This window comes from Numenius arquata, chromosome 2, assembly GCF_964106895.1.
Source record: "Numenius arquata chromosome 2, bNumArq3.hap1.1, whole genome shotgun sequence".
Taxonomy (NCBI): Eukaryota; Metazoa; Chordata; class Aves; order Charadriiformes; family Scolopacidae; genus Numenius; species Numenius arquata.
In genome coordinates, this window is record NC_133577.1 from 83,085,707 (window position 1) to 83,229,885 (window position 144,179).

The 144,179-nt window shown below is 41.1% G+C and overlaps 4 protein-coding genes across 5 annotated transcripts; 1 reads left to right on the forward strand and 3 right to left on the reverse strand.

Moving 5' to 3' along the window:
- Positions 1 to 11,446: 11,446 nt before the first annotated feature.
- SOCS2 (suppressor of cytokine signaling 2) lies at positions 11,447 to 13,041 on the reverse strand. The gene is made up of 2 exons (XM_074169096.1): positions 12,897 to 13,041; positions 11,447 to 11,895 (listed from the first exon to the last, which is right to left on the reverse strand). The coding sequence occupies exons 1-2, from the start codon at positions 13,039 to 13,041 to the stop codon at positions 11,447 to 11,449; spliced, it is 594 nt and encodes a 197-aa protein (XP_074025197.1).
- Positions 13,042 to 30,450: 17,409 nt separating this feature from the next.
- MRPL42 (mitochondrial ribosomal protein L42) lies at positions 30,451 to 39,198 on the reverse strand. The gene is made up of 6 exons (XM_074168803.1): positions 39,123 to 39,198; positions 38,023 to 38,185; positions 35,573 to 35,636; positions 34,502 to 34,586; positions 33,026 to 33,189; positions 30,451 to 31,705 (listed from the first exon to the last, which is right to left on the reverse strand). The coding sequence occupies exons 2-6, from the start codon at positions 38,102 to 38,104 to the stop codon at positions 31,660 to 31,662; spliced, it is 441 nt and encodes a 146-aa protein (XP_074024904.1). The 5' UTR covers positions 38,105 to 38,185; positions 39,123 to 39,198; the 3' UTR covers positions 30,451 to 31,659.
- Positions 39,199 to 50,465: 11,267 nt separating this feature from the next.
- Positions 50,466 to 69,736, forward strand: UBE2N (ubiquitin conjugating enzyme E2 N). Its single transcript, XM_074164561.1, has 4 exons — positions 50,466 to 50,575; positions 66,828 to 67,074; positions 67,262 to 67,402; positions 68,013 to 69,736. The coding sequence occupies exons 1-4, from the start codon at positions 50,546 to 50,548 to the stop codon at positions 68,051 to 68,053; spliced, it is 459 nt and encodes a 152-aa protein (XP_074020662.1). The 5' UTR covers positions 50,466 to 50,545; the 3' UTR covers positions 68,054 to 69,736.
- Positions 69,737 to 74,729: 4,993 nt separating this feature from the next.
- On the reverse strand, positions 74,730 to 106,277 carry NUDT4 (nudix hydrolase 4). 2 transcript variants are annotated; one of them, XM_074168137.1, is made up of 5 exons: positions 105,806 to 106,268; positions 91,542 to 91,652; positions 83,136 to 83,180; positions 79,940 to 80,024; positions 74,730 to 78,455 (listed from the first exon to the last, which is right to left on the reverse strand). In XM_074168137.1, the coding sequence occupies exons 1-5, from the start codon at positions 105,902 to 105,904 to the stop codon at positions 78,253 to 78,255; spliced, it is 543 nt and encodes a 180-aa protein (XP_074024238.1). In that variant the 5' UTR covers positions 105,905 to 106,268; the 3' UTR covers positions 74,730 to 78,252. The 2 variants fall into 2 exon arrangements, with proteins under 2 accessions (XP_074024238.1, XP_074024237.1); XM_074168136.1 differs by having other exon boundaries at positions 77,961 to 78,455; positions 79,940 to 80,027; positions 105,806 to 106,277.
- Between the last annotated feature and the right edge of the window lie 37,902 nt (positions 106,278 to 144,179).

The window sequence follows — 144,179 nt, forward strand, 5'->3', positions numbered from 1 at the left end:
GGCAGTGGGGAGCCGGCCCACGTCCGCTTCGCGAGTGGGCAAGGGGGAACAGCCCCCGGCCCCGGGCCAGCTCGGGAAAGCGCCCCGCCGCTGCCCGGTGCCCAGGGGCTGCCTGGGTTCGGCGGTCTTGGGGGGTCCCCGCGAAGGAGGCTCCTTCCCAAGAGTGCGGAGGGACCTGCTGCGCTCTCCGCATCTCGGTGATGGGGTGGTTTTGGGGGGTTTTTTGGGTTTGTTTTTTTTTTTTTAGAAAGTGGAGGAATTGGAGCTAAAATTAAATTAGAAACTACAAAACCCGGCGTCTTCGTGGCATTAGAAACAGCTGATCTCATTGCTCTCTAGGGACGCTGGTTCCTGTTCGCAAGTGTGCGCGAAGCCAAGCTTCATCCAGGTGCTGGTGTCATATCAATCATACAGCGATGTTGTGTGCACCACTATATATATATATTTAGCCTCATTACTTTCATCTGAACAGCCTAAAAATGAAGAAGCTTTTATAGATGAAAATTGTTGAGTAAGATCCAGCCTGTGTCTACCACATTTCAAGTGCTGTGGATAATTCTCATAGTTTTATTCATCCATTACTGAATACAAAAACATCTCTTTCACATCATTTTATACAAATATTTGAAGCCAAAGTACAGTAGAAGAGGGAAAACTGTGATTCATAGAGCTATAAAAATGAGGCGGTGTCATTTCCTATCACATATCACTGAAGAACTTTTTTCCTTCTTTACGTAGGCGTGAGGTGTCACGCGGGCTTGGGCAGTGTCAGCCCTTTTCTTTCATGTCGGGACCGCAATAACGATGGGAAAAAAATATATATAAATAAATAAAAGAAGATCCTGCAGAGCTGGAATGCGCTACCTTGAAGCTGCAGGCAACCACAGCAAGCTGGCTGTGGTCTGCTCGGCTTGCTAATGCCTGCCCTCTGGAAAAGCAGGGAAAGGTGGTTGCTGCAGCTAGAAATGCTGCCACTATGTGAATCCCGTTTGTACATTCAGTTTAGACTAAACGTACAGATTTAAGGGTATTTGGAAATTTGTTATGGAAACCTTTACACGCCTTTCCTAGGCATTGTACCCAGGAAATATTTACCATGGAAAAATATAACTGAAAATATTACTGGTTGAGCTCGCATACTGCATATGCTCAACATGATATTTATCTACATGATTTTGCATACAGATACACACTTGGGCACACTCAGAAAGCTTAGATCCTTTTCCTTTGATTTTCCTATGGCTGACAGCGAAGTTGAGAATTTATGTGGATGCAGAATGTAAGTCATAGTCTTAAAGGCAAAGTTTGTACACTGAATTTAAGAAATGTTTAAAAAATTATAGACATGTATTATGTAGCCAGCTTCTGCAGAGATGCTGCTTATTCAGCAATTTTAAAGCCATATTTTTGTTTAATTGACATAGTGCTTTTATCTAGGATTATTTCCAGGCAATAAATTTGAAACAAGGAGGTTAAATTACTTTTAAATAATTGGTAAATAATATCTTATTCCAATATATCTGTTAAACCAAGGTAAATGTTTTTTGTCTCAGGCACACATGTTAGTCTTCTAGGAACACAGACATGAAAAATTTAAATACTCCTATGGGTTGTTTCAGAGTGATGCATTAATGTATTTACTATGACCTTGACAACACTGGAAACCACACAAGTAAGTCATCGTCGGTAACTCTTAAGAAATACGCTGCTGTTGTAGCCAAAGTACAGCAGAGGTGGTTTTAAATGTTCATGTCATGGATAGTTTGTAATACCAGTCGTGAGAAAAACACACTTGTAAACAACACAAACCGGCACCAGGGAGCAGAGAGCAGAGAACACCACGAACCATCTATATGATCATTCCTCAGCACAGCGCTGTAGAGCTGCTGAAAGTTTCCTCTCTTAGCTTCTTGTATTTCTGATTGCCAGCTCCTTTTTTTTTTTTCCACTCACGATCTAAGGAACTGTATTATATCTGGAATTGGAGTGACCAAACTCGGAGACTTAAAATCATCATTGCGATCCCAACAGCTGTGTTTAATAGCGGATAATGTGCCTACACATTAAAACAGAAAATGAAGACAAGCAGTTACATCACTTGCATTTACTGTATCTTTTTGCCAGATGAGGCAATTAGGATTATTTATTTTATACTATCCAAGAGTATCTTAGAAAGTTAGCAAAACATATGGATGTGCACAGAGCAACGCCGGTTCCCACTGAAGTAAATGGTAGCAATTGTACAGCCAGCATTTAGTCATGTCTTTGCTTACAGCCTAAACAGAGATGCGAGAAAGGAAAGCGGTAAAAGGAAACAGATAAGCCCAGGAAGGAAGAGGTTGACAGCAGAGGTCCGAGTCTAATTAGAGGAAAAATCTGGTGTTTCCTTTTCCTTCCACTAGTTTATAGCTAGCGCTGTGAATTCACTAACGGGTACTGTAAATGTGCTGCTGGTGTTTCAGGTTCCTCTTTAGCGATACACCCCAGGTGTTGATTATGCTCTGCAGCTACAGAGTAAGGATGAACACGGGTAATACTTCAAGGAAAGAAGCCCTTAAAAGTTTTCATTTTGGTTCTGTTTGCGTTCAGCCCTGACTAAAGTTCTTCCAGATCAGTTCTGGTCTGAGTACAACAAAACTTCAGAAGGATGGTTTGGTTATATTCCAGTTTTAGAGACAAAAAAAAAAAAAGTATGTGTATATATATGTATATTTGAGCCAGTTTAGGTTCAGCTCAACTCCCCACTAACTGCTCAAATCTCAAAGGTAACCATGATTTAAAAAAGCAGATTAAAAAAAGTATTTCCTCAACTTTTTAGATCACTGGACCACAGTCAATCCCACACATCAGTATTATCAGACTTTTAGACTTAAACCCTTGTTCTCTCTGGTTCTGTACATTGGGGAATCGCCGGTGGTTGTCAGGCTGTGCTTTTGAGGACTGCTGAATTTGAGGTAGCAGTCTGAATCTGTAGGAGCCAAGCTAAGCAGCTTCTCTTCTAACAATGCTCTTCTCTTTATGTGTGGGTTATTTCAGGTCAGAATACCAGAATTTTAAATTTACCATACACTTTTCTTAAATCTCACTTAAAAGAAGTCCCAAATTGTTTTAGAAATGCTGTACAAGTACAATGAGATTTAAAAAAAAAAGCGGATCCTTTATGCTAATTAAAGTCAAGCTGTATCCTAGCATGTATGTATGTTCTTTGTTTTCTACAGATTAATTTGTTTCTGCTGATAACAAGAGCCAAAATGTGTTTTTAAAACTGGTGCAAGCAGATTTAATCTATTAAGACTACACTGTTTTCAATTGTCTGTAGGACAGCATTCCAACTTTAAGGACAAAAGAAAAGAAATATGAGCCTCTAGATTTGTTTATTAAAAACACATCTAATTGGTTAAACCTCTCACAAAACCTCTGAAATGAAGATGGAAAAAAGAGAAACATATATTATATGTTCGCCTGTCATTTTTAGAAAGAAGAGCACACAAAACATGTCTGAATGTGATGCATCTCAAAAACACTGCTAAAATCCGAGTCAGGGTGGCCCAAACTCGGTGGCCTGAAGACCAGATGAGGGTCTTGCAAGCCATTGCTGTCCACTGCCGTCCCAGGCAATAATCCCTTCCCTTCCTCCCTCTCCTCTTCCTCCTCACCCTGGTCCCCATTGCACTCCCCTTTACAAGGGTGGCCCTCCTTAACGTGCCAGCCACCGAAAACCAGGCTGATGCTAAGGAATGGAAGGTTTTTGGTATGGGAAGACTGCCCAACTTGTAGAGGGAGCTTAGGTGGGGGGGTGCTGGGCACCAGCGGGGTTTGAGGACACTGGGCTGTGGGTTGGGAGGGGGTGTCACTCTTCAGGTGGCATTGGCTACTCCGAAAGCGATTCTGAGAAAAGATGACGGGCAGGACTGAAGAACGTTGCTTAAATGGGATCAGCCTCTGGGCTGCCGCTTACGTTATTCAGATACTTCATAACTTCCCATCCATTTAAATAATAAAGGCTTTAAATTAAACACAGTTCGAAGAGAGCAATAACTACAGAACAAAGGTGACACATCATGAACTTCCTTAAAAGTATTATTTTATTAAAAAGCATGTCCAGCATGTAGGTAAAATATAGCACAGAAAGTTTCAAGACATCTTAAACCATGGGGTTTGAAGTGACCTTGTAGTGTCTATACATTTACATTTGTTTAATAATAAAAATGTTTATTTGCAGTACTGCAATGAATTAATTCACAATGCTGTTTATTTTAATACAAATAATCTCTAGCCAAAAGTTGAATGCAGAATAGTTATACGAAAAGAAGCAGACGTCAAATGTGAAAATGTTGTATTCATTCCAGAAAAAAAAAAAAAATCTCTGCAATGAATTGTAATAAAAACCCTGCATTTAATATTTGCAAAATATGAGTCAGTATTTCTCAGAATTTTTAGTCCATTTTCTTTAAATATATGAATTAATGTAGTTCTGTGTTTGTTTTTGAAGTTTAATTTAAAGATGCTTTGAGGAGACAGATGAAATACTCCAAGGCTCTAAATATTTATTCCAGACTTCTGAAACTAGTTTTTAAATGTAAAACAACCATTTTAATAATGTGAGAACAAACAAAGAAAATTCACAAATTAGTCTGAAAATCAAACATTGACAAATAAGTAAAAGGAATTTAAGATTCAAGTCTGAAACCTTTTCACAAAACCAACTTATTTTATTTGCAAATTACAGCATATGAAATAGTGGTCTAGCATTTTAGATAAAAGTCCAGAAGGTTGGTTTTATTTAGGAGGAGAATAACTACTGCTTTTAAATCTTCTGTTTCTTTCCCAGGCTTTGAGCTGGACAAACTCATATACAGTACTTATTTTTAAAGGTTCTTACTCTCAGATTAAACTTTTCAGGAGCTAGTAGTGATTCGTGGAAAGTTTTTACAGGTAGCCTCGCAAGAGATTTGCTTATCCTTCCATAAGTCTTGTTTTCAAACAAAAAATACCCTTTGATTAAAAATTCACTTACTCAGTTTTGTTCGCTTTCAAAAAGAAATCTGCCTGCACGCATGGTTACAGTGGGCTAGTTAAGCAGCCTGCAGCAGGCACTGCATCCTCCATCAGGGGAGTTTAGAGAAACAGATGAATTTCCAGAAAACATTTATCTTCTCCCAGGCAGTTTCCCTCACAGACAACATGCCTCTGAAGCGCTTCAGCTCACCAAGGAGCTGCGATGCCACTTCCACTGCTATCGAGTTAGACAAGAATCTCAATTTCCTAACTTCTTTTCTTCTCTCTTTCTAGCAACGCAGCCATTCAAAGGTATTGCAGCTTAAGTTCCTATCAATGTTAATTGAAATATAAGTGACTTTTCACCCCGTGCTGATCAATTACAAAATGTTAAGTCTGCTGCCCACTTTACAGACAGGTAAATTGCAGCTAATGTAGGTTCAATCTTGCTTAATATTGCTCTTCCTAAAAGAAAGTGAACCAGCTAAAAATCCCTTAAACAGTAACAGTTGATCCACAATTTATTCCACCCTCCAGACTGTGTCAATGAGCAGCACACTGGGTAAGAAAAAAGCAAATGTATGATGTGTGTAACATTGGTGTCCGGAGCGATCCCTCCAATTTGGAGATTCCCCCTGGGACAAACTGAGTGTGGGTTCAGAGATTCAGCTGAACAGATCCTATTTCAGGGCTGCAACCTAAAGAGTTTCAATTGAATGGTAAACAAAACGTTTTGAAAAGTTATTTTACAGCCTTCAGATATCAGTCTTACAACTGTTTATATAATTCTTGTTATCAAGCCTGATTCAAATAACCTCAATAAAGTCAAATGAAGAATTTGCACCGGGCTTTGAATCTTTTCTTATGTTTAACGTACCTCAGTTGCAATCCTCAGCTATGAAACATCAATTATAGAACAATTTGACTGTAAACAAACGGGTGTACTTACATAAACCCTGCCCGCCAAGTGAAAGAAAAATTAAGGCAGTCACATTGAATCTGGGGATTTTTTTTTAATGTAATTTGTTCTTCGAAGCACTCGGCACTTAACTTTTCCTGGGTATTATCTGTTTGAACTTTTTCCTATTAAATCTCAGCTTGTTTCTTATGCTAACGTAAATAGCTTTTGCTCCTGCATTTTTTTTACTCCTTAATATCATAGAAAGTAATTGTATTATTTTGGTATTTCAGTTCCTGGAGAGTTAGTGGCTCCAACTCTGGAAGAAAAAACAAACAAACAAACAAACCAGAACAGGTGCAATCTTTTTTTTTTTTTAAATAGAATAAAATCCACAATTTATCAGGGACATTAAACACCATAATTATGGTGATACGTTTTTACATTTCCCTAGACTTTCTCAGAGGCACTGGCTACTTCAAAGTCCTGGAGATAACCTGATAACCTGATTAGTTCTCCCCTCCTTGACAACCTTGGGACCAGGACAGACTGATTTTGCTGTAAGCTTAATTTTTCTCCTAAAGTTCAGTTTTCTAGCCAGGTTTTGCTTATATGTGGTTTCAAACTGTGCTGATACTAGTTACTCCCCTGGACCTTTCAGCACATGGTTAGTTATTTGATACACTGTGTGAGAAGTGCCACCTCTCACAGGAGCTGCTGGCTTTTCCATGTTCTTTCCCTTTTGTCCCTTCTCAGCCACCAAATAACGACCAGCAATGTCCGGCAACGATGCCCTTCACAGCCCCTGGCACCAACGACTCTGCCTCCCAGTTACATGGACTGATTTGTAGAAATGACCCAATTTCATCAGTGCTGTGGCGAACCTCCATGTTGTTGTAAAGAGAGCTCAGACTTTGGTGATCTGAAGTTATGTGTCGGTGGAATGTTGCTTCCAGGCATTTTCAGTCATGCTAAGGGCTTAGCAAAATACTGAGACCTGCTGAAGTGAACACTAATAAAGGAGTGGTTTTCAGGAGCTAGGCTGAGACACCGGAGTAACTTGTCATCCCCATTTCCTTTGTGTATACAGCACTAACCAGCTCAGACCTTTCAAGTAATTTCTAGTTATTCTATTCAGAAATTTTATGGCTTACGTACTAAACATTTCCCTTATTTCTACAGTTTTTTAAAAATAAAAATTCTCCTTTCAACAAAAGTTTCTTGTAATTATTGAGAATCAGTAATACAACTGTTAGAATCCCTCAAGCCACTACTTCCTCTAGCAGTCAATATGATACTTAGATTTATTTTAATGACAGCAGAGTCAGCAGAAGTTTTATTTTACTTTATTTTAAATGGCTGTTAGACATGACACCCACATCTAAAGGTGTCTCTTCCCATTTCCATCATGTGTTTTGGCTTTAAAAGGTCAAAGCCCTGACACCTCTCAACTTACTTTCTGCTAGATCCTAAGCTTATAGCCAAAGGAAAAATCCATAGGAATTTTATCAGGAATACAGGGAAAAGTTCTTGAATAGCACATGTAAGTAAATAAAGCTTTTCTATGATCTTCAACAAGCTAATTTACCTGCAGAAACACTTTGCTAAGGCACGAGAGGTGGCTAAGGTAGAGGAATTCATGCAACTACAGAACCCTGTCCTTCCTATCGTATGTAGATTCTGTTCTCTTCTAAAGCTCCATAGATTTAAGTGATGAATAAGTTTGGGATTGTTTTAAGATATAAAAATAAACCCCTCTCTCCCCATATTCTAGTGAACAATTTTTCCTTCTTGCTAGTAATTATGTATTGTTTATCTAGAATGTGGTTACATAAAATATAATCAGGACAATACTGATGAGATCAGATTAAAATAAAATTAATTACAATGCAATGGGTGCAGCTGCTTGGTTACATTCCCACTCTACCCACCCATCTTGTACTTGGACCATTTTCTGTCTCTGGTGATAGTACAAACAGCAGCGAAATACAACTAAATACAACTAAAATGGAGCCACAGTTCACACTTCTGCTAGGTTTAGTGCTCAACCAAATACAGTAACCAATTCCATTTTGATCATTCATCTTGCAATTATTTTTTATTATTATTTTATTCAAGCATCACTTTTAGGATTGTGGGATTCTCAGCTTCCTTTAATTAAAATGAAGAGGTTTTCAGCAACTAACATTATAAACTGGAAAATCTGAAACCTCAAGCCTCAGAAATGAAAAACCAAACCAAAACATGGGATGAAACAAAAGGCTTAGGATTAAAATCCTTATCATGATTTTTGGTTGACTCATGGGCATTGAACCTGTGAAACTGGCTTTGCCAAACGCTCTCTACTAGCAATTCAAGATGACAGGTATCAGTTAGAAGCCATTTTTGGAATGTGAAGGGCCAGCAATTTAAAAGCTGGTGCTCTGAACCAGCCACAGCAACATCCATAAAGTAAAGAAAAAAAAAAAAAAGCACTGGAACTTTTAAAAAAATGTTTGGACAACATGATGGTGCCTGAAAATTCATGGGGTCTACATGAAAGATTTTTGTACCACTGTAATCTAATAATGTGCTATCCTTGGATTTTTTGTACCAGAACAAGTTATTCCTCTGTGCTGCATTAGAATGAAGCTGAGCTTGCAGTGAGTTATAGTGTGGTTTAGTTTTACTTGTGCAATGCATCAGCCCTAGGGCTGGCATCCTAATGAGGACAAGAACTATGCTTTCATACAAAGAGGACTAGTTCCCCCTCCAGTCTGTTCAAAATATTGTTCACTGCTTCAAGCACACCATAGCTACAGACCCTACTAATTCCTCGCAGTAACTAATACAAATGATGCAAAGTCTAAGTCAGTATGTTAAACGTTTGGTGACCTCATTCCACATCACAGTAACTACTCTATTATTTACAAGAATCACCACCTTTCACTTTACTAGTGCTCCTTGTCTTCAGCCTGCCGTTTGCCCTTGTGCTTTGGAGAACCATTAACAAAAAGCCCAGCAACCTGCCCTGCATCTGCTCCAGGTCGTTCCTCAGAGCTTGTCCCTGCCGTGAGGTACACCTGGCCTGTGACTGCTTACAGCAGGCTGCCAGCAATGAGCCATAAATCATTTCTGATAGGTACAACATGACCGTCTCAGTGCACCCCAAAGCTCTTACCTTCTCAGTCTGCTTGTTCCGGCATTGGTATTTGGGATTTTGAATCCCCAGGCCAGGGGCTAGCCTAAAGGGAATTTATTTTAAAGGATCTTAGCATAACATGTTCACCTCTGATACCCCAAGCATATCACAGCTAAGTATCACCTTGGGCTAAAAATGCCCACTAGTAGAAGGTTAACATAGCAGCGGTTAGCGCAATTCCTTACTCTAACAGGATTCCGTACAGCAGCTCTCTCATCTCAAGGTAGAGCTAGACAAGAACTGTAAGAAAACAAATTCATTAGAATGAAAAGGTTTCCCAGAAATACAGCTCTTTCCCGGGCACTGCTCACAGGAAAAGCTTCTCAGCTTCAGGTGGCAGTCCCTAGCAAGACAGATGACAAGCACAGGAGAACCACACGATTACAACACATACCTGGAATATGAGAGCTCTTCTGGGCTGCGTTATGTGAAAAACTTCCAACAATCTGCCACATTTTGGCAGGGCATGGGAAAAAAACTTACATAACAAAAGCTTTTGTCTAGTTTTTCAGGAGAAAATTCACCCCATTTCCATATTAAAGCTTACATTAAAAATGGGGAGAGAATTGAAGCTGTGGAGGAGGAGGGAGAAAAGCCACCTTTTCCACAGGGAGAACAACAATAGGTCAAGTATTTGCCATACCAAGGGACCACCCCCTCTGCCTTGGGTGCTTGGTGTCTTCCTCGTCTCAACGCCCCTGCTACTCGTTTCTACCAGCATGTTAATGACAAAACTGTACACCTAACACTGGCAATCCAGATGCAACAAAATAAGATGGTCAATGCCCCAGAGTTTACAGAGCAGTTAAGTCACAAGGAAAACAAGATTATTTTATGTTGTTTCTATTTCAGCCTGGGCAGGACTAGGTTACAGCAAGTCTTGACAACCCTCCTTGTTCAAACACAGGTCTATTTGCTTTAATTAAAAAGAAAGCTAGGGAAAGAGTTAAAACTATGAAATTGTTGACTGAGGTTGAATCTATGTCCTTGTTTCTCTCTTTACTGCTCTCCTATTACTCTCATCCTGGATAATTCTTCTATTAAATACTTTACATTTAGACTGAGGAGTGAGTACTGAGGATCTTAGTCCCTTGTCCCATTTGGAGGACCGCTGTAACAGAAAAAGTGATGTCCTGTGCTAATACCCAACTAGAGGAATTCAGCAGGCAGCCTCTAAGCCACTAATCTGAATGTAATCCAGCTATACCTTGGAACAGCACCACAAAGGCAAAGCGGGGGTATTCATCCTCACCGATACATGTGCATTTATTCGAGTTATTAGCTGGGAAATTATATAGGTTCATAAGATCACTGTTTCCTGAACAGCAGCAAATCCATACATACAAAGATTGGGAGATTGTTGTGCAATTTGATTTACTTTATTGAGTAATAGTCTGATAGCTACAATAATGAATCAGAAGGGAAAAAAAAAAAAAAAAAAAAAGAAAAAAAACCCAAACAACCCCCTCCAAAAAGACCCCCAAATCCATATTTCCCCACATTTTGGGAAACAAGCCGAAGAAAACATTCTACACTGTAGAAGACAGCTGTAACTGCTGATATCCATGCTTTGACATTGGAACTCAGCAACTGCAAGTCTGCAGCATACAGTCCTAAAGCCTCAACCAAAAGAGGCTTAATAGTAATAACATGGATATATCACCACTGGGAAGATGTTAAAATGTTAACAAAGATTCTGGGATACCAATCTGGTATAATCAGCAACATACTGGGTTCCTATGAAAGATGTGGCATTTCTCCTTAAGGTCAGTTTTTAGAGAACTTTGAAAAACAATGTTTTATTCTGATTACTTACAGTACTCCTTTGCTTGCAGAAAAGCACAAGAATTATAGTTCAATAAAAACTGAATAGATGATCACTTTTTTGACTGGATTTGATTAGTTGCATAACTTTGGCAAGATTATCACAGTGTGATCTAGTTAAGCTTTCAGGATTATACGAACACCAGCACCAAATTAATCTCAGAATCAGACAACTGAGATACTTATGCACTCTCATACATCTGACCAATTCTGTAGTCTCTCCCGGTCCCACTGCTTCAGTTAGCATTTGATAGTGCAGTATTTTATGCCATTGACAAAACAATACAATCTGGACAGATTCCTGGCTTCTCTCTCCTCACAAGAATAGCATGCCACCTTGTTGATCCCCCGAGGATGCAAGCTGGGATTATTCTACATAAAGTCTCCCTTTGTGGCATCTGAAATAAAAACCTTTCCCCCAGAACTGCCACTGTTTTGATAGTGAATTCCATGCCGAGTTGTACAACTGGTTACTCAGTTCTTTGGCTGATTTTAAAAATTGCATTTAGAAGTTACTCTACATTAGAGGCATTTAGAAAAGACATTTATACCTGGTATTGGTACTCTTTCAAGTACTCTTTTAGTCTTGTTGGTAATGGCAGCTCCCAGATCTGATTTGTACATTTGTTTATAGTTATTCTGCAGCGGTGTTGCAGAGACGGAGCAGACGTATAGAGAGGTTTGTTCAAGTAAAGATGAACTGTTCCATTTGAAGGTGTTTCGGTTCTGTCCTTGCACATAAGAACATAGTACTCAATCAAATGCACAACACTGTTGAACTGTTTAAGTCTAGATCTGACACAGGTGATAGAGTCCAGTCTAAACTTGCCATCTTGATATTCTATACGTAGATTAGTCGGTCCTGCTGATGTTTTTACAGAAATAGTCAGTAGATACTCTGAATGTGAACTATCCCTAACCAAGAAGGTCCCCTCAGGGGCATCCTGTAATCTCTCTTTGGCTTCAGCAACAGTCATGTTGCCCCAGTACCACCCTGTTAAAAGAGGAGACAAAGAAGGGTTTTGTTTGTTCCTGCTTGTTTGTTGCTTGTTTTTTTTTTTTTTTTTTTAAAAAGCTGCTCTTTGGTTGATATGCTCGTAATAACCCATTTCCTTTGCTGTTTGAAAGATACAGTCCTGCAGGCATTGTAAATTTTTATTTGCTATTTAAATTCATTTGCTTTACAATGCGTCTCGTTTTGACAGAGCCTTCCAGGTCACTGTTTACTTTCATATCTGTGCATACACACGCACAAACTTTCCTGCAGCGTCCTGCGAGGCTAACGCCGAAGCCGCAGACCCCCGGACCGCCCGTAAGGTAGCGGGGACGCGCACCGCGGCTCCGCGCTGCGCACACGCCCGCTGCGTCCGCACGGCACACGGTGGCAGCCCGCAAAAAGCCCGCTTTTGTGAACCCGTAGCAGGCTGTTGTTGAAATGAGCTTCGTTTAGCAATCAGAAGCAGAGAGGGGTAAGAAAACAACTTCGGCGGTGCGGCTGCGGTCCTAGCGGGGAGGCGATGAAGATAAAAGCCCTTCCCTCCGCCCGCGGAAAAGCCCCGCGCCCTGCGGAGCCGGGCAAGCCACCGCCACGCCAGCGAGCAAAGCGCAGGTACGCGGGGCCCAGGGGATGCGGTGGCGCCGCCGCCCGCTCCCCACGCCGCGGCCGCCCCGGCCGGCGGCAGCGCCCGGTCCTCGCCCGGCCGGCGATCCCGGGCTGCCGCCGCGGGCGGTGCTTTCGCTTCGACCGCCGGAGCCCGCGGAAGGTCGGAACCGCCGCTGTCCCTCGCCGCCCCGGGGCCGCGACCCCACAGCGCCCGGCGGCGATGGCAAGCGTCGCCCCGTCACACGCTCCCCCTCCCGGCCCGGCGGGGCTCCCCGCCGCACCGCTCCGCCTCCCCCGGGACAGCGGCGCGGCGGGCGGCAGCGAGCTGGACACTCCGGCGACCGCCACCGCCCCGGGCGCTCCCCTCTTCCCGCCCGGCCGCCCGGTCTTACCTGCCCGCCGCAGCTCCTCCATAGCCGCGGCCAGCTGCGCCGCCTCACAGGACTCCTCGGCAACGGGCGCCGCCGCCTCGGGGTGCCCCCAGCGCGCCCGGGAGCCCTCGGCGCTCTCCAGGGACTCGGCGGAGCGCAGGGTCATGGGGGGCGACGGCGGCGGCGGGCGCGGCCCCGCTCGCACGCAGGTCGAGGGCTGCCGGCGGGGAGAGGGCTCCGCTTCGCCGCCGCCGCCGCGGTGCTCAGCGCCGCGCCGGGTGCATGGCCCCGGTCCCCGGCCCGGGCGCCGCCTGCGAGCGGAGAGAGAGCGTGGTTAGCGGCGAGCCCTGCGAGAGGCGCTCCCGACGCAGCCCGTGCGTTTCTGGCGCTCCCGCTTCGGAACTTCCCAGCATCCAGAGGAGGGACCCGAGGCGAGAGATCACCTCCCGGCGGAGCGGGGGAGGGACATCTCCTCCCCGCTGCCCAGCCTACCCCCGGCTCCCCTCCGCCGGGGACGAGGCGGAGGCGGCGGCCCGCGAAGGTGGGCTCGCTTCATCGCAAGAGTAAACCCGCTGATGCGCTGCTCCCTCCGCCGCGGTAGGCGAGCCCGGCCGGCAGCGCTGGGGAAAGGGCGTTTGGAAAGGGAGGAGGTCGCGGGGGAGAGCCGAGCAAGTAAAGGTGCCAGTGGGAAGGGGTAACCGGGGAGCGGGGCAGGTCGCAGCCCCGGCGCCACCCGGGTTGCACGCCACGGTGCGTAGGAACGGCACGGCACTGGGAAGCCTTTCAGTAAGGTCATACGCGAAGTCGTACCTCTAGGAACGGGAGCCCGGCGTGGGCCGCACTCCCGGGGTGGGAACGAGCCTCTCCGGGGCCGCGGCGGGCCCGGGGGGCTGCGGGGCGGGTGCGCGGACAACGCCGGCTGCCGGGGCTCGGTCGCCGCTTGGGCACGGGAAGGGGCAGCGCAGCGGAGGGCGCGATATATTTAGCACGGGGCAGGAAACGTGCTTTTTCCGTTCCATTAAATGCTGATACTATAAAAAATTATCTTTCCGCTCGGCTGGATAGGGACGGGAGGGACAAAACCAGCCTTTCGCTGTCCCACTGTCACGCCGGTGGGAGTGACACGAAGCCGGGCAGCACTAGCGAGGGAGAGCCGAGCCGGCTTGGCCGGGGAGGAGGCTCAGGGGGAAAACTGGGACCCCCACCGGTGCTTGCGAAGCGGGCAGAGTCTCTACTCCCGGGTGGGCAGCAGCCGCAGGTGAGGGGTTATGCCGAGATGGCTCCTCCCGTCACAAGTGCCGCGGTGGCGCTCAGAAACTTTTCCAAATTAAACTTTATTGGCAGCCGATAGGTTGCTCTGCCGGGTTTCTATCGCAACATATGCAAGCAACCACCCGGCAACCACCCAGCAAAGCCCGTCCCCGTCCCCATCTCCCCCGCGCCAGACCTCCCGCCGCCGGCTCGGGCACCGGGCGCAGGTGCGCCTGTCACCAGAGCGGCGGCGGGCGCGGGGACGCGGGCCGCAGAGCCCCGGCACAGGTGGAAGCAGCCTTGCCGGGGGTGTCCGGGCGCGACCCGTTGCGAAGGGAGCTTGGTGAGGACGGAGGGTTTGCGAGGCGGTGGCAGCTAGCTGCGGCGGAGCGTCCCCCGGCAGGGACGAGGAGCGCCGGAGCAGCCTGCCTCCGGCGTCGGGGGAGCCTCCATCCAGCCTGTCGGCAGCTCCGTCCCAGGGGCAGGGCGGCGGGCTCTCCGCTCTCGAGGAGCGGCGGGGCGCAGGGGGACGGCGACGGGACTCACCCGAGGTCGGCGGGACGGGGCTGGGGCCGCCGCTGCCGCCGCCTGGAGGTGTGGGGGGATCAGGTTGTTCTCGCTCCCGGCGGCGTCGAGGGGGGGGTTGATACGGGGAGGCCGGGGAAGAAGCGTCGGGGCTGCGCTCGGGCAGACAGACAGGCTGCCGCTGCCTGAGGAGGATGGTGCTCCTGGGGAAACAACACCCTCCACTGCACTCCCCCCCACCCCCCTTCTCCTCTTCCCCCTCCTCTCCCCGGCGCGGGCGGTCTGTTCGCCTTTGATTGCGAGGCGAGGGCATCCTCCCCCCGCCGCTCTCCCCCTCCACAACCCCCACCCCCCGCCTTCCCGGGATGGCTACATACAAAGGCTGCTTTCCAGGAACTTTCCAGGAACCGCATCATGTGACAGGACCCGCTCCGGCGCCTCCACCGCGATCGCGGCCAGCCCGCCGGCCGACGCACCGAGCCGCCGCCCCTGTCACGCCGGGGCAGCGCTCGCCTAACCCTCCCCTCCCCGGGCTCCCCCCGCCCCTCTTTCCCCGCCGCCACCGCCCCCTTCACCTCCGCCTGCGGAGCCGCGGCGGCGAACAGGTCAGTGGCCGGGACCGCTGAGGTACCGGCGCGCGGGCGGCCGTTGGAGCCCGCCGGCGGGGCCGTGCTTCGCGGGGCGGCGCGCGCCGCCCCGCGAGGCACGGCCCCACCGGCGGGCTCCAACGGCCGCCCGCGCGCGGGCCGCGCGGCACCTCCTGAGGTAACCGGGCGAGCGCGGGAACGCCATTCCCTCCCCACCCTCCCCGGTCTCCTCCGGGGTGAGGGGCTGTCGGTCTGCTCCGGCGCCTGTAGCCGCGGGGTGAGGGCAAGGGGCTGCCGGCCTGCCCCGGCGGCCGTGGGCACCTGAGCACGGGTTGTGGCGGTGGCGGGGCCCGCCCTCAGGGCCGAGGAGCGCGTCAGGGGCCGGTGCCAGGAGCTGCGTGCCAGGGACTTGCGGCAGCCGAAGCTCCTGGGACACCCCACCCTGGTCTCCACCCCCCTTCACCCTCCGGCGCTAAATACCTCGTTGCTACAAACAGCCATTACCCTCCGATGCGCGCGCCGCTCCTTCTCCCCCCCCCTCTTCCCCTCCGCGATTTTTTTTTTAATTATTTTAATTTTTTTTTTTTTTTTAATAAACCCGAAGCTGGTTTTCGACGCAAAGATGATTGATTGCTCCGCGGGTGCTGGTCGGTAAACTAGCCGCCTTCCGCCGCTGCCCGGGCCGACTTTAGAAAGACACATACACAACAAAAAAAAAAAAAAAAAAAAAAAAAGGAAAGAAAAGACGGGAAACAAAGCAAAAGTAGCCGTATTAGTCTCACCCCTGCCCCGGCAGTAGGTCAGGGCTCCCTGCAAATTGCACAGCGGCGTTTGGGAGAGAGTATTTTTCGGGTTTGACGGGAGAAGGATTAAGGGGTGCCTTTTTAAAGTCCTCAGGGAAAAAAAAATAAAATGATAGAAAATAATCTCTTTAAAAATCGGGGAGGAGGGGGTGGAGGGAAGCCTTTGTTATCAAAGAGATAAATGAATATGTATTAGGCTGGACGGTCTGGCTGAGGGAGCGGGGCAGCACCGGCTCCCCTGCACCACAGAGAGCTCCCACAGGGACACCCCCGTCTTGGGTCGTAGACCCCAGTAACTCCCGAAATTCAACGTTTCTTTCTCAAAAAAAAAAAAAAAAAAAAAGAGACCGTGGAAGACAGCTCCTGACGGCTTCTGTAATAGATATTTAGAATTTTTAAATGTAAGGTGAAGAGCATGTAGAGTTAATAGTTCTCTTAAAAAATAAATTCTGTATTTAGTAATAAAAGTGGATTCATCTGAGGGGGAAAAAATTACTTTGTTAAGTGAATTGGTCAGTATGGTTTCATCTGTTTGTAATGCCTAGGTGCTTTTGAATTTAATTTATTCAGTTTAAGAAAAAAGGTGGTTTTAATCACTGACAGCACCGCAGATTTGAAATTAGGTTTGAGGAACAAACATTGGCTTTCTTACTTAAGCATTCTCAGAAATGATTTAAAACAATTTAGGTCTTGAAGATCATTCTTGTGCCTGTTTTCATCCGTGCAGTTCGGATAGTCTCAGATTCAGCCTCCAGTGACTCTTGTGGAATCCCTACAAATTTTTCATTGGGTAGATGTGAAGAGGAGAGAGAATATGTCTGTGTCCTTTGAAATTTAGTTGACAGTTCTGCTACTGGTGGTGTGAGAGCTTGCGTAAAATCTAATTTACTTTTTCAGAATTGCACTGGCTTCATTATGCTCAGAAGAGGAAAAAAAAAAAAAGGAATACAGATCTATTTTTATTACTAAAGTAATTCCCTATATGTATATGCAGACACCGAGCTTTTGCTCAAAAATATGTGATTTTGATACAATAGTGTTCAGATTAGGGCTATTCCCTCAAAGTTCACTATTTCATCTTGGAGAAATGGAATGCATCTTGTCTAGATACAGAGCCGCTTTTTTACAGCTTTGCTGTAGTTCTCTTTCCCTGTGTTATTTATTAATGGCATTTTTATGTGGATAGTATCTCAAGACTTCCTTTGCTTCTACTGTTTATTCGTCACTTGAAGTCATAATAATTTGTTTCTAAAACCACAGCTGGCTGCTATAAAGGCAGAGAGAGGAAGACCATGATTTATGTGGTGAATGAGAAACAAGAACAGAAGAATGTAATAAATATTTGTTACTTAAAACTTCAGGTATTGTTATGAAAAAGGCAGAATTAAAATAAAATAGGCAGTATATCAGCAGGAACTTTCCTAAACAGAGTTCTGTCAATTTTTTTCATGAGAAGTTAATGTCTTTTAAAAATAGTACTAAAGATCTGATAAATTTACAAGAGTAATGAAATTCAAACTTAAAAACTGCAAATCGATCTTTAAATGACACTTTTGGCACCTCATAAGAGTACTTCGGTTCACAGTTACCTTTATTCTCTGGTATGAGACTTCCGTAAGTACTATAGGCTCGGTGGAATAAGTTAGTATTTCACTGTTTCTTTCAACAATGTTAGTTAGCTGGTTTTCTCCTCTGTCTGCGTGAGTCTTTCACACAGTCACAGGGGAGAAAAAAATAATTTTTAAGTGTAAGAAAAGGTGATTAAATTAAATTACTTTGGGGATTATGGGCCACATGTGGTGCATTAAACTACTTTAAGCTACTTTTTAGCTTCTTTAGCATTAGGATGTTTAATACATACTTGGTCTGCCTTAAGTGTTTTACTATATAAAAAATTAGAATGGAGTAGGAGAAAGATGTGAAATGGAGAAAGAAAAGAAGCAGCACGGAGATCTCAGATTCTGAAAACTTAGCTTTCCATCAAGTAAACAAAAAAAGTTTTTTTAAACAAACAGTAATTCTTCGAAACAGAGTCACTAATATGAAGAGAAAATCAGTTTATACAAATAGGGATTTAAAATTTGTAAGTACAATTCAAGCCAAGTGCTTTATTTATTTTTAGTCTGTGTGTTTTGGGGTAACAATTCTGGGACAGATATTGTCTGTATGTATACAGTTACGAATTCTTCTGAGCCAGTTTTAGAGGCGTACCATCCAACTGGAGATGAAAGGCACAAACTTACGGAATCTCTGATTTCTTTTTCAGATACTTTCTTCTGTGCATGAATGTTTTGGTTTGGGTAATATATCATCCATATATTAGATATTTTTAATCGAGATTTATACTAGTAGCGAAAACATGAACATTAAGAGTTCTTGAAAATCACAAGCAGAATTTATTATGTTTCTGACTTGTTTTCAGATGTGTGTGCTCAAAAAAAGAAGGGGAGGGACGAGTAGATTTACTTTTTATTTTTCTTTTAGGCAAAAATCCCTTTCATGACCAAGGAAGGAAGCAGCAACGTTTTTACAATTGCCTGAAGTGCCTGTTGCTAGAAATGCTTTTCACTTTGTTCCTGAAAAGTATGCCAAATTTACTGGAGAGCTAGCACGCTGATTTATTTATATAATATGACGTGAGTGGAGGAGGGGGTAATGAATTTTTGGCTCAGCTGCTTTTGCTAAATTTGCTTTGATTTGCTGAAAAGGTTTACTGATTTCTTTAGCTAGATTTATCTAGCTACCTGAAAGAATACAAGGGGCCTTTACTTGCTCTCTGCATCCTCTCTTCCCAAAGATGCAGCACAGAATATCCATTATCCATGACATACCATTTGATCAGATAAAATCTGCTTTAGTTAAAAGGCCAGCTATTGCTTATCACATAAGTCCATTTATTGACCATATTTTGACAACTGTTTACCTGAACTGATCTAAATAACAATGTATTACTGCCATGGTTCCTCCCTGTCCTGTGATTACAGTGATCAGGCAGCACGTCTGGTTCTCAGACAAAGAAATATGAATATTGAGCTTTTATTTCAAGCAAATTAGAACAAGTTAATTGTAGCTCTGCACCACAAACAAGGTCCACAGTGTGAGCCCTTAGAGAATTTCTCACTCAGCAGTCAGGAGGAAGGTTTGCTTGTTTCACAGAGTTCCTAAACCATAATAAATACAGCAGAGAGAAGTAAAGTATTTTCATAAATGGGATCACTTCCCTTTTTCCAGCTTCCCAAGGAACAGAATGTTTTGATGAAATAAATTATGATGTATACCAAACAATTTTACTCTTAACCAGCTGCCACCTTATTTCCTGCCATTTTTGTCTATTCAGATGTGAATGCTTTATCTTTCTTGAGAAAATACATTTGGTAAAAGAGAATATTCAAAAATTCAGTGAATAATATCTATGAATCAGTGGTGTTCTAAAAGAAAACCAGCAGTTGTAATTTGAAAGCAAACCATCAAGAGATAGCCCTATGAGAGCAGTACTTTGAAATAACATCCAGATTATTTTCTTTCAGGGACGGTCGAAAAAAAAAGAAGGATCATTTCCTTCAGTTCAGTGGATAGGTAGATGGATAATCACTGGCAAGCATGAAACTCTGACCAGAAAAAGACGGCATTTAAATCCGTCTGTCATCTTGTCATATGCTTTATACTATTTAAAACTTACAGTAGCATCTAAAGGCCTCAACTGCATTGAGTAAGAAGTTATTTAGCCATACTTAGGATCTTCAATTAAAAGCATTAAACGTAGTGCTTTTATAGTTTCTCTAATTTACTATTTACAGTTCAAAGTAAAAAAAAAAACAAACCCAAAACGTAAAAATAATTTTGCTGGACTTGTTAAGGAAAAGTGGAATGTGGCGACACAAGGTACAAAGTATAAAAAAGATAATTTACACAGCAGTTTTTACCTTATACTGTTAGGCTTTGTAATAACCAGTGAGCAGAATTCTGTTCTGCCCCTGCTATTCTGTGAACTATGCAATTTCCCTCTGACTAGAACTAGCTAAATATTGCTGAAAGTTACCCGAGGATAATTGGTAAATTTACATGCTTTGACAGCATTTTCTTCCGTATCATGCTTCCTTTTTATGAATACGATAGAAAAAAAGACTACGTGCAAGAACCATTTTGATAGCAGTCATTTTAAACAACTACTAGGAGAATATATGCTATGGATTTTAATATTCAGATTACCATATAAGTTGCTGTGACTGTAATATTTATTTACCTTGATTTTTTGGCTGAGAAAGCGTGTCTATGCCTGAGGAAGAGAGTAGAGAGAGAGAGATATATACACACACATACACCTGTACATACACACGTTCACAACCACCCTCTTTGAAGTTCTGGATTTTTTGAGAAATGTATATTCTTGTCTTTGTTTTAGAAAAATCCTAGAGATAGCACAGCTGAAAGCACTCTGAAATCTTGCATTCTCTTCCTAGATGCTGCCAGAAAAAACAAGCCTTTTATGCTTGAGGAGGCTTGAGAAGTTTTCTTGCCAGTTGCGAGTCCTGCTTCTCAAAGTAAAAGAGAGCAAGTAATGTCTGTGAAAAAAGTTTTCCTGACAGACGGCATGCAGGCAGCAATCCTGGGCTCTGCCAGTTCATAAGTAATGAAAGTTCCTTTGTTGGCGAAGAGACAGTTCTGAAACTAATAAGGAAAATTAAAACAGGTGATGCGGTGGCTATCTCCGAAGGAGAGAGTTTTGAGTGCAAAAGTAAAATGAAGATGAAGAAGAAACTGGGTTATGTGTCTCTGAATAAATGATCTCCCATCAGAAAAAGATTAATTCTAAATCACTGTTCTAGTTCTTTTATTAAAGATGGTTTAATTCACCCAGAGCTATTTGGCCTTGAGGATGAATTCCTACAATTAAGTGTTTATGATTGAAAGTGCTGCCATGGAAAGCAGACAGATGAATATCATTTCAGGAGTACTGTGAATCATTAAATGAGTTGTAGAACCTTTTCCTGGGCATGAGCCACTTTTAAATTTCAGACTAAGGCTATAATAGACTTGAGCATAAGGCCTGATGTGTTGCTGTATTTAGGAGTTTGAATAACAGGGTAATCAACGTGTACTAATGTGTTCATATAATTTTAAACTTCTTACAGTTAATTGAAAATATGCTGCCTGTGGTATGTCTGTATGCTGCTTGGATCAAATACATTTTTCAGATTAGTACATTAAGTGTTAGTGTCAGGTAATGAACTTAACCTGCCTCTGACGTGTTGACTTCTTTTGGCTCAAGACAGGCATGGCTGCTTTCCCTGCTTCAGCATAAAGAGAGGCTGGACGTGGAATACAAAGCTGAACAGATGACAAGAAAACAGTGCTAGCTGCCAACTACCTTCTCTCTCTTCATCATGATTAGTGCTTGGGTGTTTTTTTGTCAGGAAGGCTCAAGGCATCATCCTACAACCTATTGGCATGTTGGGAGGATGTAAACTGAAATACAGGCCAGACAGACAGACTGGCATTTTTTGGGCTCAACAGAGGAAACAGACACAGGGCTACTCTTCCTGGTTAAGGAAAGAGCATTGGTCCACAGCTCGCCTTTTCTTGGTTCTGCCTGCCCATTCCCAGGATTGCTTGCCCCTCCTGTAAGCAGTTTTGCCAGGCATGTAGAAATTAAAGCTCATACAGTACTAGATAAAATTGTATAGACTGCTCGAGGCAGTTACTGTCTCCCCTTATACTGTACCTGAACCACCCTTGCCATGGCTCTGGCAGAGCGCTGCCTGCAGCAGGGGTGAGAAATTAACTCGCGCATCTCCTCCTAAACAACTCCGGCTTTCAGTCTGGTGAGTTAAGATCCACCCCAGTTTCAGCGTGGCTCAGAACTGCGGTCATTCAGGAGCAGCTTCATGAGCTGGTTTGGTCGTGAGATGGCAAATTCTGTCACGGGGTGGGGTGAATGGTTGAGGATGAGAGTAGTAACTCCTTCAGCCATCTGATTTTAATCCCTTACCATATGTGACTTGAAGTCCTTAGATGCCCTCTACTGCCATATACCAGAATTAACAGATGGCTCTGTGTAACCAAATTCGGATTTGCTGAAGTTTATTATTTCTCTGTCTTCATAAGTGAATGGGGGAGGGGAAATAATATCCATAATTATTACAAAATACACAGAGCCTTTTATAAAGTGTGAGTTTGGGCTAGACATCTTTTCTGACTTCCAGTGCCATTGCCCTGTATTTCAAAATTTTAACACTATTTTTAGCATTCTCTTCAGAGCTCACTTCTCTGATAAATTATCCCTCTGGGAATAAATTTGATCCAGAAAGATGCCTGAGGCATAGCAGAATTTTTCCCCGACATTTCAGGCCACATCATGCTAGACGGAAAGGAGCTGCAAAACCTGCTGCTGTAGATCAGTCTCTGTTCTGAAAAGGAGCTGAAGGATGCATTTAGCCATCGGATGTATCGTTTGCATAAGACAGAATGGCAGGCAGGAGTCTGTGTCTAAAATGGAATAAGAATGAAATTCCTGTCCCACGTTTGCCTGTGTTAGGACAGATTTTATGTGCTGGCAGACACAGAGCAATCCCAAATCAAACAGAACTAATCATAGAATCATAGAATCACTCTACAGGCTCTGAGAATCAAGTGTTTCTGTGCTGCTTGAGCTTTAGCTGTGTTGGTTGTGTCATCTTCTTTTCCCTTCTATAAGGAAAACCCAGCAGAACAATCCCACCTTTAATTCCCCAGTCCAGGTTCCTAATGCTGATTTGACTGAGTGGGTTTGGTCCAAAGGAAATTAGCAGCCATGTTTTGTGTACGTTTTTAAATGTGCCTCACCTTTTCTGAGGACAGTCTGTTACTGGTCGCTTTACTCTAGGTGGTTGCCAGTGATGTTACAGAAAGAAGTAGCCATGGCGGGAGGGAGCATGAGTTTTCCAGTGGAACACGCGGTAGTGGGGATCTCCTGCAGGTAAGTGAAGGGGGCACATGTACAGAGGACGTGCAGGAGGGCCTCTGCCAGGCTGACACAAAGGTAAAGCCTGGGTTCATTGAAGGGGGGAGCTTTCACACTGTGCTTTCTTTTCCCTCCAGCACAGCCCTCCACTTGCAGGCACACTGGTCTAGAATATGCTACTTACATTTTTCAGGAGCTTTTGTAATTTTTCCAAAACATAATCTCAAACTAACAGAAGTCCATAGCAAAATCTTGTTGTGAATGGGGGCTTTGTTCTGTGACACAATTTCTGAAAAACGCCTGGCCCTCTGTTAGCCATTGCATAAAAGGCTGAAACATTAATTTGTTCATATGCTTTTGTTTTCAGCGTGTTCATTCCTTCAACCCCCTGCCTTTCTCCAAGAAATACGTGAAGCTCTTCAAGTCCTTCTGGCAGGTGGGCTGCCTGATGGTATAAATTGGTATAGCTTCACAGATTTGCCACCATAACAATGTGGTCCATTGCATATATTTTTACTAGATCCGTATTTTTCCAATTTCTTCATGTTCTTTCAATGGCATTTATTTTTCTGTCCATCAGGGAGTGGAATCCTGTACCCAGAGAATGTAAATAACAGCTGTTTCCACTCAATTTGCATTTATATGCTTAACACTTCAAAATAGATTATTTCTAGAAGCTTTCACAATCTAGTCAAAATTCCTACTTAGTCAGAGGTACTAGTGAGATGTTAATGAAATCCCTTTGGGCTGGCTGATGGAAGAGATGCAGCAATAACAATGAAATTCCCCAAACGACTGATCAGTTACGCTGCTGACAGTTAATCTTCAGCAATCAATAGAAGCTTATCTTTTAATCTCCTTGGGCATTTTCAGGATCAGTTCCTTGGGCTGTTCTAAGGGGGCAAGAGTATGCCAGGTAAGGAGATGAATTGTTAAAAGACCTGTGCTGAATTGGCGGTGTATTTCTAGCAAAATTAATTTATCATATGAGTACAGCTGAAAAGGAAAAAAGAAAAAAAACGACACCTGGCAAGCTATTTAAAGCGAACATCTTATGTGCCAGTGTCACAGATTTTTAAATAAATAAACTCCTTATGTTCTGAGAGCAACCAAAACACAGCTCTTTGATTTTTATACCACTATTTTCTCTTGTTGACATTTCACTAACCCTGAAATGGAAACACAACATTTTTATTTAGTAATGCTTAAATGAAGATTTTAAGAATTATGTCCAATTACTGTTTTTTTCCTCCAGAAAACTTTGAAAGCCTTTCACCTCATTATTTTGCCAAATGCCTCAACTCGAACCATTTCTTTAAATTTCTTTGATGCTCTGAAGGCTGAGAATTACAGAACATTGACATTTAGTGACCTTTGATGTGGTTCATTTACTCCGATGTGGACTGTTGAAGAAGATGCTTGCTCCTGAGTCCAGATTCTGTTTGAAGTTACAGAAATGCACTTTCTTCTCTGCATGTTTAGTTTTGTTTATCCAGAAGAAAAAATCCTTTTGTTTTTACAGGAGTCTCAACTCGAGCATCTCTGAACTGGACTGGACAGTCTTGATGACTCAAATTGCTTGGAGAGAATAGTAATTATGCGTCTGAGTTGCTGGTTTTGCCAATCTCAATAAGCCTGTACCAGACTCATTCAGCTTTAGTAGTCTGAACAAAGACCATCTGAGTTCAGGTTATGCGTAAAAATGATGTGGGTCCCAACTACCTGATTTCAGAGGATGTGCTTGTATTTCTAAATAAAGTCCCTGCTGCCAAGAGGCTTGGCTTATATTTACACTAGCTGGGGCTAGTTCCTTCTAGAACAGACTCCTATACTGGCATCCCAACAGTACTCCTTGGAGTCTTTCTGGTCCCCCTATAGACCCAACATGTAATTCTAATTTTTTCTCTATCTTTTTCAGTTTGAGGTATCTGAAATTATGTGAAACTGTACTGCAGCCTGTGAGAACGAAGCTTCCCTAGCATGAAAGTGTGAGTATGTATTGCGTGTTTTGGGACCTGGTAATGTTTGTGGGTGCACAGTCAGCTTGAGCTGTTTAGAAGAGCACGTAGGATAAAAATCAAGCAAGATGTGATCTTGGGAACAGTGCTTGGTATGAACTCTCCCTGCAGGGGTGCCCAGCCATTGCTTTGAAGAGGGATGGGCAGAACAGGGGGAAGTAAGGAAGAGGTGTGGGCATCAGCAGCCGGAGCTTGAGGTTGCCCCTCAGCCTGCAGCAGTAGGGACGTGCTCAGGGGGGACCCTGAGTACCAGTCTGCTGCTGGGGACCACCTGCCTGAGGTAAAGCACAGACACAGGTATTTTGAATGCGGGATAAACGCTTCACTCTTAAAGAAATACAAGTCTTCTCATGTATCATTTCCAAAGTCATGAGTTAAAATCTCGGTCATACTGAATCAAAACACTCACCCAGATCCAGCAATTCAAGGTTTTGCCCTTGGTCTGGACGAGCACTGTGTAGGTATTAAGCACAGCTGCTCTCCATCAGGACTGCCACTGCCCTTCTCTTCACAGACCATTGTGTCACCTTTCAGCCTCAGCAGTGGCCTCTTTGGGTTCATTTCTAATATTTTTCTTCAACAAATATGGCCACATAAAGTCCATGAATTGTAACCCATGCAGCCAGGATATAGCATGTTTATTTTAGATTTGAACATACAAATACATGCTCTAGAAAGGGAATTTCTCTGTTGTTTTTCTTATCTCTGCTTATGGTGCACTTACCATGAATTTTGTTTGCACTGTGCCTTTACTCTGGATAGGAAATCCTTTCTCTTAATCCAATTCTAAAGTTTGTGGAACTTGTTGCCACCCTCAGTTTCCCCATCGCTAATGCCAGGATTTTAACTGTATGAAAAACAGCATAGGGGAAAGGGCATTTTATAAAGATATGAGGTGTTTTTGCGAAATAACAAGTGAACACATACTTGAACCAGTCAGGATTAAAAATTACAAAATAATAAAAAATATGAAGAGGGATGTGAAGCCCTATGTTATGGTATAGTGACCAACTGTTAACTAATTAGGGGTCAAGGAGAATTTTTTCCCGGCATTAGTTTATTATTCAGTTGAAATCTCCAGTGTGTCTTAACTAAAGCAGAAGGTGAAGAGGATGAGGCTCTGATGCAGTATAACTCCTACAGATGTTGACTTCAGAAAAATGCTACTGGCTTATTATTTGTTTAAACAAATACAACAAATTTGAATGAGAAAGACTAGCAATATTTAAGAAACACTAATCTTTATATGAAACTATAAAGCTCTGTTTTGTTAGCGTTACTGAGTAGGAAATAAATGTTTGCACAGTAGGTTCATACTTTAATAGTTTTACTTAGGTTAATTTTTATTCTACGCTATAATGGCTTAATGTAGTAGCCTAATTTAACAGTCACTTTTCACTGTTCATTTAAATTTTCTGTGATACTTACATGGTTAAATTTTTATTATTTTTGGCAGAAGAGATGTTAAAAAACAGCTCTTTCAGATTTTTTTTTTTCTGTGCTATCTCATATTTTGCTGGTAGGGAGATTCTTTTGCTGAGGAATTGTAAACTTTGGTAGCAGTCAAAGCTGGCCTTATTCAAAATGGTAAACTGCCTCTAACCCAAGACTGTTTTTCATCTTGACAAGCAGTAAAGCTGAATATAAGCACAACTGTTTTCTGTATTTAATACTCCTTTAATTTTTCAGAAAGACGAGTTGGCAACATTTCTCAGTTTTATAGGCCATTCCAGCCTCCTGTGGTGCCTCTAGGTGATGAACAACTTTGTGATACACTGATTATCATTTCTCACCTACATCATGACACTGAATAAAGTGGTACCTCGGGCCATAAACTTTTACATTCCTAGAAGGCAGGCAATGCAAAGCTGCTGACCAGACACGCTCTTTGGTTCACGCAGCTTCCACACAGCTCCTGCCTTCTGACCTGCAGTGTCCTAATAGCTGTAGTTATATATAGTGGAACTAACATTCTGTGTAAATTGTATTTAAATTTGCAGATAATTCTGCGCAAATTACCCCATAAATTATCATTTATTGTGTTCATTTTTCTAGAAGTACCTAGAGGTAACAGTTGGGATCATGAGCTCATTAGAAGAGATGCTATAAAGATAGATAAACTATCTTATTTCTCCTGTGACTACACTCTGAAGGAAACAAAAAAGTAACAGCTTGAGCATTATCTTTTAGCGTTGGAGGGTTGATTAAATATACAGAGGTAAGATTAAAATCCTATGCGTGATTTATTCAAAAGTACAAATTAAATCTGCGTGAGTTAATCTATAGAGAAAACAAAGAGTTCCTATATATGGACTACCTGCTATTGAAGGCTAGCAGAAACAGCAAATACGTTTTTATCTTAAGTGGAGTATTTTTCTTGTACATATATGCTCTCTTACATTAAAAAACAAAAACCAAACCCAAACACTAAGACTGCTTTCATTTACTCCGATACAGGCATGATTCTCCACTAAACTTCATCCTCCCTTCACAGACGAGAAGGAAGAAGCACCTCCAGAGAACAGTATGTGTGACGCATTCCAGAAAGTAAAATCTTAAAATAAAATCAGCTGCCTTGTATAGGTACTTTTTTTGTGTGTCAATTGACTATAAGGGGAGCCTACAAAGATTAACTCAGGCTTAGATGTCTAATTAGTTGCTGTCTCAATCTTAGCGATGAATCCAACTTTTATGTATTGTAGGTACACAATTTGCCTGATGTTTATTCTAGTGCTTGGCCGGCTTTCAGTCAATTTTAATATATTGTAGCATTAAAACAAAATATACATCCTCCATTACAGCAGAGGAATGCAGCCTGCATCTATTTGATCACTTCATTATATAACTCTGTACTCATTTTGAGGCTGGAATGAGCACGTGAGCAATTACAGCAAAGCAGCTGCTGAAATTCACAAAGATGGGAATAACTGAGAAAAGCCGTGTTGGCTTTAAACAGCGATCGTTACTGTGACTTAGAGCAGAGCTGCAGCAGCGATATCTTCTGGTACAGCAGAATTTAGACATGGCAGCTGAAATTCAGACCGATTACAACAGTAAACGGTCAAGAAGGGGAATCTCCTCTAGGGCTGAAAAACTGGAGGGGTGGGAAGGGATGGATGGATGGATGGATGGATGGATGACCGCTCCCTCCATAACAGTCATGAGGAACTGACACATGAAGATATGGCACTTGTCACAGGTGGATGTGGCAATTGGGTCCCATTACTGCTCCACTGCTGGCTCATTTTTTTCAAAACCGTGAGGGTGAGGCTTTTTTTTTTGTTTAAGTGTGAACATCCATCTCTGCTACATGTTGAATCAGTCAAAACAAATCAGCAAATCAGTCAAAGCAAACAGGCAAGTCCCACAGAAGAACCTCTGATCTCTTGAATCCAACCACTTTCAGAACTGCGAGAGAGTTCATTTTACAAATGTAATTAAAGAACAGCTTATGCAGGTCTCTCACTGTGTTAAATTTGATGAGATCGCTAAAGCCTCTAAGGCTTCAAACAAATCCAGTTGAGTTATTGTGCAAGATTGCCTCCTGGTGGTAGAACCAAGAATGCACAGAACAACATAATTTGCACATAAAAAAGGCAAAAATCAACGTTTTAAAAGCATGCTTCCTTTTTTAATTCAGGTCCAACTAGAGGAAGTGAAAGAACTTTCTTCTTGCTAGGACAACAAGATAAACTGAACTGCCATTTCAGTAGTCTGAATTGAGGACAATCAGTTGGACACTTGACTGACAAGAGTTTTCTAATGGCACGCTTAGCAAGCGGAGCCCAAGAAAACTTTTAGCCAGATGTTAAAAAAAAAATAAATCAGCAAGATTTATTTATATAAACTATTTATATAACTGTATATTATCCACAACAGTGAGCCTGATAAGGTCCGAAACACTTAACTGCTGGATACAAAGCAAATGACTACGTGCTTAAAATGGGATACAAGGACACCAGAGCAGACTTTTGTGAATTGTATGCAACTAAAATTTTCGATTGCAAAGAACAAGAGTGACAGGAAACTTTCAAATGGATTATTCCTTTGCATAGGAGTTGGACAAGAATCAAATGGATGGACTTCTAATTCCAAGTTTTCAAGTGAACAGAAAACTGATAATGACAGCTTTATGTAGTTGTTCAAGACCTAGAAAATGAGGAGGGCAGCTTGGAATTACTGTGAGAGTAGGATTTTAATTAGGTCACGCTCCAGATGACCCAGGAGAAAGCTTTAGTAGAAGAGAACATTGAAAGATTGAGAGTGGCAGCGTAATGCAGGGAAGGATTTTAAAATACCAATTTTATGGATTAGTGTAATAACAAAATGGCAGAGGGTATATGTAGCGAACATGTTTTAGGCTCAGTTTCCTAACTGGTCAGAAGAGGAAGTACTTTAAAGATAGCAGTCTAGCACATCATAGATTTTTAGCCCTCAAAATGCCTGAAAAGCATCCAAAAATGTTTGGGAAACATTGAGAAATCCAACATTTCTACAGTGACTGTGGATGTTTGATCATAAACAGGGTCAGACAGACAAGAACAGACAAATGCGATAACAGAAGGTTTCTGTAAAGCAAAATGTCTTAATAGTATTAGGCAGCAATAAGCTGGGGGGAAAAAAGGGGGGAAAGCAAATGAAAGTTTAAATTAATCCAAAGATATCTTTTCTTGCACTGGAGTAAAGTCAAACAGTGACAAATTAGGTCTCAGCTTTCCAAAAATAAAGGGGGCTTGATTTTATGCAGCAGAACTTAACACCACACTGAACATGAGATGTAAACTTCTCACTTACGGACCAGTGTCAGTACCAGGCACCATGAATCGATGAAAAGAGTAAAATTTGTTGTACTACGAATGACTAGAAACTATTTTTAAAGTTATATTCCAGGCAAAAAAAAAGAAAAAAAAAATAAAAAATTCATGCGATTGAACTTGCAGAGTAAGCAGCGATCCTGTTCACAGACACAACAGACATTCCTTCATGATAGCACGTTTGTTATCACGCGAGCAACACATCATAGAACATGGAGCCAAAATCACTTGGCTGATGTGGGCTTAGACATGGACTGGGCTATCTTACAAGCAGAACAGAGAGAATGAGCAAAACAATGTCATGCTCTGCCCACAACAAACCATTAGCAGCTAACTGGCATTTGGATTAAAAAAATGCATTTGTCAAAATAATACTAAGATAAATACTTAGACCTGCTTTCTGTCAAATTTTCCAGAAATATTTAAAGGCAGTCTTTTTGCATGTATGCAATAGTACTTTTTCCCAATTAAAGGAAATTTGAGGGAAAAAAAGGTTATTTAGTAATAACTTTAGAAAAATAAGTGTCCTTTATCCCAACAATGACCAGGATTAGAGACTTTACTCCACTTCTAGCAAAAGGCATGGGTAACACATGTTGGCAAATGACACCAGACTAACACAAGAAACAAGAACCTTCCTATCTTATCCAAGTTTATTTGGAAAGCAAATACAATCAAGATATCTGACATATATGGGATAATTATTTTCTGGTTATTTATTAGGATCTGCTAAGAAGACTTAATGAAGTCACTGGGATGTCTGCAGAGGCACAATGTTCCAAGCTAGCCCTTTCTATCAGAATGCTGATGCATAAAACTGCAGGCTGGAGTAAAGAATCTCCTTTTCCGAGAAAAAAAAGTGCTAGGTGACACAGAATATTTTAGTAGCAGAAACGTTTAAGCACTACAAAACGCTAAAGCTATGAAGTAGAATCAAACTAATTTAAAGGATTTTATGTAATAAAGGGCCAACCCTTCCCCCTAGGTAAGCTAGAAAGAGCTGGGAGTCTCCACGGATTACCTTGCTGAGGCCAAGAACTCTTCCTCCCCTGAGCTACAGCTATCCCTATTTATATACGAACATACCATCCTCACTGAACAGTAGCTGGGGTGGGGTTAAAAAAAACAGAACCAAAAAAAACCCCAACCCACGAATGCACACAGAAGTTACCTCAGATATTTGGGAATGCTAGGTGATTTAGAAGGGTGAGTCGTTATTATGCCTTGGAAGCTAAAACGTAACCAAGTTGGCCAGTTTTCAGAACATGACAATAGCCTTAAATACAATCACTTGGCTGATGTTGGATTAAACACGGAATCAGATATTTTACAAAGATAATAGAAGAAACAAAACTACTTCCACCACTTTCATAAATACCTCTCAATAGTTTTCATCAATACTATTTCACTAATACTTCAGTATTCGAGCTCACCAGCATTTCAGTTACTAGATTTCTAAAAACAAAATAATCCCGCAAAATAACACCGAACCCTAACGTGTCCAGTTCTCCACTTCCCATTTTGACATAAGACTTCTATGCATTCATTTTACCAATGCCAAGCCCCTGATCGAGTTTAATCAGAGCACACCACCACCTGTTACACCCAATTCTAACACTAGCACCCTCCCTGACCGTGCATGTACAACAGCCTTCACTGGATCCTTGTTTCATTAGCTTTGTTGGTTTTCTGTCAACTAGTTGAAGTAGAAAAGAAACAGTCAAATTTACTTAAACATGGTTTAGTTATAGCACTCACACAGAACTGCCAAATGTATCACTTTCTGTAATTTTTATTTCCAATAAAGATTAATAGCAGAGTACTGACGAACAAGAAGCTATCTTAATTATCGGTCTTTAGGAGGATTAGGATTCTTGCGTCTTCTGTGGTACCTAGAATTAAAAAAAGCTGCAGTGAATGCAAGCTTTGGATAGTCTTCCATTCTCCCGACATTTCCCCCCTGCCCCCACCCCAGCCCTGGTGAGTGGTCTGGAGGTTACACAAGGAAGCAAACCAGGAGATAGACAAGCACAACCCGTCACCACTTATTAGATGTCATCTCTGTTGTTCACCGAGTTACATAATGCTACTCATTTCTATTGCTGCATCTGCTACAAGCACGCAATAATCCAATCAGTTCTACAGCTGAGTAGGTACAAAGGCTGCTGTTTATTCTTAATCCTTTGTGTGAAGTTAATTTTATTACATGGTCAGCTTTTCCTTCAGCTAAAATGGTTGCTACAGAACAAAGAGACTTGATGTTTAAAGGAGTTATGCCAGACTGTACGTTAAAACAGTGTAATATTTTGCAGGCAAACTACTAACCAAATTCTTCACAACAAAAATGATCCCTACTTTCCTCTTAATTACCCACCGTAAAACAAGGAGGATCCTGTTTGATGCTCATTAAAGTGACAGCTACCCTTTGACCATAGAAAGTTCTATTATGTCATTCCTTCTATCTACCCCTAAAACATAGTAACTAAAAAGTTTTCTGTGGACAAAAATAATGTAATTCTGCCTGTATCAAGTCTCCAGAGCTATACATTAGCAGCTACCAGAAGGTGTGGTAACATGGACTAGAAAGGAGTAACACAAACTAGAATGCCATGTGTTTCCAAAGGCGTATCTAAATGTATATAGTTCCTCTTTAAGCTCAGTCGTGCATATTTGTACCTCTCCTCCTCCTCTCTTTGAGTACAAGGTGCACCAAGGCACACTTTTCACCATTTCACATGAAAAACCTCTACTATTCTTAAGTCTGAGAATCATCCTCCTGAAGTTCTTTTCTGAAAAGGTGTTAAGGAATAGACAATGCATGTTTCCAAGCCGTATTTGTCGTATCCATTGAGGGTATCTTACATACTAGATTCTCTTATGCTGTGTCCTGGTTTGAGGACTTAGGCAACTTTAATAAATCACCTCAACCAGCAGCCAACTAGATGGTATGAGGAATTTCTACTCTGTAACAGATTTTAGAAAAAAAAAATAAAAAAAAATTGCAAAGTCTACCAAAGGGCAGTGTTAAAAAACCCCTTACAAAATACAGTCTTCCATTTACACAACACAGCATTTAAGATTTTATGTAACAGCCCATGGGCTAGGAGTATCTTGTGTCACATGACTTCTCCTAGGTTGAATCCAGTCATTAAATTATTCCTGTACCTCCTTTTACACCCCAAAGGAACAAACATTGAAAAGAAAATACTTACTGTCCCACAGGATACCAGCGATGTTTTGTTGTGTAAAACATTTTGCTGAGCTCTTCAATTGTAGGACCTCTATTGTTCTTCAGCTCTTTTTCATTCAATCTGGATTTCAGAACTTGATCAAGGTTTTCTTCTTTATTATTCACTGGATCTGGCCGTGGTATAGGCTATAAAAACAGTAGTGTATGTATTTCCTTTTTCTCCTTTTTTTTTTTTTTTTTTGAGAAAAATCAAAAAGCCAAGCTACATACATAGCATTACAATTTACTCTTAACAGCTGAAACTGAAGGCATACAGAAGAATGCGTCTTTACCACACCCCCACCCGCCCTGAACAAAACCCCACCACTGTGCAGCAGATGTCTGGAAACTTCTAATTACCCCAGGTGCTACAGCTGATTACCCTACCCCTAAAATCAGTACTGCTGTCATCATTATTGCTGATCTCATCCTTACAATTCTCTAGCTGAATCATAAGCTTCAGTTCTACTCATACAAAGGTACTCATGTTATTTAGAAAATTATTCATAGTGATGATCATCGTTGCTAAAATAGCTTTTAGATGATTTGTACCTTGGAGAAGAATGTCACTTCCTAATTGTTTGTGCATCTGCTTAGACCAAGATGTTTGTTCTCAACCTGAAACCTAAGTATTAGCACCGTTACAAATATTTTTCCTTGTTTTAGTATTTTACACCTGTTTTTCCTCAGACACGCAACTGACAAGTTTAAAAATACTTTAAAAAGTATTAAAAAAAATAAATTTAAAAATGCAGGCAAGGAGCAGTAAAGTGTTTTAAGTTTTCAATGGAAAGTTTTCACATTGGGTACTTCAGCAATGCAGCTACCATTTGCAGTATCCCACTAGCATGTGAGAACTGGAAATTGCAACAAAAGGTGTATGCTAGAAAAGCCTATCTAGACCTGTGTTCATCAGTGTAAAGAACACATTGAGAGTACTACTGATAGATAAAAATTCAATATTTAAAGGGTTTTTTTTGTGGTGTTTATGAACCCAGAGTGCTGAATGGAATTTAAAGCTCAAGTTGAAACCAGCAGCAGCACTTCTTTATAAAGCCTCTTGCCCAAATTGCTGTATCTGTACACGGTAGGACATGCAAACTATAAACTGCATTTCAAACATCCTCTTTGAGGAATATGCTCATAGATAGACACTAGTTTTCTCTGCAGTGTACAAGTATTTGAGTGCCTCATTTAATTCTATTTGAGTTACTACATGCTGTCATATCTGAGCGTTCTTACTCCGCATCTTGCCCTTAATTCAACTAAGAATAAGGTCCTCCTCATGGCAGCAGCTATACACTCATCATTCACTTACTTCACAGACATGCTGATCACGTACTAAAAAGTACCTCAGTATTTCAAATTTAAAAAAAAAAAATGTCCTAAAGACTCAAAATTATGAACTACTTATGCCTTTACAAGAGTAAGAAATATAAATGTGTACATTTGGACATACTTTTGTATGCTCGTATGGAATCTCAAGCGAAGGGTGGTAGCAGACGATTGTCTTCAAATCTGATGTCACTGCAAGTTCCACTTTGCTATAAAAATAAAAACTTACACTCTTAAATATATCCTTACAATTTTCAGCAACGCTGAGCAACTGAGCAGCCAGAGTCCCAAAGAAAACCAGGTTTGACCCTGCATTTATGAATTCTTAAGAATCTTCTATAAAATAAATCCTTATAAAATAAGGGTCACAAATACTTGATCTGAACTTCCTCTTTTTTTTCTTCTGTTTTGTTTGTTTGTTTTTGTTTCTGGCTATCTTCATCTTTCTTTTTTTGGATGGAGAAGTAAAAAGGGCTAAAAAAATAATTAAGGATAGCTGCAAATATGGATTGGAAAAAAATTTTTGGTAAATCTTTGAATAACTGCATATAAACTGTAGCAACAGACGAGGATAATGTTTTCTAGGATAACATGCCTTTAGAAGACGTATGGCACCTACAAAAGAAAGAATAGGAAAGAAAGCTCTGTTTGGGGTTCCAACTTTTATATTTGGTAACAGATGATGATCCTGATGAACAAGAAGTCTACCGAGAGGTTCCTTGAGGGAATATGACTTTTCTCACCTTCCTCCCCCTTCTCTGACACATTACCTTCCTAAAACCTTGTATGACAGATGCTGTGCTTCTCACTACATCTGTATCGTCTTTTCTGGTTTCTAGGCAAGTTTCCCATCAAGCAGCACAAAAATAAGTGGACTTTGTCTTAACAACAGGCATCAATGAAAATGACTGCTCTTAGCTACTTTTGCTCTTCCACAAACACAACTGCAGGAGTCCTGGGGTCATCACCACGTTTAGAATGAGTCCTGTATGATTTTTCATTATGCTTATTTTTTGAAATATTAACTTCACAATCGTTATGATCCGAACCAGCACTTTAGTTAAAATCGTTACATATATCCAAAAACTGGCAGATGATATATTTGATAGCATTATATGAAAACCTCACAAGAGAGAAAGCAGTCCTGGAATAAACATCACATGAAAAGGCCACCCATCAAAGCATGTTTAAGTACCAATTGTAGTCTTCAGGGAGAACTGAGTATGTAGATTTATGGCAAGCAAGATACACAGCTCCATCTGCAAAAAAAAGCAAAAAAAACCACCCAAGTAAAGAACACCATTGTAAAAACAAGCACAGCTGTGCCAAATTTAAGAATGTTTACATTTACATTCTGTTCTAAGTCTTAGTCGAGGATTATAATCATATTCAGTTTTAGATTAACAAACCCAAACACTGTCTAAACAAAAGTTCACTTTACTCCAGAGATTTCTAGTGCAATCAAAAAATACAGTATTTAGGTAGCTATGGCCTACATTTACCTTTCCAATTGTGTTGTTTTCCTAAGAAAAAAAATCACAGTATGAACAAAATACCTATAGATTTCACCATCAGAGCATACATACTCTTTATATATGCAAAGAATATTACCTTATGACTTACAGGGAAGATCATGGTCTCATCCACAGCAATATTTATTATACAAATCAAATTTGTACTTCACTGGTGACTGCTATATATGCTATACAAAACACAGAACTATAATGTCCTGGCTGCTGTAACACTAGAGAACTTTACCCCTTTCCCCAGGTTCCTGTTGCTCCAAGGAAAGCAATCACAATTAATTGCAAGTGGTAAAGAAGGCCTGTTGTCATCCAGGACTGTACTAAGCAGACTGAGGGAAGGGATTATCTCCCTCTACTCAGCACCTGTGAGATCCCATCTAGATACTATGGCCAGTTTGGGGCCCTTTAATGAAAGATAAACTTGAATGAGTTCAGCGAAGACCCACCAAGATGGTCAGGGGGTGCAGCACCTGCCCTGTGGGGAGAGGTTGAGGGACCGGAGCTGGCTCAGCCTGGAGCAGAGAGAGTTTTGGGGAGACCTAACAGCAGCCCCCAGTATGAGGACTGGGGTTAATGAGGAGAGGGAGCCAGTATGTTCACAGCGGTGCACGGTGGGAGGCATGAAAAAACAGCCATTAGGTTGAAACAACAGGCTCTGGCTGGATATGTTAAAAAATGTTTTCCTTGTGAGGACAGGCTGGGACTGGGGCTAAGGCAGGTCTGTGCAGTCCCTGCCCTTGGAGATTTCAAAGACCCAGCTGGGCTCAAGAGCCTTGAGCAAGCTGGTGTGATTGCGGAGTGCAGCCAGCTCTGAGCAGGGGGCTGGATCACAGACCACCTGAAACCCCTTCCAACTGAGTTTTCCCATGATTCCATTCCCTTTTTTTCATCGAATCATTTAGGTTGGAAAAGACCTTTAAGATCATTGAGTCCAACCGTAAAGTTAACAGAGGACATGCAATAGTCACAGTCCCTTATAAAGGAACCATTCTATAGACATCTTGCCATCCACAACCATGTAGGTGTGCATGCCTAAGAGGGGCCTGGGAGGTGTCTGGAGTTGACTTGTACTGGCAAACCCCTTCCTTTACTGCTGGACCTGACATAAATCCACGTGTAAGCTTCTGAGTCCAGTGAAGCTTCTTCTACCACTATACTTTAAGAACTGAGTTACGATCACGAGAACTACGTCGTATCATGTTCTGAGCCTTCTGTTTTCAAATAAGTTGTAAAAAGGTTTCAATGTTTTTCCGACACGTTATTTTATGTAGACCATCTTTAGCTTTAATACAAATAGGATTCTTCTTGGCTGTTCATAATGGAGAGGGAGAGCATTCAGTGTGTCAAAACTGGGAAAGCTGAAAGAACCAAGAAGAAACTTTTGTGCAGCTATTTTCCTCTCAGAAATATTTTAGCTGTAAATTCTTAAATTTAAATTTAGATATAGCTAATATATTTAACTATATATTTTAGATATTAAATTCTTAAAGTTAGAATTTGTTACCACTTCCATGCTTTAGTTCTAAGGATTAAACCATTCTTAGTTATTAAGAAGTTGAGTTCTTGTAAAATGTTACTGCAAGTAGTTCATATTTCTTCCTAAGATTTCTTTCCCCGCCTTGCCCACTAACCTCTAAAATGTAACATGTCCATTATATTTTCTCAATACCTGTCTTTTCTATCACCTTTACTATCTCCCCCACATCTTTCTATTGACATCTAAAACATAGACACAAAGCTAAGAAATAATATTGCCTGTTTTCATTTGTTCTCTTTTTATGTTAAGTAACAAGATTTTACTGTAGCATTTTCTCACCGCTGCTTATAAGCCTGAAAAAATAAATTCAAATCTTCAAATATAATCAAGGGTAAGAGGGGTGACATTTACAAAGTAATTAGTAAGTTAAAGGAGTGTCATATGTGGATCATGGAAGCTTTAAAGAAAAAAAAAACAAACCAAGATATGCTTTAATTATTAGCAGAGAACACAGAATATTGGACTTGATTCTATTCAAATAAAAATTCATTTCCACGCTTCCATTACTTTAAACAGTACAGGAAAGAGGCTCTCAAGGAACAAATCTTAATATAGGACTTAGACAAATTCATCACCACTTACTCTGCAGTGGGACCTGCTTACAGGTTGCTACTGAACGCATTCGAAAGAAGCTGGACCACACAGTTCTAAGCGATGTTGCCATGCTGACAGCAGAGAGGAAACCAGTCCTGGACAAGATGGAACTCAAAGGGACACGGTATCCTTTTTTATTGCACAACACCCTCTGAAAGAAACCAGTTTCATAACCGTTCATGGTACAAGAGATTGACAAATTAATTTCTTGAATATCTTAAGGATAAATAAAATTTGTGCAGTATAGTCTTCATTATTTGTCAGTTGTTTAGAAGTCCGTATTATTTAAGATACTGGCACCTGCCTCCTTAGTAGTTAAATGTGGTACAAGACTATTTATCCTGCTTCAGCAGGGGAGTTAGACTAGATGATCTTTATGGTCCCTTCCACCTCTAAAAATTCAGTGAAATTCAGTGATATCTTAAGTTTTCACCACCTACAGAGGAAAAAAAAAAATTGCTTCAAAGAGAAACTTATAATGACGCTTAAAAAAGCATAACTGGAGACAGTTTAAAGGTATACTGATAAAAAGAAAAGAAACAAGACCCCTTTAAAACTACTTGACATTAAGTGCTTCAGAACATCACCGGAAGTGTGCGTTTTCCAATTTTGACAATTATTAATCATTTTCTTTTCCTGTGTTGAGTGCTACTGAAGTCAGAGAACACTAACACAGCACCTACAGAGCTGCTCATAACCTGCCTCGGAAAGCTCGTGTACAAGGAAGGCGTGAGGAACACGGCGGATCCGGACCGCCCTGCGGAAGGACGGGGTTCAACCACCGGCCCATCATCGGTCTCACCTCTAGGACCACCACAGTTTAAACCGGGGCATTCCCACCCCTGAAGCAGCACATAGGAAACTCTTAAAGGCCTGTCAGCGACTAACAGGGATATGAAACCTGACGCTTCTATTACTAAAGAAAAGGCGAAGCGGACGGACATCCGGCTGCCCTGCTCTGCCCGGCCCGCAGACACGAGCGCTTTCCCGACGCAGAGCGCAACCACGGCCAGGCGGGAACCGCTGCCGCTGCCTCCATCCCTGCCCGCCTCCCTGCCCGCCTCCGGCCGCGCCAGCGCAGCCGTTACCTGGGCGGCCGCCACCGCGTCCCCTCAGCCGCCCGCCACCCGCCGCAGCACCGGCAGACGGCACGGAGCGCCCTTCCGCTTCCGGCAGCGGCTCGCCCCGCGGCACGCCGGGAAACGTAGTGCGAGCCGTCCGGCGGGTGGGGCCTACCCCGGGTGGGGTCTACCGCTGCCCTCTCCCTCCGTGCCCAGCGCAGCCCCGTCCCGTCCCGACCGCGGCAGCAAACTCAGAGGCCTTTCAAAACCCGGTGTGCGGCGGCCGCGAGTCGTTTTGGCCGGTGGGGGTGGCCCGGGCCCGCGCGGGAACCGGCCCCTCATGGCGGCGGGCAGGGCACGGGGGGAGCGGGCCGGCACCCAACCGCTGGTGGGGACGACCTCCTCGGTGCTCCCCGCCCAGCCCCGTTGAGACTCCTTCTGCTCAGCCTGCCAAACCTTTGCAATACCTGCAATGCCTTTTCAGGAGGAAAGCCTGGGTTTTATGTACGTAAAATAGCACATTTTTGATACTTAAGGGGTGCAGAAAACTCACCGGGATGCCCCATGCACCCTGCTGCTCTGGGGCTACTTGCTTTGCTTCTTTGGGAGACCGAGTCCCAAAGCGTTTCAAGGACAATGTCATGTCTACACAATATTGATAAAAGACAAGAAGCAGACACAAAAGTCAGTTACCTGGCCTGCTGCTCTGGTACCTGAAATGGCTCCAGCACCAGCAGCTTTTACATACCCATGAAGCATCTCTAGGTCACATCAGCCGACTGTGTCTCGGTTCCTTTCACAGAATTACTCTTTTGGAGAGCCTTGGAATAATGCCTCCTGAAAAGGCTGTAACCTCTTCCTGATATCTTCATACCATTGCATCTTTTCTGGTGGTTGACTGTGGTACACCAATTGTATGCAGTTGTTGGTGGAAGCCTCACAATTTCAGCAATGTCTAACTTTGTTCTGTAGCTGCAGAGTTGTACTTACACTGATAAATTCCAGAAGTGTGGCCAGAAATCACTAGCCAAGAGATGATTGTTCCCATTAGCAGTGGCAAAGGTTTCTTTTTGAATGTTTTTCCTGACAGACATCCATTCTGGGCCTTCTTGCAATACTAGATTCAGTAAGCCATAGACAGAGGGGGCAGACACAGGCCAAAACGTATTACATACTACTCGGAGAGATGCAACCAAGCTGGGAGACCACATCTGCACTACAAGACTCCTCCACGTTTGTGGAGATCAGCTCTCTCCCATCGTTCCCATCAAGTTTCTGTGTGCAGCTACAGGGGGGCCTGATCTGGGCTCAAGCATCAAACAGAAGCAACACAGTTCTATGTATCTTCTGCTGTGTACCAGCTCATTATTCCCACAAGGAAATCCTTCTACTAGGATGAGGGCAGCCCTTGGATGAAGAACAGCCTTTTGAAGCTGAATTCAAGGAAGACAGTGGTTATACTGATGGACAAAGAAACATGTTAAGGATTTTAAGCTCAAGGACAGTGTGAACAAAAATAAATAAATGGTTATAAACTGTATGAAACAAGTGCGGCCTGGAAATTAAAAGAAAGGAGTGAAACTGCGTTTAAGGAGTAAGCTTCAGTCCACAGGCATAGTGGGGATAAACGGTTACTTCAAAGTTTACGGCCAGGAGCAGACTGTGCCAACTGGGGGAACTGCTTCTCAGGATCCTTGCCTTTCTCCTGGATGGCCACAGTGTGACAAACCTGTATGTGAATGCACCTTGCTACAAGTCCCTTAGCACAGAACACTGTCATGTGCACTACGTGTGTGTGTTTGTGTGTGAACCTGTGACACAAGCACATTACGCCTTGCTCTAGTTTCCTAGGAAATATTAAGTAAAATTAAGGCTTCTCTGACTTTTCTTGAAGGTGCTGATGACTTAATTGTCGTAGCTTCTTTAAAAGGTTGCATAAACTCAGTGATGATGACTGCAGTTGGCACCTCTTATTCTTAGATGCTTTCTCTAAAGGATATTGTTCATCCATTCAGGAGACAAAAATCCTTTGCTGTCCAGTGGAAACCCTTCACAGCGGGAGACCACTGCAAATCGCACCTGGTTCTTGCTCGAGTGTAAGACACGTGTTTGGCTTTTTTTAACTTAACTTTGCTATGTTGAGCAGCATCTGTTGAAAAAATTAGTTTTTCAAAACCTCTCACTAGCCCCTTAGAAAATTGCCCTCTCCAGAAAAAAATAGGACATCTTGATATGCTCGGGTATATTAGTCATCATTGCAATATAAGCTTTCTGTGGTGCTCCTACATTACTGTTTCCTATATCGATTTATTTGCTTTTATCAAGACAATTTATTTACTCTTCAGTGCCATATGTATATTCTGAGGACAGTATACAGACACATACTCCCAGGTATGCGCGCTCTTTCTTCTCAGACAAAAGTTTGAAAAAGTAGAGTTTCTGATGTTACTGATGAATGTGAACAAGTCTTCTAACAGTGGGATTTTATAGGCTGGTAGTATTTAGTTCTTAACAGCTAAGGAGCTAATTCATCAATAAGATTGTAAAGAACAGCAAAAGATCTTGAATTTGAAGTTGTGTGGGTGTTTTTAATACTTACACCACATTTTTTCAATGGCACCACATTAATTTTCAATTATTGTATTTTATTTCCACATAGAAAATGCTACATGGTTCTCTGGGGGAAATTTTGGATTCCAGACAGGAGGGCAGCTACCAGGACAATTACTAGTGTCTGCTGCCTAGTGATACCACATCTTTAGTCTTCTCTTTCACGTCACTGCAATGGAATATCACTTGCAAGGTTCATCAGAATTTGTTAGCAATCTTCTGTCCCTTGTGTGAACTCATCGGGAACACTTGACAGCCCTCTGGAATCTTGATTCACAAAACAGCCTTCACTAGTTTTTTTTCAGATTCCTTGATTTTATAGCCTTATTGCATAATTAGTTTTAAATTAGAGGTAACCTGTGGGTATTTCTGTAACAATTTTATTTTGGAAATGTGTGCTTTAAAAACAGCACTGTAATGGCAAATCTTGTAACTTAAATCCTGGTTCTAAAAGGTTGCAATTGAAGGTACTGCAGAACTTTGTTTTTATTTTTCAAAAACTAAGCCGCATTCCCTGTTAAGCTTTCAGGCTATTTTTAGACAGCTTCTATAAAAAGATTTTTTAGGAGATGGTAGATGAAGTCTACCCCCTCCCTGACACATAATGCTCTGCAAGTCTATTCTTAGAACCACGTTCTGACAGATTACAACTTTCTGGTAGGGAGGTGGGAATTGCTTAAGGACAGCTCAGAAGCGTGACTACACACTTCTCCAGCATGTCTGGAGATGGGGTTATTAATAACTGCCAACAGCCTTGCTTGCTTCAGCAGGTTGTAGCAAAGACCGGAGCTGCTCACTCTGTATTGGCTCAACAGAAAGCAGGTCATTCTCTCCATTAACCGTGGGGATGCAGTGGAGGCACTAATGGTGATGAGTTGCAGACCTCTGGGACTTCGTGTCTTTGAAAACCTGGAAAGTTTTTTTTCGAGGTTGCTCTCTCACTGGAGAAAAATCCCCCTCTATTCTTATTCAAACAGTCAGTTACAAACTTCTCCAGGAAATATTCTAACTGATAAATCAGTTGCTGTATAGTTAGGCAACAAATTCTGTGTAGTAATGAGGGCAAGATTATGTTGGTTGGCTCTGCTTTAGAAGAACAAATTTATAAATCAGAGCTGGCATCTGGATTGGTGTGGATTTTCTGTAAGCAGTTGCACGCACATACACCCCTCATGGGAAATGGAAAATTGGGACTTGGCTGTTCTAGCTCTTTTGCTTCAGTGGCATATTTGGGAAATTGTTTCTTAGTAAAATCATTCAGGCTGCTTATTAGCAAACTGAATATAATAATTTTTTTTTTTCATAGAAACCAATGTTTCAACACCTTCCAGGAATAACGTTCAGTTTCCTTTGTTTCCTTTAAATCTGGAGTAGAAGAGATACTATAAAATCATACCTAGAAGTGGAACTGAATTTGTGAATGGATGGGTTGTTTTTAATGCAAAGGTAGTGTCTTAACAATGGAGATGGACACGCCTTCGCTCCTGAAATGATGTATCTTAATCTGTTTCATAAATTTAGGATTATTCTATAAATTCTATTATAAATTTTCGATAAATTTAGGATATTCTATAAATTTAGGATAGAAATTTCTAATGAGACTTGGTAGTTTAGTTATGGTCTTAATCCTCAAATTGTCTCAAGTTATACAGTAGCCAGACAGATTCTATGTTTTAAGTCAATCTGTAAACACCCAGAGTAAATACCAATGCTTCTTTCAATAGGCTACCTTCATTCTTTAACAGATCTCACGCCATCTCGTCACTGGTCCATTCGTCACATAAGTCAAGCCACAACTGTAAATAACAGATGACAAAACTAAAGTGCCTGTAGTGGTCATAGGCAGCCTAAATAATTCACGTTCCCGTTGATTACTGTAGTTCAAGTAAGCAATATTATGCCTCTATTCAAGCAGCCACTTAATGGAAAAAAAAATCAAAAGTTATTTGCTACGGTGAAGGCTCCTACTCACAGCAGCCCATTCTGATGTCCTAAGTTGGTAAAACAGGTAACTGGGGATTATTTTTTCTTCTCTCGGTACAGTTTCACCCAGTGCTGCCAGTTAAGATCATTCAGAAATTGTCCAGTGACTCTTACAGTTAGTGGTAAGTGAAAACCACTGCACTTCAGTGCCTTGGTTTCTCCATTTGTGCATAGGGATCATAACAACTCTTGCAAAATACTCTGGAATTTACTGAAGAACATTTTTAATATAAAATCTAGGTATTACTGTGATAATTCATTCTGTACGTGTACATACATACATCTGTTTTTTGCTGTTGAACAGACTTTCTACAATACTTGACAAAAATATAGACGTGCTTTAATGCAAAATAAAGAATCTGGGGTTTGAGATAGAGTCGTAATTGCAGTAAGACTTTGTAAGATTGCAAAGAGGGATAGGAGGAGGAAGTAAGATTAGTCAGCCACAGGCCCAGCTGGCCTGGAAGCACCCACTCAGTGAGTAACTCGATGACAGCAAAAGCTGTCACAGGAAGACGGTCAGCAGCTGTGTTGAATTGTTCTGGGAGTATTAATTGCATAATTGTTATTATTTGTTTACCTTTTCTGCCTACAGTGACATTAGAGAGTGCTTTGTTGGTGAATAAAGTGGTTGCCTAACTTTTTTCTCAGAACCGCTGTAATCCTAGCAATGACCACGGATTTGTGGGAGGAGGATCGTGCTCTCCATCCTGGCCTTCACATCGGTGTGGCGGGACAAGATCGGCTCAGCCAGTAGAACAGGTCACTGCTGCAGGAAGGGGTAATCCTATTTCTGCCACATCTCACTCTGTTTCCTGCTGCTTCTCTTGTGCCAGCTCTGATGCCTCAGTGAGCTGGCCAGAAAGGAAACCCAGCCAAAAAAACCCACCTACATTGCCCCTGCAAGGGGCAATTTCACTCCTACTTGTGTTACTCCTCTACCTTTTGTTGTCTCTGGTGCTCGCTAGACCCCACTGTAAGCCAGATCAATTCACCAGTCCAGGGGAAGACCAGACTAAATGGCTGGGTTTCTGCCAAGTTAGTGCATTGAATCAGCTCAGCAGAATCTGACAGGCCCAGGAGTGAACAGGGGGGAAAAACGCCTTGTGTGAGGAAGGAGGGTAGAAGGAGTGAGATGGGAAGAGGAAGCGAGAAGTCCTCTTTTTGACAGATTGACTCAGCTGTCTGGTATAACTGGACCTCAAATATGTGGTTTCACACTATCGCTAGTGTGGCAAACTACAGACAGTCCCCCTTCTCACGTCCTCAGGTATAGGTGGGTTCCTGTCCCCTTTCTCATGCCAGACCTACACAGCTGCGCGACTGGGTCACACTGGTCACTGCTCACTAAGGAACTATTCACACTTTTGATCAGCTCATCTTCCATGAGATCATGATGTGAGCTGAGGGAGCAGCGGTGTGTGGCAGAGGAGGAGGGCAGGAGCCCTCTTTAGCAGCGATGCAAATACAAAGTGGCGTAACCCTGAGATGAAACTACACCCTAAATAACCACTGTGGAGGCAGGCCTTGGTGGAGCTGGGCTGTAGAAATGAACTCTGATTTAAATGGGGATCACAGGTGTCACCAGTCTTATTGAACGCTGTACCTAAATTTCCTCTGAAATGCAAATATAAGTGTTGCTTTATAAAAGCCAACCAAAACTACATTTTCAGGCGCTGTGAACTCAGAAGCAAAGCCTCAGGGAGCAGCAAGGGTGGCAGTGCCCCTTCAGGGTGGGGGAGCCAAGGGCCAAGCGGTGACCCCACCAATGGGGCGCAGCCCCACCGTGCCAGAGGCAGGTGGCCAGAGCAGGGCAGCTACTGCAACAGGGTCTGTTGGTGGTCCAGGGGTCATCAGGCAGGACATGGTAACAGGCCAGGTCCAAGGCTGGTCCAGGAGCTCCCAACACGCAGGTGGATGCAGCTGAGGTGTAGCTCAGGAAGAACTGAACACCCAAGCCCATCAGAGGGTGAGGGTGGAGGCCTCCATTGAGGCCATCACAGCAATTAAGGTCTAGTTGCGCACTCATCGTCCTGACACGAAGCAGTGGAGTCAAAATAGCATCTAAAAAAGACTTTACTCATCTAAGAGCGGTACAACCATCCAGACTCTTGTCTGATATATCCTTGAACTGTTTATCAGCATATATCTGACAAAACACAGGCATATAATATGCCCAGATTTCCTCACATTCTTCCTGAGGTGCAGGGTGTATTTCAGGATATTAAGGGAGCAAAGAGTTAGCAATTGCTAGTGCTAAGACAGCATCAGACAGAACTCCAGGCAATGAGTTCTAATGAAAAAATTCAATTTAACTTAAACAAAAATATCAATCTAAATTACTTCCTAATACATAGCATCTATAATATTTCAGCCTAGCAAAAGAAAAATACCGGGTTGAGTCAGGGAGGGCAGCTGTTTAAATGAGGATGCACGACTTCACTAATTACTATACTCAGGATGAAAGCAGATTTTTTTCCCCATCAAACCTTTATTTTACAAAAAAAAAGAAGATTGCTGAACCACTCTGCAAGTTTTGACAAACTACACATGTAGCACCGTGGAAAGCTAATTTATCAGATCTACTTTTTCGTCTCTCCTTTCCTCCTCTCTGTCCCCCTTCCCATGCCCTCCAAGAGACACTTAATTTTTTTAGGTGGTTTTCGTGGCATTGTCATATGTTTAATGGTATACATGGCTTTGAAAAACTGTATGGATAAAGAATACCTGTGCCATGCTGCTCAAAATAAATAATCTTGCAGAGAAGAATAAATACATTTTAGGAAGAACCTTGAACTCCAGAGCAGGAGTGCTGAAGTACTGTTCTACCCAGGGAAGCGGAAAGCAGAAGCATGCTAGGCTGGATCACCCGCAGTGCTTCTCCAAGGATGTCTTCCAAGACACATGCCAAATGGAGGATATGCACACAGTGCAGCGCAGGCTGAGGTCCAGAACCCAGTTATGGTGGTAATAATGGCTGAATGGAAAATCCTGAAGGACAGGGGTGGACACTGAAAAGTCCTTGGGTTGGGAAAGCACCTGGAAGATGCAAGAACTTCCGTGGGGTGTGGCTAGCTTAAGAACACAAAGCTCCCCTGGCACTTACGTATCTTGTTCCAGCTCTGATTCAGAGGATTAAATTGCCTCCTTTGGGAATTTGAGAATGCTATAAAAGATGGACAATTTTTACAGTATTTACATGGACGACATGCCTTGGCACAGAGGGAGTGCAAAGAAGCAAAGTCTAAAGCCGGTATTCTGGAGTAGCCAAATTGGATGGCTTTTCCAGCACCTATATGGACACTCAGGGATCTCTGCAGCAGTCCTTGCAGGAGCTAGAATGACTTAACAGAACAATCTAAATCTTTGTAGATATGACAACAGAAAGCAATGTTTTTTGTTCACTGCCATCTCCTGAGCAAGCGGACTTCAAAAGCCCCTTCCTAAGAGGTGTCATGAAAACTGCAACTTTTTCAGAATGTGGCAGGGCACTTGTTGAGCAACAAAAACTATCAAAATATAATAGCATGCCAGATTGACTTGCTGCAACTTCAGACTGAAGTAAGATTCCTGGTCTATAACACTTGAAAGGGAACACTGAATGCAACATTCATGAGCACTTGTTTGAGCCAACTATGCTCCACTTTGTTGTTGTGTCTTGCAGACATAGGGCAAGGTTCACAGAGCAGAAGTTCCAGCACTTTCAAGAAACTGAGTGGCATTTTACTTGCATTGAGCCTAAAAGCATCTTTGGCCCGTGTTTTCTTCCACTTATGCCAGCCCTGTAATGGTCAGTATTCTGGGAGAAGGGTAAAAGAAAAAAAGAAAAAAAAAGATTGGAGAAGGCAGAAACAAAGAAAATGAAGTCATTCTGCAAGCAGTGTAACAAAGTGCATGGGCTTCCAATTACTTTAGTCTTGAGGATATGGCCCCGTGAAGATTCTTTGATGTCTAATAAAGTGTTGGAGTCATGGAATCTTTCTCCTAGTGGCACTACCAGCAACGTTTTTGTTTTCTTCTGTCTTCCTACGTTCATAAAATTCACAAGGAATTGCTGTCTTTCACAAGGAATTGCTTCACCTCTCCAGCTGTATCTTCATATTTGTTTGATGCTGGCAAATGCGTACAAGGGTAAGAAGGGTGAAAAGGCCAGAAGGGTGAAAAGGGATCATTTGGCTTAGGTACCATTTCTGGTCTTGTTCCCTAAACTGCCTATTGTCTTATGGGAAATTTACACAAGATGGAGAGAACAATTTTAAAAATAACACAAATATTTGCATTCCTTCTACATATCACAGAATCATAGAATGGTTTGGGTTGGAAGGGACCTTAAAGATCATCTAGTTCCAAGCCCCCTGCCATGCGCAGGGACACCTCCCACTAGACCAGGTTGCTCAAAGCCCCATCCAGCCTGGCCTTGAAAACTTCCAGGATGGGGCATCCACAACTTCTCTGGGCAACCTGTTCCAGTGTCTCACCACCCTCACAGTAAAGAATTTCTACCCAAAATCTAATCTAGATCTTCCGTCCTTCATCTTAAAGCCATTAGCCCTCATCCTATTGCTACACTCCCTGATAGAGTCCCTCCCCATATCTCCTGTAGGCCACCTGTAGGTACTGGAAGGCCGTTACAAGGTCTCCTTATATGTCAGTGCAGCCACTAACTCAAGATGAAGGCTCCTATTTATAACTGGGTGTCATAGCAACATGATTACAAACATTTTCAGTTATTCACAAAGTTTCAAGATTACATGAACATTGATTTTCTCTTTTCACTAACCTTCTGTCTTCATTTTTTTCTCCTGACTCCATAAGCAAAGATCACTGTAAGTCCATTTCTCAAAAGCAATTAGATTCTCTATCCCATGTGCATGCTGCTCAGCAGTAAGCAACTATTTATACACAGGTCAGCACTGCATTGTGGTCATCACTAGATGTTGTTAATTAATTTATACCAACCTCATGGCTCTCCCAAGTGACAGATGATTTGAGAAGGCATTATTGTATTTATGCCTTGTAAAATTTACTGCAAAGTAAACCTTTGTTTGTGAAGATCTGAGTTCTGATCATCTTTGTGGCTCTCCTCTGGACTCGCTCCAACAGGTCCATGTTCTTCTTATGTTGGGGGCCCCAGAGCTGGATGCAGTACTCCAGGTGGGGTCTCACCAGAGTGGAGTAGAGGGGCAGAATCACCTCCCTCGACCTGCTTACTGGCCACGCTTCTTTTGATGCAGCCCAGGATGCGGTTGGCTTTCTGCACTGCGAGCACACATTGCCAGCTCAGGTTGAGCTTCTCATCAACCAACACCCCCAGGTCCTTTTCCTCTGACTTCAGAGAATGTTACATCCAGAAAGCTAGGAGAGCAACTGAATGCTTAAAGGGCTGAGGATGTACTCAAGAGTTCACAGAGACTATAGGTTTTTCTGGATTTACATGAAGTTTGGAATTGCTGGTGTATTCAACAGCTATCAAATAGTGTAGAACAATTGTATATCAAATAGTGTAGACAAACTCTGTACTTGTTAGTTGCCTTCTACAGTGACAACGACTTAGTGAGAAGGATAGAGAAGGAAAACTAGGTAAGTTTTGGGGAAGTGCGGGGAAGGTGAAGGAAGGAAGCATACCACTCTTCTCAAACGTGCTTTGTGGTATCATAACCATCGTGTAGTAATACGGTGCAGATTTTTGGATGTAGAACATGATTGTAGTATCTGTGATAGGAGCATTTCAGCAATTACACAGTCCAGGTTTGCCAACATCAGAGAACTTTCCATTCTACCAAAGTGTAAAGAAATGACGTAGGTCATCCAGAAGTACTGTTTTTAAACCAGAGGGAAAACACTTGGCAGAGAATTCTATCCACAGGGTCCTATTCCTGACTGCACTGCTAGCCTGCTTGGTAACCTGCTGCAAATTGCTTCATCTTTCTGTGCTTTTACATCCCATCTCTACAGCAGCAATAATGATTCACAGTGCTCCATCTTACTATTACTATGCAGCTGTAGTAGTGTCATAGGATGCTCACGTGGTAATTATACTCTTAATGTCTACATCATTTTTCTGCTAAAAAAGAAGGAGGTTCACTAATGAGATCTTACTAAGATGAAGATGTTCTAAGATGTCTTTGTGGTAAGTTTAGTGACACTCACTGCCTAAAATCGGGAAGCGGTACACCATTGCGGTGCACAGGACATGCTGATGAAACCTCAGCTCTGTCAGATGAGCCCGCACACTTATTGCGAACGGGTTTCTCCCGCCGTTGCAGATCGCCGGTGCGCATCCCGGAGGGGGCCAGTCACAGGGTCCATAAGCCGCTCTGGCAGCGGGGCTCTGCCAGCTCGTACCGAGGCGGCCGCTGCCCCTGGGCGTTGCCGGCTTTCCCCGCAGGTCTTAGAGAAGCGAAGGCCGTTCCCGGGCTCGCCACATTTGAGCTTGGGGCAGCCCACTGGCCTGCGGTGAAAGGCGGCGAGCCCGTCCCGCCATCCGCGGCCGGGGCGGCGCGGCCTGAAGCAGAGGACGGTGCGGGCGGCGGCACGCCCCGGCCCTCCCGCCGCCTCGCGGCCCCCTACCCCAGCTCCCCCTCACAGCGCCGCGCTCGCCCCCACGGGCAGCAGAATCCCAGGGAACCCCTTTCAGCCTAAGGGGCCGCCTCACCCCCGTGGCGGTCAGCGGGGGCGAGGCGCAGCGCCTGCCGGCGAGCGGCCTCACCGGCGTCAGCAGGAGCGGGCGCGGCCTACATTGCCCGGCGTGCCGCGCCGAGGGGCGGTGCCACCGGAAGCGTGGCGCAGGCTACTTCCGGCTGTGCGCGAGCCCCGAGCGGAGGCGAGCCCGCGATCCTGCACCCCGACGAGACAAGATGGCCGGGCTGCCCCGCAGGATCATCAAGGTACCCCTCGCCTTACCTTCACTGCCCGCCGTGCCGTGCCCCGTGGGGGGTACAAGGGGCGGCCGGGCTGGGTCCCGCCCGCCCGGCGGGTAGGGCAGGACTGGGTCGGGCCGGGCGCTGCTTCCGGTGCCCGGGAGTAGGGCCGCTCCCAGGCCTCTTCCTTCCCCCGCCGGGTGGGGGGCGACCCACCGCTGGGCCCGGCCACCGCGGGAGCCAGCGGGGATGGGGGACTACGCTGGGTATAGTCCGCCCCCAGCGCTTCCCGCCGCCGCCCGCGGGGGCTCCCGGGCCCGGCGGCGGCGTGCGCGGGCTGTCGGGAGCGGCTGGGCCCTACTGGCGGGCCGGGGGCGGCGGTCGGGAGCGGGCCCGCGCCCATCCCGGTAACCACCCGGGCGGCGGCGGCCTCTCACAGCCTCTGGTGCTGCCGTCCATCGGGTGCCTGCGCACCTTTTCCGGGACCCGGAGCTTGAGAGGCACTGGGCGCGCCCCCCATCCCCTTCCTCCGGCGGTGCGGCACCGCGCCGGGGTGGCCCGCAGGCGGGCAGTGCCGAGCCTGGCTGGGCCCCGGCTCCCCGGCGCAGCTCTCGCCGTGTTTGGACCGGGGGAGCGCGGCGGCGGCGCGGTGCTCGGGTTCCTCCTCGTGTGCGAGAAGGGACAGAACACAGCGAGTAGTTACACCAGGTCTTGAGTTGTAGGTCGGGGGCATCCATGGCGGTACAGGCCAGGCCAGCCTGGTTACTGCTATGTGTGTTCCGAGCTGTCAGCCTGCACGGTATTAGTGTGTTCATGCTGGCTGTTCAGTGTCTTCCTTCGACTTCCATTCAGCAAGCTTTATAAGGGCTCTCAACTTTAGGGTACTTTCAGCTGACCCTCCGAATGTCATTTCAGCTTAAGACTTGAACGATTTGGAGTCACTCGACAGAGATACAGGTAGCTGCATCGCAATACCCTTGAGTCTTTTTGATATCTTGGTCCTGTAGCAGCCCAGCACAGACGTCCACGCTAGCTATCTCCCACTCGATTTGCAGTGATGTGAACTGAAGCCCTCAAATTGGTGATCACTCCCTTTGCAAAAGTTCCTGAGTGATTCCAGTGAGGTTTGTTAGCAATAAGAGCACCCTTATTACCTGTTGAAGTGAAAGAATGTAACAAATAACTTATAATGCTGTGAAGCTCTCTTGGTTGAGCATGCAGTGTTGGCAACTGTTGTAAAACACCTGAGTGTAGAATATATTAAATAGTGGATGAAAAAATAAAACTGGCTTTTGTCTAAAAAGTTAAATTATCTTAATAGGTGATAGAGGAGATGAGGTAAAAATGAGGCAGAAGTAGCGTTTATCTTGTGTGAAGCATACTTAACTATGATTATTGCGTAGAATTTTAAGCAGTAAAAATAATGAGGACCAATCTTTCAGAATGAGCTTGACGCTCATCTAGCTGCTCTAGTGCACAGCATACAAAGCTGGATATATTTCGTGTGTGAGAGGAAACACTGATTTGTAACACAGTGGAACTGATATTCATCACAGGGCTGTGGTGGGAGCTCAGTCATGAGGCTGGTGTCCATACTAAATATTTTTAGTAGCTCCTGACAATTCCCCTGAATACAACTGAGAAGCACACCCACTTGTAAGGTGATGCATAAATTTACTTCTTGGCGCTTTTGTTTTTTTTTCATGCTTTACTAGAAGAAGTCTGGAGTAGTTCACACGACTCACTTCAAACGTGTGATGGCACGGGAATGTTTCTTCTCCTCCTGCAGAGGGGAGGTGGAGGGCAGCAGAAGAGAGACCTAGAAACTCCAGATGTCCTTTGGATGATCCCCCTTAGAGTTTTCAGGATAATTATCTATTATAGCCATGAATTCATTATAAGTTGTCTGCAGCCAGTCTAGAGCTTTTAAATCCTGGATTGGTTGTGCTAGATGACCACTTCTTTAGCTCCTGTGCTGTGGATGTGTTAAGTTGCCACATGTGCATATGGTCCAGGACTTGACTCTGACTAGTTACTACAGCCTCAAAAATGTGCGATGTCATATATTGAAATATTGCAGCTGCAGAGGTGCAGACCTAGAGATGTGGCTGTTTGAGTCTTCAGGAGTCTCGAGTGAGACTTATTTTGACCTTTTGTAATCTGCCAATCTTGATGTTAGAGTTAAATTTCCTATTGCTGGTTGCCTTAGGTGGAGAGGAGTAAGTGAATAGTTTGAAAGATCAAGAAAGGAAATGGAAGAGAAAGAAACACATAGGAAAGAGCTATAGAAAGGTTAAATAACTCCAGTAACAAGAAGATCAGATTTTCTTTGTGCATGATGGTAAATTTGATGATAAATAAATGGCTCAGGTTGCTGTTAGGAAAAGACCTTCTCCCATTGACCCACATACACCCTTTGTGTTGTCATCTGAGGGAGACCACTGATGGCTGATTGGGGCTGGGAGTGCATATTTGGGCCGTAATGAAATACAGAATCTAGCTAACTGCTCGAAATGCAGTTGGCGTTCCTCGTCTTGACCGACTGCTGGCAGATGGCCTGGCTCTCAGGTTGACTAGCAGCCCTGTACTCCTCAGCCTGCTTCTTCGCTATGTGCAGGCTGTCATCTAGCCCAGTAGGAGAGCAGTAGCTATTCCTCTCTCAGCAGAGCGCTCTGTCTGTATTTCCAGTACTTTCCACAAATTCAATTAAAAGGTGTCAGTATGGATGTTGCAAAGTAGTTGTTACAGAAGATACAGAATGATCCTAGTTTGCTGTCCTCAGATTACTTGGAAACACAAATTTTAAACAACTGGGGGAAGAACAACATGTAAGCTCGAGATTACTTGCTTGAGAGTTGGGATTTAGTGTTAGCGCATCACAAGTAGTAGAAAATGGTATCGTTTTGAATCTTTAAAGATATAATCAGAATTGGAAAACCTATCTTGTGAATAGAGAAGAGTTATTTTTACTTTCTTCAATAGTCTAAAACCAAAGGTCCTCTGAGAATCACCTTGACAAAAAAAAAAATCTGTTAATGTAAGATAAAGTAAAAATGTGGCACAGCACACTTACATAGATGTGTGGTTTTGATGCTGTAAACTTTTTTCCTACTGCACAGTATTAAAAAGTGAGCCTTTGCAGTATACACAAGAAATAAGCCCAGCAATTTTTACTTTCAGGCACTTATTGCACCGCTTCTCTCCAGTGTTGCAAAGTCACGTAGCTCCAGTCGAGTGAGGAGTTGAATTGCATCTGAATTTTTTTTTTTTTTGGCTGACATTCAAACCACCTCATTGCTGTGTCAAGTGCAGTGGGTATATCTGAATGGGATGGGCAATGCTGCCTCCTGTCATCTTTTCAGATGTTTTTTTCTGCTGTTTTCACTGCTGCAGTGATCTCATCATTCATAATTTGATGTCTAGGTCTATGCGTTAACTGTGTAGCCGGTTGTTAGTAGTGTTTCTGTTATAATCACTGCAGCTGCTCCTATCATGAAGTAAACAATCTGAATCAGTATCTGAGACACCTTCAATTTTTTTTTTTTATTATGAATTTATCGGTGTTAGATTACTGAGGCTTTGATTTCCTCCGCTGCATGGTAGCATGTTACTGTCTGAGGTATTCCTTTCTTGCTGTTTACTGTGAGAAGCTGTTTCCACATTGCTGCCGATGAGCTTCTGTTGGCAGTATTTTTTGAGAATCTAGGTAACATTTGGATTGCTGAGTTATAAAATGCTCCCTCAAATTGTAAAGTTTCTGGGAGGTTTTATGGAGATTCTCAAGGTGTATGTGGTGATAGACACCTACATCATTCTGTATTAGACGTCACTATAGTCAGCTCTATATATTTTTTAAAATACAAATCAGGTATTTAGTTTGCAACTTCTGAAACTTTCTAGAAGTTCTTAAACAGTATTACTGGCAGCCAACTTGAAGTTTCTCACTTTGTCTTGGAAGCTATGGGCTTCTGGAGCACAGACGTCTATCTCCACATGGAAATTTAAGTCTCCATTACTCTTTGATTTCTCTGGTGTTTCTATACATTTTTAGTAATAAAAAAAATATTTAATACATTAGATAAAAAAGACTGGAGGTGAACTTAATTCCTTTTCATGGTATTTTGTGGTATTTCATGGCTGGTGGTTAGGCATAGAAAACATTTCTGGGCAGTGCTGTTCCTTGGCGTTTGTCAGAGAAGCTGTATATTTGGTCTTTGTAATGTCTTTTTATCCCCTGTATGCGGTTCGAATCTTATGGATAACGTCAAAATTGACGGAAGGGTGAAAACTTCGGGGAATTTTCAGAAGGTTGGTTTTTTTTTTTTTGGTACTATTCTTTTTAAAACCAACTTCCCCACACCTCCCCAACAAATGTAGGAAGGTAGAAAGACAATACATACGCTACTTCGCAACCCTCTGAGTTTTCTTGCCAAGCGACTAGTATAGCATAGGCTGTGGCAGTGGGAGGGGTGTACTGGCATGTACTGGAAGCCTGAAGTTTGGCAAGACAGATCTTTTGTGGAGGTGTGGGAGGGAGACTGAGAAGGACACTCAGGCCCAGAGGATTAGAAAACTTTTAAGTTAGACCAAGGTACCAGTTTTAGAAGGAAGACATGAGTCTTAATAAAAGGTCTTAAAGAGGGCACTGATTAACTTCCCATAGCCTTTTCCTTAAAGCTTTCAGTTGACACTAGAGAAATAGAAACTGAAGAAAAAAACAGCAACTAATCCAACTAGAGGCAAAAAACTTGTTTGGACCACCTTCTTGTATAACACTTAAGCAACTTTGAGATACAACTCTCTAGTATACCAGGCTTTCTAAGTACTGATGCTAATGGGTTTATCGCTTTGCATGCAGTTGTTTGATATTGGATTTGTCTCTTACGTTTAACAGCTTTCAGTGTATCATCAGAATTTGTTTGCAATAGTAGTTACATGTGACTGGTGGGTTAATAGTGAGAAGCAAGTGGCACATTTTGCCATAGATGGCATTTGGATAAAAGCTCTGTATGAATTATTGTTTGCTTTAATCACACTTTGATAGTTGACTCCGCATTGTATATTAATGCAAGGGTCTAATGCAAATGTGCTCCATCAGTATAATCGCAGGAGTGGTTTACACTATTAGCTTAGTGAATTCAGTCATGCCTCACTTTACTATAGCTGGAGATGCACCATGAAAAGCTTGATCTGTGCTGCTACATAGATAATCCTTTAGGAATTTGCATAGGATCTCAGCTTCACAGTTCCAAAATCCTGTAATCTGCTGTGGAAAATTTGAGAATAAGGTCATTCTCAGGGGAGAGTGATGCTGACCTTAAAAACGCCTCTCTTCATGTTACTGTTGTTTGGCAACAAGGTTGTCTTCCAAGAGCAGGTAGATTCTGTTGGTTTGTTTTTTTTGGGATGTTGGTTGTTTTTTTTTTTTCTTTTCTGGGAAGTTGCTGTTACCTGGAGTATATTTGTCTTCATCTCACTGTGAGTGACTGCAGTGGTTAAATTTTTTTGTGTGGTGATGGGGACTGGAGAACCGGAAGCATGTGAGGGAAGGTGGTGTGTGATCCAGAGTTCATGGTGCTTGCTTAGCAGAGCTGTAGTTTCAAATTGCTGGATACTTGTCCGTAGACTGAGCACTAGTTAATGTTTCTAAATCTACCGTACCACTGTTCTAGTCTTTGTTTTTTACATCAGAGGCGTATGACATGTTGACATTCATAATGTTTTTTTGGGGAGGAGGGGGCAGATGCTGTTGGGGCTGGTGATGGAGTCTAGGAACCCGCAGGATGGTGGAAGCATTAGTGTACAGAGATGTTATCCCAGTAATAAGCCCAGGAAGCGGAAGCATGTGGGATGCTGACACTTGGGGATTATATGGCAAGGAAAAGAAGAACTCGTGCGGGGGCCAGCTACTGGAAGCCACAAGTGCAACCTTTTATTTACGATGTTTGACCTTAGCTTTACAATTTAATATGGACTTTATTGTTAACTTTTTTTTTTCCTGAGGCAAACATTATTTTCAGAAGACTTTCTCCAGTGTAGTTGTTTTACAGTGATATAATTTTAATCTAAACATTCTGAAATCTGTCTGACAATATGACATCTGCTTAGGCAACCGATTTATTTTCGGTAATACTGGTGGTGGCCAATTCTTTACATAATTGTAGTTAATAAATTGATAGACCCTTTAAGAATTTGTGCCAAAATGTGATGTACTGTTATAAAAAGTTTGTGAATTAAGTCCTTGTGGTTTTCTGAGGCAGCTTTATCGCTATATGTAGAAGACAGTTTTGACTGATACGTTTCACTTTCTCCTACTGCCTCCCCCCCAAAAATCAAAGCAAAAACCATGCATGCGGTTTACCTTCTTGTGTGCAACTTACCAGTTCTTGGTGAAGGAGATCAGTGTGATCTTCCCCCTTATCCCACTCTGACAGAATAGGAAAGAATTGGCACTTGGCAAGTAATTATAACTTGTCTGTATGCCAACATGCTGCTTTAAGTTTCGCTCTATGCAGCTAAAACCTTTAGTTTCTATTTCATACCCCTAAATTAATCCAAACTGTTAGATGTAGTTGGAAGATAATGGCAATGGTAGCTGACAAGGGTTTCCTGCAATCAGAATAAAAATATTAAACAAATGTATGCTGTACGTAGTCTGAATTGAAATGCTGAAGTTGGTGGTGTACTGCTGTGGTTTTTGCAGAGAGCCAGCACAAGACAGAAAAGTTACCACCTAGTTAAGTTAGATTAGCCAGAAGTTCTGAAGGTAATTAGCCTGTGGTTCGTGTTGATCAGCCTCACTGTGTAAGTAGATTTAGCCTGGGCTGTACTGGCACAAAAAGTTTTGTGCTGCTGCAGTAAACTTGAACTGAGGGACTGATTTGGTTCAGAACTCTGCAGTAAAGGTTATTTCTTAAGCCAAATCAGTTCTGTGATCTCATTTGTTGTTTGACTTAGTAAACGCTTGGGCTGATGAAAGGGGTGTGTGGAAAGGGGTGTGTGGAACGGTGACTGTACATGTTAGTGCTGCTGCTGAGAAGTTAGGGCTTCCCGCTCGGGCAAACCTTTGCATTTTGTGAGGAAAGGAAGAGGTGGAGGTAGTTACGGATGTGAGTGAAGTTGATCTAGAAGAACTGAGAAACAGGCTGAAACGATGGGGAGAAAAGCAATTTGACTCAAATATAAACTCAACAGCTGAAGCCAATGAAGAATGAGATAAAGGATTTGCACTATTTTTTAGTCATTGACAGTGGAACTTAGGTGTAACTTCTTTTTTTAATCTCTTCGCTTTTTGCTGTTGGTAATGACTTTTCATCTGCTTTAGAAATCTTCCTGGAGGACTTGGCAGCAACTGTCTGATCTCCCCCAGGAAGAAGATATTGAGGAGACTGATGAACAATCAGTTAAACTGAAAGAAATCTCTCTTTCCTCATCGCATCTTCTCCCACATAAAATGGTGTGTGTGTGTGGTACCCTGTAAGTGATAAGTGTGATCATTTCAACTATAGCAGAAAATGGAGCTAGTGGCTTTCATTTTAAGTCTGTCATCTCTTTTTGAAAAGCTAATTTGCAATATCATCTGCAGAGTCTGAAACTGTCTACCGCATCCTTTCTAAAAGTGCTTCTGGATACAACATTTAAACACATTGCAGATTAAAAGTTACCTTGTGATTTATGTTGTAGTGGGTTGACCTTAGCCAGGTGCCCACCCAGCCACTTTCTTGCTCTCCCCACCTCAACGAGGCAGGGGAAAAAAAATAAGATGGAAGAGCTCCTGGGTCAAGACAAAGACAGGGAGATCATTTACTGAGTGCCATCACAGGCAAAACAACTCGGCGTGGGAAAATTAATTGATTGCCAAGTAAAATAGTTGGATGATGAGAAACAAAGACAAAATTAGATCAACACCTTTGCCCTGCCCTTACTTCCCCTGTCCCTGATGGGTACAGGGGGATGGAGAATGGGGGCTCCTCTCTGCTGTTCCCTCCTCCTCGTGCATTTCCCCTGCTCCAGTGTGGTCCTCTCCATGGGCTGCAGTGTGGATGTCTGACCCACTGTGGTCCTCCACGGGCCTCTGGTGCCTGGAGCAGCTCCTCACCCTCCTTCTCTGACCTTGATGTTCACACTAGTCTTGCTCACACTTTTTTTTTTTATTTGTTTGTTTTGTGGTTTTTTTTCCCTCACTATTTTCTCTGTGTGATGTTTTCTGCCCTTTCTTAAATACTCTTTCCCAGATATGCCACCAGCTTTGCTGATGGGCTCAGCTGTGCCCTGTGACAGGTCTGTTGGAACTGGCTGTATCTGGCATGGGGCAGCTCCTGGCCTCTTCCCACAGAGGTCACACCTGGAGCCCCCCTGCTGCCAAAACCTTGACACCTACACCCCATAGATATGCCTATATGGAAGAAATGTATCAAGAGATACGAATGAATGAAATCTCTTATGGGTGGAAGATGATTTTACTCACAGCCAATGACAACTGGTCATCAGTTTCTGTTGGAAGTTACTGTCCTCTGCTAGATGGCAGCAGAGTTTGTATGCTGTCAGTCAAGATTTTTGGGGTTAAAGATCTAGTTAAGAGAGCCCAGCTCACTCTTCCTGAGTTGAATTGGGAATGCTGATAGGCTTTACTTTCTCAGTAGATTTGCAAAGTAGTGATTTCTGGCAAGGGGGCAGCAAATAAGCACTGGGACTTGAGCTGTAATTACAGTTGTAGATTAAGTCTTATTAAGACAAAGATACTCATCCATCATCTGTCTTCCCTGATCTGTTTGGAATAAAGCCACCTAGGGTTAGTTGAACCTACAGATGAAGGTGGATGTTATCTAAATTTTTTCACTGTCTGAACTAGATTAGAGAGGCCTTGTACCTTGCCTTGGCCTTACAAAAGTGTTGGGGTGTAACCTCCGTCTTAGTAGGTGATGCTGAAGGTAAATTACTTGGCTACGGCATAGAGGATTGAGCGAGTAAATGTGCTGCTGAAAATACAAGGAAATAATCATTCATCTGAGAGTTTGCACAAAGATGTGGTATGGCATTTTAAATATTTAACAGCTCGAAGACCTGCAATATTTTCTCTTTGCCTAAGAGGCCTTATTAATGTTTTCTGTTTTGAAGTTTCAGAGTAATTTTATCACAGCTATGTTGACCTCTGAAAGTCTTAATGATGTTATCTCTCTTTTTACGCTACAAGCATAAAGCTGCTAGTCATTAGGATGCTTTTCTTTAGTCTCAACACCATAGAAGGTTGCTAGATAACTGTTTACAACAAGTAAGAAGATACACAGAGTCTTTGGTGTTTAAGACTTTTATAGATGGGTGAAGACGTTAATTTAGCAGTTTACCATCTGTTACTGAAATTAGCCCTGTTGGTAGTTAAGCTTCTTCCTTTGGAATGAGGAGGTAGCCTCTGCATTTCCTTTTTCGGTTGGTTGCAGAATAGTAATCTGTTAGGCTCGTATCTCGCTGTGATTAACGCTGCAGTCTCAACGCTTCAAATCAGCCCTTTCACCAAAAGGAGCAGTCTGTTCTCCCATCCTTCCGGCAGCATGTGTTTGCACCCTCCGTTTGGTTGGCACAGCTGTTTGCATGGATATGTGGGGAACTGCTTCAGGGACTCCTCTCTTGCATTATTTTTTTTCTTTCTTTTTTTTTTTTTTTCCGGATCGGCTACATGCTATGTTTCACCACGAGGTTAAGAGCGTGCTATACAGGCAAAAGTGAAGGTGCATAATAGGCTGAAGTGAAAAGGCAGCACAGTTTGGTTTTTTTTTTTTTTCTTCCTTTCCCCAGTGGCCGCTCATTTATCAGCTTAAAACGTTCAGGGTTTAATCTGTTGATAGCAAGTAAGACTTCTGAAGTAGCTTTTTGTTTTCCAAAAATCTAGCATATGGAAATCTTTTTTTTTGGTTGTTTTGACTGAGGCCTTGGCAACTTGAGGCTTTTATAAATACTTCTGTAAGACTGGAAGTTATTAAAATAGTGGTATATTTCTAATGGATTCCTTCTTTGTATGTTTGTTCATATCTCCATGTGCTCTAACACTTGATTTGCATGCATATCTGTACGGAAGCATCTTCTGGGTTGTTCAGTTCACTTTAAGGAAGGGCTCTATCTTGTTCCAGGTGAATAAACCAGGAGAATCCTGGTGATTATGTCTGCTTTTCAGTATTTTTTTTTTTTTTTTCCTTCCACTGAAAGCAGGATAACCGAGTGAGAGCTCAAAGACTGAAACACATCCCCCTGCAAATTGATCCCTCATGTTTGTGTGGCTTCTCTGTGTCTTGGCAACCTGAAAACCCCTCACCCCCACCTCTTGCTCTGTTGGTCTCTTCTAAAGAGCACAGCACTCTTTCTCCTTGAGGCTTCTTGTCCTTGCAGGTTACTGTAGAAACAGGTTGAGGGTTTCTCCCCCCTCGGGTACAATTAGTCTTCAATTTAATGTCTTCATAGAAGAATAGCTATGGAGAATGTCAGCTACACCATCTGTCCTATCTGTATCATCTGTCACTCTACTTCAGGCCACCTGTGTTAGTAAGAAAAGCTTTGCTTTTGCTTGTCAAAACACCTTCAAAATTTCTGTGTTTTTTAACCACTTAATTAAAAATAAGAAAGATAAAATTGTGGGTAGCATAACCAGTTGTAAATGACAGTGTTGGTTTTTTTAAAGTGCTGATTGGCATGTATCTTCATTTTGGGTTTAATAATTTTCTTCAGTCAGTGGAAATTATGACATTAGCTTGGAATTGGTAAAAGCAGGAGCAAGAAGACATCTCAATCTAAAAACATTGCAGAATATTACAAACAGAAATAACTGCCTGTGGCAGCGTGGGTACTTTGTTTCAAAATACGTCCTGAAATCTCTTCTGTGAAACTTACTTCAGCACGCTAGAGGAGACTCAATAAGGAACACTATAAAATGCTGTTCTGGAACACTTACTTGATGGAAATTCGTATTCCCATGAAGACAAAATCAACTGCTATGTTGTAAAGACATTTATTGTGAGCAGCGAAACTGCAAAACCTGGTATTCTGTGAATTAGTCGTTTTTCCTCTTTAGCGTCTTAATATTTGGGTCTCCCAGCTCTTTTTATCCTCATTGGAAGGGTTCTTTTTTGCCAGGCAAGAATAGCACATACTGGGTTGGAATAAACTGGCCAAACAACATGTAACATCGGAGTTCTTCATGTCTGTTTCTTCAGTAGCACCAAGAGCTCACAGAACATACAGAGAAGCTGCAAGGGTTCGAAGGCAGTTTGGGGAGAAAGAGGGAAGTAACATATTGGACAAAACTCACTTCCTCAGATAAAAAAGTGTTGGAAAGATTTTGCCTAAAAAGATACTGGAAAGTCAAGTATTGCGTATGCTTGATCTTCCTGATTAGTTAAAAAAAAGGTAGGAAGAGAGAAGTTTAATTAGGAGTGATTTATTTATTCATTTAACATTTGAGATACTGTTTTTCATTGGGTAACCATTCTCTCAGGAAAGTAATATAAAATTACAAAGTAAGAACAACATGTGGGCTCAATCCACAAACAAGGAAATGTTTAACCACATCTTGTAACTGTCTTATGGGTGACTTACAGGTTTGGTTTAGGGTTTTCTTTTTGGTTATGTATACTTATAATAAAAAAAAAAATCTCTAAGCAGTTCAGTTTCCTGACCTGGTGCGTAGTGACCTTCTATGACAAAGTGACTCGCTTGGTGGATGAAGGAAAGGCTGCGGATGTTATTTACCTAGACTTTAGCAAGGTCTTTGATACAGTGTCCCACAGTATTCTCCTGGAGAAACTGGATGCTCATGGCTTAGATGGGTATACTCTCCACTGGGTTAAAAACTGGCTGGAGGGCCAGGCCCAGAGAGTGGTGGTGAATGGAGTGAAGTCCAGTTGGCGACCGGTCACGAGTGGTGTCCCACAGGGCTCGGTACTGGGGCCGGTTCTCTTTCAACATCTTTATCAATGATCTGGACGAGGGGATCGAATGCACCCTCAGCAAATTTGCAGATGACACCAAGTTGGGTGGGAGTGTTGATCTGCTGGAGGGTAGAGAGGCTTTGCAGAGGGATCTAGACAGGCTGGATGGATGGGCTGAGACCAACGGGATGAGGTTCAATAAGGCCAAGTGCCGGGTCCTGAACTTGGGTCACAACAACCCCAGGCAGCGCTACAGGCTTGGGGCAGAGTGGCCGGAGAGCTGCCTGGCAGAAAAGGACCTGGGGGTGTTGGTCGACTGGCGGCTGAACATGAGCCAGCAGTGTGCCCAGGTGGCCAAAAAGGCCAACAGCATCCTGGCCTGTATCAAGAACAGTGTAGTGAGTAGGACCCGAGAGGTGATCGTCCCCCTGTACTCGGCACTGGTGAGACCCCACCTCGAGTACTGTGTCCAGTTTTGGGCCCCCTACCACAGGAAAGACATTGAGGTTCTGGAGCAGGTCCAGAGAAGGGCAACGAAGCTGGTGAGGGGTCTGGAGCACAAGTCTTACGAGGAGAGGCTGAGGGAGCTGGGGTTGTTCAGTCTGGGGAAGAGGAGACTGAGGGGAGACCTTATCGCTCTCTACAACTACCTGAAAGGAGGCTGTAGAGAGGCGGGGGTTGGTCTCTTCTCCCAAGTTACAGATGACAGGACAAGGGGTAATGGCCTCAAGTTACGCCAGGGGAAGTTCAGGTTAGATATTAGGAAATATTTCTTTACTGAAAGGGTTATCAGGCATTGGAATGGGCTGCCCAGGGAGATGGTTGAGGCACCATCCCTGGAGGTATTCAAGAGAGGAGTTGACATGGTGCTCGGGGATATGGATTAGTGTTGGGTGGTGTGGTGGTGTGTGTGTGGTATGTGTTGGTTTTTTTGGTTTTTTTTTTAATGGTTGGACTAGATGATCTTAAAGGGTCCCTTCCAACCTAGGTGATTCTGTGATTCTGTAGTGTTGCCCTGTATACTGACAGCTGTTTATCTCAAATATGGCTTATTTCTCCAAGTTTTATGGCAAATCAAATTTATTATCAGCATGTCTTTAACTCGCCATCTTACTGTAAAATGTGAAAGTCAAGTCCCTGATATCACCTTAGAACTGAATCTACTCGTATGTGTGTTTTATATGCTTAGACCTTAAAATGTAATTTTTTATTAATTTCTCCCTTTCTGTTCCTTTTCTGTGATATTTTTCCAAATATAGTGACGATATTATAGATTTCTTCATAATTGAAGGACAAAAGCCTTATTTACTGTCAGAATTTAGCTCTTTTAATAAATGGCATCTTTCTTGTGTTTTTCATAGTCTGAGAAGCTTGTCTGTGTTATGCTGTTTTGAAAAGATGCCTTTTCTGAATCGAAGACGCTCCTTGGCTTTTGCATAAAACAGTAGTGATGTGTGTTCACAGGAGTCACGACCTATCATTTTGAGTGTGTCAGACAAGTTTAGCCTGGTGCTTCCTCTCTGGGCACGATGGCTGCATCGGAGCCTGGCGGATAGGAAAGATGAATGTCAACCTGTTCTCTCACAGACTTCTTGCAAGTATTTCTTCTCATCTCTGTTTGAAAACCATTTCAATTATGCCGATAGTAGCGCAGCTCCATGCACAGCACAGGAAGCGAGGCGTGCTCGCTTAAAGCATTTTTCATCTAATATTAATGTTCCACAGGGGGCCTGTATGGGTTCTGGGTAGCCTCAGCACTAGCATAGTTTTATGCAGCATAAATGCTTTTCTTTTGCACTTCCCTTTTCTGTGGTGTTTTGTAGCAAGACGACTGCCTAAGAGGCATGAAGGGCTGTCTGAACGTGATGACATGTAGCAGTGATGTAGCCCTTTCAATATAATGCGGTACCTTTATTAAAAGAATGGTTTTTCTCAAACACGGGCTCTCTCATTGTTTATTGACAAATGGTTTTTAGTGGCAGAATGTGCAGTTCTCAGCCAGGCGTTGCTCCCTCAGTTAGGCTGGCAGGTAGAAGTGCTGATGCTGCTGCCAGAGAACTGCTGATTCTGGGTTATTTTAAGCCAGGATCGGCTGCCCGGTGTGGTTACAGTCAGCATACTGGCATAACTAGGGAGGCAGTCTGGGGACCAGAGGGAGTGATGGGGGGCTAGGGACTGTTGGGATCAGCCCAGCTATTGAAATGCATTACCCTTAATATTTAAAAGAAGAAAGAAAGAAAAAAAAGAAGTCTTAAATTTGAGCATGCCCATAAGAACCAAACCCATGATTTGCCTACCAGCGTGTCTGGCAAAGTCCAGGTGGTAGCAGCTGTGAAGAAGTTTAAAAATTGGGTCTTTCCGTTCGTTCTTTTTTAATTTCAAGTTGGCTCGCTGTATTAGTTTGTATTTGGCATAAGACCCTGTTCCCTCTGCCAAAACTGTCAAACTGTAGTAAGTATATAATCCATTATAGGTGGAAATCCAAATTGCCCCATTTACCTGTGGCAGCACTCATACTGAAAACTTGCTGAAAGAATGGAGAATGTTTTATGCGTTTACAGGGATAATCTATAGTTTCTTACTCACTGACTTTCATACCACTGAGCTAAAGCTTTAAGCATTCATTTTAACTGCTTTTCTACAGAATTACTGTACAAGTAAATAGCCAGCAGAATATGAATTCTGAGTATGTTATAAATTTATGTGTATCATTTAAAATATAATATACTTGCAGAAGCGAATGTAAATAGCTTTAAGAAGCTTGGATGGCCTTCCAGCAAGGTGTATAAATGGCATTGGCAGCTAACGCCTATGCAGATAACTAGGCAATATACAGACACAACAAAAAATTAGACCAGATAAATTTATTTTTATGTTTGTGCCTGTAAATGGTAATAACTTCAGTGTTATGATTTGTAGGACCTTGACAATTTTGAGATGAACGAACAGCTGGATTTTGGCATTCATTACTGTGACTTCACTTCTTTATATATTTGATTACTTCTTGCTGAAGTGAGGTGTTATTTTAGCTGCATCAAGTCAGACATTATCACTTAAATGCTGTTTGAATTTATTTCTATGAAATGCTGGTATTGTAACAGTGCAGTTATGTTTGAAGACTGTATTTAGCCAAGCAGAGGTAATCTGTCTATTTTGTGCTTGTGTTAGTGCTGTTGTAGACACACAGAATAAATATGTGCTGAAACTAGAAAAATAAATTAATATTGCACCTGCAAGTTACCACTTTTCTTCAGTAGAAAGGGGATAATTTTTCTTTGTGAAAGCCAACACAGGTGGTGAAAAAATTAACTGTACATAGTAAGAACAAGTTGGAGGAAAAGCAGGAAATGGGGCTAAAATTACCTGAGGAAATGAGGCTTCTGTAGGACTTGTCCCTGCCTAAAGTCTGGTTGCCTATTTTGGCCTTTTCTTGTAAGAAGGAGGAGAATGGTGCCTGTAAGACTCATGAAGGCTGCCAGCAGAGAAGAGGGAAAGATGCACAGGACTTGGCTGGTTTGTCCACTCAGAGCATTGGTGGGATGGATGGTCAGCATGTGGGCAGCTGTTACCTGTGGTCACAGCGTGGTGCCTGAGGTAGGATTGCTGCTGTGGGCAGAAGAATTGAGCAACAAAGAACACAAATCTCTGTAGGAAACGGGTTCCCTAATTTTGTTGCTTACAGAACAGCTTGCCTATCTCCTACTGTTTGTTAGGGTGACTTTGAACGTGGTTATATGGAGGCTGTAAGTGATTGCTTACACAAAGACCAAAGCTCTTTGTGCATATATATGTGTAAATATGTAAAGCATCCTTAAAAACACCTTTAGTGTTGCAGCATAGTTAAATCTTCAAAGTTGTTTCCGATTCCAGTACAAATGTTCATCTTAATAAACCCATCCACTCTTGTTAGAGTAAACCTTGAATGTTGTCTTTGAGTGATTAACCACTTTGGCTGTTCACTTGCGGTATTTTCTACTTCAGGTAGAATGTTAAATACTTTCGGTATTTTCATTGTGGTATTCTTTAAAGTGCTTTAAAGTATATTGGGAAAAAAAATAACAGCTTGGCAGTAGTTTAATCAGAAGTTAAGAAATTTGAGGGCAGCTAATTGTTACCTATTACCTCACGCTATAGAAGCACACACTATTACAGCAGTTGAGAGATCTGAAAGGAGATTTACAGGTTTACTATGTCCTCATCTTCTTTCTGCAGTTGTTCTTTGACTTTAAGGTATTTGTCTAACGTTGTTTCTGTGGATGTAGGCAAATAGATCATAATGAATACTTCTTGTTTTTAAAATACAGGTCATGTTTATTTTAAATGGGTTGTATTTGTTTAATTGCTGCTGCTTCTTCTTCTTCTAGGAAACCCAGCGCTTGCTGGCAGAGCCAGTCCCTGGGATAAAAGCAGAGCCAGATGAAAGCAACGCACGTTATTTTCATGTGGTCATTGCAGGTCCACAGGATTCCCCCTTTGAGGGTGGGACATTTAAACTTGAACTATTCCTTCCAGAAGAATATCCAATGGCAGCTCCTAAAGTACGTTTCATGACCAAAATTTATCATCCTAATGTAGACAAGCTGGGAAGAATATGTTTAGATATTTTGAAAGGTAAGTGCTACCTTGTTTTCTTTCTTTTGATAATACTCATTACCAGAACTTGTAAATTGACCCTCAAAAGAGGTTTAATTTGTTTAAAGAATACCTTGCTTATTCTTTAATCTAGGAGAGGAAAATTTACTTTTTCTGTAGACTATGATAAATATGATGTTTCATACTGCTATAAATGTCTCTTCAGATAAATGGTCCCCAGCTTTGCAGATTCGTACAGTTCTGCTATCAATCCAGGCTTTGTTAAGCGCTCCCAATCCAGATGATCCACTAGCAAATGATGTAGCTGAGCAATGGAAGACCAATGAAGCCCAAGCCATAGAAACAGGTGATGTATCTTACACCTTTGTGGGCTTTTTTTCCTAGCTTCAGGAAGTAACTAATTGCTAATTGATTGGGGGAATATAAATCCTGACCTTTTGTTTCAAGTCTGCAACTTGCAGAAGCAATTGTTGCATACAGTCATAGTCCAAGAACCCTGAACGTGCCTGCGGGGGTCTGTTTTCGCATCTGCGAGGCCTGCTGGAAGAGCACTCTTGATCTGTTTTATCCTGAGTTTTCATGTTCCTAAATTGCAAGCATGTTTAATTTGGACTCGTAAAATAAAAGTACATACCGCTGCTCTTTCTGTAAAGCTTAGGGAACAAACTACCTAGTTTCAGAAAGCACGGATTTTCTATACCTGCTTGTGCTGCAGGCTGTAGCAGATCGAAAGAATTATGTTATGCCTCTTCGCTTTTGGATTCACTGCAGTCAGGCCGCTTCAGCAGCTGTAAACTTCTGTCTAGAATAGGAGTTTAAAATTGCACTTAATCTCAGAATGGATATATTTTGTATACTTGCAGCAGTGGTATAAAGTGGTCTTTAAAAATGAGTATTTAAAATGGCTTTAACAAAACCTAAAAACTAACTTCTTAACTGTTTCTTTTTCTTTACAGCCAGAGCATGGACTAGGCTATATGCCATGAATAATATTTAAATGCGCTTTGAACATCAAGTGTGCATCACTTCTCCTGTTCTGCCAAGACCTCTTCCTTTTTTGTTTGCATTTAATGGACACAGTCTTAGAAACATTACAGAATAAAAGCCCAGACATCTTCAGTCCTTTGGTGATTAAATGCACATTAGCAAATCTGTGTCTTGTCCTAATTCACTATTGTACCGCATGAGCAGAGGCTAGAAGTATCATCTGGATTGTTGTGAAATTGTTTAAAAGCAGCAGCACATCTCTGCTTTTAATCATTTTTCCCATCATGGTTTAAGTATAAGCACTGTGAATGAAGGTAGGCAGGGTTAGCTGCGGGGCTTTTTGTTTTAATTTTGTGGGCTCCTCCTCCCTTTTTATGGTGATGCTAATTGCATTGGTAAAAGCAGCTAACCAGTTATACTCTAGAATATACCCTCTAGCCCAGTCTAACTTAGACGCTGTAGATGGACAAGCTTCATTGTTTGAACAAAAAATGGGAACATTAAACATCCATCACCTTCACTAATAATATTGTGATACTGCTGTCAAGTGTAGAAAAAAAATCCCTCCAAGAAAAAGCTTGTGACCATTTTGTATGGCTTGTCTGGAAAATCTCCTGTAAATCTTATGTTTTAGTAAAATATTTTTTGTTATTCTACTTTGCCTTTGTACAGTTTATTTTGCTGTGTTTTCATTTCCCTAATGTGACAATCGTATTTAAAAAAAAAAAAAAATTGAAACCAGAATTGACGGTTTGTCTTCACCAGTCTGACAGATTAAACAGTAAAGAGGTGGAATTCACAAATTATTTTTTTTTGCTTCTGTTTGCTGATTATTTTTTTTTCCTTAGCTTGTGTTATGTGGGTGACCTTACCCGGCCAACTTAATACAAAATCCCATTTGGAGTGACTTTTATGAAACAAGTCTTTGTAACTGTACTTTTAGTAGTGCATTGATATGGATGCGTTTTCATGGAAATAAGGATAAGTAGGAGGTTGAGAGCAAATGACAGCACTAATTGTGAGTATCTGCATAACTAATTGTCATCAGATGTTAGGCTACACACTTTTCTAACTTCTTTAATTCCTGCCCTCTATTAACATGAAATACCAGTGTGTAGAACCACTGTTACAGCCAGCTTGCATATTGACTGATGTTCGCTTAACCACTTAGAGCTAGCGCCTCATACCACTGGTTTTCTCTACAAGCCTTATTAAGCTACTTGCTTGAGCAACTGGTCTGCTTAAATAGCAGCAAAGCTTCTTTGTTGGAGGGAAGGAAAGCGATTAAAAAAACTTCCTTCTCATCCTTGGTTTTTGTGTATGCATTGTCTGGGAGTCCAGCATCTTTTCTGGGAACCTATCTTTTTGCTTCCCTTAATTTCTTATTTCCCTTAATTTCTTATATCCCTATTCTCCTCCTTTCCCCAAGCCTTCTCCCTCAAAAAAAAAAAAAAAGTTTTAAAAAAAAAAAAGCTTCAAAGCTTTTGGCAAGGCCGACTTGAAGTGTATCAATGACAGCTTGCAGTGGTTGCAGTAGGGAGTGTTTTGTCATGGGGTATGGTTATGTAGTCCATTGGGATTCTCCCTCTTTCACCTCTTCTTACTCTGGTGTTATCTGAAATTTCTATAGAATGTGGTGTATTTATTGTGCTCTTATGTAAGATGAAGAATATCTATTAAAACGATGTTTTTTCCAACAGACAGCGCTTTCAGTGGTTAGTAACTGGTATTGTCCCTCTATGCCTTGTAACACGGTTGAAGCTTGGTTCAGAATTCAACTTTTTCCCTTTTTGAGCTAAACGCCCTGTTTTAAAAGTAATTTCTGTGTTGAATGTAAGCCAAAGTTGCATTCAGGGCTTGTAACAAACTGTTTGTTGGTCAGAGTGGGTAAGCACCGTTAACCCTGCCTTCCTGTTAGAAATGAGGGTGGGCTTAGCTGGCTTATGTCCCCTGCGTGCTGGTAACATGTATGGGCAGCTCTCCTGGCAGGCAGCTGAGAATACGTGAGGCAGACTCTGGATTCCCTTCACCTACCTCTTAAAGCTTTACCTTACGCTAAGTATAGAGCTTTCTGGCTCCTTCTCTAGTCCAAGGACCAGTGGCACCCCCAGAGGTCAGGCAGACCTACCTAAGCCCCCACCATTGACAGTGGCTTTCCCCTCCCCTCCTTCCCTGGAGAAACAGGACCCGAACTGGCACTTGGGCAGTTTAACTTCCAACGAGGTGGGGATGAATGCAGACCCGAGGTCATTCAGCAGCTGCCTGGAGGTATTTGTATGTTCAAGGCTTAAAACTCAGCTGGAGTTCGCAGCTAATCGGAGGATGTAATTAAAACTTAAGTTATTGATGGAATATTGTTAATGTATTAATAGAAAAAATCCTCTGCCTCCATTTGCCAGTGGCTGAATAAAGTGGATTATAGAATTGTTTGAGTACACAGCAGCCAGTCTGTGTCTGGGTTCTTTTTTTAACTATCATCTCAACAAATTTGAGATTAATTTATTAAAGAAGTCCACGCTGTCTTCAGTTTGAACGTGAGTCTGTAGTGATGGTATATCTGAAATTAATGGTGTAAAACGATAGGCAAAGTACTGTATTTTAAAACACCTCAGAGTATTTTCAAATGATAGTTGTAACGAAAGAAGTTTTAAATGGGCTCCCTAAAAACTAGAATATGTTTGTTCTGGGGTCTATCCAAGCATATTTTAATCATTTTACGGTTGATCTAATATATATTAAATAATGATGTGTATTTAACTTTTAAACATGCTTTAAGAGCCCTGTATAAAGCCAAGCTGGGAATTTCATTCTGTCTTATGTTGGGGCATATGTGAAACTTTTAGACTAAATTCTTTGAAGCCAGTTAGATGCAACTTTTTTCCCAAGTTAAGCAGGTGTTTATTCACAGGTGTTTATTCACAGCTGTTATCTGAAACTCAAAGCTACTTTTGTTATGTCTGCGATTAGAGCTGGTTAGCAAATGCAGGTATCTTTTAGGCAGTGTTAGCTTTACCTCCATTTTTAGTGGCTGTCCATGGGATAAATTTACAGTAAATTTATAATAGATGGGTTTCCTCGAGCGGTGCTGGTGCTCTGTCGAAAGTCCTGAAATCCTGAGCAAGGGTGGTGACATGGCGGTTGTATGTCCGTGTCTGGGTAGTAAGGGTGTAGCTTTTTAGCACGTGGACTCTAAAACCACCCGTGCAAAATCCTTTCGTGGTAGCTTCCTTTAGATGAAGAGGAGGATTGGGAAGGCGTTGCATTTTTGCAGAACCATTCAGTGGTGGTCTCTTACCGCATAGTCACATTCTGTCAGGGGTGTGAAGCGTATCATCGCAGGGAACCGATGGAACAGGCCTTTCGTATCTCAGCTGGCTTTAGTCTAAACCATGTGAACCGTTGCTTCTGTAGCTTTCAAGAAAGTGTATTTCCAACACATTGAGATTATTGTGAAACATCTAAATGGACTAGTAACATCAACAGTTGTGACATCTTGATTTATGTACATTCCTTCTTGGGATTTTTTTTGGTTTTTGTTTTTTTGAGGGTTACTCTTAAAAGTAAAATGTCTGGTAGGTTTTGTCAATAACATGTCTTGACTGTAATGTGATACGACACTGAAATAAAAGGAAGAGTGATTATTCATTACACAGACACCGAGCTTCATTTAACAAGCGGGCTGCCATCGCTGTGCAATAGTTTCCCAATATTTTTATCATGTGTTAAAATAAGGGAGGTAAATGTGGATAACTTCTCTCATAACTCCCTTGCTGTGGCTTTTGAAAATTTTTTTTCCCGCCTCTCACATGGGGAGAAAAGAGCAACACCTTGGTCCTAAAGCCATCGGAGGGGGCTGCTCTGGTGCACGAGCTCAGAGGATGGGTTTTGTTGTTTTCTTTTTTTTTGCCTGCCTGTGTTTAAATCTGCCTGCTTTAGTACAAGACTTGCCTACTCAAGCGCAGTTTGGACAATTTCTAGTGCAATCAAATTGATAAATGTATTAAGCTTTGCTAAACCGTGTTATGTTATGAGCATGGCACGAAGTTAATAATGATGTGTCTGCTATGATGGATTCCGCGCTGTGTATTGCAACCTCCTGTCAAAAGTGCAGAGGAAGATTTTAAAGCAAATCTGTAATTGTTAGGTTGCACCGAAGTACATTAGAAGAGTGGCACCAGGCAGCGTAACTGCTTTATCTGTGGTGGTTGCTGTCGTACGCTCCCCTCACGCTAAGGGACTCGGTGTGAGCAAGAGATTGTTCTGTATTTGTCTGCAGGGCAGAAAAGGAAGGATAAAAACTTCGATTTGAAGGGTGGGTGGTGGGGGGCTGTCAGCTGAACAGTCCCCCCGGATGACCTGCGCTAGGAAAGGGAATTATCCCCTGAGGTCCCTCGTCTGGGTAGCTGGGTTTGTTGCCAGGGAGTTGTCGCCTCTGATCAGCCCACCATTGAGGCACTGAATACTCCAGAATCCCCCTCAAGTTAGGGAGCAGTGGGAGGTACCTGCCGTTTCCGCATGTCACACCACGCGAGCCTTCCCAGATAAAGACACGGATGCAAGTGTGGCGTCTAACGGGAAGGTTTTTATCATAAGAAAAGTATAAATTATTTCACATGGGAAATTCATCTCCGACCGGAGTACTTGTTGCAGAATGGTGTTTCAGGTATTCTGGTGTAGGCTGGGCTTTGCCTTCGGAGCTGCTGTGAAGGAATTTCTGGTTCAGGCCTGATCTGCACCTCCCTGCCTGACGGGTACCCCCGTTGAGACGGCCACGGTTTCTGTAGCCAGGCTTGCAAGCTCTGTCACGCACCTGAAGGGTTTCACGTGCGACGTTTGGTTGTTGGTTGCTGTAGCGGGTGTGATCTTCTCAGCCTGGACCCCTCAGCTGCGCCTTCAGAAGTACTGCTGCTGCTGTGGTTTTCCTGTCAGCTACTGGTTACCGTTGCAGGTAACTTAGGAGAGTGCTGATAAATTTATGGAGGGGTGTCTATGGTCTTATGCCCCATGGACAGTTATTAAACATTGGCTAATCTCTGAGGAATATGACACAGTAAGGTGACTGTAATGGTATCGGTCCTGTCTTCAGTTCCTCTGGATGTTTGCCTGTCTTATTCAAGTTCAGGTTGTGCTAGTAGTGTACTTGGAAAGCAGGAAAGAAGGAAGTGTTTAGGAGAACTAAGCCAAGTTGAGTGGCAGCAAACTGTCCCTTAGGACAAGGGCCTCGTTACAGAGTCTGTGTGGATGTTCCAGGTGCCAGGCCACAGGCAAGCCACCAGCAGGGTACGTGCCCATGGCGATGGTCTTTGGCCAGCCACATGCATTGCTGTACGTGCTTCTGCATACTCTCCATCCATCAGAATTGGTGCTAACAATATGATGCTAAACTAACAATATTTGTGCTAACAAATAATGAGGGAAAGCTATTGGGAACCAGTGCTACCACTGAGAGCTGCTGGAAGTTCCCTGTGGGCCGTCAGGCAAACAGCAGCTGATCACCCAGCAGGCTCACTCAGGGGTCTCTTGCCTTCCTAAACCACCTCTTTGAACAGCATTTCCTGCTTATTTAGGGACAGAAAATTGTCTGAGAGCGTTGTTCGGGGTGGTGCACAGCCCACACCACTCAGATTGCCCCAAGCAGGGATGTGCCTGCAGCGGCTGAGTTTGCAGGTTAAGGGGTGATACCGTTCCTCGTGTGGAGCACTGTCCTCCTAATGTGGACACGGCCCTGGCTTCATCACTTGAGGTGAGCATGCAGGGCCTGCCTTAATGCCACAGCGGTACTGAGGCCAGAACAGTGCTGAAAGTAAGAGGGTAATTTTAAAAAAAAAAATAATCCCTAAACACATTCAACTTAAAAGTTTGAAGATTCATATAATATTTCTGAGTCTTGTGTGCTGCAACTTCACATGATGCATGGGAGATACTCCGGCAGGAGCCAGACGCAACTACAGTAAAACTCTCTTAAATCTGGAGAAGGATGTGTGGTAACTATCCACTTGTCAGAAGCCGTACAGAGAGGGGAACAGAGCATCTGCTCACTGGCAAAAGGATGGAGAAAGAAGCAGGTTCAAAAAAATGAGGCAAGAGGAGGTGGGTCTGCAACAGCAGCCTGAGCTCTGGCAGTGCTCTCCAAGCTGGGGTGGGTATTAGAGATGGAGGTGTTCCAAGAGGGGGTTGTGTGGCATCAAGTTCAAGGAAAAGAAATCCATTCCTTGTAACAGCACCAAGATCCTGAGCCACAAATAGTGGTAGACAGGAGGCACTTGAGGCAAACACTGTCCTGTTGTTCCCAATTCCTCCAGGCACTGCGGAACACAAGACACTGGACTCGATGGACCTTTGGTCTGATGTGATGCAGCTGCTCCCACTGTTATTGTACAGCTATTAAATGCATGTCTGTGCTGCAAGTGGCAGGTATGACCGTAGCAAAAGGAAGTGGAGAGTTAGAAATCTCGTTGGTGTGGGTAAAGTTACATGGGAGCGAGCTGTACGGTGAGCTAGGAACAGTCGTGCTGGTGTTCCAGCTCTTCAGAGGGCTCTTGCACAGGGCTAAATGAAGCTAGAGTGCAAGGATGAGGCGAGAAATAGGAAACATTAGATGAAACTAACTATATTTTAGATGAGATTGAAGATTCCTGAACAAACACTTCTTTTGTAGTATTCGCAAGGGAATGACTACATCATCCACAGGACTAATTTAGATTTTATTCTGGTATTTTTCAAATATAAAAAGTCGAAATTCTTACATCAATCTTTAAAGAAAATCCATGCAAGCAGGTCAGAATGTTTACAACTTAATTTTCCCTCCCCACCCCCAACCCCTTCCCTTCAGTTTTCACTTCACAAACCGTGTTGGTAAGTAAACCAAGTGTTTGCCTCTCAGGGTTTTTTTTTTTTCACAGCACATTGTTACCAGGCCAATGCCAGGCTAAGTTGGGGGTGCAGGAAGCACCAAAATAAGATTTTTCACTTTAACAGCCTCTCTGCAATACCTCAGCATTTCCTGGGGGTCTTTAAAAGCATATCCCATTTCACTTAATTCTGGCTCCACATCATTTTAAACTTTAAGGCTATTTTCTATTTGACACCATCGTAATCTAACTTGTGATAATCTCAAAACCTAACAGCCAGGAAAGGCAGCAGTACAAACTAGACTTTTGAAAATTGCAGATGACAACCTTCTGCCCTTTCTCCTCCAGAGAACCAAATCTGGATGTTTTGTACAGAATTTATGGCATGAGAAAAATCCCAAATCTGGTTTGGCCCATCTAAATAGAGATGCACGTAAAACCAAAATGCTTCTACATTTAAATTGCTAGGTAGTAGAAAAAAAAAGCTTTAGCTTTCCAATTCTGATTTTTACAGAGATCCTTTAGTGTCAGACTTCGTTAGGGCTGAAGCCGTACCGCTGGCTCTTTACTACAGTTGTTCCCTGTAGCCTAACTGAAGTATTCTCAATTTACCTTTACAATTCACTGAACGTTTCTCTTTGAAAGGGAGTCGAAGTCAAATTAAGCAATAGAGCTCTGTTCTGAAGGTTGCATAGAGACTGAAGAGATTTATACAAGAAATGCTGTTTAAAAAAAAAATAAAATAATCCTGTCTGGCACTACCGAACAGCTCAAATGTGTGTGACCAAAAAATAACCAAAATATTTATAGGCAATCAACTCTGAGTTTGTTAGCAACAGCAATACTGTACATTTTTACATTATTATCAAATACATAATTCAAGAGTTACAAAATAAGATCATGCATTACCACTAAATCTCATACAAGCTTGGATTGGTTTCATTCCAAGAATCTGAAACTGAGACAGAAGCGTTTTTATGAATAAGAACTCAAACTCTGGATTCTTGTTTTAGCTTTCACAGATTCTATTTAATCTTGTTACAAGAAAGCCTGTACGAGTTTGCTCAATTTAAAGTGTTAAAATGACTACTGAACAAAAAAAGTGAGCATCAAAGTGATCAAAAGAGGGAGCCAAGTTATTCACTCCTTTAAAGGCAGCTGTCGAGCCAGAGGTACCCTTACAGGCTGGGGGGGGGGACGATTTTAACAAAGATCAGACATTCTTCATACGTGCTCAGCTCCACATTCTTCTGGTTTGCCTGGCCAAAACAGTGCTTTTGATAGACCATTCAGTTTAAAGAAGTGAGCTGAGCAAGTGGTGTCCCCATCTAGATGGGGTTCAGTGTCAAGTACACGCAGACACACCTGTGCACACCACTGACATACCCACACTCCTTCCCCAGCTCCTCGTGACTGGAAGGATGACAAGCTGTGGGCAATAATTCCACCTTTAGGTGCCCCTGTGTCTTTCCAGTTCTGGAAGAGATCTGGAAGAGGAGAGGCAGGGATGGAAGAGCAGCACCCTACCCAACATTGCAGAAGTCTTCAGCTTTGTGGCTCATGCCTCTTGTCAGTAGTATTTTTGCCTCTTCAAAGAGAGCAGCGTTACGAGATCAAATCATCTGTCTCCCTAGTTTCAATGCATTTACATATGGCACAAGGTTGGTTTTCTAAGGAGTAACTTGTGGCAACAACAATTTTTTTCTCCTAAAAAAGTGTAACAGCACAAAAAAGTTTAATTTATAGCAGCATTTTACACAATTTGTGTTAAAAAAGTAGAAGTTAACCATTTGTGTATTGAGTAACAAAAGGTTTAAATTACATTTATTTTCCATTTTACACTCACTATTTACTAGTTGGACTATTTACAAAGGTTCAAACGTTGTGTAAGAGAATGAGCTTTACCCAGAATAAGCTTCACATGTGAGGTAACGGTCTACCTCAACCTCTGTTTTGGCTGGCTATAGAGGAGGTACAGTTGGGTTTAGATCCTAGAAAAAATTCAGAATTAGGATGTTGGTATGAATTAGATTGTGTTCTTGTAGAAGAAACCATACACACACACATACACCGGAGAGAGTAATCCCATGGTAAAAACATTAAGACCAACAGTGGATTTAGTTTTCATCTTTTTGGCTGAAAAGAGGAGAAAATAATTAAGAACAGGGAAGGTGTCAGCTGTACCTCATTTATTCAAACTAAGTTTTATCAAGAGGACAGCTTTTAATTCAAGAAGCTAAAGCAATTGGTGTTAAAACTGTAAAACTTAAGTACTTAAGAATTGACTTAAAATTGGGGCTTTCAGCACACCTTCTGAAGAAGACATTATTTCTCCATTAGTCTAAGTAAGTATCAACCCACCTGTCCCCAAGCCCAGGAGGTACCACCACTAGGTCCTGCTGGGCAAGACACTTCAACCCATGCTTGCTAATAGACACCACTAATGTAAGGGTGTCCCTTGGGTAAGTCTTGCTTTCCTCTACAGATTTTTAAATGACAACACCCTGCGGGAACACTACAGTAAAGCTGCTTCTCATTGAGGATTAGAAGTTTTTGGAACCTGCAATGTAATTACACTGCGAACAAAACATATCAAAATGCTAAAAGGAAAAAAAAAAAAAAAAAAAAGTGGAGGAAAAGGGATCTACAATGCATTTCACAGAAGTCTTTCTTCAGCTGGCCAAGTAATGAAACAGAAGTATAGTGGGTAGGTTTGGTAGTTGCAAGACAAAAGGTGTTCTTCTTGCTGCAGTTAGAAATTACACGAAGATTGCATAGGACAAGGCAACCTTTTGGATAACTGAGGCAAGCAGTGCTTAGTGTCGGCATCCTTCGCTCTCGATGGGCTGAATGTGGTTTAGTGCTTTACTGGAGTCACACTTACGCATCTCTGCCTTCAACACACCCATTTACCCAAATAGTGCCACCTTAAGATCTTAGCGCTTCATCCACAGATACCAAGTAAGAGTTTAGTAGAAGACTATTTGCTCAAGCTTTTTTCTAAGCAAGTACACTTGCGGAACTACTGACTAAAACTGACAAGTCTTAAATAAGCTGAACACCACTGAGATGCATATTTTATTTTAGCAGATATGGAAATTTATATACTCAAGTTTCTTTTTTTTCTTTTTTTTTAAAAAAAAAATGGCCTATTAAGGCATCTTAAAAAAATCCATATATGGCTTTGGTTTGCTGAAATACTATTTTACATTGTTAAAAAGGAAAAACATGTTAAAATAAATTTGACATTATGACACATTCACATATTTCACTTAGAATTGACAGTTATACAGATGCCTACATGTGATCACAGATGTCTCCCCTTGTGATGACATGAATAAGAAGGTAATCCAAATGTTTATCTCACAGTAGAGGGCAACCCAGAAGTCTGTGCAGAAGTGACATATAAGGAGTTATTATCTGGAAGAGGGGGAACCACAGAGTTTCCATTTGTGGGTGAGCAGCTCAGTTTCAGTTTTTCCAAGTACTCTGCATGAACAGGCTTGTGACACTGAAGGACCTTGATTGCATCTTCTACTTTAAACCATTCTCTTTTCCTTCCTGAATGAGTATAATCCACGAAGAAAAAGAGAGTTACAAATTTATAACAGCACCATTTGTTGCTATCTGATCATGCACTTTTTCTCATTTCTTTTACTTTACAAGTTCAGGATGTCAGGCAAAAGATACAGGGTGAAAAGACGGTTAAAGAACTGGTGAAGGCAGGAGATTTCACTCAACCTTACTGAAATGGACTCATAATAAAGCCTTTCAGATAACTCTCTTGAAGCAGATACTGGGCAAAAGATCATATGACTGTTCATATGCTCCAAAAGCCACACCTAGTCCTTACAGAAAAGGATATTATCATTTAAATGGCTTAATACTGCCTTCCCACATTGTCATGCCTAGCACAAAACCAATCTAAAGAATAAACATCCATGCAGTTCAGAAGAATGGCTTGGCCTGATTTAGAGCGCAACGTTCCATACTCAAAACATATCCATGTATGGAATTACTCAGGTTAGCCCTAAGTTTTCAAAAATAATATACATTATACCAAAGATATTTTTAAGTTCCAAGACTTGTCTTAGTAAGATAGTCCTAAGATCATCTTTCTTATAAAAGCAAGATCTTTAAAATTAGAGGCCTCTGAGAAAATTATAGACAAGGTCAACAATAGTATTGTTAAAAGTAGGTGCAATTAAGAGGGTGCACTCCCCACAACTTCTCTTTCCACCTGAAAAATTGAGCATTTTGAAAAAACCCTTTATTATTACATGCCATTTGTTGAGAGATTAATAGTGCTAAGTTTGTGAGTGTTAACACTCCTAAAGCACCACCTCCTGAAAAAGGCAAAGCGTAATCAAAGTAGGATGTCATTTTTTATACCAATTCTTAGTTAACTCAGCTTTCAGCTGGACAAATACCAGTTGATATGTTTAAATAATTGAATTCAAAGAGGAAGAGCCATACAACATCATAAAGTATGGTAGCCTAACCAAACTGCGTGACATTGATAGCTGTGCGACATAGATGTATATATAGGAACCTCTTAAGGCCAGCACTGGCCCTACTGAAAAATAAAGCTAAGGTGAAAGTAAATACTAGTGTCGTCCCCCCCGGCCCAGGAGAATCAGGGGAAACTTCCAAAACTTTGTTAGTTGTTTTTTTTTCCAAAGACACATTCAAAACACCCCAGAGTATCAGACAGCAGAACATTCTACTTTTGAAGGAAAAAATAATTAATTAGTACAGTATTTGGCCTAAAAACAAAATTAAGAGCTGTAAGAGCAACTAATAATGAAGTTTATTCCATCTTAATACTTAGAACACCCTAATTAATATGAGTAACACAGTATGTTGGAAGCAACCCTAGTTACACGTGCACAAAAGCGTCAAAGAACAGTATCACTATTTCCAGTAATTTCAGTTTATAGAACAGAATTAGTATTTTCCCTAGAGTTATATGAACTGCTTCAGAAAAGGAAAGAAGTTTGCGTAATACATTTTAAGTGTAACACATGAACAGAGAATAGGTTTACCTATATTAACTGAATCCTCCCAGTCTTCCAGTATTTCCGTCACAGTAAGAACATAAACATACGTCCTATGCTTCCGATCCTGGTTCTGCTTGAATAATAGAAGTAGACATTTTCATTCTCAGCAAAAAAAGTAATTTAGACTTATCACAACTTTAAGATTAAAAATTACTTACCTCTGAAGGGCACTTGCCAGCTAAACCTGGCTTTGATTTTCATTAAATAAATATCTGTATTGAATAGTCCCAAAAGGATGGGAAAACTGAAGTTTTGTTTGAAACAACAGCAATTCTATTTTACTAGGTTAAAAAACCTCCAAACAACCCAAGGAATGTGAAGATTGTGAAGTTGGGACCAAACTACGTTCTTGGTCATCCAGTTTAATATTAGTAGTTGTCTACCAGTACTGCTTATCTTTTATGTATGTTGTAAGTTACCACAGGCGAGGGAATTTGTTAAAATTCTTTCTGCAACTCATGTTCCCAGATGAAAGGTTGTTAAAAAAAAAAAAAACAAAACCAAAACCTTTGCAAGATGGAACCACTGTATCACATGTATCAGTCTGCTCAGGGCAAAGTGGATGTGCCACAGCCAATCCACGCGAGGTCTGTGTGGACATTACTCCCTCCTACCTCCACAGGAGGCCACCAGCACACCCCTAAAGATGCTGCCCCACTAACCAAGCCATACCGCCCCTTGGAAAAGAACTGAGCTCCTAGAAAACCCAGGACCATCTACTATTACAACTATATTAAGAACCAAGAGAGGTTATGCCCTAGCTCCCCTTACAGATGGCTTTATCCTTGTGCCAATAAACATTCCTGCTTATCTCTTTTTCACTACACTTAGTATAGTTTTAAACTGTTGTGCTTTACTAGGAAATAAAAATACACCAAGACAGTTGTTCATCAATATCACTATTAAAGGGAGTAAATACATCTATTAAAAAACCCCAGCATTTCTGGCTGTAGTTCCCAAACACGAGGACTCAGCAGCAATATAATTTCCATTTTCTCTTTACTTCAATCTCCAGGTTGCACTGTGTGGCCCCCTCAATGGTACTAACAACTGTTTGCGGGGCCACGCTGTGAGACTGACTCAGGGGCCTTGATTTCAGTTAGCAGTAACCTAGAGAAGTGCCACTCAACACTTATTTTATCTCCTCTGGTCTAAGTGGTTGGTGGTAGATGGTTTCAGAAGAACATACAGCTAAATTGCCAAAGAATGACAACCCCTTACGGCCCCAAGTTTTAAGGCAACAAAATGACAGGTATCCTCTCTTTTTTTTTTTAATCTGAGCTAGAAAATATGGCATACTTCTGCAGGCTAGCCAGCAGAGTTAAAAACAGGTAAGTTTTTACTGCATAGGACCATCCAGATGTATTCATAAACCCAAAACAAATCAGAAAAAGGGCACAGGTATAGTGAATGCTACTAATTACAATCAGGAACTTCCCTAATTTTGTTATGGTTTCCATCCTTCACAACGGGAACACCTTTAGCGCTGTATCAAATAGTCATATGCAACCAAGTAATATTTCACATAGGGAAACCCTATGTGAAATAGACTGTCTCTGAGAGTTGCTTTTATAATTAAACCGAAGATTCATACCTAACCACTGGTCTGAGGGACCTCCGCTCAGCTGCCATCTAGCGCAACAGAATAATGTTGGATGTATTATGATCTGAAGGCTCACATGTACATTTCTACAGTCTACTCCTGTCTAGAACCTGGGAAGAATTGCCGATGCCAACACTATAACAGAGTTACATCTAGTACGCATCCTTCTGTTGTCAGTAGTTCAGAATCTGATGTTTACACAATGAAATACAAGTTTTGAACTACGTAGTATTGCTAAAGGTTAGATTTATCTGTGATCTAAAGCATTAAAGGCTGTTGATATTGTATAAAGGCTGTTGATATTGTATACCTGGACTTTTGAAAAGCATTTGATACTGTCCTCCATACAATTCTTGTGGAAAAACTGGCTTCACACGGCCTGGATGAGCATACGATCCGCTGGGTCAAGCAATGGCTGACTGGAAGGTCCCAAAGAGTGGTGCTCAATGGATTTAAATCCAGCTGGCGGCCGGTCACAAGTGGTGTGCCTCAGGGCTCAGTGTTAGGACCATTTCTGTTTAATGTCTTTATTGATGATCTCGACAAGGACATAGGGTGTATCATCAGCAAGTTCGCAGATGACACCAAGTTAAGCAGGAGTGTTGATTCTCAGGAGGATAGGGAAGCTCTACAGAGAGACCTAGATAGATTGGAGCATTGGGCCAAAATCAATGGTATGAGTTTCAACAAGGGCAAGTGCCAGGTTCTGCACTTGGGCCACAACAACCTTGTGCATTGCTACAGGCTTGGGGAAGTGTGGCTAGAAAGCTGCCTGGAAGAAAGAGACCTGGCGGTTCTAATTGACAAGCGGCTGAACATGAGCCAGCAGTGTGCCCAGGTGGCCAAGAAAGCCAACGGCATCCTGGCTTGTATTAGAAATAGCGTGACCAGCAGAAGTAGGGAGGTGATCGTGCCCCTGTACTCAGCACTGGTGAGGCCACACCTCGAGTATTGTGTCCAGTTTGGTCGGGCATTGGAATAGGCTGCCCAGGGAGGTGGTTGAGTCACCATCCCTGGATGTGTTTAAGAGCCGTTTAGATGTGGTGTTGGGGGATATGATATAGGGGAGAACTTCGTAGTGTAGGGTAGATGGCTGGACTCTACGATCCCAAGGGTCTCTTCCAACATGGATGATTCTATGATTCTATGATTAGCTTTTTTAGGGAATAAACACCATAATGAGATATTTCAGCAAAATCTAATCACAGAAGAAAAGTCAAAATATTTCCCCAAAAAAGGCACAAGCGACATTTCAGAAATCATAGATCTATGAATGTTCAATTTTTTTTTTTTTTAAACCTTCTAGATGTTGTCCAAGTACTAATTTAATCTTTCCTGGAAAGTTGTAAGTACTCCGAAATCTTCCTATTAAAACCTTCCCACATCATGTAATGACTAAAGGAAAACGCCTGTCTAACGTAGCATTTCCAGTAGCATTGCAAAATTAAAGGCAGGTAATACTTAAGTCTGATTGTGTTGTGTAGATGCTGTTTCTGTAGTTTATCAACTCGCAAAAAAATCCCAATCAAATGAACAAAAAAACCCCATTGTTTTTAAAAGGTAAAAGAAATAGCTCACCTCAAATATTCCAAGCAGTCTCCCTAGCTTTCCCTTTACTCCAGCCTACAAAACAAACAGGAAAAAGCATTAATATGCTTTTTAATTTAAAGAAACTGAAATATCAGTATCAGCATCTTAAATCTGCATGAATTACTTCTCCTTATTAGTGTTATTTAAGCAAGTGTTTTAACGTAAGTTTTAATTAGACAGTGCTGCATTGCTTCTGGAGTTTCTAGTTTTAAAGTACTTAGAACATTGGAACACAAAAGCTTGCCCTAATGAGTGGGTCAAAGAATGCATAAATCTTTAAAGTTTCCAGAAAAAAAATACTGTTTTACTTACCTTGTTCTTTGTGTACTGTATTTTATTACAGAGATAAATGACATCCAGTACTGAAATTAGCCAGGGAAGTAGACAGGACAAGACAGAACTAAAGCACTATAGTAATAAATCTAGAGAAGGAATCATCAGAACTCCATTGCTATTTTGCACAGAAATTTAAGTCCAAGTCTTCAAGATACAATACAAATTAAACTGTAGGTTACTGGGTGGATCTTGCAGCATAACGACTTAACGTACATTAGTTTTAATATGAAAGTGTAGCTTTTGGCATGTAAGCTTAAAATCAAATTTATATCCCCAATTCTCTACAAAACCGTTTTGAATTCTTTTTCTAGAAAAGGCTGTAGAGTTTTACTACAACTTTTTAAAACAACCGCTATGTGTATCAACCTGCGCTTAGTAATTTTTATCAATACAGTTAAGATGGTCATTATGTTCTAAGACTCTAGGGTTTGTTTTTCCAGAAGTAATATATAATGCCTCTTCCAAAAGAAGTACTTTATGATCATCCATTTATTCCAAACAAATCTGAATCCATATGCCTGAGACTTAAAAGCATATGTAGTCTACTGGTGGATTTTTTTTGTCTTGTATAACCGATATTTAAAATAGGGCTTCTTAGCGCTAAAATGACATTTTCCAGCCTTCAGTCTTTGTTTTCCAGCTTTAACCAAAGAAAGTTACTGATGTCTCATGTCTTTATATAAAGCACCATATGGATCTTAATTACATTTTAACAAGTAACTCTGACAGACAACTGGGCAGGCTTTAGCAGTAAGTCTAAGCAAGATCTTACAAGTGGATGTTTTCTGTGTCTGTCTTTCTAAAGAAAGCAGACGGCTGGTGTTATTTATTAAGCAGTTTTGACGGAGGAAGTCTGACCACAGCCCCTGCAACTCAACAAGCATTTTGCTCATCTAGAGCAAAAGCTAGCCAAAAGTTAATGCAAAACTACATCCAATATTCTTCTGCTTGTCTGCTGTGATGACAGAGACATCTGTTAAAGCTCACAAAGCTGAAATACGTTACTTGACCTGTTGGGTAAGTGATTAGGCAGTACATTAATTATGAAAGCGACAGACCCTTATTTTGGTCTGAAAAAGTCAGCTATGCCACAACAGAAGAATCCTTGTGCTTTACACTGGGTAATGAAAAAGCAATCATTGGCCTAAAGAAACATATGCTGAAGAAATGTTTAAGTTTTACTGATCCGTCCTAATTTTCTCAACATTACGGTGTCTTTTTTCAAAAGAGAAACAGAACCTCAAAGTCTACAAACTTCTGTGTCTGTTCCCAATTTTTGCATTTCTTCTCAAGCAGCAATAGCGAGGAATGACTATATCCTATAGATTTCTACTTTGTGGCAAACTGAACAACTAAAAAAAAAAAGCAATTTTCCATCATCCTATACCACCAAAAGTAACAATAAGTTTGTGGGATTCGTCTTTTTTTAATACTTCAGGTGTCCAAGTGTGCACTTTTAGCTGCACAAGTTTTGTAATTTCTTCATTTCTTCCCTCAAGTTGCAGCAAAGAACAAGATTCTTTAATATCCTTACAGATATGGCAAGATATGGCTTAACAGCATGAGAGAAAGCCCAGTATAGACTCTGCAGGTTTCTCAAACATCAAGAAAAGCCTTTCCAAGGAACTGCTGTAAAGAGGACTATACTCTACCAGATGGCAGGAAAAAATTAGTCCCCCTCTGCCTAAACCCACCCACCCCCTCAACCCAAAAAGCTTCCAAAATTTTAGAAATCTTTAAGAATCCCTAGCCAAAGCCTTATTTACATTACAAAGATTTTTTTTAAAAGGCAGGTCTAGGGCCTATGTTGAAGGACAAAAACTCACCACCAAGAGATGCAGGATGGCTTCTCTGAACTGCTAAGTGCGAGCCTGACAATTAACTAATATCCAACATATGGCAAAAACACCATGACCAGGTAAGTTTACCAAATGCGGAACAGCTTTTCTAGAGAAGTTTTTTCAACTTCTTAGTACCCCATAGTCACCATGTGACTTTATCAATGTTACTACTCTAAGTGGAATTTACTTAACAGCTTCTCTATTCTCCCTGCAAGTACATCAGTGGTTTAAACAAATACTCTTAGCTAAGTAATTTTGAATGAAACAATTAGAAGCACTCTATTATGTTAAGTGTAAAAATTCTGCAAAGCTTGTAACATAGCTTTTGTGCAACCAGATGTTGCTATGTAAATGTGATTACTATCACTGATGCCTAGTTACTCTCTAGGCAAAGAGAGGTGCTTCTAGAACATAGCACCATTCCTGCAGACAGTACTGTCTTTTGAATCCTCTGTACCCAAAAGTATAAAAAGGTGGTAACTAGAGTCTCATGATTTTTCCCTGAAAGTAATATATTCAACTGAATCATCTTCATAGTTTAAAAAGTACCATTAAACTGTGATTATTTTTTTTAAAGTGCTTTTGCTAACAAAAGTATTTCCTCCAGGTTCTTACCTTAATGTAGTTCCTCCAAAACATATCAAAATTAAGTGCTAGGGGACCAAGAAATGCTCCAGTTTTTTCCTTGGAAAGTCAAATAAAGTTCCCACTTTCCCAATTGTAAACTTCTAATCCAATACACTGGTTGAGTTCTTAGACTTTGAACCATTTTGTCTTTAATAAAAATATCTTTCTTCCTTTGGCCATGATGCGCCCATAGCTGTTAAAATACAGTTCTTTAAGTAAACAAAATCCTATAGGCTACAATAAGCAAGTGAGACAGTTTAAACTTTGGGAGAAAAGCCTGAAAAAACATCATTTCTTTTCGCAGACAAGTGGTTGAATTAAGCGCTACACTTCCCCAGAAGGATTCCCTAAGGAAGCCTATGAGCACTATGTCAATAAGGTCTCAAATATGAATTTATGCATATATTTTAGTATTAGTCTAAATCCAACACCAAGAGGAAGAACTGGCCACTTCATCTCATAATCTTTCTGGCCTGGAGGCCTTTCCCCGTTGGCAGCTCTAGCCCTGCTGCAGTCACAGATGTGCAGTCAGACCTGCCTTTTGTTGCCTGTAGATGGAGCAAGAGTCATGCTGCAGTTTAATTTTTAGGCTAGCAGTCTACCAGAGCAGAAAGTTGCTTAAAAACTGAAAGATTTAAGAGTTATTTTTATCTGTGGGATCTTTCGGATAGTACTTTAATGGCTAGGCTCCTCAAGGCACAGTGCAAGACTATTCCTGCCCTTTCTTGCGTACCCCAAAGGGCTTCATTGTACATGCCACGATCTTTCAGCTGAAAGGATATTTTATTTATTTACTTTTTAAAGTATCTACCTAGCCCTAGTCTGTAACACCCAATCATTTTTCAACTGTTAGATACTCACTGGAGCAGATTCCTCTACTTCCTGCAAGAGGTCTAAGATAATATTACTGGCATTTTCACTGTTGCAGCAGACTAACCTCCAGGATCAGCCTCTCCTTCTCAGAACCCGTGTTCACACAGGTCTAGAAGGATGGCATGTTTTTTGGTAGGCATTTCAATATACTACTAAGTACAAACAAAGCAAGAGTCTCCTTTTTTTGGGGGGTGAGATGGAAGAAGAAAACGGAGTAGGAGGGTGCTCCTTCCATTTAAGAGGCTGGACATCACCAGTTTATCACCCTGATTATTTGTATCGTATTTCTCTTTGAACACTGCATGTGCAAGCAGCTCTTATTTCCACCTTTCATGCTACCCAATAAAAGACTAAGCTCCAAATTAATTAACAGAGTGGCTCCTCATTTAGATGAGGTTTAATACCTTTCTGGGATTGCTTTATAGTCTAACTTTATTTTGGTATTCTACTTTCAGGTTTTTATAAACGCATTGTAAACTTGATAGGTTATCTTAATTACTGTAACCTGTGAAATGGCAGACAAACTTAAATGAAATTCATACTAAATATTTAGTAGGGGTGAAAACCCAAGTCACTAACATGAACAGAACTTAAGGATAAAAAAAGAAGTCTGGAGTCATGCACAAAGGCAGACAGACTACGGTACAACTGCAGCGCATATAAATTTGACTACAAAGATCTTTGCTTGGGTTTTAAAACAAGGATTTTAAATACATGACTGTTGGTGAGAAAGTGAGGGATATTTAGAGCCAGTGGGCTATCATTGTGAGCTATCAGCACTCCTACCATTAAGAAATGCCATTGCATCTCCCAGTATCAATTTCTCCATTTTAATAAATTAATGGAAACCAATGCTTAGTTTGTGCATGACCCGAAACTGAAGAAACACAGTTCAAACCAGTGCCACAGTGTGCCTCCTTTGAAGTTTATTCATTCACAAAACTTGTAACAGTTCACTGTACTGTAACCAGCTTGCCAGGTGACATTGACCTTAGTATAAAAATAGAAAGGACATGCATGTCTAGAAAGGTTAGAATGAATTTCCATGGCTCAAGTCAAAACCCTGTAAACCACTCTAGCTTTTCTTTAAAAATGGTGCTTTGCAGTCTCATGGCAGCACACAAGATTCAACTTGTAGCTTAAGAATATTTTACTTTAAGGTATGAGCTTTTAATGCTCATACACAAGCTATCAAACCCCAGAAACTCTGAAGCTGTAGACCAAGTGTCACCAAATGATTTTTGCTTATTAAAGGCCCTAGCCTTTGAAAAAAAATCTTTATGTATTTGCAATCACAGCTCAGAGTTGAATGTGGCTTGCAGTTTGTGTCTTACTCAAGAGCATCATAAAAAAAAAAGCATAGCCACTAGAGTAAGAGTGAATAAAAATTTGTTTAACTTCTAAGCAAAATGCCCCTATGCTAGCACCACTCAGGAGCTTCAGATTTTCTGGGTTCTCTTCTTTACCTTTAAAAACAGTTTCTCTCGTGGTATACAAACACTGATGATGCTGGCATTTTTTAAGTCATATACAACATCCGACTTTTCTACCATAAAGCCTCTTACTGAAATTTTGATGACAGCACGTATATTCTAAGCAGCTACAGAGCAGCTCAACGTACTGTCATGGTTTCAACTGGGCTGGAGTTAAGTTTCTTGCTAGCAGCTGGTGTAGTGCTATGTTTTGGATTTGGGATGAGAAAGTGTTGATGGCACACTGGGGTTTTTGGTTGTTGCTAAGCACTCAAGGACTTTTCTGCTCCTCACACCACCCTACCAGTGAGTAGACAGAATGCACAAAAAGTTGGGAGAGGACACAGCCAGGACAGCTGACCCCAACCGACCAAAGGGATATTCCACACCATATGACATCATGCTTTGCATATAAAGCTGGGGGAAGAAAGAAGGAACGGGTGGATGTTCAGTAACTGTTACCCATGATGGAGCCCTGCTTTCCTGGGGATGGCTGAACACCTGCCTGCCGATAGGAAGCAGGGAATTAATTCCTTGTTTTGCTTTGCTTGTGTGTGCAGCTTTTGCTTTACCTGTTAAACTGTCTTTATCTCAACCCATGAGTTTTCCCTCACTTTTACTCCTCTGATTCTCTTCCCCATCACAGCTAGGGTGAGCGAGCAAGCAGCTGTGTAGTCCTAACTGCCGGCTGGAGTTAAACGAAGGCACATGCAATACACTGACAGATAATCAAAGCATTTTCCTAAACCACGTTTACATGTAGCTGGTTTTGAGACTCACTATGTGTGACTGTGCTTGAACAAAACATGATCAGAAAAAGAGTCCTGTGTATGAGTGAAGAAGGCCGACCTCTGCCTTGCAGGATTCAAAACAGCTTAGGGTTGCTGGGTACTGCAATTCTTGACCAGAACCACTACAATGTATGGGAAAGTCTTTTGCTTTGCCCTGAGAAAGAAATGAGGGCAAGAACAAAACTGAGCGATGGAAGGACTGCTTCATGTCATAACAGCAGGTACTCCTATTTTTCCACTTTCTGATTTGCCTTTTTTTTTTTTTTTTTGCCTGCTGGGGTGAAAGCATGTGCAAAGGGAAAGAGATAATTCAGACGTATTTAACATTCTGGTATCTGTATGAACCAGAGAAGTTCACAGTGTCTGGGCAGTGTATGCACTCTTGGGCTTTTACATTAACAGAGAAATCTGTACTAAGTTTACACTATATGATGTACCCTCCAGTAATATTCTATATCCATTCCTTAGCTATCCCAGTTTAACCTTCTCCAACGCTCATGGCTGTGCACTGTACCACTGCAGAAATTTGCAAGCAGAGCTCCAGCAAAGCCAGGACTTGGAAGTGTTGCTCAGAATATTCTCAGGGCAGAACCACATGTAGCAGCCCCCAGGTCACAACTGTCACTGCTATACTACTTTGCTATTAAGTCAGCCTGAGAGACCTTTGTGCGTAGCGCTGCCTTCCCTGCAAGCTGAGAAGGTAGACCACTCAGGCAGCTCTCAGTAGTTGGTCAAACCCCCTCAGCAACTTTGATGACATACTAACTGCAGACAGGTCTCGAAGGTGATCCATTCTTCACCACCAAAGTAAAAAAAAAAAAACAAAACACCAAACGTGACTACAGTTCAGTCAGCTCTAGTTTGACATGGAGATGAGATTTTACTATCCCTCATCTTGGACTGTGCCTTAGGTCAGACAGTGATTACAACTACCAGCGTTCACAAGATCCCGTGCTTTTTAATCCCACCTATCAATTTGTGACAGCGGGAAGTCCCAGGACTTTCCCCAGAGGTGCTACTACTGCCTAGAAGCCTAAATCTTTGTTGACTCACTCCTAGAATCCTAAATCTGCTGCTTTCAAATTGACTGCCTTGTGGCTACCTCCTTTACTTTTACAAATACACAAGCACCTATGTGAGTATGTCTTGTGCAGCTCAAAATTGGCTCCCCCAGCAAAACCGGGGGACACAAAATCTGGAATAACTTTGTATCAGTGAAGCTTATTTATGGCTTGAACCTTGCTGCATGAAAGCTGCTAAGAGCACCGAATAGTGAACTAGTCTGTTACCCAGATAAGAGGGGAGGAGCATCACTGAATCACAGTTCAAAGGATCTCATTTTGACACCAAAGAGCAGGCATTTTGTACAAGTTGCATCTACATCAAGTTCCTAAGCTTCTATAACCCAACAGAACAAGTCTTAAGGGTAAGCAAGCTAAACCACTAGATAGCACAGCTAATAAAAAAAATCATTATACATACTAATTAGCAACAGTATTAGCATGTTTTGTGAATAGGAGTAGTCAAACTGGGATGAGACGACTGTTTAAGACTAAGAGAAATCCTGTAGTTCATTCACTTGCCAGGAGGAATCCACCTTCTGCAAAACCTTATACCTTCTATTTAAGAGGTATGACAAAGAATTAAGAGTTGATCTGTGCTCACTTCTGTATTGCAAAATTTCTCACTAAATCAAGTGACTCTGACTTTTCTTGAAATTTTAGTTGGCTTACAGTCCTGGCTGTTAGACAGTCAAGTAACATTTAACATTTTTAAGAGTTTGCCTAGAAAAAACAGCAAATTAAAAAGCAGAATTTTGAATTTGAAATTTAAGTACCATACTAGAGTTAGAAACTGCATTACTTCATCAAGACTTAAAGCTTTGTTTTGCCTAGAGATAAGGGCAGAGAAAGAAAGGCAGACTATACTCGTGGTGCTTTTTTATAGATAAGCAGTCTTAAATGTACTTAACAAGGCCTTTTTATTGTTGAATTCTCAACTGCTCAGATACCTTGGTTTCTAATCCATTTAGTTTGGAATCTATTGTTTCTTTCTCTTTCTTTTGTAGCAACATGTTAATGGTTAGTTCACCTTCAGTCTGTTCTAGAAGAGGTGCGAGTCAAATATTTCTCGCACAAACACAGAAATGCTACACTACTATAATATGTCATTTGGCATAAAGTCACAGTTCCCCTTCCAGTAAGTGTTTATAAAAGCAGAGAGAAATTTAGCTATGAAATGAAAGCGTGCTGGGAAGCAAGCTAGTTAGTTCACCTCACACCACACTATACCCCAAAATTTTAACACACAGAACTGCAGTTCTTTGAATTTCACAACCATGGAAATCTCTGTCAAATCCAGGATAAAGGAGGCAGAGTTCCCTCTTTCTTCATGATTCCCATCTGAAGATAGTAGGAACAAGCTGGATTTTTTGTTTTCCTTTGTTTTTGTTACCTCTTCATACACCTCTCTGACGGCTGCTCCCCCTGGCTCTTCTTCTGGTTCCATTCCTCCACCCGGTACAATCCACTGATCTGGGTATCGGCTACTGCTTACCAACAGCACCTATAAATAATTGCAAATGACTGTTAAATATAGCTCACAAATCAGGAATCTTGGTACTATCTACTTTTTCAGCAATGCACTTATCACCTAGCCAGATGGATTATAGACTTTAGAAATGAAATGTAATAGGCAACCAGGAGTTGTAAGCAGTAAAAAAAAAAAAAAAAAAGAAATTATTAACATCCAGTCTTTTAAATACAGCTAAGTCAAGACAGTATCACTGTAATCTCCTTGCACAAACACTTTCATACGACGCTTAGACACAATGTGAAAAATAGAACAATACAATTTTCACAAGAACAAATATGTACAACAAAATATCTAATAACAATATTCTCCAATACTGAGCAAATCTTAGGGTCCTACAGACAGCAAAGCATGAAAATTAAGACATTTTCATCACACAGAAGTTAAACTAATTCTTCTGAAATGGCACCTTTTGTCTAAAAAATTGGGCTTTTGAAAAATTTTCTAATTTTTAGTCTTAGACAAGCTGCTTCTCAGAAGAATTGAAGTGTTATGCTAGCAGGACATGCTTACAATATTGCATAATTAAATTATCAGGAGAGTACTTCATTGGCCCTTGTCCAATTTGGTTTCTTCTGACATTTCTGCAAGAGGAAAAAACGCACCACATTGATTTTTAAATGATTTCTAAATTTAATAACAATTTTTTTCCAAGACACTTTAATTTCACTTAATTTGACTTTGTAACCTGGTCATATTTTTCACAGAAAGAATAGGGCATTGGAATAGGCTGCCCAGGGAGGTGGTCGAGTCACCATCCCTGGATGTGTTTAAGAGCCGTTTAGATGTGGTGTTGGGGGATATGGTGTAGGGGAGAACTTTGTAGAGTAGGGTAGATGGTTGGACTCGATGATCCCAAGGGTCTCTTCCAACCTAGACGATTCTATGATTCATATCACTGACACATACCAACTTAAACCCACTGTCTGTAGGACCCGTCCTTTATAATATTCAGAGCTGAAAAGACTTTAGCCACCTGTCCAAAAAATTAAGATAATTTGCAGTAGAAGATGATGAAAATAAGACCTTCATTCAGGACCACATGGAAATAAACAGTTTAACTTGTATTTGAGTCATGTCCTGATTAGTAAGACATAATCACCTGCATAGTAACACACTTCATATGCCAGGCAATACTTACATAAGCCCTACCCTGAAGCCAAAGGACAACTCTGGGGAGCAAAGGGACAGGGGTCAGTGCTCGAAGCTTTAAAAGCAATTAAAAAGACTAGCAACAAGAACCTCAGTCTAAAGGTTAAAGTATTGATTGGGACGAGATGACTGAAATGACAGTCCAGTCCTCACCAACTACTTTTATGGTTTTTAAACTCATCTCCTGTTGGATTAAAGAGAAACGATTCCCTGATAAGGGCAACAGGGAAGTGCTTATCACTTATACTACGTCCCTTTGGCACTCATGGAAATACAGTGTAGGTTTACCTATAGAAACTGTGGAGCATAATTAAGATGATCGCATACCTTTGTGAATGCAACAATGCGTGTGCATACTGAGGTGCACCTAGAAGAGCCTTATCTGACAGATATTTTCTTGTAGCGTTTATTTGCAGTCAAGATTTGTCCTACTCTGAAGGATTCTCCACTGTACTAATTTCCCCCCATTTTTCCTATGCTAAGTAAGGAAAACAGCAGAGACCTCATTTAGTGCAGAATCATTCTTAGCAACTGATCTAAATGTTCGCATTTTCCGTCAATTCAAATATTTTATTCAGCTATCTAAAATCCTAGAAATAGTCAGCAAAGGCAACAAGGTTAGACACAAATGCATCTCAACTTGATCCTTACAACCAAAGGCTCTAGCTTCCTACGATCTTTTGATACTAACAGATTAATTCCCAGAGAGTACACAGCTCTAATAAATGTAGTTTTAGAAAGAGTTTTTGAACACATAGGTGGAGCATCTGTATCACTACAAAGAACCATCATGTCGGCAATGCTTAGAAAGCAATTGTAAAAATCAAGTTATGAATTCACTTGTGGGATCCCAGACACAAGCATTACACATTACTTTCTGCTGATGAAACTAGCACTCGCTGCAGTCATGTGGAAGCTAGCAACAATGATGAACAAAAGGATGATTATATCACATTAAATCATTCCCGGCTTGGTAGAATGGTTTTAATCAGCATTCATTGTTTAGTTAAGGCTAAACATAAAGTTCTTAATTACTACTAAGGGATAAATCAGGTTGCCGGTTCTGGCAGTGTAGCATAAAGCCAGGAATTTTTTATGCCTTTATATATAATAGTTGATTACCACTAACCAGATCAATAGTGTATTGAGCTGGGATTGTATACCTATTAGTTTTAAATTACCCTTTTAAAAAGCAGAAACACATACATCTAGCAAGTAACCAACATTAATATATAAACTCTTGTAGATAGGCTTTACAGCTATACATACAATAAACTCCCAAGTGTTACAGCCTGGGAGTTCATTTTGGCAACTATCCAAGTCTCCACTGACCTGGGAACTGAAGCATTTTCTCAAGCATCTTTCCCTCTGTGCTTTATTCTCCTGTGATCCCACTGCTTTTACAATCTGAATCCAGGGGACTACACTAAAGTATATTCCTGAGACCTTCAGATGCACAATTTTTTCCTGCCAGTAACATTAACATTTGAAGCTACTAGGGCCACAAGTAATCCATCCTGGGGTATGTTAGCAAAAATGTATTCAGTGGCCATCAATCTTCACAAAAGCCAAGAGCTAGCAATTACAAGATTGTATGTTAAGACTGAAAAGCACTCCACACAGATTCTTCCTGTTAGGGAAGGGAGCAATCTCACACTCACTTGCACGTTTTTGGTTTTGAGGTGTTGATTTTTTTTTGTTTCATATAGTGGATGTAGTTTTCAGGTGCTTCCACCTGTAAGTGGCCCAAAGACACACCCCACAGTACCTGAATGACTAGGCTGTAAATGTACAGATCACTTAAAAATGAGGACACCAAAAAACTGTGGTTGACAATGCACTCGTGTCAAAAGAGGTGCAAAATCAGCAGAAAAAAGCCAGCAATTCATCTTCCCTAAATATAAGGTATGCAAACCAGGAGAATAAGTGACTAGGTTGCCTGGACACCCAGTCTTTTTTGAGGATGTTCATGTTCACACAGATTACAGTCATCTACCAAAAATCAAGACTGCAGAATCTAACACACTTACATTTTTCCGGCCTATGCATGCCATACTTTACATCATAACCTCATTAGCCTCAGATGAAAACAACAGAACTGCTCTAACATGCTCTGGGCAATCCTGCTTCAGCAGGGGAGTTGGACTAGATGATCTTTATGGTCCCTTCCAACTCTAAAAATTCAGTGAAACTATGCAGGGAAATCTGTATGCCATATTCTGAATGCAGAGAAAGGACTGAGATTTCTTGTATTGTATTACTTGCAAGTGATCACTGCCCTCCCTGTCTCTCTGAAAGAGCCTTGCTATTGATGACTGACTTGCTTCTTCAAAAGATTTCCAGAGTAATGGCATCAAATCTGCTTGCCTAGTTACAATGATAAATCCAAAGACTAATGTAAAGCTATTATTTTCCCTAATACTGCTAAGTGAAGCAGTACACTGCAAAATTCAGCTAAGGGGAGAAAAATAAAATTCCTCCACTAAGTCTCAATAGCCAAGTTTTTACCTTGTTTTCAAGACCAAGAATAGCAATGACCTTTGAGTGCAGTGAGGAAGAGAAACTGCTAACCAGCCTACTTGTAATAAGCACCTATCGATATGCTTAACCAAGATATGGTTAACCAAAAACCCAAAGGTAATTACAGGGCATGTGGCATCATGGGACTTGCTCACTATAAATGCTAAACCTGCAGATAAACAACTGAAAATTTCTATAGAAAGATGCCAAAGTTTTAGCCCATTTACTGTTCTGAAGTCAAAAGCAACTTACGCAACCGTTAGCTGCCATGTATTCCAGAAGACTAAAATGGCAACAGCTCAGAGTATACAAATTACAACAAAAAGCTATTTCTATTTTTTTTTTCCACATTGAGCACTCAAAGTAGTAGAAAATTACTTAAGGTTATACAAAATACTATTGTTTTTTATCTTCCTTAACTGTGGGACATTACAGCTTACAAAAATAATCGTATTAAAATCAGTTTACATAAAAAAAACCCAACGAAGTCACAGTTAAAAGATGAAGCTTGCTAGACAGAGCAACTTCCCCACAGCTGGATTCTTTGACTTCAGAGCAGAGTCATTCACAACTTGAAGTAATGAAGCAAGAGCAGCAGAAGCCACTGTAAACCAACTGCAGGATGGGAATTTTTCCATAGCAGATGTATTCCTTGCAAGGAAAAATGTGCTTGTAGTTGAATAGGTTCCACTCCGGTTCCACAGAAATCATTGATTTGTATGTATGTATGTATTTGTATTGATTTGGATTAGATCCTTTGTGTGCTCACTCTTCCCAGCCCAATCACACCTATTCCTCTCTTACCTACTGTGCACACCCCATTTTCTCCCCTCTCATCACCCTCGCTAATCCACTAGCTACGTCCAACTTGCTGTTTAAATTCCCTGATGGAGATAGCATAAATTTGCCTTTTTTTCCTTGTAAAACTGGCAGATAAAAGGAACAACTTTCAAGAGGAAGAGACTCAACTCCTTGCCCCCAAAAGACCGCTGAGTGCATGCAGCTCAGTTGCAAAGAACACAGCATTGCTCAGGTGTACGATTAAACGCTGTGCAGAGAAGGAAAGAAGGCAGCAGTTACACGGAAGGGGAAGGATTTAGCTCCCAAGCTCTGTGAAGCTGAGTACATGTGAACAATTTCAGAGGCTTTAAACTGGTGGAAGTATAGGAAAAAACGGCAGCAAGAGGTACCTCTCAGGTACAAAGCAAAGTGTCGAAACGCTACTAGAGAACAGATGAATTTTAAGTTCTCACAGGTGTCAAAAACATTAAGAAGCAAAAAAAGTATCCAGCCCTACTCTGAGAGAAAAACAGGAGCCACTTTGACAGAAGTTAATATAGTCTACCCTAGCACACTCAACATGGGGAAACTCGGTCTACATGGTTGGTCTGCCAACAGTACAAGCACCCGAAAGAGTCATAAAGACAAGTTTAATCCAAAACCAGCCAAAACGATCAATCAAGCCCTATGATTTGTTTGAAAACGGCCATAAGCAGATTCTCAGGGAAGAATATGAGGAGGAAATATTTCACTGTTCCCTAACGCTTCCAACTTCCAATTGTTTTCAGCTCAGGAGCTTCCCTAAAAGTACTGGGAAACTACTTTGAATGCTACAACACAGAAACATTATTAAAGAGCATAGAAGAGCAGCTGTTACAAACCCTGGATCATATTTGCAGGATTCACTATATGAATTTTTAGGCAAATTGGACAGCACATGTCAACCTGCTACTGTAGTTGGAGATCTCCTTTATCTAAGAAAGACTTTGCTATTGTAAGAATTCCTGCCTCATTTCAGTAGTTCTGAAACAGTTTCTCAGTTCCCTATAGGTTACTGTGGCACCCTTGTCCTAGGAATACCATTGGCTCTTTTTAGACTCCAGAAAGTTGAAAAATGCAATGGAGCTTTACAACTTGGCATAGCAATGCCACACAGACGGCATTTAGTAGGGAACATACTTTTGCCTTCCTGAAAATATTCTCAGTAGGGTGATTGCTTATAGTCCTCATTGCTCACTACAACCGTTTTCAACATGGCTTTTCTTAACCTGGAGACGTAACGTGCACAAAGACATTGTAGAGTAGTAAAAAACCTTGGGATCAGACTTGACAGCACTTTAAAAGCTAATTAAAGGCATGGCTGCAATATCTTTACTTTCTCCCTTACGCTGGTACAATGAGTTCAGGAAGCTGATCTGGTTGAAAACTAGCTTGTACCATTAAAGCTTAGTTTTCAGCCTGCAGACACTCACCGCTGTCAGCACACGGCCATACAAGGGGCAGTACCACACAAACTGGGGCAGAAAGGCATGACTGCAGCTAGTCCATTTCAGATCAGCCTGAGCCAGTTCAAGAGCCTCTAGCAAAGTGCTTGACAGACAATAGGCTGAAAAGCAGTCCCCAGCTATGATGGAGGTTAAAAAGAAGATTTAGTCTCAATGAACAAGGAACTAGCAGAGCAGCAGAGAAATGGCATAACAACTAGCAGTACATTAACCCTAACTCATTAACTTAAGCACAGCATCTTCAAAGCAACCCAGAAAACTGGGTTCTGTCTATACACCTTATTAAATAAAGTATGAAATATTCCCCAAACTTTAAGTAAAGATCACTTTTCAGAGCAGCAGTGTGATACTTGGACATTAGTCAAGTCAATGCAACTGTACCGGCATTCTGAAGATGAACAAATGAGAAATATATGCATATATTTTTATAATACTTCAAAATCAGATCTGCAAATGATTTTTCCTTTGAGATCTTCTGATTTTAAGTCTATATGACAACAGGGTGAAAAACATCAGCCTTTTCAGAAAAAGTTTTGCTTAAAGCAAATTAAAATTCTATTCTATGAACTTTATTTCATGTGAAATTCACATTTTTGGCTAACATGCTGCTATAGTATAGATGGTAGGCTTTGGAGAATCAGATGTGACAGGTCTCATGGTGCGATGAAGGGTGCGGATCTTGCACACAGCCATATGGCAAAAGGAGACTCCTGGCTGCAAAAAAAAAACCTGCGAGCAAACAAAAAACCCACCACAGGTGCCTATAAAAAGTTTTACTTTTCATGCTGGGTCAGTTCCCCAATCCACTTTACAGTATGTCCTTCTTCCCTTATGTTGCCGATACGATCCAAGGGAGAAAACCCATAACGCAGCAGGCGAAGAGCTAAAACTCACACTGTAGCCCACTTCTTTCTAACTAGAAACCACGGCCTAATCTTGAGCAGGAGAAATGGGCTTTACTGGTTACTCAGCAACATAATCTGTTTGACTAAGGGATCAGCTTCCAAGCTCTTGTCAGAAACAAGAGCTCCAAGTCTTTGAGAACCATTCAGCTGCAGGTAAAGACATGACAAGGTTACTTCTTGACAAGTACCAGTTACCTTTTAGCCTTTTTCTTGTCTTTCAGATACTTGAAAAAAAAACAAAACATACCTCTTTGAAGACAAAATTTGTTTTAAAATATTTACGTTTATAGGACTGGTTCCACTGAAGTGCTTAAGCACTAAATCACACTGTAGCGTTTCATGAAATCAGTGGCCGGCCAAAGCCAAACACATCTTTCTTCAAGTTGGAAAACCTGGTGAAAGCCATCTAATTAAAATAAGCTTTTAAAGTGTTCCACAAACAAGACTGGAAAAAAATACACATCAACCTGTGGTCCGCAAACTTGCATAGCTACAAAGATGTTTTGTTAAACATGGCTACAAATCCTAGCTAGAGATATATGCATATATACACACGCGTATATATCTCTAGCTAGGATTGGTATGTATTTCTGAAGAAGTCTACCACTGCTATTTCACAGAAACTGGTAACTTGGAAGTTTTGAACGCCACTGAATTAACTGGGGCAATTCAAGCAGAAACTTACCAACCAGTTTAAATCCTCAAAGTAACTTTCAGATGATGCAAGTGAGGAATGTCGGATATTTTCTCAAGTATCTAAACACTTACAAATATTTCTAGTTCAGAAAGACAACATCTAAACAGGGCAAAACACAAAACATGTTTTGTTGTGGGACACCTTAGCCTGATGTTAGACAGGTACAGCCATGTTTCCTTCTCCCCTCGGCCCATTTTAACCAACTATCCACCATATTAAACACATTTGTATGGCACAGACAAGTAATACCATAGGTACCGGAAAAAAATAACTTGAGATTTCTCAATAAAAAACATCTCATGGTTGACTGATTTAGGTATCTGAGAAGGCATGAGTGAAGACTGAAGCTTCCTGACATGGCGGACAGCTGAATTCCTACAGCTTCACTGAACTTTCAGGCTTCCACTGCTGGCAAGCAGTTGCAGTTTGTCAAAAAAGATCCCAACAGGAAGTCAAGGTGCATATGCGGTGCCTGCAAAAAGCTGTTTTCTGTGGAAGTAGGGATAACAAGGCATTTGTGTTTTATAAGTCCGTTACCTCACACAAATCCTACCACAGCAACCAAAGATTCAATTATTTTTATTAATGTTAATACAAACTTAAACCACTGCAGAATGCCATATGAGCCTGCAGGGATACACCATAAGCACACATTGTCTCTGTAGACACATCATAAAGAGCCGTTTTGGAAGCTATTTATAGGTCTTGATTCTTTGAGCTATACCCCTTCCTACACCACACAGATGATGCCCAAACATCAAGAAAATTCTGAGGAAAAACTAAAGCAATCCTATGTCAGTTATCCCTCCTGTATGTTAGCAGGGCAGGGACATGAGGCAGAACAAATGAAAACCAGAGTATGCTTGAAGTGCATATTGAAATGTGTGCTCTCTGGTATTTTAAAATATGCTTATATTCTATTAGGCAATAATAGAGCAAGCTAGGTAACTTGTATCAGTCCATGCTTTGGAGAGCACGTCAGGCTTAAACATGGTGCCACAGTCATACTCCAAGCTGTATTTTAGAGCACACGTTATCTGCATGTTTGCACCTGAGAGCTTACACTGAAGAATAAAGAAACCAAACGATAAATTCTGAGTCAAGTATGGAAGATGTTTCATCACTGTGCAAGTTTATTTACAGTAATTCCTACTGTGATGGAACACCAAATGAACATCCCCATTTTGTCAGGGTAGCCAGGTGATGCTTCTAGGTTTCAGATTTATAATCAGGTTACGTTACAACACGTCTTTCTGGTTTTCAGATGATTTAGACCAATGCAAATAAAAATAATATTTTTCTTTTTCCTTTATTATCCTTTAATAAAAACATTGCTAATGTGAAGCAACAGCTGTAAAAAAAAATGAATGCTGCTACTATTGTTCAAAATAATAAAACAGTGACCAGCAGAACAAGGTAGATTAAACAAGTGCTTCTTAAATCTCTACATTCTACAGCCTAAGAAATAAAATTTTTTAAATCAGACCAAAAAAGGAGATACAGTGCTAGGAGTCTATCATTTTTAACTCAAAATTAAGAGGCAATAATTGACATGCAAGTGCACACCCTGTTACAGGAAAATAAAAAAAAAGATAATCTACATTTCCAGTAAGCATGTGACGATACAGTTATCCTCACTACTGTCTCAATAGTAACAGGAAACCCTTTCCAACTATTTTCATCTCTTGTATGAGGCTGAACAACAAAAATGGCAAAATTAAAAAATTAAAAGACTTTTTTTGCATATGAAACTATTTTTTATATCTGCCACTAGCAACTGCTGGCTGAACACTAGAGCTTTCAATACTATATTCAATTACATAAAGCCATGTTATAGATGCCAAAATAATTAGAACGCACTCAAGTTTTATATTCAAGGTGGTTAAAAATAACTGCTCATTTATTTGTATAATATGTAGTTGATGGAAAAAAAATTAAATTAGCTTTTAAAATTGCTTAAGTTATGAGAAGGACTAGAAAATATACGTTTATTACCATTTGCTCTTGCTGCTTTAAAGGCCTGCCTTGTTCTCTGCTTTGAGAGGTAAGAATTTCCTTGCCTTCCCTCTGCCCAGACCCTAAGACAGCAGCATTTTATGTAAAACCAGTGTTTGCAGAATACTGAATGCATAAGCAATTCCAGCCCATGGAAGCGGTCGGTCCTTGCAGTACTGAGAGGTTCTCCTGCAGGTTTATCCTAAAGCTGCCATCCACATCTCCCAGTTGCTCAAGAGAAACTTGCATTTCCACATACACAAATCCGCCAGCCCATCCCAGTATGCTGAATACCATCAGCTTCTCGCACACACCTAACAGCTTCTTGCTTGTTCAAAGCAAAAAGCCTGCAGCCCCCACGCATTTCATGCCCACGTAGCCTTCTTTCATTTTTCATGGGATTTCTCCTGCTTCATTTCCAGCAATATTTTTTGTTCAAAGGGCAGACAGTGCCTGCAATTACTGTTTCACTTCCATTAAGAACAACAGAAGGAGCCAGCACTTAAACTCATATCCAGCCATCTTGCTCTCTCTTCAGCCCAAATGACAGCATTGAAAGACCAAAACAGGCAACACTTTAATAACAGTACTCGAAGAGATCTTCTTCTAAAACACTCAAAAAAAAAAAAATTCCAAAGCTATTGGCCACATCACTTGGCTATCTGGGCTTCCTCCAGGAATTTTTTCCTATCATACAGTATCACAGCATGAAGGCTACAAAATCTAAACCAGAATGGGCTATGTAGTAGTAAATTGGCATATGTGGAGTCACTTGAAGAAAGAAAGAGGAAGGGAGGATTTTTTCAGTGGTGCATCTGGACAACCATCAGACACCCCTGATCAGTCACCTGACATCAGTCAGTACATGCTTTCAGCTGCAATACCAGCCCTCAAGATGAAGCAGAAGCTTTTGACAGGTGGCAAGACTGTGGGCAAGGCCAGTTTCCAGCCCCTAATACCCAAGAGAACCAACTCAACAATTTTAAGTCTGGCTGCGAAGACTGTTGGTAAGTGTAATTGGACAGGGTGCTGTAGCTGCAGGAGTTCAGCAGCTGTATTTCAAACTGTCTGCAGGGACCATCAGACTGAATTTTGCCTCAGCAGTATTCTAGAGCCCACCTATGTTTCAAATTAAGAAATAAAGAAGTGAACGGAAAATGAATGGAAATAAATGGAAATGGAAAAAAAAAGTGGGGTTTTATCAAAACTGCCCTTTGTTACCACAGTCTTTTTCAATTGACATGTTGCTTCACTGTCCATAGAACTCAGCTGTAACATGGGCTTCAACAAAGCTACCGAGGTAGAATAAGTACAATACAGATATGGCTTCTTGGTCTGTTTCCTAACAAAGAAATTTTGCTAGATGATGATTAACAATAGAGATATTACATGTTTTAGTGTCTGGCCCGATTTTCATTGATGATGACCACAAAAAGCTGTTACTGAAATTTTTAAGCCTCCAAATAGAGCGGCAGTGTCCATAAGTCACGTTATCAACAGGGGATCTCATGCTGCAGTTGCAGAAGGATCACATTCGTTATGAACAATGTATTGTGAACCATATGCGCAGGACACTAACAATTTCTGGTATGAGTTGAGAGTTCACGAGGTGGGAACAAGTTAGAAACTTAGATACAACCGCTAATCACAAGATGACTACACCACAGCTATCATGACAAAGATGGGTCACTGTTTTTTTTTTTCTCTGGTATAGCTAAATAAGTATTAGTAACCTTTTACACAACACAGTGAGATTCCATCTAAAGCAACTACAACTGTTGCCCACATTCAAAAAATATGGCTGTCAAACTGACGAAGATCAAAGAGGTGCCATAATGACCAGAAAAAGAGAAAAATGGTTTTAGGAGATGAGGCTGTAAGACTTCAAGTCCATCAAAAAGGTGCTAAGAAAGGAATGACTGCAGCTATGTCAGAAAGCTAAGTGCAAGAAAAGAGGAAAAAAAGCTAAAGCACAGGCACAACTGGATATTGACCAGCCTTTCAGAGAGTCAAAATGGAAGTAGGAAGATTTGTATCAGAAGATTGCTGCAGATACTCATTCCTCCAGATCGAAGCTAACCAGCTGAGAAGTGGAATGTGATCTGTTGAGTCTTGCAGACAGTATCTCCAGTAAGAAAAAAAAAAAAAAAAAAAGAGTTGAGATTTTGATTTCTTGCTTTAAGACTCCTAAAAAGAAATGTATCCCTATATCCCTAAAGAGTGCTTTCAGTTGTCCATTCTATTGTCTCTCCTCCAACGTCTAGCAACTCTTAGATTATGGGGTAGTAACCCTGTAGGTAAAAATAACTGTGAAAGTAATGCTTCCCTCCCCAATAGCTTCTACAGGGGTCTGCTGTTCCTCCCTTCTCCCTCCAGTCACCCAGGTACTGCCTTTGTGCTCCTTCAAAACAGAAGTTATCCTGCACTTAAAGATCCCTGGTGATGGTAGGTCAGCTGAAAATCGATAGTATGATCTCTAGAGAACTGGAAAGGAAACACTGAAGACATTTAGGTGGATTCTGAAGAAGACGTGCACAGAAACTTATTAAGGCAACTGTGTTCAAGAACAGTAGAGGCAAGATCCAGCCAATTTGGGGAACGTGCCTGGTGATACAAGTTAATCACAAACAGTAGTCAGGCATCAAACTTCCAAGGAATGGGTTCGGTATCGATACAGATGGAGCTGGCACTTGGGAAACAGCTAAGCAAGTTCAAGATGTTGCCATTGCTTTTCTGGAAATGACTTACCAGAAAATAATTTGAACTGTTTCCACATGCTTAATTTATGTTCCAAATCTGACTTGGTGTTATCCTATTCATTCCATCCTCGAGTTGTGTCTACTTGCACAATGGCAAATCCCAGCCTCATGCCAGCTGTACAGGTGCCCCACCTGCAACACCCCAAAGTGCTCCAGTGCAACAAGTGTCAGCATCCACCCTTCTCACCAAGCGTAGCAAAGCTGCTACTACCATCCTTAGCCCTGGAGGGTGTTCTTACGCACAAATAGTTTTTGAAGCAGTCAGTGGTCTCATTTGGATACAAGATTCAAAGAGAATATAAGAAGCTGCAGCAGGAAATGAAAAATGAATGGAAATTACTGACAAAGGTGACCCCAACCACGAATTTCCAGCTACAGTTAGTGCAGAAAAGCTGTAACAGTGGCTCAAGTGTTTTAACTCCAAAGGAGCCTGAGCTGGAGTAGCATCCAACGATAAATACTGAAGACACACGCATGGGGAGCATGCTGGAGTACCAGAGGTGCTGCTAAAACCAACGAAAAGAACTACCAAGCAAGGCAGTTCTGCTGGGAACCTTTCTCCTTTATATTAGGAAAAGCTGATCAGTGTGATCCCAAGGCTGTACTTACACCACATAGGGAGTGGCATATACCGGAACGCCATGCAAAATTTTTGCCTAAATTCAAGTGTCAGTATTTTGAGATCTCTCAAGGGTCTCTCCTTACTGCATTATATCCCTTATGAGATGTTTAAAAATAAGCAAGAAGTTTGCCATATTGACAGTTTGCATAGAACACTAGCTTCTTTCAGCATATAAAGGGAAAAAAAAAAACAAAACAAAACAAAGCCCAAACCCAAGCCCTAACCTTTGCAGTTATTTTATAGCTATTAAACAACAAAATGAAAAGGAAAATTAGGGAAGGGTGTGCTTCCAGCCCGAGACAGTCTATAAAGGCATTGTGCAACGAAACCATCAGCAAAGTTTCCAGATAACGGCCGGTGCAATTGACCTTGGCCAGGGATATAGGACAACTTTGTTGCCACCTCCCGATTCTGCTGCAACATAAAACCCCGGCTGAGCGCTACGCGCTACATCCACAACCGCAGCAACCCCCGCCCCCGACCTCCTTGGCAAAATATTTTTAAGCACCGTTTTACTCTCGGGGGGGGGGAGGGGGAGGGGGGAAGAGGGGGAGAAGAAAGAAAAAACCCAAGTTCTTAAAATAAATACAAGTTGTTTGTTGTTTTGTTTGGTTTTTTGGGTTTTTTTATCCCACCCAAGCATGGCAGGGGGCTCGTCCTACGGGCAACGCCAGCCCTGCCCTCAATGCGCCATTACACGCTAACCGGTTTTCCGCGCGTCGCGGGCACACAAAGGATAATCCGGCAGTTGCGGCCCGGGGTCCGATCCCGATCCCGGCCCCGGATCCCGCCCCGGGAGTTGGCCTGCCCCCGCCCGCACCCCCTCCCCGTCGAGGGGCGCCGCCCGCAGCCGCGCACAAAGGCGGGCGCCGCGCACGTGGGCCCGCGCCCCGCCGCGCCGCCCCAAGATGGTGGGCGAGAGGCGCGCCCCGCCGCGCAGCCTCCGCGCCCGCCGCCGCCCCCAGCGCGGGATCTGCACGACTCCGCGCCGTCGCCCCTTCCCCCGTCTCGGGGGCGGGCGAGCCCCGGTACGACTCCGTGTGGTCCCGGGGGTGATGTCCCCTGGGAGGGGCCCGCGCCCCCCCGGTCAGACAAAGGGACGCGGCACCGGCGTGTGAGGGCGGAACGGGAGCCCCGCCCGGGCCCGGCGCTCCCCCCAGCCCCATGTGCGCGGCGGCTCGACGGGCTCACCTCGTCCTCCCGCTCGCTGCGGAAGCAGAGGCACGCCGCCCGCTTCTTGTAGCCCTCCCGGTCGTACGTCCGCGTCTGGTTCGGCTTAAATTTCATCATAGAGGCGGTGACACGCCGGCTGCCCCCGGCCGCCGCCGCTGTCGCCGCCGCCACGGCTCCGCTCTCCGAGTGCCGCCGCGTCCCCGGAACGCCGGCGCGGGCTTCCCCCCCCCGGGCTGGGGAGCGGGGCAAGAGAAAAGGCCAGTCCCAGCTGCCAAGCTCCTGTCACAGCAGCGCCGCGCCGCTGCCGCCGCCCCAGCAGCCGCGCCGCGCCATGGAGGCTCCCTCGGCTCGGTCCGGTTCAGCTCAGCCCCCAAGGAGCCACCGGCGCCGCCGCCCCGCGCGCGCGCGCCCGCCGGCCCCGAAGCGCCGCGGCGGCCGCCCCTGCGCCCACTATTTAACCGTAACGCACATTCCTGCGCCCGCGCGCGCTGCGCCGCACCGCGCAGGCGCCGGGCGCGGCAACGGGCGGAGGGTGTGTGGGGGAGAGGCGGGGCCGAGGCGGCGGGCGGGACCGGGGAGCGGGAGGGGAGGAGAGGTAAAAGGCCGGTCACGGCGCAGCGGCGGGCGTGCTTAGTCACCGGTGGGGCCTTGCTAGGGGTGGGGGCTGCCCCGTCCGCGAGGGGAGCAGGGCTTGGTGTGAGGCGGAGCCAGGCTGATCTCTTCCTCCATCCGCCCCTCACAAACCCGCGGGCTGACAGGAACCGGGCCGCGCTTTGGGGTCCGCCATCCCCCGCGGTGGTCCCATCAACCGCCGTTGCCCCGCCGAGCCGGGGCTGGGGGCGGGCGTGGTGGGGGGTAGGGTTGCCCCACCGGCTTGTGCCACCCGATGTCCCCGTCGGGAGGGAGCTGGTCTGCCGCCAGCGGTGCCCGGACGCTGGGGCCACCGCGGGCGCCGCTCCAGCGGCGCTGGGCCTGCGTCCAGCCCGGCTCTTGGGGCGCGGGAGGGATGCGGTCTCTGCCGGCAGGCTCCGTGGCAGGGAGCCTGGCGTAGGTGTCCGAGGCAGGGCGGCTTTCCCGGCTGCGGGGCTCGGTAGGTGGAGGATGTACATGGCTCAAGTAACTCTCAAGTGAGAGCATAGCTTTGCCCAACGTTCACTAATCCGGTTCTGAAAGAACTTGTTTTCAGAAGATACTGGCGCGTGCAGGCTGGGAAAGCAGGCAGCCCGTGCTATTTTCTGGTTTTGTTTATGTAATAACATTATTTAGGAGTTAAAGATGGACAAAAGGCCTTCCCGATATTGATGACAGGCCAGAAAAAGCTGGCTGCATACCTTTTTTATGATCTGGTAGCGTGAATGCCCTGGTGTTTTTATTATCGTAGAAAAAATCCCACAAAGCCCAACCCAAAAGCAAACTAAGGAACTGCTACTCTTTTCAATGCCCCTCAATTGCTGTTGATAGCAAGTAGCCACCAAAGCACTTGCTGCTTGTGCATGAAAGGTTGCTTAGGTGTATTGGCAGATGAAAGGTAGTGTGCCCTTACATATTTGCACTTGTAGAAACGACCCATCCAAACTGTTTCATAAACTTTCTCCTTCATCTGAATATTACTGATTTTCAGTGGGTTCCTTTGTGCTTTAGAAGTGGACCAACATGTTTTTAACGTCTATCCTACTTATTTGTTGCAGAACATCTATTTTTTCAGCCCGAGATATTTTTTTAAGCAACTTTGTTGATCTGTAACAAGTCAGACTCTTTATATGCTTTTTGTGTCATGCATTGAAAGGAGATTGGTTCATCACCACTGGTTACTCTTGTTCTTAGTGAAATTTGGACCTTCTCTTTCTTTGGAGCGTGAACCGAGTGCAGTGAGTCAGTGCAATATCACACTTGAAAACCATGGAAGCTAAAGGAGGGAAAGCACAATTGTATTGAATTATATTATTTTGTTAAAGTTATAATAAGCTGTAAAGCCAAACATCCGAAGATTAAGAAACACTAAATTTAATTTGCTTTTACATGCTGATTACGTGTATAAACATACTTTTCTTAGGAAGGGCCCTGCCACTTTTGCCACTTAGCAAATGGACTGGCAGATTAGATTTCTTCTTTTTCTCTGTATTCACTGCAGATCCAGGTCTCATTAATTACTGCCTGTCACCAGTCAGGCCTCAGGCTACATGCAGTTTCAGTAGGTATTTAATAGATTCCTAGTCAGAATGAATTCTTTTTTGTGAGGGAAGGCCCAATCCCCAATTAGTATCTGAAATTTTTAGTTCAAAGCTTAAGGGGTTGAGATCTGAAACCTTTGAGAATGCTGAGGAATAAACAGGATTTTGATGCTTTTATTCATAAACTTGTCCATGATACAAAAAGGGAGTGTGTTAATGAAACTCAAGGGCTACAAATTAAGATTGTACACTTAGTCATTGCACCAACATTTCTTAGATTTTATGTATTTGACCTTGTCACTTTTGCTTTATTCCTGTGTAGTTTTAAAGGTAAATCACAGCATAGGTGTGCATTCATGTAACGTGTACAGCGAAAAAAATCTTGCCATTGGTCTGCTTTTCATAATAGACCATTATGGTAGATCTCATTTTGCTTTGGACTGTTGCTTGAGCTACTGTTTCAGCATTTACCTTTTAAGACAAACACATTTTAAATCTTCAATATGGCTATTCCTGAATTATGTGGTTTTTTTTTTTTTTTGTATGGGAGGCTTCACCTCTGACGCAATTGGAGGAAGTTCAAAAGTAGGATTTATACTTAACGAGAACAGTGTCCAAAGATCAGATGAGCTTAGGCCAGGTTTTCCACTTTTGTACAACTCACCCCTCCCACCCCCAAAAACCAAACAAAACATTTGACTGCCAAATCAGAACACAACACAGAAATCCTATCTCTCTTGTGAAACTCGATGGTTTCTCTGTCACGTATCACAGAGGTAAGAGCCGGAAGAGAGAGCTCCACGAATCGAGCCAGTCAGTAGTTACGTTTTGTAGTCCACGTATCCTCAAACACAATAATGGTTCCAACAATTCGTAATAAGTTGGGGCTCTCTTTTTTTTCATGAAAGTCCCAGCTGCTGCCTATATGTAATTGGGCTTTTATTTTACAAACTAGAAGGAACCCAACTTTGTGAATACGGACAAATATTAAAAAATAATAACAGATGAATCCTACAATGTGAAGTGGGAGGCGTGTTTTGGTTTTTTGACTTTGACCTTGAGGGATTTTGTTTTGAGAGGTGGTTTTTTGTTGTTTGTTGTTGTGTTTTGTTTTGTTTTTTTAAGAAAGGTTGAGATTCATTGTGCTAGGAATTGATCTTAAATGCCCGAAATGATATTTTGTGCTTGCAGATGTGATACTTAAATGGTCCTTGGTTTTTAGAACTCATCAAGAGGCTTGAATCTTCAAAGTTTTTGTATTTTTGTTAAAGTTTTTGATCTTGTAAGTCTAAGTTGCATGGTCTGTCTATACACAGAAGTCATCAACTATATGCGAAACAGTCATATATCAGTAGACAATTAACATTTACAATGCTATCCCATATTCACATTCGCAGTAGTTCTGTAGTGATGCATTGCTTCAGATCTTGTTAATGCAGTGTATGAATACTGGGTGTCAAGTTATGATTGCATGGGATGTATTACTGAAAGGAACTGCTACAATATGGTACCAAAGTTCTGATTCATTCAGAGGTGGATTTTTTTGTTTGTTTTTGTGAAGAGTGTCTCTGGATTTTACACTACGGCAATAGTAATTGTGAAGTAACTGATGATACCTCAAGTACAAGTCTGAACCAGAGCTGAGTAAACGATGCAGGACGCAAAGACACTTTAAAGGAAGTTTGAAAACCTCTACATTCAGACAAAAATAACTTTCCACCTAGCTGTAGTTACACTTTGAGTGAAGTCTGCTTAAATGCAAGGGAACAATTTCCTTTTCCTTGAGAAGAAAGAAACAGGTTTAAAAATTTACAGAGTAATTAGATTTTCCAGTTCCCTTGACCTACATTTATTGCTGAGATTAGAAACTGCAGTGTTCAATAACTATGTTCTGGCAAGTTTTATGTAACTTTCTTTTCCACTCTTAGTTTATTATGGTTAATAAAAATGAAATATTTGCTTTGGAGGTACTTTCAGTCCTCTACATAACATTTATTCTGAAGAGAAATAGGTACTTAGATTTTTTTTTTTTTCTCACCTTTGCAAATAGCACAACAAATGAATTGCTTTATATTAGGGAAATATAAAGTCTTTTGTTGTCATCATTCTAGATGATAATTTGTTTTGTCATGGTTATAAAATTTCTTTGGTATTCAACAGTTAAACCAGCACAAAAATCCAAAAGTTCAGGGGGGAACAGTGTATTGAGAATACATCCCTCCAGTGCTGCATTGTGTGGGCTTTTGGAACAGTAAATCCTCATTCAGCTGCGTTGTGGCCCGGTGGGAGGCCGCCCGCAGCTCAAGGCCCAGTCATCATTTCAGCAGAACTTACAGTCACTGTAGCGCCGAGGCTGGCAAGGTTAACCTGACAACCAAACTGGTTAGCACCTTTCCCAAACCTAGAAAAAAAATCTTAAACATATTTGAATATAAGAAGGTTTGGTACATGGAAAGGGTAGGTATTCACCAGGTCAGTTCCTTTTTAAGGTGATTTACTCCCCCAAGATACAATAGGAGGGAGCAGTAAATCTTCTGAGATTTTCTACTGCTCTGTGGTTAGCTATAAGGAAGCAAATGAGAACAGTGCCAAGTTAACTTCCCTGCAAACTTAAAATGTCATCTTTCTAATGATTTAGCAGTTATGAAAATGCCAACATTAGTCTTAAAATTCTTTTAAGTGCCAAAAAATATGCAAAAAGCTTGCCAAAGCATACACACACTCTCTTCTGGTAAACACTGAACAGAGAGAACTTTAAAAAATGGGAAAGTTATTTCTTTCTAAATCATGCTGCTGCATAAAGCAGCTTTTATATGGTAGTATTTTACAGAACTGTTTAGCATATTTTGTTGGGCTTCTACAATAAAGATAGATTGACGATACTCAATTTCAGTAAAAGTACCTGAAAAAGATTTGCTTCCTTTATCTTTATCATAGAAACAACACAAAACCCCAAGGATTTGGCCAGACTTCACAAAATAAGTAAGTATGAGTTAAGATCATTGCTGTGTATTTCAGATTCTTTGTGAGATTATAGAATCTTAAATTTGGATTTAAACTCTTTAACCTCCAGGGCTTTGTTATGGGATGTCCTATTGTTTAGCTTTATGGTCATAAATATTCTTCCTGTGAACAATGCACTTCACAATTGGGTCCTTAGTATTTTCTCCTGCTTAGTTATGAATTTATTGCCGTAATACTCTTTTATTCAAGTTTTGATTTAATTCTGGTGGTAGACTATTTTCTGGTGTAAGTGGTTTGGAGAGACTATATGAGTTACTAGGCTTGTTCAGTGATAAAGTTATGCCTTCCAGTGATTACAGTGAAATCCCATTTTACCTGCAAACATTTAAAATTATAAGTGTGGCTACATGAGGGTTGTAATAGTATGAGTAGGCTCTTTATTGGTTCTCACTCAGTTTCCTGGATAAAATAGGGTGAAATATGTCTAGGTTTTGAGGAGTTGAGTTTTTTGGGAAAGAAGCACTGACTCCAAGCTGAGAAAATACCTGAATTGTTTTGGAAGTCTACCTGTGGTTAAGATGTTATCACTCCCATAGCAGCAGCAGGAAGCCTGTACCCAATATCAGCTGCCCCAGAGTCCTCTTTTAAGGTATAGAGGAAATGGGATGGTGAACTTGGTTGCCAAGAGATGGGCACGTGTTCTGTTTGGCTAAATCTACTGTGTTTTCCAGCAAAGGGGTGAGGTGAAGAGTTGGTAGCGGGATTACATCAAAACCATGCAGTTCTTTCTGGCAGAGCCTATCTCTCAGAAACCAGGTTAATAATAAAATGGCAGTTGCGTTGTATTATTAACAGATGCATCAAAAATGGAAGCATAGATGGCCATTTAAGCAATCTTCTTTCCTAATCTAACGGAAGTCTGCCTGGCTAGACTTGGCACTCAAGTCCCACAGAACAGGTCATTTATTTATTATGTTTATTTCAGTATGTTTGTGTAGCCAGGTTACTGACTATCTGAGCCTGTCTGTTTCTAATATGACACGATATAAATCCAGTAGAAGAGCTTGTCTGATAATGCACGTCTTTTTTTTTTTTATTATTATTTTTTTATTTTGTAGAAAAACATAGTAATTTGTGGCAGAAAAAAACGGAGCCTTGGCCAAACTATGTTTTCCGAGGAACTGGGCTAAATAGGAGTGGAAGCTATTCTGTGTAGCTGTGAGTTCAAGAAATACTTGAGATAATTACTGGAGGTAATTCCATGTGAGAAGTAAACAATGATTAAATTTTACTCTTATGTCTGGTTGAATTTCAAAGGTAAATCTTCGTAGCAGAGCATAGCAATTTCTTGAATATCTGAACAATATTTATACTGTTGCAAGCTTCAATGAAATTACTGGAAAAAGTGATTATTGCAAAGGTGTGGTGTCAGAGAAAGCAATAAAAAGCCCTGAATGTTCCTCTCCACTGTTTTCATCTGAAGGCTTCATTCCAAAATGTTGGCTTTTGACCCTGATGTGTTTAGTCAGGTTTAACCTTCCTTATATGAAGCAACCTTTAAAAAAAAGATCAGATCTATAGGTCAATATGGGTGGAGTAGACTCATAATAGGCATCCCACCAATTTTTAATCATAGTTAGTCATTATCATCTTCATGGGCTACTTGAGAACACCTAGACATGCAAGCTGATCATTGCTCTGTTTTTAAAGAGGGTATATGATGACTGAATGTGTTACCAGCTTTGGAGCCAAATTACGATGGGGCCTGGTATTATCACCTTTATTTCAGTGCTTTTGTTTCAGGCTGTGGTCTAGCCACTGTTTCTAAGTATACGCATCACAGCTGTTTGCAATTTAACAGTTGAACCTCCTAGTGTTAAGAGGGCCAGCATAAGGTAGCATTTTAAGCTGTGCGTAAGGGCTCTGCTGGGGTCAAAGGCACAGATGTATGCCTGTTTTGGTTTTGCAAATAGAGAATTGTGGGCAAGCAGAAGATCTGCATGTAAACTTACGTGTTGATAGCAGTAGGAAATCACTATGGTGAAAATCGCTCTGTATCTTAGCCTGGTGATTTCCATATGCTTGGGCTTCTGTTCTGAGCAAGTGGAGTATGTTTTCTGTGTACGGTTACAATAAAATGGCATTGAGATGGAGGATGGAGTCAAACAAAAATATGTTATTAGAACTAGCTAGGGCTCTTTCAAGTTTGTTTTGTTTTGTTTTCCCCTAGAAAAGAAAGTTGTACTGAGGAATTGTATCTATTTTGACAAACTGTCTCTGGAAAACTTTCCAGGTCCTCTGAGATAAAATTTGTATTTGAGAAGGATCATCAGAATGGACAGCTGGTTGAAGCACTGAGACCTATTAAGCTCCAAATTAGGAACAGCCAAGAAGGGGAACTTCTAGGTGTTTCTCTGACCACTGCTCTGAGTGAGTGTTTTTCTTTATGACACAATCCATAGTTATTATTTGTATTTAAATTAGTTAAATTGCATGTTTTGATAACTATCTGTTGAAACTTTGTTTATAATTTTGTAAAGATTTGGTTTTTTTCCCCTCATACAACTACTATGATGGGAGTCCAGTATATGGATGCAGGTAGTCTTGAGAATGCATTCACCAGCGCTGTAGTTTTTCTTAATAGCAATCTAAACCATCTCTCCCAAATTTTAGGAAGATAAATGAAAAAATGCAGAATAAACCCAAGTTTTCCTCCTGGAGTTCCTCCCAAAGTTAGTAAATCAGGTGTTAATTACTACATTATCATAACTACTGCTCTTTCCCAATGGAAGCTGAGTAAATGGTTACTAAACAATGACCTATGAGACAACAAATGTGGGCAGTTACAAATCAAAGACTGGGAGTGTTTGATTCTCGAATGCAACTCCTTATTGAGATGTGTGTTAACAGTTTCACGTCTTTCAGTGTCATAAGGCTCTGGTTTTACTATTTTCTTGATGACAACTGTTAAAATATTGATGGGAGTGGTGTTTAAGTATGCTGTAAATTAATAACTTTGCATTCTTACTGCTTGTAAAGTTGAATCACAGTAAGAGTTAGTTTGTCCATTGTTTTATTAGCGTTTGCTATTTCCTGAATTTGGGAACAAATCCAGCTCTTTCAGACTCCTCCACAGAAAAAAATGTTCTCTACTTTGGTGATTAAGCCTTTCTTGGGAAGAAGAGGAAAGTCTTGTTATCATTTTAGGATCTTTCAGGTCTGTTTGTTGCTAGTATTGATAGACTATGTCTCTTCAGCTTGTGGATATTGTATTGTAATTGTCTCTTCACCCATCTGAAGGGCTGCTTTTTTAAAATTTACTTTTGCTATATTACTTAATTTGTTTTCTTATTAAATGAAATAATTAATGCAACAAATTCCAAACCTCCACTGTGCTTGTGCAAGCTTTATAACTTTACCTTACTGATCAAATTATATACAACTGTTCATGTAGTCTTAGTTGATTTATATTATGACATTATAGAACCTAGAGAGTTTCAACAGTTATGCATATTATCAGTGCTAAAACTTGATTTTAAAAGCTTCGTTTTCCATTTAATATAGATTTTAATATTGGTTTTACTGGGATAAATGAGAAATAAATGAGTAACATTTCTGATTAAATTAAAATTGATTCTTTGAGCGAGTGCTTAATATTTTCACTGTGGACAAAGGTAGATGAAAAAAAATGTAAAATTTCTTAAAAGACAGTGTAGCTTGGTCCTTAAGGTACATTTGTGTAAATTATATACTAAAGTGCAACTCCGGGATAAGAAAAGCACCTTATTTTTTTTATTTTTGTAGCCAATTTTAACATTTCACACAGGACATAACAGGCCAAAATTGTAAAAGCATGAGGAGTCTTTTGATTTTTGATATTACCTCCTGAACCTTACTGTTACTATGTTTAGAGTTGAGATAAAGCATCTTTATATGTATATAAGAAAGACAATTCTGACAACAGCAATGCATCACTGGAAACATGTCACAAACAGCCTCTTTTTTTTTTTTTTTTTTTCCTAATGGCAATTATGGACCTGATTTCTGCGGTTCATTGTTTATCATGCCTCCCTTCTGTTTTACTAGAGACTAAGGATCCCATGGATTGCTAGAATTAGCAGGAAACCTACAAGACCAACCCACCTAGGGCAGTGCTTTACTACAGATATTGTCATTTTGAGGTTTTTAAAGAAATGAGGATATTATGGTCCGAATTAAGTTTGGAATAGGGTTTATAATTTGACTGAGGATGTATCAAGTTTAGCTGGTTAGAAGGCATAGGCTTCACAATTCATATCCTGAGATTATGTAAATGCTAGAAGATCAGTTGTATTTGCAACTGCAAATTTGTCACTATTCAAAGTAGTGACGTCTTTTGAAATCATCTATTAGAGTCAAGATACTTGTCTTGGAATGTGGCTGCAACCAGATTTTGCAATGGGATACTTGGATTCTGCAATCGGTTACTAGTTTTCCCCCGATAGTAGGACCAAAATTGTTGACATAAGTGCAGATAATTCCTAGAGATGCATCGTGAGTGGCACCAGAGTCCAGTAAAATAAATGAAAACTGACCACATGAATTAAAATTCTGTAATATAAATGCTAAGCGTGTGCTTTTTAGCCTTTACCTCTCCTTCCTTTTCTGATTTTCTCCAATTTTTCCCAATGATGCTTCATTTTATCTTTTATAATTTTTTTTTTTTTTTTCCCCTTGGTAAGCATTATCCCCTTTGTATCAGTTTTGTGTCATTCATATTTGGCTGCTGCCAGATGGACTTTCACAAAGGTCTGCTAAAGTCTTCTGGGACTTCGTATATGTGGAAGTGACCTGAAAAGATCCGATTGTAGAATTGGGATTATGCTTGGTAATAGTGCTGTGAGTTTGATCTGTAAGCATTACCCCAGTATTAGAGATCATAAGGCCATTTCATTCTGGAACACTGCGAAATGGCATACTAATTGTATTACGTGGACTCCAGTTGTACACTTTTCTGGTTCAACAACAGCGGAGCAGTCCCATTTAACTATGAAGTAATGTCTGCTGCTCCGTTTATCCTCAGCTGAACTCAATGTACAGGCCTCTTACGTAATAAAATCCAAAATGCAAAGAATTAACATGTAGTACAAGTACTTTACTACACAAATTTAAAATTCATGCTGACACTACCCATCCTAAAGAGTTTTTAAATATAACGTGCATGCATTATTCAGAGATGATTCTTTATTTAAAGGTAGGATTAGTTATTTTACCAACTTCCCTGTTACAATGATTTTGATGCAGGCAGAGAAACTGCTTCAGTAGACTCATTTCTAAAGGTATTGTAAAATCCGTGCTTATGTTAGGGACTGTACACTTCTATAGATGAAACCATAATATTGCTCTCTTGGCAGATACTTGAAGAGATATTTCATGTCTACAGCTATTTAGCGTTTGCCACCTTAGGAGTTTTAACTTGATGCACAATGTGTTACCTCACTGTATTTCTGAATGAATAGACTTAAAATACTAAAGACAATTTCACATGTAAAATGATATAAAGAAACTGTCCTTTCAGGTATTTTCTTTTTTGAGTAATGGTTTATGAAATAAATATTTAGGAGAAAAATGAATGGAAAGATATGACTCAGCAGCTGAAGTTCAGCATAAACTGACAATAGAAGTAAGGTTTTGACATACATCAAGACAACTCACTATGCTGAGAGCAAAATTTGCAGCATGGTCAGCTGTCTTCCCCTACTGTACAGCCAGTGTGCTGCAAACTAAATTTGCCGTGCATCCCAAAAAAAACCCCAAAACCTGACATATCTTTAAGTTCTTTTTCAGATGAAGTAGGAAATAAACTCCTAAACTCATTTCATTTGAAGATACAAGCTGGATGGCAATCCGACTCCTTAGGTAATGTTTTTTCATTGTAAGAATACTGTGTAGCACCTGTTAAATACGGATATAACAAACAGAATGTTGTTTCATGTTTTTCTCTTCAAGTGAACCATTGGATGATTCTACTTCATAGACTGCTCACTAATGCACACTCCACTTTACCTTTTCTTTCTGCAGCCACAAGATAGCTTCTTAACATGTTGAACTTCCACATTTTTACTTGGTAACATTCACATCTAACAAAACTCTGGAATTCCAGCCTTGAGAGTAGCATATTTGTGCTTTTAACAATTGAACAGTACTAGAGAAAGAAGAAGGTGTGATTGAGTGAAGGTGGGGAAAATAATATGCTGAGAAACAGCATGTGTAAGGCAATGTGTGGAGTAAACCTGGGTGTGTAGGTATAAAGGGTTGTGCCAGTCTTCCCGAGTATGCAGAAGGGACAATACATATTTTTTAAGGATAGAGAGACACACAGTTGAATGCTATTGCATAGGAATAACTAGCATTTGTCTGAATGAATTATCTCTGTGTGAGAGCATAAAAATAAGTTAAAAACTATTTGAGTAGTAGGTATCTAGATCACCCAACAAAGTGCTAACAAAGTACAGGTCCTCACTGAGGTTCTAAGACAGAGAGAGAACTGCAGCTGGTAAAGACTCATCCAAGGGCCATAATCAAAGCAAAGAGTGCAATGAAGGCCATGGCTGCTGAGGTGGACAGTTAACCCCACAAAAGCTGAAGTGAAGCACAACAGCTGGACGGAAAAGAGTAGTGGAGAACAGAGCAGACCTGTAGCAAGGTCTGTAAGCAAGACAGGACTCCTGGGGAGCTGGGCATTGGTGGTGGCCTGATTCCTGTTTGTTTGGAACTTTATTTCTTAAAAGGAACAAAAAGTTCTACTTCATACAGGACATAAATATGTAAAAAGTTTGGGACTGGGAGAAAACATTTAGAACATACATCGGGTCACCTTGCTTTTAAAAAATTCTGTGCTTCTCAATTTTCTTTCTCCTTTTCCTTTCTTACCCTCATGCCTGCTTCTTTCTATAGTGATCAGGTTGTCCTGGCAGTAAGGAGGTTATGAGCCATAACCATTCCTAATAGAAGGATAATTATCCCTGTTTCACTGTGTGGAAGGGCTGGTCTGTTCAAAGATTACTTTAACTTTTATCACAGTTGGTTGTACTCCAACAGACAACAGTAACAACAAAACCCAACACAGGAAGCTGCTAATTGATGTATATTTTTAATGTTTCATTTGCATTTTATTTACACTTAAATTATTTTAATGCTTCATTCCTCTTCCTCCGGTTCCAGACAGCTTCTCTGAATAGCCTGAGTGAGTATTTATCCTTATGGTATGCATCAAATACATGCATCGTTGAACACTTCCTATAAAAATGCACAACTTGGAAAAGATGTACAAGTTTTGGTTTTTTTTTTTTCCTTCACAGAGGTCCTAAGTCTTCAAACATATTCAGCAACTCTCTTGAAATATGATATGTCTCAGGTACCCTACTGTAGACAAGCATACAGAATGGCACAGTGTCATCTATGAAAGTCACATCAATCCTACAACTAATAACCTCACAATAAGCTCATCCCCAGGGTGGGTGATCAGTGTTAATGCTGTCCATTCCCCATCAGGAGATCTTCCAAGACAGATGTTTTCAGTGAATAGTGTAAAGATGTTGCAGAGCTTGGGAGGGAAAATTGAAGATTGTATTCTAGATGGAAAAAAGCAAAGTGGTCAGATGTGTGTTTTTTTTTTTTTTTTTTTCTGTGGCTCATTTTGATAAACTGTATAGCTTAGTCTGTTGCCTTAATCCTTCCTCATAAAAATTTTAGCCAGGCTAATTATTGATTGAGTCTGCAGTCCAGAGATTGGAAGTAGTATCTACTTTCTGCCTTCATCTCTTATTATAGGTATTGATGACCTTTATAGTTTGATGACCATGCTGTACTTATCCTTTATTGGTGCTGGATAAAATATTTATTTGATAATATTGTGTTAATATGTGCAGTAGTATTTTATGTATGCATTTTTAAGGGAATAGAAGACTTCTAAGTACAAAATTAAATGGCTGTATATAGAAATGTTGTGTAAGCATAATTTGTGTCTTGCTGCACCTAGAAGTGTTCAATATGTGGTAACACTTTTCCCCTACCCACCTCCTACTGCAAAATAATTCAGTCCTATTCCTATAGTTTTCATTGTCATCGTTAAAACCTGAAGGATTAGCCCATGGTGATTTTCTCAGATTTTTGTACTGTTTTACATTACTCACATTGTTTCTATATCTGTATTTTGGAAGAGCTTTTACTTAGCAAAGTAAATGTGGGTATCTTATAAATGTTCAAGTAAAATTATTCTCAGCATTCTCACACCTGTCTTTGGTAATGTCTTGCTACGTGTATGTAGATGAAGAGACCTGGAATAACCGAAATCAAGTCTGAGAATTCAATGTAAAAATAAAAATATTCTCTGCAATTCTCAGCTTGGTGTCATCAGCAAACTTGCTGAGAGTGCACTCAATCCCACTGTCCATGTCACAGACAAAGATGTTAAACAGTGCTGGTCCCAGTACCAGCCATGAGGAATGGCATTTGTCACTGGTTGCCACTTGGCCATTGAGCCATTGACCACAACTGTTTGAGTGCAACCATTCAACCAATTGCTTTTCTGCTGAGTGGTCCCTCCGTCAAATCCATCTCTCTCCAATTTGGAGACAAAGATGTCATGTGGGACACAACAGGGCTGTCACTTCAGGGCTTCTTATAACCTCCTTTGAAGGATTTTTTTACAAGGGCTCTTGGAAATAACAGGATCACTGGCTTATCTGGTAGCATTATTTCTGTGACTTTAATGGTGATCTTGTGCATAAATGAGCTACAAAATGACTTAACTAGATCTTGTAGACTCACATTTGCCATGATACTGATTTTACTAGTAAGCAATGTTTTTAAACAGTAACCTTGGCCAGATTGGCCTGTGTAGATCCTAAACAATTATTTTGCCATGGTAAAGAGAAATTAACCATTTTTACTTTGTTTTGAAATAGTATACAAAATTTTTCAACTTTCTTTTAAAAAGTGCTCTGCCCTGCCCAAGCTCAAATTGCCTGCTACTGTGCAAAAGAGGACTGGAATAGCTGCAAGTTAACTCTCTCTTTATTTAATTTTTTTTTAGGTTGTTGCTCCTCAGCTGTTTTCTAGAACAAAACGGTTGTCATTTGAGAACAGGTAGGCAGTGAGCTCTATGCTGATCTGAAAGTAAGGTGAAGTGGAACTACAGAAAGACTTTCTGAAAACTAAAGTAACAAGAGTGAGCATCAAGAAAAAGAATGGAACAGAAAGGAAAGGCAGGTATGGATGTCAAAAAACAAATAAATAGAGAACAAAGATGCTTTATGGTGCATAGTAGCTACAGCTAATAAAGATAGTATTTCATTTGTCCATCTGAATTAAGATTTTGGTCTTTGCATCAGTGAAAGCATGTTTTCTGCTCCTGCCAGCTACCATTTTGGGAACCTCATTGCATATGGTATTTCCTCTGTAATGAAGAGCCAACATTTTGTTCCTAGTGATGACTAAACAGGAGAATGCCTCTGAAAATGTGCTTAAGTTTAATTTTTTTACACTCTGGGGATTTTGTTACATAAAGTAATCCGTGGAATTGCAGTAAGAAAATATAAATCACTTCAGAAGGGAAACAAGTTCATTCCACATGTTGTACATAAACATGCTTAAAAACACATCGTCTTCAGGAGGAACACAAAGCTTCCAATTACTCAAATGACACTTCTGTCACCTGGTAGATTAAACAACATTGATTCCTGTTATTCATCGGTGAGAAAGGAATATTTGCTTACCTGCAAGCTGGACATGTTGACTTGTATGCCCAATGATGTCTGTATTTTGGTACATTTCTAATAGATGCAGAAAATAGAGCAGGTATTTTTTCTGTATTGTTTTATCAGAAAATTGTTGTTAACTGTTCTGATGTGCTTACAGTATACCAAATTTTTGAAAGCCAGCGGCAAAGCCTGCAGACCTAGGCATTCCCATGTTCAGGAATTTTCATGCTAAAAGCATCACTTTCAAGGCAAAACACTACAACTTACAATAACCTCCCACAGGTCAAACCATGTAATTCAAGTGCAACTCCTAGTGTATCACTCTTCATATTTTTTCCATAATTAGTTTACAGGGTGGAAACCTTGTCTGGGATTAGGGAGGTTTGGTTTCACTTGTATCTTCTAGTCGTCAGATACAGGCTATTCTAAATACAGGCTCAAAAATGCCAAAATATAGTTTAAACCCTAACAGTCCTGCCTTGAAGTAGAGGAATGGACCAGATGACGTTTTAAGTGCTACTTTTTCAAGTCCTTGTCCTAGAAAGAAAGATTTTTTTTTTCTCATTCTTTGCCCTTGGGAGCAGGGTAATCCAACCAGTAGCTATGTCTCCTTTATACAAAAGGAGATAAATTGTCAGTCAGCTGTCACTGCTGAAGATCTGTGATGACACCGTGGCATGCAAAAATAAATGATGTCTATGGTGGTATGTCGATAAACCATTTAAGACTTTAAGCATTAAAAGTAATGTAAGTACTGGTTATCATTTTACATATTCCTGTCTGTTTCCATATCAAGAAGAGTTTCTACTCCAAATCAGGGTTTCTTAGGATAAAACCTGGTTTTGGAAAGTATTTCTGCTGATATGCTGGAGAAGAAGACTCAGCATGTGCTAGTTTTCTCAATTTTCTTTGACATTCATGATTTCTAGCACAGTTGCTTTTTTTCTTTTCTTTTTCTTAATGAATATCAGATCTTTGTAATGCCAGCAAGGATGTCCTGTTGCCAGGCAAAAAAAAAAAAGAAAAAAAAAAGAAAAAAAAATCTCGTGAGGCAGTAAATGCAATTGATGTATTTATTTTTTTTTAACTCTTTTCACTCTTAAAGTAAGTTGACAGAACAAGAGGTGGGATATGTTTATTTTGGTAATAGCTGCCATATGCTGTTTTTCTTTTTTCTTCAATCATATCTTCTCATAAGCAGAGTTGAACACAACCAGAACATAACTCTGAAGAGTGTTTATACCTTAAATACATTTCATTGTGTTATTATAAACTGGTGCAATCAAACTGCTTGACAGCAGGGTAACTATACCTGAATACCTTTTGTGTATAAAATAGGTGTTAAGCATAACACAAATGCAGGGCCTTAAAGCTAGTTTTCAAAGATGTCTGAAAGAAAGAGGAGAAGAATAGGGATTTCCTTAATATTGGACTATGCTGTCAGAGTTTCTGAAAGAGATATAGTAGTAACCAGCCAGTCCAGTCGCTTACTATTAAAAGCCATCCATAATGATACACCTTTTGATATATCTTTTTATGCTGGCTATGTGGTTATCTCATTGCAAACTGAACATGAATCATGCCCAAGACATGCATGTATTTTTCTCCCTTTCTCCTGAGAAGGTATTGAGGCAGAACCAGTGTAGTACAAAAGCTTCTCCCTGCTGCTGGAGTCCAAAGGCAGTGAAGCTGAGACCAACAAATGCATTTAGGAGCCTGCTTCCCATTGAAATCAATAGGAATTGGGTGCTTAAGGGCACTTTGAAATGTGAGTCTCACTTCTGGCTAGGCTGCATAACAATGTTATTGGGAGGAACCATGGATGGGATGGGATCAACCAGCACGTTTTGGGTTCCACTTCCATTCTCATGTTGGTCCTACCCATTGTTTGAACAGTGCTAGGCAGCCCTTGGACCACCATCAGCGATGAGATTGCTGACAGCTTGTCCTTTGTGACAGTCAAGTTGAGCTCTCCATTGACAGTAGCCCACAGCAAAGACTCCTTAGTTTCTGTGTGTCATCTTTCCTTATTTTGCTTCCTGCATCAGCCACAGATGTCTCAGTGCATGATGTATATTGTGTCTCAGTTTTTAGTTTAAAAAAATAGTCCTTTCTGCAACCAGTAGCATGCATTTTGCATTTGTATTTAAGAAAGGGAAAGATTCCATACTTTGGAAGGCGGGTTGTTTCCTGGGTTGCTTTGTTTATTCTATATTTGTGTGCAGTTAAATGTAAATGTCCCCTCCTCCCCTATTTAAAAAAAAAAAAAAAAAAAAGAAAAGGTTTTAATCATGAATTTGTGTGGTAGCATGTTTCATAGGTATGTCATGAGATGCTTTTTTATTTTTTTTAACCAACTGTAAAAATGACCATTTTTATCCACTGATCTATCCAGACACAGCACAGTCATCTTGCTTGTAAAGGGGAGTACAGTGTTATTATAGCAATGTTTATTAGTCTTGTACTGGAGGTGGGTGATGTTGTTCTAATCATTTAAGCTTAGTTAGCAGGGTGCTCGAGTGTTCTAGTGCTCTACTAGTGTTATGCTTGGGGTTTTTGTGATGCAAGAATTCCTATCAATTTTATTGCGGGGCTACTGAGAACCACAGTTTTGCAAAGGTGGGGTGACAGCACTGACTCTGGGTCTTCCACTCTGGTATTTGTGTCCCATCCTCTGGATGCCCACAGTTCACATGCTCTGAAATTAAATTTAAAACATGCTCAAACAGTGTTTACATCTACTGTCACTACATTGTGCAAACATAGCCATCAATGTCTTCAGAGCTGCAATGTGCCTTGAAAAATTTCTTGTGATGCTGCCCACACAGAGGTTTTGCAGATGGAAGTTGTAGCACAAACTCCCAGCCTTTGCCTTCTATCCTGAGATTGAAACTGAAGATAGAATTTGCTTATCGGCAGATAAAAACCCCACGATCATTGGGAGCAGCCTGGATATATATAAAACAAATTTGTATTATAACAGAGGTGGAGGTATGAAAGGTGAAGGAGGCAGTAGCTTTTTCAACAGTGCCATTCTGCATGGGGTGTGGGCTCAGGTGATAGGAAGGTGGCTGTGCGATTTTGTAGCCTCTTCCTCTCCGTCTGCAGCGTGGTGTCTTGATTGTTGCTTATGAAAGCATCAGAGCTGAAACTGAGGAGAGGATGAAAATCCCAGAAATTCTAAGACATTTTTAAGATTTAGCATTTTGTTAGCCTTGGTTGTCTCCTGGACGCTTGGATCACCAAAGTATTTTTTTTGAAAACAATTTCACAGTGGGGCTGCATGTGTGTAGAATTTGTTACAGTTTACCTTAAATGTATACCTGCACTGCAAAATAAAATTATATATTGCTATAATGTAATACATTGCTTTCAGAAAAAGGTCAAGACTGTTGTGTGCATCAAAGGGAAAATTTATCTTGGCAGACAAGTTTCTCATGGCTTAACTGCTTCCCTGCAAATTTCAGTATAATTTGAGTTCATGAGAGCATTAGATTAGGCAATCAAAATGTGGTACAGAGAATGTCTAGCTTCTCTTCATTTTGAAATACCAGTCTTCAGTGTGTCTTGGAAGTCTGGCAGTTTGCACTGAGACAAATTTAATTCCCAGTCTGCTTCTCTGCTTTGTCATGTCATTTACTCCTTTGCACTGTCCTTCCAGCTGTGATCCATAGTTTCTGATAAATCCTAGTACACTTACGAAAATTTAGTGTGTCAAATTCTTGAGAAGGCAAATTGCCTATTTTGGTCTCTGTGTGAGTTCAGAGCACTAATGACCACTACCTGTGACTGTATCTACATTGCAGTTAAAGGTGTGACAGCGACCCGTATAGATATTGCTTTGTGAATATTGATCTAGCTGGCCTAGGCAACAGCCCTGAAGTTACAAGAGCATTGAATTTGGCTTTGGCTGTACAAACCCGGGCAGTACCCTGGTACTATATTGTAACTGAAGCCTCTGCAGTGCTACTTTGCTTATGGCTGATGAGTTTTGGCATAAGTCAGCTTCAGTCCTACCATAGACTGCAACTTACAAGAAGCCTGAAACTCATTCTAAAGAAAGAGGAGATACTAATACTAATGAAAAGGAATAATTTGAAGAAAAAAAACCCCCACAGTCAAGATGGAAGAGGTGATGTTGCATCTTATGACTACTTGCTTGATCTTACGACTGCTTTCTTGACAGGGAAGCATAAATGTTGCAGCATCAGCAGCCAGACTATGTCTGTCTGGCTTTTGGTCTCAGCTTGACCAAGAAACTGTGCTGATGTGTAGTTCATATAGACCATCCAACTATTTTCTTAGTCTTTTTCATCTCCAGACTAAACTAGTGTCAGCATGCTTGGTGTCAGCTATTATTATTGCCATTATTGCACTTATTATTGTCATTAATACCACATACATGAACTAGATTCCAGGAGCTCATGAGATTTAGAAAAAAATCTGCACACACCTGACTTCTGTTTGCTTCCCAAGGTTTTGACTCACTGGAGGTTCACATTGTTAAATTTTTCTTTAGAAGCATGAGAATCCCCTCAGTTGAGTAGTCTCTTACCTCCCTGAGTATGCCAGCCTTTAGACAGCCACATAAAAGGTGGGGGATGCTACCTTCTGCTTTGGTAGCACTTCTAAATGAAAGTCTGTGTTATACCCAGTGTTATAATCTGATCTTGGTGTGGCACTTGTACTACAAGCCTGTCTATTGGGTTGGCCAGCAGATAAAGCATGGGCCTGATAGCTTGTGATTGGTAGGCATGAGATGGGCCCTTGAAATGCTCAGCTAAACCAAGATCTTGACATGCAGAGTAGTAGAACGTCTGGCACTCGGCTAACTTCACTGGTGAGACTTAAAGCACCAATGACTTCTCAGGTGCCAGAGCTTTGAAAGCAGATTTATATTTATAAATACAAATGTTACTCAGAGCAGAGCCATTTGGTATGAGGTAACGAGTTGCTGTGCCTCAATAGGTCTCTGTGCTCTTGAATGTGGCAGGCACAAGTAATTTGAGTGAGTGTGGTCCATAGTGTAGGGAGCTGAGCTGCTGTGAGTTACATTGCATTTTTTTTGTTGACTTGCACAGCCAATTACTGTAGGTCAGCTGAGGTGTGATACTTGATTAGTTTCCAGCACTTAATTTGAACCTTTGGGCCTTTGAACAGCTAAAAATCTCTGTGAATGTAGCACTAGTGATGTAGAAGCAACTTATCTGAAAGTTCTTTCATCTGCTAGTTGATCAGGGAAGACACTTAAGGCTACATTTGTATGAAAGGGGAGCAGCTGGCAGAGCATTTTTCCACACTGCTTTGGAACTTGCACTTCCCCCAATACCAAAATAGTTCTGGGACATGCTGCAGTGGCCCACTTGTTTTTCTTAGCAGTAAGGGCTTGGGAGGATTCTGGTGGAAGATTGTAAATATATCTTTTCAGCTGTTGGGCTATGTTTATTATCAAGTAAAAGGGAGCTATTGCTTTAGTATATCTTTATAACTGACACTCTAAAAATATAATCTCAAGCAAAGGGTAAGCGTCCCTTTCTTTAGAGTGACTGTATTTGTATGGAGTACTGATGAAAAGTCATACAGGAAAGGAGGCAAATCCATTTTGCTGAGAACTAGCAGAATGTGTACCAGTGTATATATATATGAAGATACTGAGAATAAGATTTGCTAATGAATTGAGGGTAAGTTTTCAGTGAACTGATATTTACTCTGTAATTTTAGCTACAGTAAGTCTACCTAATATTGGATTGCCATTTGCTTCCTTCCTATGAACATACATAATCACCCTAAGTAGCAAAATATTTGAGGGTGGAATTGTGGTTACAAAAGACAGAAAATGGGAATTATTTTTTTGGCTTATTTTAGTTCTGTAGACTTCATTACTTTCAATCAAAACTGTCACCTCCCACCAGTCTTCACATCATATATTCACTCCAATGAATGGAAGATAGGAGAAATGATAGTGATTTGAAAATAGGCTTTCACATATTAATGGCTGTAATGGCACAATAAATGTCAGGACAGAAACAGTGACTTATTGAAAACAATGTAACTGCAAATAGGAGTAAAGAGTACAAAACTGCAAGTGGATTGCTCAGTAAATGAGAGTAAATTCTCCCATTTTGTTTTATAACTCTCTTACCTCACTCTCCTTCAAAATTTTAGGGAGGGTGGGCAGAAAAATGTAATATTACAAGGCTGTCCTAACTCTATATAGAAGATGATGAGCTTGTATCTCATGAACAAATATATCCCAAGCTTCAAGATGCCATTGGATCATATTTCATTTACATCATAAGTTATAAGTGATCTCTGCATTAGCTTTTCCCCTCCTTCCATCACCTTCTACCTTCCATAGTTCTTCTAAATAGATTGCATCTCTTTAGAGTTATATTTGCTTTGCTAATGGCTATTTTTGGCTTATCAAATAGCCCGCTCTACTGCTGAAGCTCTGTTTCAGTGTCTTCTCTAATTTAGGAACTTACTTAGAATGGAAATATCAAAGCCCTGAAGTCACATTTTCATAAGTGACTGATGAGCCTAAGTCACTTCTGCTACTTTTAAAAATTTTAACCGGGACTTTTTAAAATTTTTTTTTTTATTATTTTTTTATTTTTTATTTACAGTGAACTAGGTACAAGTAGAGAACAAGTCTGAAAAAAATTTCTTATAGGCACGGTTTAAAATGCAGGTTTACTGTTTGTTTAGAGAAAACCAAACTCACCTACTTTCTGCTGAGTAATTTTGTATGTGCTGGACTAACTTGAATCAGATCCTCTCATGCCTAAAATCTTTCTACTTAGGACATCTTACAGAGACTGCTGAAGATTTCCTGAGAAAAGCAGTCTGCAGCATCAAAGAATGTGCATGGCTGGAAATACAACCATAATGAAAAGGCTTCAATTGATTTTTGCCTGGAAGCAAGATCTTAATGAAATGGCTGCAGCCAGCATGACATAGCCCTATGTCATGTGATGAGGATTGTGACGAGGATGCAGAAAGGTGCCTCGCATCTGTTACCTACAGTAGTACAGGTAAGCACAGTGCAGGTTAAACACATAAGTCTTCTATTGTATTAATTTCTCCCAGTTAGTCTGGCAGGAATAATCAAATGAGCTGTTACGTACAAGGAGTGAGGAAAACGTTTGCAATAGACAGAACAGAGAGGAAGGCATCAATGTTTTTTTGTTTGTTTTTTTTTTGAGGAATAATGTGTACCGTTCTGCTCTTCCATGTTCATGAAGGATGAATTAAAACTGGAACAGGTGCAGGGAAAGGCTATGAGGGTGATCATGGGAATGGACAGCATATTATAAGAGCCCATACAAGCTTTGTTTTCATGCACTAAATAAGCCCACATCTCTATAAATATCTGGGAGGGGAAAATATATTTAGGCTGAAAAACAATGTGGGGATAAGAACATGTGGGTGTGAACTAGGCTAAAATAAATTAAAGTTTTTAAAACCACCTAACCTTCAAGTAGGAAGTGTGAGAATGGGAGCCCTAACTTCATTTAGGACTGATTAGTCTAAGAAAGCAACACTTTGACATTGAGAATGTGGCAGCCTGGAGATTGAGGTTATTCTTTTCCATCCTGTTCCCATGTAGCTTTTACAGGGAGAAATGGTAACAAAAATGTTAGCAGTATCTGTGTTTTAGAATTCACAGAATTGTTGAGGTTGGAAGGAACATCTGGGGATCATATAGTCCAACCCCTGCTCAAGCAGGGTCAGCTAGATCCAGTTGCTTAGGGCCGTGTCCAGCTGTATTTTGAATATGTCCAAGGATGGAGACTCCACAACCTCTCTTGGCAACCTGGTCCATGGTTTGATCACCCTCATAGAGTAAAAAAATGGTTTTGTGTTCGGATGGAATTTCACGTATTTTAATTTGTGCCCATTGCCTCTTACCCTGTCACTGGGCACTACTGAGAAGAGTCTGACTCCCTCTTCTTTGTTTCCTCCTATGTGGTACTTATCCACATGGATAGGATCCCCTTGAACCTTTTCTCCTCTGAGCTGAATGCTTGCAGCTCTCTCAGCGTCTCATGTCTGATGCTCCAGCCCCTTAATCATTGAAGTTGCCCTTTGCTGGACTCATTCCAGTCAGTCTCTGTCTTGCACTGGGGAGCCTAGCAGTGGACCCAGGACTCCAGCTGTGTATCACCAGGGCTGAATAGAGAGGAAGGATCATCTACCTTGACCTGTTGGCAATGCTGTTCCTAATGCAGCCCAGGAGGCTCTTGGCCTTCCTTGCTGCAAGGGCACATTGCTGGCTCATGTTCAACACATTGGTTGGAAAGACCCCAAGGTCCTTCTCTGAAGAGCTGCTTTCCAGCCAGTCTGCCCCCAGCCTGTATTTGAGCCTGGGATTATTCATGCCCAGGTGTCCGACTTTGCATTTCCCTTTGTTGAACTTCATGAGGTTTCTCTCTGCCCATTTCTCCTTCCTGTTGAGGTCCCTCTTGAAAGCAGAGCACCCATCTGGTGTATTAGCCACTCCATCCAGTGAACTTGCGGAGGGTGCTCTCTGTCCCTTCATACAAGTCACTAATGAGAGTGTTAGACTGTACTGGCCCCAGTATTGACCTCTGGGGCACACCACCAGTGACCTGCCTCCAGCTGGACTTTGTGCTACTGCTCTTAAACCTCTCGGGCTGGCCATTCTTGTTTTCAATCCACCTCACTGTCCATTGATCTAACTTGTGCGTTGTCAGCTCGTCTATAAGGATGTTAAATAGAGACAGTGTCAAAGGCCTTACTAAAGTTGAGGTTGCAAAGAGTTTCAATAAGTTGCCAAGAAATGACTGTTAATAGCACTTAGACAAAGTGGAATAGCATAAGAAAAGTAATGAGGGTAGGAGAGATGTTGCAGCCAGAAGTAAAACCTTGATAAGGGTAAAAGTAAGGATCCTTATGTTTTTCAGAGCAAGAACTGAACAGACTGATTCCACAAATTATTTAGTGTACTTTGCACAACAGCTTGTACACGAACAGCTGTTGCCTTTAAAATTGTTGATAGAGAAAAATATAGAATAGAATTCATTAATAAAATTATGTATTACAGTTACAACAAATTACTTTCAGTATAGAGAAAGTTGATCACTGTTACTGATGTTAGGCTGATTCCAGCAGTTGGGTGTGGTGAAAAATAAAAAAAATCAATGCCCTTTGCAATGCCGTTTGCACCAGAAAAGAATGTTCTATCTGTCTAGTGGATAAAGCTGAGTTTTGGAAACAGGACTCCTTGATATTTAAATTACAGGAAGAGAATTTGCATGATAAGACATAATGAATGTAGTGAGGTCAAAGGCAGTAGACCAATAACGCAGAGTTATATTTGATTCCGCAGGCGGTTCAAAAGCAGCCTTAGGGTAGGAGTATCCTCTTGTACTGTATTAACTGATCTACTGATGACACTAAAGTCAGATTTCCAGGTTTAAGTGTTTAAGCATACATTTGTGCCTGTATGAAGAAGCAGTAATGATGGTATTCTAAGAGAACACCAAATAAACCAGTATGTTAAAGAGAATGCAATTATTCTACAGTAAGCGTATTTCATCCTTTTCTGTCAGGAATGATGTGGATCCAAAGTTTATAAGTTTTACCCAAGCGTTTTAATTAAAAAACAAAGCAGAGCTTGGCTTTTTTAGAGAACCTAGCGCTGCCAGTTTCAAATGCCATACTACAAGGCATGAACAGGTGTTAAGAACACTGTTCATCTTTCCAAAGCAGAATTAAAGAATCACAGCTGTATGCAGCATGCCATGTTAAAACAGGCTTTCTGTATAATTCAAGCTTACTCCATTATATTTTAAGAACAACAGCTTCTCAAATGACTTAATAAGGTTTTTTTTAACATATGCAGTTTTAGCGAAGTTTACATAGATACTCTTTTTAAAGCTAGAAAACAATTTTGGTTGTTCTCAGACATACAGACTATTCTTTAGTAAAAATAGGTCCTTCCAGTTGAGGTACTTAATGCTGAAAGAAAAGCCAGTCTCAGACACTCCTAAGAAGAGGAAGAAAAGGCTTACAAATCCAGTTCAGGCTGTTCAGATGCTCAAATTGTGTCGTCCTGAGCTTGATGTCTTGAGGCCTAAACAGGCTTTTAGTTGACAGCAGTGCAGATATGTATTATGACACACCTGTTCCCTGAAAAGCTTACAACAAGAGGGGAAGCCCGTAGACTCTGAGAAAGCTTGCAGTCTACACTCAGAGAATAGCACATAAAACATTCATTAAGCCAGAGTTAGCCCTTAGCCTGTCTCAGTCACCAGAGGCATAAATGAGAAGTGATAGGACGCCATCACTATTCCAGAAATGCCTCTAATTAAGGGAAGGAAAAAAGAAAAAGAGGAGAGAATTAGCCAAAAGATAATCCTAGCTTTGATTATGATTATCAAAGTTCATATATTAAGAGCTGTCTACTCAAGACAATGCTAATAGGACTTACAGTTTTTGCATGTACTATTCAGCAAGGAAACGTCCACCAAGGTTTACTCAAGCTATCACTGTACTCCCAACCCCAGGCCAGAAAACATGCTGAAGGAATATCACACTAGTTGTCTCAATCTTGGCTTAACCTGCACCTGCTTGGTTTGTGCTCTAAATAGTATTTCAGTAGAGGTGGAGCTTTAAAGTAACATTAACCCCAAGAAGTGTCTAAAATATCCTTATCTCATCCATCCTACATTTCCTATTTGGAGTTTAATAAGGCCATAATGGGAAAACTGCTTCCTGCAGCCAAAAGAACCGTTATAGGTTACCTTCAATTTAATATACTAGTCATTACTAACATTTGAGTGATAAAATATTTATTTTTGTGTGTTATGTACCACAGGAATACTATTTTTTAAATTGTTCTGATTTAATTCTACTCTACTGCGTCATTCTGTTAATTAATTCTTTAGTGTGAAACACTTGTTTTAAAGCAATAAGCTCAATAAACAAAAAAAACTGAATTCATAGCTGAACTCGTGTGTTACCCAGGTAGACCTGGGTATAGCTAGACCTGGCTGGAGCATGGTCCTAGCATTCACCCTAAGATCTGAGAAGGTGTCCTAGAAATACTGGTTAGAGTGGAGATTTTCAGAACTGACCTATTAGTGGGGCATAGGTAAAACCACGAACAGCAGGTATTGCAGAAAGATTTTTCCATAACAATTATCTAAAAATGTCTTTTGGAGTACTGAGATTTAAAAGGGCTGTAGTCCAGATTCTCTCTGGCGTAGGTGGATATCAGAAATATCTCCTCACAACAGTGCTGAAGTGGGAAGAATAAGTAGGTGGGAAGAACATTCATCTCTATTGAACTAACCAATACAAACCTTTAATAGCTACATTTATCAACCAGAACTACACCAAAGTTTAAAGATTTGAAGATTCAGAGGGCTGGCTTACATTGTACTTACTTTGATGGTATTTTTATGTGCTCCATATGACTGTGTGGTAACTGCTTTTTAAAGGAAAATTATTTCACTGAAGGTGCAAGTGTTACTGAGTATGTGTGCATCTCTAACAGATCCCTTAAAAGGTGGATGTCTTAACTCGGGTCAGGATGAGCCAATCCTGTAACCATTAAAGTCAAAAGCAAAACTCTCACTAACTTGTAAAATGAGGTGGTTTAAGAGGATTTCTGAAAGGCTTTAAAAGATAAATGTGATTCAATTTACATTTTAAGTATAGTATTTCTGTAAAGGTATTTGCTGATTACCTAGGGCCTTTGCAAGTGTTTGCCTAATAATCAGTACAAACATTAAAAGAAGGATATTGAATAATAGGAATTGAAAGCTTTCTTCAAAATGCTGTTTTGTTACAACCTGAAACTTGGAGAGAAACATAAAATTTGTTTTTGTATGCTGATGGCTCTCAAAGAACTAAGACCTGTAGAAGGCAAATGGAGTTTTGTATATTTCCTTATTAAATTTGAATTATGGAAATTTTTACATTTTTGCTTATATCCAAGTATAGACATAAGAAATGGGATCTATAATTGTTTAGTTTCTTATTTCTCTTTGCATACAAATCCCATTGCTACCTCAAGGCTGGCATTGGCTCTTCAGTTATTTCAACAGAGCCCACATTTTAGTCTGTATATATCATAATAACATGAGTGTTGTCCTGTAGTTCTTTGGGTGATCTGCCAACACATCTGTCCTCTACTTGATCTCTCTCATCCTCTCCTGAGGGGGTGAAGATGATCTGCTGGTGTGTTTTATTTGACAGAAGGTTTGGTTTGTTTGTTTTCTGTAGATGTCTTGCCATGAACATGTTAAAAAGGTGTGGCCAAAATTGTTATAGATTCATCAATGTACTATAGTTTCTGTAGGGAGGATTCCAGGGTAACTGTAACTTCCTTGTGCTAACTTGTTGATTTGGCAGCAATTACATCTTATTCTCTTGCATACCTTTTCATTAATAAAGTCCCTCTTAATAAACCAAAAATGTAAAGTTCTTTCTAATGTTTAGATTTTCTCTTGAAGATAGAAGAAGCTGAAAACACGAAACATTTCTCATAAATTGAATGTTGTAGGAAATGGCAAATCAGATACCTCATCTGAATCTTTTATGTGGTTCAGCACCGGATTGTCCTTAGGTTATTCTCTTTCTTTTTCTTTGGATAGACTTTCAAACCCTCCAAAAGAGTTAAATCAGAATCAGTACATTCCCACAAAGTTCCTTATTCATTGGATTAGTAAACAGCAACAAAAACATCTTTTCAGAGAACTTTCAAATCCCCTGAATCACCACATCGTTTTCCAGCAAGGTAGTTTTATTGTTGGGACTGCAAAAGGCAAAATCCTAAACATAAACCATGACTTACCATTTTTGGTAGCACATTGTATCTGTCCTTTTGATTTGTACTAATGCTCAGCCTATAAAGCTGCTTCAGGATGGTGTCAGCTGGGTGTACATGCTGTAATAGTAAGCCTGCAATGCCTGTAGCAGCATACGAAAGCTCACAAACTTCTCACCTAAACTTCTCATGGAGTTTAACATCATCTCACAAGGCACTCCCAGACATTTGCAGCCTTGTATTTACATAGAATCATAGAATGGTTAGAGTTGGAAGGGACCTTGTGCAAATTGACATGTTGGCTAGTATTGACTCGTGACGAAAAACAGTTATGAAGACAACCAGTGTCACCTCGTTGGTTGCAAAATGTTAATCCGTCCATTTAATACTGGAATCTGACAGAGATTCTGAAAGACAGTGGAAATCCGCAGCCTTTTCTGCATGAGGAGATCTAGCTGGCAAACAGTCTGTTGGCATAGTGCAGCTAGCAAGTTCTTTTGGCAGAATGCATTCACATTTGGCCGCTTCTGTTGGCAATATATTTCTTCATGGCTTCAGATAGTATTGGCAAAATATATGTAGCATGTAAAAGGATCCTGGTAACTGTGTCTGTAATGCTGTGCAGTACTCGTCTTGAAGCCAAATCCGCTAACTATTAATTCTGCACTTGTTAGGGTGTCATTATTGCTGAATCTGGGGACACATGAAAACAGCTGGTTTTCCAGCAGGAAAAATATTGGGTAGCGCTGGAGTTCTAAAGCTGATTCAAGAGTGTCCTTACTGCTATGTGGATAGGCTGTGTGCCTGGCTAATTCAGTTCTCTGTGCAGATAAGATGGTTCCTTGTCTTTAGCTGTGTCATTGCTTGCTGTGAAGGGTCATGGGGTTTGTGGGCAGTCTGAGGTTAGGAAGCTTAACAGAGAGCATTGTGATGGTATGCACTAACCAGATGGTGATTATTTTTGTTATCACACATGCAGAAATCGTTTTATCGATTAATTCGGAGGGATTTCCATCTAACAGGAAATAACATGAAGCTGGATTTTCAGAAAATAGACCTTTATCAAGCTTAATTTACAATATGGGCAGTGCAAAGTGCTGACCTTGGCATCTATAGCTGCTTCTGAGTAGGAAGATTTGTAGCAGATCTTCTCTTTCTTTGGTGTTCAATACTGCTATAAAACAGTGAGGAACATGATGTAGATCTTTGACTAAAGGGCATTATTTTTCATGCTGTATTGTGCATTCTGGGTTGCTAGTATTTCGATTTTCTGCTCAAGAATGCAGCTTAGTATGTTTTAATTTTGTAGCATATATTCATGCAGTTTCAGTTTTTGTAATAAGACTCAGCAATGGGAGGGAGTTTATGTTCCCAATTTAGAAAAGAGAGCTTCTCTGATCTATTTCATTCTCATTCACCATGTAAAATATTCTACATGTAGAGTATTCTACATGGTGAGACATACCCTCCAGATCCATGTCAGTCCACACGGTAGGATCTGATAGCTTAGAAATCCTAGAATAGCTTTGAATATCTGTGGTTCCACTGTCCATCTCGAGCTCATCATGGAGGGACTCTGGTTGCCCAGTACTCTGCAAATGATGGAAAGTGTAGCAGCTATAACAAAAGGCCTCTGAGAGGAATGAATGTATGCCACAGGCTCACTGGTGGGATTCATCTTACCAAATACAGACAATTCCTCGTCTGGACTTCATTTATTGTGTATGGAGGGAAACAGGCATTTCAAGGGCTTGGCTTTTTTCATTTTGCAGCACAATTTATCTCATCCCGATGTCAGTATCTAAAATAAGCTAGATGAATCACTTGTTAAATGCCTGTTTTCTCCATTGATTTTAAAGGAGGCCTCAGATGACTCTTTCAGCTCTAAAAGTCTGTGCGGTAGCTGACCAAAACTGGTTGTAATAGGTTGCCTTTTATTGTAATGGCAGCAGGCCAAGGGAGAACTTATGTTGCTTGGGGGAGCTGGTTTAGCTTTCTCAGCTTTTTGCCCCTGGTGTTCTCAGGGGGACTGGAAGTGGAGCAGGAATGCACGCAGACTTGTGCTGGCTGAAAGTTATTTTTCATCGTTAAGAGTTCTTTATTGTCTAATGACTGTTCCAGAATCAAGTGTTGAATTCATCCATGCCTCAAGTTTTCAGTGTTTCAACCTGTCTTCCTGGGTTGTGTTTTTTGAGCTTGTTAGGAAACTAGACTTCACACTGCCAGATGCACAGTGGGTATTTTTGGAAAAGATGCTACTGGCTGATTATCTGTATTTCCAGGATTTGAACAGCTACACTGTGCTCTGGTTGGTTTCTGAAGCATTGGATTTCACTTCTTGAAGACATCTTGTGTGTTTTCTTCTATTTTCTTAGGGAAGTGCTGATAGCTCTTCACTTCTGAGATTTTGGAAACAGTGGGCTGGATGAGTGAAAGCAGACATCTGAGAATCAAACTTTTGGGGTCTATTTACCTTGTTGTACAGGGTGAGGATGTGGGAAACCAGATAAATGGGATGGACAGGATGTGGAAAGAGGAAAAATGTAGCTACAAGGAAGGACATAATCAGAAAAGGAAGGATCAAATCACCCTTATTTTTCCCCACAAGATGTACCTGCTGGTGGTCTATGTGACCAACCACAATAGCATACCCTGTGTTGTCTGTGGCTACCAGCATTTTACAAGAACTGAGCATTAACTGTGAAATGTAGAAGTTGAGGCACTGAGTTGAAGAGTGTCACGTAAATTTAAAGTTACTGGCCAAGGAAGAGCCGAGAACAGGACCTGAGTGAGGCCTGCTCAGTAAATACATAGGGTACATTACTGCCATACAATGATGACTGGTGATATTTCCTGTTGGTACTGAGATTACAATTGCACACGCTGCAATGATCATCAAGCACAATATGGCTGCAGTGTCAGTGACACCTGTGATAGCAGTTTTGAAAACAGAGAAGAAACCCCACAACTGCTACAACTACTGCTGAACAAGTAGGAGAGATCAAGGACAACATTAGTGTCCCATGTCCTTGCAACAGCAAATAGTTTTTAAGATAGAATTCCCAGATAACTTTAAAATGTACACTGCATCCTATTTTATGAGATTGTTCTCCTCCACAGAAACTCAACAATATCAGTTGGATTGAGCTTGAGAAGCTTTCATTTTCATCTCAACTTTTGGCAAGACTAAGCCTACCAACCAGCTCTGTTGTAGCCAAACGTCCAATACATAAAAGAAGGGTAAAGGAGAATAGCAAACTAGAAACCAGAACAAGCCATCTGATACACAGGGTAAAAACATTTCTTCCTGGTTCTTTCAGGTGTGCAGCAGAATGGCATTGTAAGGTGCACATGGGTGCAAGCAAACTCGGCCAACAGTGCTCAAAACTACTTCCAAACAGAACAGCATTGGATATACACATGAAAATGTATTTTCAACTTATTTCTGTGAAGAAGGGGCTATTTCAAAAGCACATTTCATGACAGTACTGAGGAAAGAGTATGACTTTTTCAAATCTTAAGTCTTAGAAAATTCAGATTTGTATGTGCTAGATTTAGCTCACCTACTGTTAAATCAAAACATTATATAACATGACTTTCTGATCTTTTCCTGTCTGTTCTCTTTTACTTGCTTTTCTTTCTGTGTTCCGTTTGTGAATTTCCCGTGAAATACTTCTTTTTAATCAGTCATTTAAAAATGTTTTCAGTTTTACTTTTCCATGGTTCCTTTTTCAAATATGGGGTTTTAGTATTTCAGCTATAGAGTCTGATGACAGTGGTGGTGGTTGTCACTTTTTGAGCCAGTTAAAAGACTTGACAAAAAAATCAAGAAGAAAAAGAGCCTTAAAAGTTGCCTTTTTAATTGACTCTGTATTCACAACTTTGTAATCTTTGTTTTCTTTTTTAGTCCCCAGATTGAGCTGAATAACTAACCCCTGTGTATTGATATTAAGTGTATCAGAAGATTCTGTTGGAAATAAGAAATTCAGAGGACTCTATAACAGCAGCAGTATAAGGGAGACCTCTTGTATATATTTAAACCTAGTGGTCAGCTATTGCTTAATGCCACCACTTTTTGATGCTGAAGGTCTGATGCCATTTTCCAAGTGACTTATGGAATCAGCAGTGCAGATACGTAAGGGGAGCTGTAATTAGCAGCAGACAGAAAAGATTAGTTAAGTGGAACTTTTGGAAAAATAACTTCTACATTCTGCTTCTCTTTTGTAGCACTTAAAGTGAGTTGATAAGATGGTAAATATCCGTCATTAGTACTATTGCCACCCTTGCTTCCGCTAACTTTTGAGTTGCTGTTATTGTTGTTTTTCAGATTGAGGAAATGGGAGGGTGAATTTGGGAAGTGAAGTTGACAAGCTGACAGGAAGTTAACACTGTGCTGATAAAGGAAAGTAAGGTATGTTGGGCTGTCTTAGCCACAGATGCTGCTTCTGAAATATGTAGAGACTAAAGTTTAGAAATTATCTGTTTCTGTACCTATTCACTGTAGTTCATGCCAGGAAGTTTGTATCAGTAGGTGGATGCCATTTTTAGCAGGAAATTAAGGAAGCCACCTGGCTTCACTGTGTCCCCATTCTTTCATGACATTACCTTTCTTTAATTCTGGCAACCACAAGAAAGTGCCATATCTTACTACAAAGATATTTACATAGCAATCACATTATTTCTTACATAGAAATACTTAAATTAGCCTCAAGTTAATTAACATTAGTCAAATACTCCTATCAGTATAGGTTCAGCAGCAAAGAATTCAACACAGATTAACTTTCTGAATTTGCTTTCCAGGCAGGCACACAGGTAACCGGTGCCAAGTTCTGTAGCTTCAGTGCTTGCAGTCTACATATTTAAGTATACCTTCATATCATACAGTCACGCCTTGCTAGAAATGTAGGCATGCCCTATTAGACTATATAGCACCAAGCAGAATGGGCTTCTCTTGTGGTTACAGCCTTTTATTATAACTTTGAAATACTTAATATAGCTGACAAATTTTGTGATTATTAGTGTTTGGAATTTTATGAAAGGAAGTCTAAGTTCCAATGGCATAAAATTAGATGAACACTGAAATTAATTTTTCAATGTATCAGCTAAACAATACCACTAACATTAATGATTAGAAACAGCAGGTTGGGACAAAGTTTTGAGGTACACGTATAGAACCAGTGACTGTTGCAAAATAAATAAGCTATTAACTGTAAGACTGTGGCAGTCATTGAATTTCTTGCCATTAGCAATGTACTTCCTAAAGAGAGCTGGCTATAATATTTGTTGCCTTGGAATAGTGAAAATACTTGTGTTCAGGAAGGAAACACTAAATGGACAGTCTTGAAAAACTATCAGCCAAGAGCTTAATAGCTGCCGAATGCACATGACTAATAGTCTAAACTAACTGGCTAGGATGACCTTATGAAATTGGAAAGTCTCTTGCTGACTTCTACACTTAACCCAGTTTTCTGAACTGAGTGCTGTGAGATAACTGAAGGATTTTTGAGAATACCCCCAAGCACTGTTGAGGCTTTCACACTGAATGCTCATAGATACAATGAACTAGAAATACCCATGTGTTATGATAAAGCATAAGTTGCAAAAGCTACTGCGTGCCATGAGTTTGTGAGCCAGAACATTTATAAGTTGCTGTTGCAAAGGCAACTAGTTGCAGCTGAACAGTATTAGAACTCATTTTCTTAGATGTGGTAATAATGCACTCATTTTCACAGCCTTTCTTGGATCCATGAGTTACTTGAATCCAAGAGTTAATGATATTAGTCACAGCAACATTTGCTTAGAAAATATTTTCTAAAGTTTAAGGGAAAAGACCTGGATCATCTATGCTCTAAATGTAAAGGCTTAGGATGAGATACTTCTCTCATAATCTTAGCCAATTGGAGTATAACAGTTCATGCTTCCTTTATAGCAGATAGCGTAAAGTAAGTGGGCTGAATTGCTCTCCAAACTCTCAGATGCCTATTTTGGGATAGGAAGAATTATCCTATTGAAGTCTCAGAACTTTTTCTCCTAGTACAGAGTGCCTGTACAGCTCGTGAGAATGGACACCTAACCATTCTGGCTGGACAGATTCATCAGGACAGGCGGATCCCACCCATAGTAGTTAAAGTAGTATTTTTTTGTTACAGTAAGAAATCCTAAGTAGTAGCTACTGTAGAAATTTCAGTGTCCTCTCAAAAAAGAGAGAGATCCTATTTCTTAGGGCAAGATTTTACTATTTGTTGAAATACAGGTGTTTTGAGTATATCTACAGGAAATGTGCAGTTGGAAACGTAAGCCTTTACATTAGGGATATTGTGTGGAATATAGATGGGGAGGGGTCCAATTTTCCATTCCCTGTAACTTTCATCCAATTTAAAGGCTGTTCAGTATTCTGTCAGTTCCCTAGAGACTTTTTCCTAAGAGAATGGGCCAGATTATTGGAGAAATTTGTATTTGACTTCTACCCACTTCTGATCCCAATTTAATAACGTATTCCCATTTGTTGGCCTGTAACCACTTAGGTGCTTCCATATGGATGGGAGGAATGATGACCACTCTCTGTTCTATTAGTTGCACTGAGCAACTCGGAACCAAACGTATGAGGTTAAGTTTTGGTCCCACTGAATGCAGTAACAAAACTGCCATGGATTTCAGTGGTATTAAGATTTTGCCTCTGCTTTACGGCGCCTCTGAACTTTCTTTTCTCTGCACTTCCTCCCTGCTGTGGCTTTTTTTTGAGAATAAGAGGAAGTGTCTACCCCTTTGTTTAAGCCAATAAATCTGAATAGGGTTTTGTTGTGACTAGAGTTAAAGCACTGCTTGAGGTTACTGCTGTAATGTGTAATAATATGGTGTAACAAAGTACCAGCATATGGTTATTTACTGTACCATGTTTCACACATATGACAGGAATCTAGAGGCAACAGACAGTTGTTCTGACAGGTGATTTGACATCAAACTATTAAAACTGTTGTTCTGGCCTTCCCAGACCACAGAACTTATTGAGCAGATGCTGTTTTACTTGCCATTGATTCACTGAAACTGTGAACACTGTTGGAAACTCACCTGAAGTTTGGAGGACTATTGTCAACTTCAGTTATGCTTCTGTCAGAGTATTTGCCACTGTATCTGACTGGTGGTGGCTTTACTTGGGGAGTTAAAAGAGCTGTAAATCCCACTCTCCTTCCCTGCCATTAGCACAGCCCAGTGTGGTGTGCAGTCCTCATTGCCTGATGGGACACTATCATGTGGTTGTATGAAGTATATCAATATGTGAAGCATGTGTATCCATTGCCAGTTATGACTGAAAACTAAAATGATTGATGCAGACTTTGGGGTTGGAGCATGTGGTCAAAGGTGAGGGGAGAAGGGAGAACAAAACGCAGTTCTTATGTGGTTTAGGCATTTAATAGTGTTTTCATTATAAACAGGAAAAGGTGAAGAATTAATTATACAAAATGCAGCCCTATGTTTGGAAGCTGTGCTCTGCCGGCAGAGCTCTGTTGACTTAACCAGATGAAATTCCTGCAGAAAGCCTTCTCCTTTGCCAGTCGAGTAAGTCTAGTAGCCTTTCAGGCTAAAACAAACTTTTAAGGATTTGTAACAATAACTTACTACAGAGACAACAACATGTCCATAAACTGAAACTAGTCATCTGACAGTGCCCACTTGTCTGACCTACTTTCTGCTTGTGCTCTGTAAGGAACCACAAGAAACAAATTTGGGGATGACAGAAAAAAGGGGCAGTTGGAGGGACAAGCAAGAGAGGCAGAATGCTTGCACACAAGTTGTATCTCATCTTGTATAACCAAAAGAAAATGAATGAGGGGAATGATGAAAGAATACTAGTTTCTGATGAAACATAAGCCTAGAAGACTGTTTCCTTTCTCTTGGCTATCACCAGTGGCTGATGTGGGGGTGGCTATCTAAAGAGTCATTGTAAGAATCTCACTGCTTTTTATCTTCCTAAGGTGGATGGAAAAAATAGTCTGTGTTATGAGAAAAGCTTCTTTCTCAAGCGTTCATGTTCCCCTTGCCAAATGTTGCTATCCCAGAAACCAGGATGGCAGAATGTGTGTCAGTATGTCAGTCATCCCAGTCAACAGTCTGGTTCACAAGGTGGGTTTTGTTTATCTACCAGACAATGAGATGGAGCAGCTAAAGCATACTTTGCCACACTGCTCTATGCAGCTAAGCATTGCCTTTTTGGCTTCATTGAACCTGTAGCTGAAGGTTCAGCCTAAGTAGTGTGAGCTACTCAGCCACATTCTACACATAGCAGCCATAACAAAATCATACTGGATGTTGGTCTGGAATGTTTGGGATATAAAATGTGCTGAGTCGATAAAAATAAGTGGATTCTTGAAATCCCTGCTCTTTCTTACTAAGGCAGAATATCTGTTTCGCTCACAAGCTGAAAGCTAAAAGAAAGCACTGGACTCTTTCTTTTTCTATTGAATTGAAAATTCAAGCCACTTTTTTCTTAATAATTATGTTTTTTTCCTGTTCTTTGCAATTACTTGTGGCAAATATCCATGGCTACTTGTTAACCTGCTGCAAAAACTATTAAAAGTCTTACTGATGCTAGGAAATTTGCTATTAATACTAAAGCAGCCTAGTTTGTAGCTCTGCCAACACAATGCACATCCTGATCTGCCCTGGCTTTTGACATTCAGGAAAATGATTAACTTGTAAACTTGTATGGTTTTCCTCATGAATGAATTCTGCAAGAGATACATGTGTAATTACAGCTTCGATGCGTAGACAAGGCAAATATGTGAACGTTCAAAAGCACCATTATGTTCTCCAAAATATTTACAGGTCAGGTAAATAAAGTTATGAAAAACGTAGATTCCAACAGACCTACGTGTGAAGGGAGCCCTTGAAGTCAGTGAGAGCTGTGTGCTTGGATCTGGCGCAGTACATAGTGCTCAGTTATGAAATAATTGGGCAATAAGACACAGTGACCATGTGAACACAGTAATTAATACACTCAGCAGTGTTTATGTGATGACTGACCTCTTGCCAGAACTCAAAACAAGAGCTGTGCCAGTCAGCTAAGGAGCAGAAGTTCTAGAGTAGGGAGCAGGAATAGCTCATGTTTTCTCTGGATTTCCAAAGGGGAAAAGGTGTTTCCACACTGGGAGGACACAAGTGCCACTTGGCTTCCCTTCCCCTGAGGGTTGCTGTGCGCTGCCCTGTTTGCAGCATCATGTCCTCTTCCTTCCTCACCTACTTAATGGACACAGTAACCGTTGGGGAACATGGAGGCGCTGCTGTTCTCTGCAGCTGTTCCTAAACTAATATAAAGCCTGGCTTATTGTAAGTCAAGTTTTACTGGACATTTTTCTTTAAAGCATTCTCTTGCTTTGGTATTTGCACTGCTATTGCATCTTAATTATATGAGGGATGATAACCATAGCTTTGCTAGTTTTTGCAGCTTTGCCAGTGAAATATGCAATAATATGGCAGCTTTCTTTAAAATCTTTAAAAATGTGAACTTGAGTCTAGGCTAGAGAAAGCCTAAAGAGTGAAGAAAGGGCAAGTGGGGAGAGATAGAGAATTTCACCTTCTAGAACATCTAACAGCTGAGATAGTCTGAGGCCATTAGCATTTAACATTGTTTATAGGGCCTACCTATAATTAGTCATTGCTTTTATTCTATCCTACAGCTGACATACTGTAAACAGGACTGATGGGCTAATTAGCAGTCTCAGAGGCTGGAGAATGTCTGTGGGGTCAAACTCTTTCCCTAGTGACTAGGGGTTCTCTAGGGGTGGAAGCATGGCGTGGTTGAAACATTTGAGAAGAACAGGTAACATCATATTCTATATTGTAGCTTTTCTATGGGTCAAGATAAGCTGCGTTTGTTAGATGGTATCTCTTTGTTTTCTTTTTCAGTTCAGGTTAGGCTGATGTCAAACATGGACTAATGTTTTACATACTAGTTGTGCTTTTTGAACTGGCTAATGCTACCTTACACAGCTAATTGTAATACTAGCACTTTTGCTTCTGCAGTGAGAAAGAAGGCAGGGCCAGGCAGAGAACTAAGAGGTTAATTCTACTTCTTTTGCATCTAGCAGTTAAATGTCTTTGCACAGCAGACACTTTACATCCTTTTTCATAATGTTAACTCTGCACTGCACACGTTTAATCTCTGTCGTAAGTGACTGGAGAAATGTCTCCAAGGCTGTCCTATTGATGCTTGAGTTAACAAACTGTAAAGGTCTGATCCTGTATCTTTACTTTTCTTAACTAGAACCATGGCAATCTATATCCACATTTTGCTGGTTTATATGATGAATGAAGTGTAAGCAACAGATGGATTAGTTTTGTAGCAATCTTGTGGCCCTGAACTTTTTTTCATTTCCATTCATTTTATTATGCCTTGAGTTCATCCTAGTGCCTTGATTCAATCCAGTAAACTCTTATTGGTATATTGTTGATTTCTGAACTAGCAGTATCACACTGACCTGCAGAGTTTTATTAGCAAAAACAGAACACTGACAGATCAGGACCCTCCTTCTCCATCCCTAACAGAAAGCAGGTGCCTCCTTATTAATGTATGGAAAATGTCCTTTAAAAACATAAAAAGAAAAAGAACCAAAGAGACCAAGGACCTAACTTTTATCAGAAGTGACCTGAAAAACAGTGGAAAAGAGGAAGTCCCCTCCCATACTAAAGGCATAGGGTCAGTCACTTAGAGACAACCT

Bases quoted from the DNA above. Each gene is read 5' to 3' on its own strand.
- SOCS2 (XM_074169096.1), bottom strand. From the start codon at position 13,041: ATGACCCTGCGCTCCGCCGAGTCCCTGGAGAGCGCCGAGGGCTCCCGG. The intron at 11,896-12,896 runs GTAAGACCGGGC...CTCTTTTAACAG, and splicing joins GGAGGAGCTGCGGCGGGCAG to GGTGGTACTGGGGCAACATG.
- MRPL42 (XM_074168803.1), bottom strand. From the start codon at position 38,104: ATGGCAACATCGCTTAGAACTGTGTGGTCCAGCTTCTTTCGAATGCGT. The intron at 35,637-38,022 runs GTAAGTGGTGAT...TTTTTTTTGCAG, and splicing joins TAAGCAGGTCCCACTGCAGA to ATGGAGCTGTGTATCTTGCT. The intron at 33,190-34,501 runs GTATGTCCAAAT...CTGTTTTTATAG, and splicing joins TTCCATACGAGCATACAAAA to CCTATACCACGGCCAGATCC.
- UBE2N (XM_074164561.1), top strand. From the start codon at position 50,546: ATGGCCGGGCTGCCCCGCAGGATCATCAAG. The intron at 67,075-67,261 runs GTAAGTGCTACC...ATGTCTCTTCAG, and splicing joins ATGTTTAGATATTTTGAAAG to ATAAATGGTCCCCAGCTTTG. The intron at 67,403-68,012 runs GTGATGTATCTT...TTTTCTTTACAG, and splicing joins AGCCCAAGCCATAGAAACAG to CCAGAGCATGGACTAGGCTA.
- NUDT4 (XM_074168136.1), bottom strand. From the start codon at position 105,904: ATGATGAAATTTAAGCCGAACCAGACGCGGACGTACGACCGGGAGGGC. The intron at 91,653-105,805 runs GTGAGCCCGTCG...AATTATTTATAG, and splicing joins GCAGCGAGCGGGAGGACGAG to GTGCTGTTGGTAAGCAGTAG. The intron at 83,181-91,541 runs GTAACAAAAACA...TTTGTTTTGTAG, and splicing joins TCAGAGAGGTGTATGAAGAG to GCTGGAGTAAAGGGAAAGCT.